This window comes from Scyliorhinus canicula, chromosome 17, assembly GCF_902713615.1.
Source record: "Scyliorhinus canicula chromosome 17, sScyCan1.1, whole genome shotgun sequence".
NCBI lineage: Eukaryota > Metazoa > Chordata > Chondrichthyes > Carcharhiniformes > Scyliorhinidae > Scyliorhinus > Scyliorhinus canicula.
The window spans coordinates 41,774,106-41,918,284 of NC_052162.1; the positions used below are offsets into that span (position 1 = coordinate 41,774,106).

Consider the following 144,179-nt stretch of genomic DNA (forward strand, 5'->3'; position numbering starts at 1 on the left):
CTCTTGTGGGAATATCTGGGCATCACTTTAAAAATATGCAGTCTCCCATTTAAGGCAGATGAGAATTTATTTCTGCAGGTTGGAGTCTTTGGAACTCTTTTCCTCAAAAGAAAGCAGAGTCTTTGAATTTTTGTAAGGCAGAGGTTGATAGGATTCTTGATATACAAGGGGGTGAATGATTATCAGAGGTAGGTGGCAATGCGGAGTTGAGTATTTCTTAATCAGCATAGTAAAGCTTTGGCATTCTCTACCCGAGAGAGTTGTTGCTGAACATATGAGTTTGCTAGATTCTTGGAATAATGGATATTGGGGAGGGGGAATAGATGGAAGCAGAGTAGTTGTGAAAGTTCAACTATGGCCTTAAAGAATGACAGGGCAGGGCTGCTGGTTATGTGGCTTGATCAGAGCTCGCGTAGTCAAAATAGCTATCAACTGAGTAAACATTTTTGATGGCATGTCCAGTGTTTGCAATGCAGCAAAGTATTAAATCTTCTGTTTCCTCATTAGCAAATTTATTAATGTTGCTAATTTATTTCTCACAATTTAACCTCTGGTTCATTGGTGGAACGCCAACATGACAGAGGCCAATCTTTGAGATACCTAAATACAGCCTGTCAACCCTAATAGCTGCTTTTCTTTCAGCAGTTCTCAAGTCTCACCCCTATTTTACTTGTTTGTTGATATGCTTTTAGCATATCATCTCTCATTAAAGTTGTCGATCACTGTATTCGGCTTTCCACTGCCAAATTGGGATGCCTCAAATCTCAACGGGGTTGTTAAGAACCATCTTCTGAAACAATGTTGGCTGCTGTTGAACAAGGACATTTTCATGTGGGGGATAAAAATCTTTGCCTCAGTGATTCCATTAATTAGCCAATTAATCCTAGTGGAGCCTAGTTGGGCATTTTTCATGAAAGTAGGATTGAAATCTGATTGCCTCATTTTCAACCTGATGATCTTGGCCTGTATACACTGATCTTTTTTTCTATTCTCCTCCACCATAATGACAATCAGCCATTTCCTGCCCAGTCTGTCAGTAGTAATATATGAAACCTATCATTCTGCCCCTTGACAGCTGTATTATTCTAAACATGGTTATTAACCAATTCCAGGTGTTATCAAAGCGATTTAGTTATATAATAGTCTACGATGACATGCTGTTAGTACCTCTTGCAGTGAATATTCCAAGGATGTGTTTCCTTGTTTGATCAATCCTGTGAGGCACAACATTTTAATTAGCTGATACCTGCCCTTTTACATTGCTTGCTAGTATTGTGCAGTTTGGTTAACGATCCTAAATTGGCTGGGAAAATCAATACATTTGTGGGCCAATGATCTGGTTGTTTCTCCCTAATAATAGTCCCAGAGGGAAAGAAAAAGATATGGGTGAATCCATACCAGCTCATGACAAGGGAAAGGGAGGAGAGAACTTCAACAAGTGTCTTTTAGTTTTAAAAAAGTTTGAGAAAAGGAGGCACTCTGGTGAAGAATTAGCAATACCAATAAAAACTGAACCATGTGCAAAAAAAAAACAGGACTCAGTTGGCTATCGGAATTTATTTTTGCGATATACAAAATATGGTAGACAGCTACCAGTTTACATGCAAATAACATTGTAGGACTCTATAAACACATGATCGAGTTTATGAAAAGAACCTCAACATTAGTTTGAAAGAAACTGGCTTTAGGATAGGCCAAAACTGGTAAAGTATCATTCATTCTAACCAGTTTAACAATTCCAAGTCTTAGACTGCTGGTGATGAAAAACTATCGATGACCCACCATAAATAAGCTTCAAAGGAAATGGGAAACATTAGAAAAATACAGCAGGTCTGTTAGCATCAGGGGGAAAAAAGGCAAGTTCAAGTAGAGACTCTTCAACAAACAGTTAGACATTCACTACATGCATGTGCAATCAGAAATGCACACCTGCTTAGGAATAAAAAGTCTTGAAAATGGAAAGTAATGAAACAATAGGTTTTCTTTGCTAGAACAATTTTAATCCAGCTTTCAGTCTGTTCAGGTCACTCGAAGTCCACCATAAACCTTCGGAGTCTGCACAAGGTAAACCTGTGGTACTGCAAGAAAACAAAAAGCATTTTTAGGAACAGGCAAATGGAGGTAAGAGGTTTACAAACAGAAACACAGGTAACGGCTAACCTAGATCAGAGGACCACAGCTATACACTCCCACTCTGAGCTGAATCAGATCTCAACTGCATGTAACACCTCTGGGGTGAAGGAAGAAGACACAGGGTTTTAAAAACAAAACCCACTGTTTCCACTTGTAATCCAGTGACTTCCATTGGAAAATGCATCTTTATGGAATTCAGGAAAGGCTCAATTTAAATTTCCCAAAGAGTTAAACAGAATGTATATCGATTTCGGTTTAGACAGGTACCTCCACCTGTGGAATCACAGCTTGGCCAAGAATCAGTGCTTTTAAGACAGGAGGAGAGAAATTTGATATTTAAAAAATAGGTATAACGCCAAAACTATTATTTCATTAGAAGGAGCAGGGGTGTTCCCCAGGGTCAGTGTTAGGGCTACGGTTCTTTTTGATATATGACACGGACTTGGGTATTTACGCACAATTTTAAAGACAAAACTCAAATGTTATAAACAAGGAGGCGAATAGTATCAAACTTCAGATAGATTGGTGAAAGGACAGACACATGGGCAATGAAAATGAATGCAGAGAAGTCTGAAATGACATTTTTGGAAGAATGAGGAGATATAGAAACAAAGTGATACCATTTTCAAGGTAAAGCAGGAACACGGTGTATACACACAAATCTTTCAAAGGTGCAGGATAAGTTGAGGACGACATTTTAAAAAAGCATATGGATTTTTATCTTATTAATAAAGGAATAGCGTACTGGAGCAAGGAGGTTCAGACAGGCTTTTCAAGTACTGATTGGCTTTAACTGGAGTATTATTGAATACTTCGGAAGGATGTCAAAACTCAAGAGGATGAAAAAGAGATTTACTAGAAAGGTACCCAGGATGAGAGATAGCAGTTGTGTGGAGAGAATGGGGGATTAAGAGAGTTACTGGCCCAAATCTTTCAGTTTCCAGATTGCCATAGACCGGAAGATTCTCGTCAGGACACAGTGGAAGTCCTGAAGAACAGACCTTCAGGGAACCTGCCCAGGAAGCTTCAACTTCCGATGGCAATTCCCCTGCTCCCTGGGACCCTCTGCGAATGTCTCCGACTAAAAGCTAGAGACTTTGAATAGTTACATGGTACTAACCTGGATAGTTACCCTACCTAACCATTTGCACACTAATATCCAAACTTGGCCTTCAAGCTAATACTGTAAAAAAAAAAGGGGGCACATCCAGTCTTCCCCTAACTCCACTTCAAAGTGGTTCCCTGATGTACACCGCACTGTGAATATTTGTGGAGCCAGGCTCGGAAGGTCCAGGTAGAAATGCGCAGCAATGTTGAGTCGAAAGATCAGTAAACAGAGGAGGCAGATTTACAACGGTTGGTAAATTTACCAGAAGCAACACTTTAAAAAAAATAAACGCAGGGAATTTTGGACTATTTGGAATGCATTGCCTGAGAGAGTAGTGGAAGCAGATTCAAAAGCAACTTCTGAAAAGGGAATTGAACCTGTAATTGAAGGAAATAAATTCAAAGCGTGGGATTAATTGGATAGCTCAGTCAGCACAGGTACAATTGGCCTTATAGCATCCTTCAAAGCAATATCATTCTGTGATTGCAGCTACATCCACTCAAATGATTAATGATAGTAATGCTTACAAGTAGCTGGCCAAAATCCTTCCTCTATGGTCACAGTAAATATTTGTAATTGCAGTTTATAGATCACTATCACCAATAAGAAAAAAAGAGTGCAAGTTTGACATAAGTAGCAAATTGGAATTATCCTCACTGACTGAAGACTAGAATACAGAACTGAACCTACTCCAATATACGGTGGCCCCCACTCAAGCCAAGTTGTCCAGCTGCAGCTTAGAAACACTGGATACACCATTACTCACTCCCAAATACGCTGACTAAATTTTCTCAAGAGCTAAATCAGCTGTTGCATCCTTCCCAGGGACTTGCCACAAGTGGTGCAAAAACATGTGGTTGGATTCTCCACCCTGCCGTGCCATATTTCTGCCCCGACTCGCCGGCAAGATTCTCCATGATGCCGACCGATCAATGGGGTTTCCCATTGTGCGGCGCCCCACGCCGTTGAGAATCCCCGGGCGCCGGCAAAACAGAGAATCACGCCGGCGGAGAATTCTGCTTCTGGCCTGAGAGGGGCATCACTGAAATGAGAATTATCCTATGGGTGGCAAATCACGTTCAGCAATTTAGCAACGCATTTCAAATAGAACAGGGTTTCCTCAGTGGAATCAAGATCTTACAATACAAAATTTGTATTGTATGTTGTACTGACAACTCGAGCTCTTAACACTGGACATGATGGTTTGGAGCACCCTGTAGGAAGCGTTTTTGCCTCGCGGCAATATGATTCTTCACATCATTTTTCATTTCATCCAAAAAAACTTTTCCAGGAGCATCAAGTAGGCCACCTATTTCCACAAGAACACAGCTTGACGCCTAATGCAAGGCTGTTAGCTAAAGTGACCCACTGCACATACTGCACTCTACAGAACTGCTTCCCCGAAATGATCAGATGAGCATTGATGAAAATATGGCATCAATGCAAAATTCGGGCAGCACGGTGGCACAGTGGTTAGCATTGTTGCCTACGGCGCTGAGGACCCGGGTTCGAATCCCGGCCCTGGGTCACTGTCTGTATGGAGTTTGCACATTCTCCCCGTGTCTGCGTGGGTTTCGCCCCCACAACCCAAAAGATGTGCAGGATAGGTGGATTGGCCACACTAAAATTGCCCCTTAATTGGAAAATATAATTGGGTACGCTAAATTTAAAAAAAAAAATCAATGCCAAATTCCAGCACATTCTTGGTCTTGCCCTAGTTTTTTCTGTACAAAGCCACCAAGAGCCCTTCAGACTCTAATCACTTACCCGCTAAGGGTGCTGGTTGGACAAACAATCCAGCCAATCATAGCTGTACGCAGCCTAGCACAGTCAAAGTTGAACTTTTATGGGGAGGCGGTGGGATAGTGGTAATGTCACTGGATTAGTAATCCAGAGGCCCGAGCTAAAGCTCAGGGGACATGGGTTCAAATCCCAACCCAGCAGTGGGTGGAATTTAATTTCAATGAATAAATCTGGAATAAAAGCTAGATTAATGGTAAAATACATCCAATTTAGGAATGAAATCTGCCACCCTTACCTGGTTTGACCAGAATAAGACTGCAGACCCAGGGCAATGTGGTTAACTCTTAAAAGCCCCCTGAAGTAGCCTAGCAAGTCACTCAGATGTCTCAAGCCACTACCAAGTCGAAAGGGAATAAAATGGAACAGACCATGACATTGACCTAGACAGCGGAAATGACAATGGCACATCTAGCCCTGAAAACCCTGCAAAACGTCTGGGGGCTTGTTACAAATTTGGGAGTGCTGTCCAAAACACTGGTCAGGCAAGATAGTCATACGCATGGAATCGCACCTTATAGACACTGTTCAGCTAACAGGACAAATCCACCAGAGGTGGCAGCACAGTGGTTGGGAGGAAATTGCCTTGGAAGTCCTCAACATTGACTCTGGACCCCATAACATCTCAAGTCATCAGGAGAAATATGGCAACAGAAACTTCCTGCTGGGTTCCACCCAAGGTCCTCCTCCAGGTGATGAATTAGTACTCCTTTACGTGCACACCACTTGGAGGAAGCACCGAGGGTGGCATGGGTGCAGAATGCACTCTGGGAGGGGGATTTCAATGTCTATAACCAAGAGTGGCTCAGTAGCACCACTACTGACTGAGCTGGCTGAGTCCTAAAGGACAAAGTTGACTGGGTCTGCAGAAGATGGCGAGGGAGACAAGAAGGAAAAATGTATGTGACCTCGTCCTCAATCTATTTGTTGCAGATCCATCTGTCCATGACAGTATTGGTAGAGGTGACCATTGCACAATCCTTATGAAGACAAGAGTCCCGTGTTCACATTAATGACACCTTCCATCGTGTCATTTGGCAATCCTAGTGCTAAATGGGACAGATGTCAAACAGAGCTACCAACTCAAGATTGGGCATTCAAGAGACACCATGGGTCATTAGCAGAATTGTACACAACTAGAATCTGCAATCTTATGGCCCTGTATATCCCACACTCGACCATTACCATCAAGCCAGCAGCTCAACCCTGATTCAAAGGAGGACAGGAGCGCATGCTAGGAACAACATCAGGCATACAGGAAAATGAGGCGTCAACCTGGTAAAGATACAACATGCTAAACAGCATAACCAACAAGTAACGGAGCCAGGTGATCCCACAAAACAATGGATCCAATCTAAGCTCTGTGGTCTTGCTACATCCAGTTGCGAATGGTGATGAACGATCAACTGGCTGGCTGAAGTTAGACCGAGCACAAAGGAGGTGGTTTTCTGGTGGTTTTTGGAGGTGAATCATCTCAATCCCAGGAGTTCCTCAGGGGAGTGTCCTAGGCCCTACCATCTTCAGCTGCTCCATCAAAGACCTTCCCTCCATCATAAGGTCAGAAGTGGGGATGTTCACGGATGCTTGCACACTACTACGCACCGTTTGCGACTCCTCAGACACTGAAGCAGGTGCGTACAATATCTAGGTTTGGGCTGACAAATGGCAAGAAACATTCACAGCCCACAAGTTGCTGTGAATGTTTACAGATAGCTAGCTAATGGGATATTGTTTATGTTTGAAGGACACCTGGGGTGTAGATAATTTATGAAGGATATTGTGTTTGGTTCTGGCTATGCAAGTCAAGGGCCAGAGACAAAAGAATGCTTTATGCTTTGGGTACAGATTATGCAGTTAATGGGAGGAGCCAGTAGGCCCTAGAACTCCCAACTGAACAGAGGTGATTTAGTTTGGTCCCGAAAGGTTCTCTCTCCAAAGATTCTGCACTGAAAAGAGCAAGTAGAAACCTGGTTGTTAACTTTCGAGTGGTATTTGAAATATATTGGTTTGCTTAGTTGGAATAAAGTGGCAGGTTTAGGAAACAAGTTGAGGTTTTCTCTTTTACTGAAGAATTATAACTTTTAACTGCAAAGCTATTTCTTTGTTGCTAATGTGGTTAATTCGGTGTTTAAAGTTTGTTTCAATATATAAGAAATTGCTTACAAGTCAAAACGTCTCTTATTAATCCTCAGCTCAAAGAATTTGGGCAGCACAGTAGCTAGCATAAATGCTTCACAGCTCCAGGGTCCCAGGTTCGATTCCCGGCTGGGTCACTGTCTGTGCGGAGTCTGCACGTCCTCCCAGTGTGTGCGTGGGTTTCCTCCGGGTGCTCCGGTTTCCTCCCACAGTCCAAAGATGTGCAGGTTAGGTGGATTGGCCATGCTAAATTGCCCGTAGTGTCCTATAAAGTAAGGTTAAGGGGGAGCGTTGTTGGGTTACGGGTATAGGGTGGATACGTGGGTTTGAGTAGGGTGATCATGGCTCGGCACAACATCGAGGGCCGAAGGGCCTGTTCTGTGCTGTACTGTTCTATGTTATCCACCCACCATCTCTTAATTGGATGACAAAACAATCCTCTGACCATTAATTGGTCACTCTGGGAAAATCACAATGAGTAACTATTTCCCCACATAGTGCAGGTCTCTGACCACATGAGTCCGATGGTGGGATTCAGAAACCTGCAGGGAAAATCCTTCCCATTGTTATATCTCCTTGCATCAATGCTCTATTCATCTGAAAGATCAGGTTAAGATTCTCAACCCTACTGCACACCATGCTCGTGGTTTCATAGATTCTCCTCACTAGCCATATTAAAATCTAGTTTACATTCCCACTGTGCACGTCCCTTTCCTGTCTCATTAACTTGCACTTAGTAATGCTGCATATTTGCAACTCACCAACCCAATTGCCAAAACAGAGCCCGATCACTTTTTAAAATACACAGACTTTCCCATCTTCAGGACATCCCAAAACAACTCACAACCAATTAATTACTTTTGATCTGCTACCACTTACTTTTAAGCAAGTATAGTAGCCAATTTGTGCACAGCAAGGTCTCCCAAACAGCAAAGATAATAAAATTAAAATGTTTTCATTGACTTAAATGGGTGCATGCTGCCTGGCTGGACACCATGAGGATGCCCTATTCTCCTCTAAAATGGTGGAATTGGAGTTTTCTTTTACACAACACCTGAACAGGTACAAGAGATCCCAATTTAACCTGTCACTTAAAAAGATAACACCTCTGACAATGTAACACCGCTTCGGTGCTGCATTAAAGCAACACCTCGATCATTTAATAATCATACTAGATGCTGCGATGGAGATGGCAAGTTAAGGTTGTCTCTCCCCACTCTTGCCCCCCCCCCCCCCCCCCCCAACCCAACCCACTTTCTCTCTCTCTCCCCACCCCCAGCCACCCACTGCCTCACAGACGGAGAGCTGATTCACCTTTCTCAGCCACATAGCTCGTTGGCTTATGATTTATCTTCCACTCATTTTGTTTCGCAGTTCAATCAGTTTTACCAAGGAACACAAAGTCAGTTTATGAAATAAAGTGATCACATCCTCTTGTGTACAGGACATACAAAAGCGTTGCTCTGTAAACACTGTCTAACCAACTGTCCTGTACTTTCCACAGAAGCTAGTGATCTTCTGAAAGAGTTAAACTTAGCCTTTAGGTGAATTTGCAGGAAGCAGCTGCTTCCGATGTTTTGTCGAGTGTTAAATAAAAGTAAAAGAAAGCTTTTAAACTCACACCGCCGCCCCCCCCCCCAACTAATGTTCGATGTTGTCTAGTTCTCGAAAGTTCATGAATAATGCCCATGAGTTGTAGAACCCTTCCATCCTTCCCCTCAGTTCAAACTTCTCAAGAGTCAAGAATTTCAACAAGTCCCCCTGCCACACCAGAGCACAGGGTGGAGAGGTTCCTCTCCATCCCATCAGGATCCACCTGCGGGCGATCAATGAGGCGAAATGTTTCCAACCCTGGCTGGTCCGACACCCCGAATATGGCCACCCGGGGGCCCGGGTCCAGTTTCACATGCACCACTTTAGAAATTACCCTAAAAACCTCCTTCCAGTAATCGTCTAGCTTTGGACAGGATCAAAACATATGAATGTGATAGCCCCCCCTCCCCCCAACGTTCACACATCTTCTACTCCTTCAAAGAATCGGCTCATCCTCGCCCTCTGTATACTACCTTCAGCTGCATCAGCCCCAACCTCGCGCACGAGGGTGGAGGCATTCACTCTCCGGAGCACCGCACACCAGAACCCCTCGTCCTCCCACTTTGCTTTGATCCCTTCCAGTGGTGCCTTCTCCTCTGCCAAAATAGCTCTGTACACCGCTGACACTACCCCTTCGTTCCTCGGGGAAGTTCTGTATCTCCTTTCTGGCAAAATCTCGAACCTGCATGTATCTAAACATTTCTCCCTCCTCCAGCCTATACTTCGTTTCCAGCTCCTTCAATCCTGCAAACCGACCCCTAAGAAACAAATCTTTCAATGTCTTAATCCCCTTCTCCTCCCATTTTCCAAAAATTTCCATCCCACCTCCCTGGCTCAAATCTGTGGTTCCCCCAAATCAGCATTTCCCTTGACCCTGCCCCCAATCCGAAGTGTTGGCGAAACTGCCTCCAAAATCTCAATGAAGCTATTATTATCGGATTCCCCGAGTACTTCCCCCGGACTATCGGGAGTGGCGCTGTTGCTAGTGCTTTCAATCCCGACCCCCTACACAAACTCTCATCCATTCTGACCCACTGGGAATCAGCCCCTCTGACCCAGCTCCGCACCTTCTCCGCATTCACAGCCCAGTAGTAATACATCAGGTTCGGAAGACCCAAACCCCCTGCCTGCCTTCCCTCTGTAGTAGCACCTTTTTAACTCGGGCCACCTTCCCTCCCCATATGAACGACATAATCCTTTCCGCGATCTCTCTGAAAAAAGCCTTTGGCAGGAAAATCGGCAGGCATTAAAAAATAAACAGAAATCATGGCAACACGTTCAAATGTAACGGACCTGCCAGTGACAGAGGGAGATTGTCCCACCTTGCCAGATCAGCTGTCACTCTCCCCACTAAACTAGAAAGGTTGTAACTGCGGAGCCCCCCCCCCCCCCCAACTCACTCCAGGGCAACCTGCACCTCCAGGAACCTAAAGTGAGTCCCTGGCCTACGGAATGGCAGCCCCACCCCTGCCCCTGCCCCCACCCCCGGCTGAGACACCACAAAATACTCACTCTTGTCAGTTCCCACACGTATAACAGCAAATCATCAGTCTTTGCGGCAAAATTTATGTACTTATTTTAAATCTAATTTTCTCACTCCGAACCCCTCTTCTGAAAACCATATTCTAAATTACACCCGCACTCTCAGCCCTCTGACATCACACCCAAGAAGCAATTATTCAATAAAGACTAAAACTTTGTCAGTTATTTGACAATGAAGGGTGGTAGAGTCGGGTAAGATTCTGTCTTCATACAACCTCCACACGTTCATTTTCAAGTGTCATTGGATGGACAATTCTTCATGCACAATTCCAATGAACATTAAATGATTCAACTACCAAAGTCCAGGCATATTTAGACCTGTCCCCCGACAACTCCATCCTAACATCATGCCATCCTCCTCCCTTCTCATTGTCATGCTCCATACCCTGATGCTTTTGAGCGCGAGGGATCATAACCAACTGCAAACCTCTACTGCTGGCTTTCCCAGACAGCGGCTAGCCAACCGGTCATCCTGTCGCTTATGATTGACTCCCAGGCAGGGCATTCACCATCCCTCTGTCCAGGAATAATCTCACCTACAAACATAATCCCATGTAAACATCATTTATTAAAGATTCCAATGCTCGCTACCCATATTAAACAAATCCCGGTTGCCCATCACTCTTATACATCAAGCTTAATTTACTCTGTTCAGTTCCGAAGAGTCACACTCGACTCAAAACCATTCTTTCTCTCTCTACAGATGCTGCCAGACTCACTGAGTTTTCCCACAACTTTTATTTCAGATTTCCAGCATTGTGTTTTGATTTTAGTGCCCATTTAGTTGCTGTTCTTCAACACTCTCAAAATCCATGTTCTAATTTACTAATGTATCCATAGTTTTGTCTTAGCTTTTGTAATTTCCTCCAGCCCGAGCCAGGCTGAATTGAAGTCTTCACACTCTAGCCTCCTCTTTATCCCCATCACTGTTGACGACAATACATTCCAATTGTCTCAGTTCCACTGTCAAACACTCCTTCCAAACTCCTCCACCTTGTTATCTCTCTGAACTTAAAGATACTGCTAATGCTCAATGGGCTAATTTCCCATCAGGAACCAACAGAAGTGAGTGGAATGGTGGTTTTACATCACAAATAAAAAGGAATGCAATATTGGGAACAGTGCAAGAGCAGCATTTCTAATTGATCTTGTGGGTTTCCCCATCTGTCAGTTAGGTTAAAATGACCCCTGATGTCTGGGCTCACAGTTATAGAATGGCTCTTTCTCACATCTCCAAGAGGTATTTATGTTCTCTTACTTTTCTTGCCAGAAGGCATTGCTTTCTTCCTGGGATGGGATGCAAGTGATCAGTTTTCACGTGAGCCTAATGAGCTGCAACAACATATCCAAGGAAAGAAACTGTGCTTGTATTGCACCTTTCACATTCTCAGGATATCCCAAAGTACTTCACGTTTTTGTCAGAACAAATATCAGCACCGTTTGCACATTCGCCCCATGTTTCTGTGGGTTCCACCCCCACAACCCAAAGATGTGCAGGGTAGGTGGATTGGCCATGCTAAATTGCCCCTTAATTGGAAAAAAAAATGATGAATTGGGTACTCTAAATTTATTTATTTTTTAAAATATCAGCAGCGTGCACTATTGAAAATGCAGTTTGTTTTTAATGCATAAAGATATTTGCAACTTTCATTAAAAGGTTCACATTTGTTTATTCATTCATTTGGTTCAAGGCTATACTATAGCGTCTATCTGCTCATTTATGTAAGATTTAAACAACATGGCAATACAAAATAACTACAAATCTGAAGGTTGCGTTAAGGTTTCATATGCAACTGAAGTACATTATCCAAAACAACACTTCAGTGGAGCATCAGTTATTTTCTGCGAGGTGAGATATAGAAAAGCAGTTGAAATAAAAATGAGGCACTTTTCCTTTACCTTCCTGTTTAAACTTTATAGTATCTATTTGCTCACAGGCATTGTCTTTGGCATCTTGCTGTTCAAACTGGCTGCCACATTTGCTTGCGTAATAAATGATAAATAATTAATAAAAAAATAAAATCATGTATCGTCACAAGTAGGCTTAAAACAAAGTTATTGTGAAAAGCCCCTAGTCGCCACATTCCGGCGGCTGTTCGGGGAGGCTGGTACGGGAATTGAACCGTGCTGCTGGCCTGCCTTGGTCTGCTTTAAAAGCCAGCTCTTGAGCCCTGTGTCGCCCCCGAGTATCAGAGGACACTTCCACCAATCACCATGTATCCGTCCAGAAGAAGCTTTACTCAAATCGATGTTTGAGTAACTCATTATATTAGGACAGTTTTTGTTTAACTGCCATAGAGGGAGTTTCAATGCAAGTTACAATACATATCACTAAAAGGTAAATATTACTCGCCTTCAGAAGTATTTTGCATTATAATTCCAGTTGGGTTTGCTCATAAAAACAAATGGCCTCCTTCTGCACTGTAAATTTTATGATTCTAAATTGATTTTCTCCTTTCAATGATTTTTTTGAAAGCTTTTACACTCCACATATTGTTGCAGCTGAGGGATCAGACATTCTGTCAGTTCCTATTAAAGTATATAGTTGCCAGGGGGCAATATGGGCTACCACTTGTGACCATTCCTTCCTTAGGGTATTTTGAAGAGGAGAGGAATTCTCCTAACCATCTTGGCCGATATTAATCCCTCAATCAACATCACAAACAGGTCTTGTATTTGTTCACAATCTCACTGCTGCTTTTGGGAACTTGCAATGCACAGGTTGACTGGGATGTTCCCTGCATTACAACAGTTACTACACTTCAAAAATCCATCATTGGCTATAAAGCACTTTGAGACATTATGAGATCATGAACAATGCTATTTAAAGCAATATTTTTTTCTTTAAATGAGATATGCCACAGTTTTATCTTCCTCAATATGTGGGCGACACATATGAGGTTTGTTAGATGACTTCAGAGGGTTTTGACATTAGCCACACTGGATAAATTATCTTCCCTAAAGGATGATAATGAACCAGTTCAGTTTTTATATACATTTTTTTAGAACTAGATTTTTAGCTCAGATTTATAAAAAATTAATTAATACTGAAATCATTGTGAAATAATGCACTTTCATTTTCAAGATTATTTCTTGCTTTGCTATTGTTAGTCCAGCAACATGACCACTAAACTGCAAACTTATTTAACTCCAGTGGTTAGTAATGTTGCTTCACAGCGCTGGGGTCCCAGGTCCGATTCCTGCTTGAGTCACCGTCTGTGCGGAGTTTGCACATTCTCCCCGTGTCTACGTGGGTTTCCTCTGGGTGCTCCGGTTTCCTCCCACAAGTCCCAAAAGACGCACTGCTAGGTAATTTGGACATCCTGAATTCTCCCTCCCTGTACCCGCCGGAATGTGGCGACTAGGGGATTTTCACAGCAACGTTATTGCAGTGTTAATGTAAGCCAACTTGTGACAATAAAGATTATTATTGATTATTATTATGAGATATCAAGAATGGAGTTAAATAAGTTTGCAGTTTAGTGGTCATGTTGCTGGACTAACAATAGCTAAGCAAGAAATAATCTTGAAAATGAAAGTGCATTATTTCACAATGATTTTAGTATTATTTTTTTATAAATCTGAGATAAAAATCTAGTTCTAAAAAAATTAATATAAAAACTGAACTGGTTCATTATCATCCTTTAGGGAAGATAATTTATCCAGTGTGGCTAATGTCAAAACCCTCTGAAGTCATCTAACAAACCTCATGGTTGTGCTAAACCTTTGCTCAAAATTCTGGGACTCTGTTGGTGAGTAAGAAAAGATTAAAAACTCTATATTGTGGGGCAGGACAAAAATTTCAGAATTGAAATTGTGTTGTGTAGTATCTATGACAATCTTTTCCAATGAAATTGCTTCTTCCATAATTTTAATGAAGATGCTAGTCTGTTAAAAATAGGCTAAACCCTTTGTTAAAATAGCAAACGATTTTAGCTCAAATTCGTATGTGAATACATTTGAAGAGTGTAGACTACACGATTAAACTACCAAAATAATGGATATTTTTTCTCCTCATTGTACTCCAGACATTATTGTGTCAATGAAAGTTGCCAAAGTCCCAGAGTACCATAAGCTGCTCTCCACTTTTTGAGAGAGAGCTGACTGGTGATGATTTAATCTGAGGGTCATCACTCCTTAGGCAAGAGGCAATGTTGAGAAGGCACCATGAATAACCTCAGCCGGTACAGGAATTGAACCTTTTCTGCTGGTGTCACTCTGCATCATAAACCAGCTGTCCAGCCAACTGAGTTGATACAGAATGACGCAAACAGCACAAGCTCAATTCCTGTACTGACTGAGGTTATTTGGACAACTTCTCAACCTTCCACCATTTAAGCAATATTCTGCGATTTGGGATTTTCCGACCAACGTTGAAAGTCCACATTTCTGCAGGTTATACTGCATCTGCCATGTACCACTCATTCAACTTGTCCAAATTTCCTTGAAGCCTCCTTGCATCCTCCTCACAACTCACATTCCCACTTAATTTTGTCATCATTAAACTTGGAAATATTATCTTTGGTCCCCACATCCAAATTATTGATATAGATTACAAGCCCCAAACACTGATCCTTGTGGCACTGCTCTAGTTGCTACCAGCCAAGCAGAGAATGACCGGTTTATTATGACTGTTTTCTGTCCATTAGCCAGTCTCCAAACCAGTGTGTTCTAATTTTGCTTACTAACCTCGTATGTGGAACCTTATCAAAAAATCTTCTGAAAATTCAAATACACCACATCCACTAGTTCTACTTTATCTATTCTGCTAGTTTCTTCCTCAAACAGCCCAAGGTCTGTCAAACATAATCTTTCATAAATCCAGATTAACTCTGCCCAATCCAAACAATTACTTTCCAAGTGCCTAATTATCATATCCTTATAGACGGAAGCATTTTCCTACTGCCGATGTCAGGGTAACAAACCTGTTTGTTTCTTTCACTCCTTTCTTCAATAGTGGGGTAACATTTTCTACCTTTCTATCTACAGTAAACATTCCAAAGTCTGTAGCATTGTGGAAAATAACCACCAATGCATCCACCATCTTTACTGCCACCTCATAACACTCTGCGATATAACACGTCTGGTCCAAGGGATTTATCAACTTTCAGTCCTACATTTTTACCAAAAATATTTTTTTTTCAGGTCCTCGGTCCCTTGATTCTCTGGTGAAAGGGCCAAGGAGGCAAACTTCAATTAAAAAACATAACAGATAGAATGATGTGATGAACATTGTCTCTTACCCAAGATCCTCTGCTCCACTGACCCAGTTAGCCTTACCCCACCGCCTGCTCCTCTGGTCCCGGCAACCACCCATCACGTTCTTCTGGTCCCTTGAATCCTCCCCTATCCTTTGGCCTCATCAGCAAATCCACACCACCACCACTCTTTCAAACCCCCCCCCCCCCCCCCCCACCTCTCCACCTTCCCCCGCCACCACCCCAACAAAGTTGTTGGTCACCCTGCACACGATTGAGATAGAATCCAGCACAGCAATTAAAATCTGGCCTCATGTTCTGTCCTCACTGTACAATGCCATCAAGTCATCATGACAAATTATAATTCTCTATATTTTGCAGCATCACTTTTGGTTTTGCATCACCACAATGCAAGCGGAGCGGTAAACAGGATTTTCCTCATTCATTTGAGTAATACTAGAAAATAACCTTTGTAAGACAAGCAAAAAGAAAGGAACAGGGAGTTTACATACAGGAAGCAGTGCCAAGGTTAAATTCCTGTAACAAAACGCGAAATAGCTGCTTCGGCAACGGAACACAAGATAAAGACAAAACAATAACACAAAAACAGGTGAAATCTTCACCCAGGATGTTCAGTTGTTTTGTCAAATTGGATTGGTAACTGTGAAACTGAGCACTGTCCTCCGAAAGCCTGAAACTAAGGCACCCAGGCCCATGAAATTCAGTTCCTTCAAAAAATAAATACTTATCATGACCAGAAATACAACTGGCACAAAACAGATATTAGTTAAGTAAGCACAGAGAATGCAGAAAAGATACACCTGGCCACGTCAATGTTGTAAAATAGAACACAGAGCAATATAAATCTGGGTTGGACAACATGTTCTTATGTTTCCAGTGTTTACCCAAGAAACAGGAGCAAGAGGAATCATTCAGCCCTTTGCTCCAACATTCAGTAAATCATGGCTGATCTGATCCTTCCACATTCCTGCCTGTTCCCCTTCCTCGACACCCCTATCGTTCAAAAATCGGTAACGCAGCACTGAGTATATTCAATGGCTCAGCCTCCACAGCCGCAGAGGTAGAGAATTCCAAACATTCACACCAGAGAAGAAAATCCTCTTCATCTCCATCTTAAATGGACAAACACCTATTCTGAAACTATGCCCCATGGTTCTAGATTTCTTCACCAGGGGAAGCAGCTTTTCAATATCTACTTTGGCAAGCCCCCTCAGAATCTTAAATGTTTCGAAACACAATCTTTTAAACTCCAATGAGTACAGGATGGACCTTCTCACCGTCCCTCACATGTCAGCCCTTTCCTCCCAGGAATCAACCAAGTGAAACCTTCTCTGAACGACCTGCAATGGATGTATATCCCTCCTTAAATAAAGAGGCCAAAACTCTACACTGTATTCCATCTGTAGTCTCATCAATGCCCTGTAAAGTTGTAGCGAGACTTCCCTACTTGTATACTCCATCCCTCTTGCACTGAAAGCCAACATTCCATTTGCCACCCAAATTATCTACTGTGCCTGTATGTAAAATTTGAGATTCATGCACAAAGACGCAGAGATCCTTCTGTACCACAGCATTCTGCAGTCTGTCATGGAATTGCCTAGTAACAACAGTAACTCAAATTAACATGACATAAAAGGATGCAACCTGCCCAGCAACGGGTAGAAATCTGCCGAGCCAAAGCAGTAGCCAGTTTTCAAAATGCTGGATGAGATGCTTCGCTCCCAGTAACAAGATTAGAAGGCACTGGGATAGAATCAGATGTGAACAGCTTAGTAGTAGAAACAGTTTACCTAGAGAATTGAGAGATTAATCGGGTGGCAAGGTGGCTAGCACTGCTGCCTCACAACACCAGGGTTCAATTCGGCCTCAAGGTGGCTGTGTGGAGTTTGCCTTTTCTCCCTGTTTTTGTTTTCTCCGGATCCTCCGGTTTCCTCCTACAGTCCAACATTGTGCAGGTTAGGTGGATTGGCCATGCTAAATTGCCCCTTAGTGTCCAAAAGGTTAGGTGGGGTTACGGAGATAGGGTCGAGCATGGACTGAGGTAGGGTATTCTTTCCAAGGGTTGGTCCAGACTCGATGGGTTGAACGGTCTCATTCTGCACTTTAGAGATTCTATGATAGGTGGACGCATGCCAAGTCTAGAGTCAAGGAATTTGATCGTGGCAGACAGCCAAATACACAGAATTGCCAGGTGCTCGAAGCAAGGGAGGCCAGTTAACACCTAGCAACTTTGAAGCAGACAAGCCAGTTGCCAGGGAGCAGCCTGGAAGCCAAGTTTTGCATCCAACAGCCTCTACATCTTAGAGCCAGGGCAGTGCTAAAACCTTTGTAAAGGGAGTTTAAAATATCTTCACTAGACCAGGACAGGACATTTCCCAGAATTTCATAGAATTTGAAATTCTGGGAAATGTCCTGTCCTGGTCTAGTGAAGATTATCATCCCTGTATTGTGTGGTAACTATAAACTGGTTTTAACTTACAGATGTTGTTTAGCAAAAAGGGGAAGCTTTAAGGAGTTCAGGGATCGTAAGATATAGTTTGGAACAAGGGGCACATTCTACATAAACTTGTGTCTGTGTAGTAATTCATACTTAATTGTCTTAGCATATATAGTCCTGTTTGTATGTGTTTGTCTTTTCTTTAATTTAATAAATAGTCTCTAATAATTGTTAAACGATGAGCTGCTTATTCTCACTGGGGTTTCACTTGACTCCCTCGTTCCAAAAACAAAACTATACAAAACAAAACTCGAACCAGTATTCCAAGTTCGGATATCCTTGCAGATGACATCAGCGTGGTTTGGGACGTTGTCATAGAATCATAGAATTTATTTACAGTGCAGAAGGAGGCCATTCGGCCCATCGGGTCTGCACTGACCTTTGGAAAGAGCACCCTGTTCAAGCCCACGCCTCCACCCTGTCCCCGTAACCCAGCAACCCCACCTAACCTTTTGGACACTTAGGGGCAATTTAGCATGGCAAATGCACCTAACCTGCACATCTTTGGACTGAGGGAGGAAACCGGAGCATATCTGCTTTTCCATTCTTCTTACAAAGGTGGACAACTGAAATGTTCCATATTATATTCATCTACCAATTTTTTGCCCATTGACTTAATCTATCTGTATCCTTTTATATCCTATTGAAAACTTCCCATCTTTATATCAACAGCAAATTTGGCTACAATACAGTTGCTCCCTTCATCCAAATAGCTAATATAAATTGTAAATAGTGGAAGCCACAGCATTAATACCCAAGGCAAACCACTAGTCACAGCTTGCCAACCCAAAATTAACTCATTTATCCCATCTGTTTCCTGTTAATCAGCCAATTCGCTATCCATTCTAATCTACGTATTGCCCCCAAAGCCATGAGCTCTCATTTTGTGTAGTAATATTTTATGTCGCACTTTATCAAATGCCTTTTGGAAACTCAAGTGTACTAGATCTACTGGTTCCCCCTTATCCACTCTGTTCAGTACTTCCTCAAATAACACCAATAAAATTTGTCAAACACAATTGCCCTTTCATAAAACATGTTGACTTTGTTTGATCCTATTCTGATTTACTAAATGCTCTGCTACTACTTCCTTAACAATGGATTCCCAGCATTTTTCTGTGACAGATTTTAGACAAACGGGCTTACGGTTTCTCGTTTTCCATCTTTTATCCTTTTTTGAATAACATTTTCAGATTTCCGATCTGCTAGGACCTTTCAGTTTCTAGGGAATTTCGGAAGATTACAACCAATGCGTCCACTATCATTGCTGACATTCCCTTTAAGACCATAGGATGCAGGCCAGGGGACTCATCACCCTTTAGTCTATGGGTTTGCCTGGTACTTTTGCTCTAGTGTGAGATTTTTTTTAAAGTTCCTCTTTTGCTCCTGGATTTTCTAATAGTCCTGGGATGCTTCGAGTCTTCCACTGTGAAGACAAATGCCAAATGCTTGCTCACGCCTCTGCCATTTCCTCTTTTTCCATCATTAATGTCCCAATCTCATCCTCTGAGAAACCATTGTTCATTTTAGCTCCTTTTCCCCCCTTTTATATACTCGTAGAAGTTCTTACCGTTTTTACATTTCTTACTAGTTTACTCTTGTACTCCAATTTCTCCCTTTCTCTCTATTATTTTTGTCATCCTTTGCTGGTTTCTAAAATGTACCCAATCGTCTGCCCTACCACTAATCTGTGCAACATAGTATGCCTTTCCTTTGAATTTGATACCATCCTTCTTTTCCTTAGTTAGCCACAGGTGCCTCACATTCTTCTAGAATCCTTCTTTCTCAATGGAATATATCTGACGAGAGTCATGAAGTACCTCCTTAAACATCGGCCACTTTTTCTCTACTGCCTTATCTTTTGGTCCATTACCCAAGCCAGTGTAGTCAACTCTGTCTTCAATCCTTTGTAATTGCCTTATTGAAGTTTAAGACAGTAGTTTCACACCCAAGTTTCTTATCCTAAAACTGAACATGAATTTCCATCAGGTTATAATCATTCTTCCCGAGATGACCTTTTACTATTGGATCATTAATTAATCCTTACACATAAAATAGTCAGTTCCCTGGTTGGTTCCACAACATGGTGTTCGAAGAAACCTCCTCCAATTTGATTTGTCCAATCTACATAAACATTAAGATTGCCCTTATTGCAGTATTTGTCTTACAAGACCCCATTTTTTCTTGATTTGTATTTTCTCCTTTGCTGTAGTTGCTGTGTGGGGGCCTATCAACTACTCCCACCAATGATTCTTTCCCTTGCTATGCCTTATTTCCACCCAAACTGATTCTAGGTCTTGGTTTTCCAAGCCAAGATTAATTCTCATTACTGTACTGATCACATCACTCATTAAAAAAGCAACCCTGCGTCTTTTCTTTCTTCCCATCTTTCCAAAATTTCTTGGTCACCTTACAACCACATCTCTGTAAAGCCCATATCATATCCATCCATTTCAATTTATACTATCAATTCATCAATATATTCATCAATTATGAATACTGAGTACATTCAGATAAACAACATTTAATTCTGACTTTTTGACCAATTTGCCTTACTTTGACCCTATTTGCTGGCCCATTTTGGTTATTACCCAAATAGCTACCTGGTCCTTTCTCTAACTTTCTAAATGTCCCCTTACTAGAACTGTTCTCTCACCACTCCCCAGTCGACTATTCAGTTTGAAGCCAGCATTTGTCATCCATCCCCAACTGCCAGACCAGATAAGGACATTAGTGAATCAAACGGGTTTTGAACGACAATTGTCGATGGTTTCATGGTCACTAGCTTTAGATTACAGATTTAGTAACTGAATTTACATTCCACAAGTTGCTGTGATGGGATTTGAACCTACTTCCCCAGAGCATTATCCTGGGCCTCTGGATTACTAGTCCAGCAACATTACCACTACGCCGCCACTGCCTCCCCTAAAGTGAAGGTTATCCCAATAGCACAGCTCCTCTTCCGCAGTACTGTTGCCAGTGCTCCGTGAATCAAAACCCATTTCTCCCAGACCAATTTTGAACTGCACATTCAACTCTCTGATCTTATTTACCTTTGCCAATTTGCTCATGGCTCAGGTAATATCCCAGAGATGACTACCTTTGTGGTTCTGCTTTTAAATATAGCCCCTAGCTGCCCACATATCCTCAGCAGAACACCGTTCTTAGTTCTATCAATGTCATTGGTATCTACATGGATCATGACAACTGGATTTTTCCCCTCATTCAAAATTCTTCTCTAGTCCTTAATGCTGGAACCAAGCAGGTAACATAGCCTTCCATTCCCATGCTCTCACCTGCAGAGCTGAATCCATACCCTAACTATACTGTCCCTGCTACCGTTACATTCCTTTTTACTACCATTGTACCAGAGCACTGTGGGTCAGTCTCTACATCCTCCCTGCAGTCCCTGCCCACATCCACACAGGCCAGAAGCATTTTTAACCTGTTGGACCAGTGCAATGGCCGAGGATCTTCTATCACTACCTTCTGGATACCCATACCTGCCTCACTTGTAGTCACACATTCCTGTCCCGTCCTCCTCTTCTCTCTTCCCCCCCCAATGCATCAAAGTGCAGCTCATCAACTCGGAGTCAAAATTTCTTGTGTTGGAGACACTTACTGCAGATGCAGTTGCTGTCCACCACACAGGTGTCCACCAGCTCCCGCATGCTACAGCTGCGACACATCATCATCTGCCCTGCCATTTCAGTTATATTTTATTTAACTAAGGTTTAAAGTTCAGAAGTATCACTCAATAGTTATTTGAAGTTACATCAAGTAGTTTAGCTAGATAAACTATGAAATTTAATACAGTGCTTGTACTTCTCAATACTAGTTTCAGCGCCTGACCCAGTTTAGAGAAAAAAATAAACCTTAGAAACCATTGATCATCTATCTGCCTCCAAACCTCAGTTCTCGCTCACTCTTTCAGACAATCCCTTGTTTTGTAAAAGACCAGACCAGCACCTCTTCCCTCACTCATCAAATTGCCAAGTTCCATACTCTTGTCTTTCAGTGCTCCATCAGGTTGGCCTCCGTGCTACTTCACGTGTTAATGATACCTCTTAATTTTATACTAGCTAAAATGACAGACCATGTTGATTAGGAAGCCAGTGGCACTGTGGTAACGTCAGTGGACTAGTAATATCAACACAAAGGCTAGTGTTCTGGGGCCATGGGTTCAAATCTCACCCTAGCAGCTCGTGAAATTTAAACTCAAAATAATAAACTATAATTGAAATCTAGTCTCAGTAGTGGCGACCATGCCAACCATTATCGGTTTTAAAAACCAGTCTGGTTAATGAATGCCCTTTAGGGATGGAATCTGCCATCCTTACCCGGTCTGATCTACATACAATGCCAGACCGAACAGTGTATTTTAACTCCCCTCTGAAGTGGCCTTGCAAGCTACTCAGTTCAAGGGCAATAAAGAATGGGCAACAAATGCAGGTCTTACCAATGACACACACACATTCCATGATAGAATAAAGAAAAAAAGTTCAAACTAGCCACCCAATTAACTAATTGTGCACCTGCCTCTAGTATGCAGCTTATTTATCATTAACTAAGACTGAAAGAAACAACTTAAATGTTCAAGTTAAATGCCAAATGCATTTAGAAAGCAATCAACTCATAAAATTCCTTGGGTCAGTACTCTGTCTCACGGTACTCCATCAAGCTGGAATTCATGCTATTTATGGCATGAAGTCATTGGCAGCGCCCAAAACAAATACAGCAACAGAAATGGATAAGACATGGCAAGACTCCATGGTTCATACAAATAGCAGTTCAGGTTTAGTATCATCATGCAGTTTTTAAAAAAATGTATATTATCTGAAGAGTTAAATCGTTTGCTTTACAGACTCTTGTTAAAATCACCACTGAGACCGATAATATCTGAATTTTCAGTGACTGACTGGAAGGATCGCATGACAACATTAACTTTCGAGACTTCTTCTGTAATAAACTTCCACTGTAAACTACAGAGAGGATTCCCCCATTTAAAACAGTCGAAAAGTCCCCTCCACAGTTTATCAGTTTACTTTACTCTGTCCCTTAAATGCAGGTGTCATTCCACAGGAACCAGTCCAAAGCTATTCTCAGCTCCCGATCGCTTGTTTCCTTTGCCAGCCAGATAACTTCTAATACCCAAGCTGACATTAATGGCATGAGTTACTCTGGAAATTCCTCCCTCTAGCCAAAGCTAGGCCAACTCTCACTATCTCTCTCCCTCTCGGAATTAAATAGACAGATTAAATTACGACCATTTACAAAGCCTTGGAGACTAAAAGTATATTCACCATCAGCACAGCTGCTCTGATCATGGCATACAGGTATGAATATTTTGCACCTTATTTCCCAGTAAGGCAACCTGGGTTCCCCTTTAACAACTTGGCCATCCTAGCTCGTTATTAGGCAGAATTCAGAACGGATCACATTCATGATCCCATTCATTCCTCCATTTTACCCCAAATTAAAGAGACAGTCACAAAAATAATCTTACAAGCTTCATATTTTTAAAACTATTTCCTAGTCAGGTTATAATTTAACTTGTTCCATAGTTTATAGCCCAAGCCTACGGGCCAACGATGTTTATTCTACAAATGTAAGACATTGCAATAGGATTTGGAATTTCTCGAAATGACCCTAGGGCTGTAAATAAATCACAAGAAGCAAGAAGTCACTTATTGGTGTGATCTTTGGATTGAGCATAATGAAGGAATTGGAAACATCATAACAAGGACAAGTCCCAAATTGCAGGAAATGCAGTTATTAGTCCTTTCCCCAACACCCCAGGATACAGTAGCTCACTATTAGGGTATAGTTTCAATAGCACTATAGCCGTCTGGCACTCAGTAATATGTCAAGCAACATGGAAATTAAATAAATATGCTTCCAAAAACTCTAGTTATTTACAATATTATTGATGCACAATATTTATTAGGGCTAATCTAATGCTGATGTTCAAACAATATCAAATTGGAACACAAGGTTTAGAGATGTTGCAACAATTATGAAAGATAGCCTTGAAATCGGACTCAGGAATTTATTAGCCTAATAACCTACCAACACAATAGGGAGTCACCATGTTTAAGCAAAATATTGTGTGCTACCCAACAGGTCTGTCTTCAAGTTGTCCACTATTATCATCACCATGGTCTTACCACAGATTTACTAGTTGTTAAATACCAATAGTAACTGGATTTGACCATTTACCTTATCGCAGTATTATGCTCTAGATTGTCCTCCGTTTTTGGCCGATGCAATACAGGCATCAAAGTGTAATTCTGCACAAAAAGGCAGTTGGGGTCTTCTGTTTGGCCTGGTACTTTACCTAGAGGGTAATCCTTCCATGAAATTTGATCTGCAAAAAAAAAAAAATATTACTTTACTTTAGGACTGCACTCTTTGATTGTACAAATCAATTCACAAAGTAGCCTCATGGGGGATAAAGGTAATAATTGACAAGAAACTTACACTCAAGGTTGGAACTAAAAATGCCTCTCCTGGGAAGATGTTTATTTTGTATTCTTGAATGCACCAATTCTACACCACAGCCATTAGATGAGGTACCAGAAATCTGCAAAATGACTATTCTTCAGTGAATGCCAGCATGCTATTTGATTGGAGAGCATCACTGGCAAGCCTGATCTTATTCACACCAGATATCAAAAGATGTATAATTTCCAGCACATCACTAGATACCTATGGGACTCTCATCAATTCCAACCCACCCTGCCACCCACTTTCCCTCCCATCCAGCTCAAAGTACAAATAGCAGCACTCCAATTGTTGCCCGATTTAGATCCGCAACTCAACAGGTCAGAAAATCAAGTTAGATATATTTTAGTCCATATACCTCTGTCCTATACCAGATGCCATGCAAGTGCCATTACCCATTATAACCAACAGGGAGCTTGAGCAGATTAACTATTTCCGCCACGGCAAGGAAATGCTAAAATATAATAATGAAAATTACTACAAAAGCTTTTCTACAGTGGAGTGTTCTGGTCTGCACAGAAAATCTCTCATGGGGAAAAATGGAAGAAGCACTGAAGATTAATATACCTATTTAATACGGTTCTGCAACTTAACATACAGCCCAAAACACAGACAAGTGGCAAAAGGATGGCTCGCGATGAATGCACCTGCAAACAGGACAATGTCCTAACAGAAGATATTTCTTGGCTAATAAATCTCTGCAATACTGACCAATAAAAAGCTGGGAATCTCCTCCTAAAAAGCCCTAGAAATGCAGTTCAATTTGACTTTATGGCTAGTCCCCTCGAGTAGATGTAACATAATGCTTCACTATATCCAACTATTTCCTAGATGATAACATCACTCAAGTCCATCTGGCCATTATGGCAATCAGTGCTTTGAAATGGCAGGATCAAACGTGCTTGCCTTTAAATGTGATTTGGTTCCATCTGTTTGATAACAATGTTCTTTCTGAATCCATACAATAACATGTACAGTTTAGATTGAGGTTTTCTCTGCAGTATCACTGCCAGAGATGAATCAGACCTCCCAACCCCACTATTGCCCGAACCCAATTTCCATTGTCAGGGTTAATTATATATGCAGGGTAAGCTCCCAATGTGACTAACTGGCTGCAAATGAAGCAAGCTTCTACAACTAAGGGAGATACTGTTACAGGAAGGCACTCATTGCTGCACAAGGAAGAACTGGAATTACAGGGAGAATCCTGGAGATACCGTTGACTGAGTTCTCATGTCCTGCAAAGGAGACAGATGAGATAAGACAGGCCAGGATAAGGTCCTCTCATTCAACTGGATTTGGCACTCTATACTTCTTCCAACCCACTGCTGGTCTTGCAGAACATTAACATTACTGTAATGAGAAAGCAAAATAGGGAAAAAGAAAAATTCTGTTCTTTAACATTCTGTCCCATTACCTTTGAAGGAGGTGGATAGGTTTCAGTCTCTATTTATGGGCAGGAATTTCACAGTAAGCCTCTTTCATCCCGTTTTCCCTGCGGCAGCTTGAACACCACACATAGCATAGACATAGAACTTAGAACATACAGTGCAGAAGGAGGCCATTCGGCCCATCGAGTCTGCACTGACCCACTTAAGCCCTCACTTCCACCCTATCCCCGTAACCCAATAACACCCCCTAACCTTTTTGGTCACTAAAGGCAATTTATCATGGCCAATCCACCTAACCTGCACAGGGGAATGTGCAGACTCCACACAGACAGTGACAGTGACCCAGCAGGGAATCGAACCTGGGACCCTGACGCTGGAAAGCCACGGTGCTAGCCACTTGTGCTGCCCCTAGTGCATGCGGGGGGGAAAATCAGCTCTAGCTTGCATAAAGATCAATGAAAGAAAGGAATAGTGATTTCCAGTTAGAAATAAAATTATAAATCACAATCCATCCTTTTTTCTGTCCTCCTGATCCCAACCATAGTTCAGTACAGATCCATCGATACTTGTGGCACTGCCAACCTTCAAAAGCAGTCAATTTTGCTCGGACACCTGACCGTAAAGAGGATCACAGCCAATTCAAGCATGTCTTCACCTGACAGAACCTTGCTTCAGACAGTAGTCAGAAACAAGAGCCTTGCATGATCTTACACTAATCCAGAGGTGTTATGATCAGTTACCCTGTCTGAAATCAGCAAATTCAACTCTGATCAGGAGCCAAACCGAAGGCCGCCTAATATTTATGAATCACTACTACACTGACCAGCATTTTTACTCGGTCAGCATTGGGAACGCCAAATAACATTTTAAGTGATATAAATGTCGATGTATTTTTCCCTCTAATTACAAACATGGCAAAATTATTAGATTGGGATCGACCAGGAGCATATTAACATCACTCGAGTTTAATTTCTTCTGGAAACGCTGCTCAATGTTTACATAAAATTCCTTTGTGGCTTATGTTATTGCGGTCATTAATTTGTTTACTTAAATTGTTTAATTATTTTATGTAAAATGAGCCTGGGACGTCTCCACTTCAGAGGCCACAGATGTGAGAACTATAAAAATAGCACAACTGTTCTTGAGGTTGGTGCGGAGTTCATTTCGGTCTGTATTTTCCACACTATATTCAATCAGGGAGTTTTTGATGCACTCACAAGGCATCTAAATTCCATTCATACAATCAGAGTCATACAGCACAGAAAAGGCCCTTCTGTCCATCACGTCGGCGTTGGTCAAAAACAAACATCTAACTATTCTAATCCCATCTTCCAGTACTTGATCCATAGACCTGGATGCCCTGGGATCACAAGTGCACATCTAAATACTTCTTAAATGTTATGAGGGTCTCTGCCTCCACCACCCTTTCAGGCAGTGAGTTCCAGTGAGCACCTCCTGTCCCTTACCTTAAATCTATCCCCAGGTCACTGATCCTTCCACCAAAGGGAAATGTTTCTTCCTGTCTACTCTATCTATGCCCCTCAATTTCATACATCTCATTCATGTCTACCCTCAATCGTCTCTGCTCTAAGGAAAACAACCCCAGTCTACCCAATCTCTCTTCATAGCCAAAACTCTCCAGCCCAGGCAACATCCTGGTAAATCTCCTCTGCACCATTTCCAGTGCTATCATATCCCTCCTGTAATTTAGATTCCAGACTGCACACAATACTCTATTGGCATATTGGCAGCAGAGGTTAACACTGTGGCTTCACAGCACCAGGGTCGATTCCCCACTGGGTCACTGTCTGTGCAGAGTCTGCACGTTCTCCCAGTGTCTGCGTGGGTTTCCTCCCACCGTCCAAAGACATGCAGGTTAGGTATATTGGCCAATTGCCCTTACTGTCCAAAAAAGGTTAGATAGGGTTATTGGGGGTTACAGGGATAGGGTTTGAAGTGAAGGGTGGAAGTGAAGGCTTAAGTGGGTCGGTGCAGACTCTATGGGCCAAATGGCCTCCTTCTGCACTGTATGTTCTATATTCTATGTGGCCTAACTAATGTTAATGCAGTTCCATCATAACCTCCCTGCTTTTAAGCTCTCTGCCTCCGCTAATGAAGGCAAGTATAACATATAGCTTCTCCTGCCCTGCTACCTTAAGAGATCAGTACACATGCACATGATCCTCGGTCCAGCAGTTTTTTTAGGTATTCCCTGGTCTTGTTTGCCCTGCCCAAGTGAACCACCTCGCACCTTATCAGAATTGAATTCCATTTGCCACTGAACAGCCGATCAATATCCTCTTGCAATCTCACAGTATCCTCCTCATTATTTACATCCCACCAATTTTCATATCATCCGCGAACCTAATGATCAACCCTCCTACATTCATGGCAAACCCTCCCACATTCATGGCTAAATCATTTATATAAACTACAAACAGCAAGGGCCCCAAAAACTGATCTCTGCAGAACCCCAGTGGACACAGGCTTTCAGTCAGAAAAACATCCTCAACCATCACCCTCTGCTTCCTGCCACTCGGCCAATTCTGGATCCAAATTGCCAAATTTCCTTGGATCCCATGGGCTCTTACCTATGCTATCAGTCTCCCTTATCAAAAGCCTTGCAGCAGTCCAAGTAGACTGCTTGAAATGCATTTCTCTCATCTACACATCTGGTCACCTCTTTGAAAAATTCAATCAAGCTGGTCAGACCTGACCCCCCCCCCCCCCCTTCACAAAACGATGCTGCCCGTTCTTGAATAATCCCTGCCTCACCAAATGCAGATTAATTCCATGTCTCAGAATCGCTTCCAATAGTTTCCCCACCACTGAGGTTAGACAGACTGGCCTGTAGTTTCCTGGTTTATCCCTTCCTCCCTTCTCGAATAATGTAACCACATTGGTTATCCTCCAGTCCTCCGGCACCTCTCCTGTGGCCAGAGGGGAATCGAAAATGAAAATGAAATGAAATGAAAATCGCTTATTGTCACGAGTAGGCTTCAATGAAGTTACTGTGAAAAGCCCCTAGTCGCCACATTCCGGCGCCTGTTCGGGGAGGCTGGTACGGGAATCGAACCGTGCTGCTGGGCCTGCTTGGTCTGCTTTAAAAGCCAGCGATTTAGCCGAGTGAGCGTCCCTGCTAGTTCCTCCCTTGCCTCACCGAAAGGGAGGATACATTTAATCTCGCCCTGGAGATTGGTCTACTTTTAAGCATGACAGACCACTCAGTACCACCTTTCTAGCCATATTAATTTATTTAATTTTATTACCGTCCTTCTCCCTGATTTTTATACCCTTTTCACTAGTGAACACCAAGTATTCATTTAGAATCCTACCTAAATCCTCCAGCTCCACATACAAATTACCACTCTAGTCCTTAATGGGTCCTACTCTTCCCCTAGTTATCCTTTTACCCTGAATATACTTGTAAAACAACTTTGGGTTTTCCTTTATTTTACCTACCAGTATCCTTTCATGTCCCCTTTTTGCCCTCCTAATTTCCTTTTTAAGTTCGCTCTTACACATTCTGTATGTCTCTAGGACTTTTGTTGTTTTGAGCCCTCAATATCTGCCACAAGTCTCCCTTTTTCAACTTCCAATGCTGTATATCCCTCGATATCCAGGGTTCACTGGATTTGTTGGTCCCATCCTTTTTTTTGATTGGAACCTGTTGGCGCTGTACTCTCTCAATTTTCATCTTGAATGCATCCCACTGTTTTGTCACAGATTTACCTAAAAGTGAGAAACTTTTATAGGCCTCTAGAAGATCATCCCTACACCTCCTACACTCCAGGGAAAAAAGTCCCAGCCTCTCCTTATAACGCAGACTATCAAGTCCTGTTTCTCACTCTGGCCAAAATCATATCTGATCTGATTAAAATCAGTCTTCCCCCAGTTTAGAATGTTGATTTCCGGCCCATCCTTGTCCTTTTCCGTAACATTCTTGAATCTAATGGAGTTATGTTCACAGAAATCCCCCACTGCCGACCCCTCTCTTGTCGGACCTTCTAGGTACTGGCTTAAAAGGTTCTCGAGTACATTTTAAGAATTCAACTCCCTCTAAACCTTTCACACTATGACTATGCCAGTTAATGTTGGGGAAGTTGAAATCCCCCACTACCACTACCCTATTTACTTTTACACTTCTCTAAAATTTGCCGACATATCTGCTCTTCTATTTCTCTCGAACTGTTAGGGGGCCTATGGAACACTCCCAGCAATATGACTGCTCATTTTTCGTTTTTAAGTTCTATCCACATGGCTTCATTTGAAGAGCCTTCAAAGTTGTCATCCCTGCTTACTGCTGTAATTGAATCCCTGATCGCCCCATCTCTTTTACCTCTTACCTCCTTTTGTGTCTCACCTGAAGATCCTATAGAGTCAGCATCATAGATGTTTACAGCATGGAAACAGGCCCTTCTACCCAACTTGTCCATGCCGCCCAGTTTCTATCACTAAGCTCATCCCACTTGCCCGCATTTGGCCCAAATCCCTCTATACCCACCCTGCCCATGTAACTGTCTAACTGCTTTTTAAAGAACAAAATTGTACCCGCCTCTACCATTGCCTCTGGCAGCCCATTCCAGATGCTCACCACCCTCTGTGTGAAGAAATTTCCACCCTGGTCTCTTTCATATCTCTCCCCTCTTACCTTAAACCTATGCCCTCTCGTTGTAGACTTCTCTATCTTTGGGAAAAGATGTTCACTATCTACCTTATCTATGCTCTTCATTATTTTATAGGCCTCTAGAAGATCATCCCTACACCTCCTACACTCCAGGGAAAAAAGTCCCAGCCTCTCCTTATAACGCAGACTATCAAGTCCTGGTAGCATCCTCATAATTCTCTTCTGCACTCTTTCTAGTAAGAAGTCTTACAACACCAGGTTAAAGTCCAATGGGTTTGTTTCAAATCACCAGCTTTCGGAGCACAGCTCCTTCCTCAGGTGAATGAAGAGGTCTTTGTCTTTGTGAAACAATCCAGGATGCTGGTTTTGTAGTCCTGTTTCTCACAAACAATGAGCACAGGATGCTGAGATTGTACATAGCTGTCAGGATGAGGATTAATCATGGGTTGCTTGCGATTCTATTGGGTAAGTTTAAACATCTTCAGCTTCAGGGATTGGATCGCGTCCAACTGGGAAAGGCTGTTGATATTTGAAAGTTGTATATGTACTGAGTTTGTGTCTTTGTTCTGTAGAAGGATCTTGGCAGCTATCAGATCCGTAGAAAGATTTTGGCAACTATCCAGATCTTATCTCACATGTACATGAATGCAAGCTTGTAGAAAATAAAACCGTCTTTCAGGTTGTTGATGTGTCTGCTGCTCTTTGTACTGAGTTGAGCCACAGGAGAAAAACCCACGTGGAAGCCGACTCAATACACAGGCCTTGAAACCGCTCCTACACTGCGACTCCACCTTCAAGGAGTTATAAACCTGTACTCCTAGATCTCTTTGTTCTGTAACTCTCCCCAACTCCCTATCATTAACTGAGTAGGTCCTGCCCTGATCTTATCTACCAAGATGCAGCACCTCATATCCTGGAATATTGAGCTGCCAATCCTGCCCCACTCTCAACCATGTCTCAGTGATAGCAATGTCATCACACACCCATGTTTTAATTTGTACCCTCAACTCAACTGCCTTGTTCGTTAAGACTCCATGCATTCACACAAGTATAAAATCTACAAAAATATAACCATTTGAAATATCAACATAAACTAGCATACCTGTGCATATTTTCCAATCTGAACCTTCCAGAGCTTGAATCTTCTCAGTTAACATCTCAAGATCGACTGTGTGTACCGATTCCTCGCCAGAGGTGGGGCCAATCACTGATTCAGTGTCCTCTCTGAACTCAGCATGCACCATACCAGTTAACTGGTTTGGAGACTCAATTCCACTCTTCATTGGCAGGTTTTCCACAGTGTACACTGGTAACTGGCCATGACCAACTGGAAAATCAGAAACACTGAAAGATCCAGGCTCTTGGTTGTATATAGAACACAGCTGGAGCAGTTTCTGTTGTGTCGTAATAGGTAGTGGATAGACCATATCAGTTAAAATCCTGAAATTGTACAGTACAAATCAGGTTTTATCTTGGTTACATCTGCTATCAGGGTTCTAAAACTATATACAAAGTTACAAGCCTACATAACAAAAACTGCAACTAGTACACCTTTGCTGATCTGCTATAAAAAGGGTTTCAGGCAGTAACAAAAGATCTGTAAATTGCTGACAAAAAAATAATATAAACTCATGATTAAGAACAGAAGCATAAAAATTGAACAATTAAAAGATTAATTTTTCCATGGAAAGGACTATTACGATACAAAACGTCACAAAGCCAAAACTGGTTTTCAATTAGGCGGAGTTGCTAGATTGAGAATGGCTTTGAAGTGGAACACCACATTAATAGGTTTTACAACTAATGTCACTGAGGAATTTTACAACACAGAAGGACCATTTAACACATTGTGCCTGACTGGTTCCTCTAAAATAAACTACATTTGGTCCTATTCTACTGCCATTTTTTTTTAACAGTTTTCTTTTTCAAAGATTCATCTGGCATCTACCTTGTTTTTTGTGGGTTAAAATTTAGATTCACTGGATGTGACAAGCCGATTGCTACAGTGTCATTTTGAGTAGAGTGTCCTTATAAGCCTTTCTCCCATGTAATATTTTTTACTGGCGTCTGTTGCGGGTTCTGCATTTGACTATCTTATCTGTGGTCTCAAGTTACCACACTGATCAAGGAATGTTTGTCAGGATATATTTCATGAAGGCCTTCAATTTTGGGCATCTCTATCGGATCCCCTCTTAATCTTTGTTCTAATGATAAGAGCCCCAGATTCTCCCATTTTTCCACCCCACAAAAGGCTGTCATCCGTTAAAATCATGAGTGGTACTCCTCTGCACCACTTCCAATGGCCTTGATATTTCTCCGAAAGCAAGGCACCCCGAACTGGACACACTATTCTAACTTATGCCTAACCGTGATGTGTCTAACTTTAACATTATTTCATTCTTTTTATATTCCATAACGCATTTAATTTAAATCTTACATTTAAAATGAACAACTTCACCAAATTCTCCGTCCATTTTTAAGATGTGGATATAAAATTTCCTACTCACCCAACCCCGCCCACAAAAGCCTCTGCTCTTCCGTTTCCTTTTCAAACTTAACCATGTATCCTCTGTTTTTCTTTCCAAAATACACCACTCCAGATTAAATTTCATCTGGCATCTATCTGCTCAACCTGCTCACCTATAACCCTTGTAAATTTGCTTAGTCTTCCTCATGGCTATCCGGACTCTGGATCATTCATACAAAAATCAATATATTTATATGACAACAACACACAAAGAAAAGCAATGGTCAAGTGAATCTGCGATACATTGATTTCATTTGTCCAGATATAAACACCCATTGTGCGGGACAATTTTCAGTGCTAGAAGCAATTTCTGTTGGTGCTCCTTTTAAGACCGTCTATCTTAATTTTTTTTTTTAAAAAGCTGCCAACATAGAACATACAGTGCAGAAGGAGGCCATTCGGCCCATCGAGTCTGCACTGACCCACTTAAGCCCTCACTTCCACCCTATCCCCGTAAACCAATAACCCCTCCTATCATGGGTACTTCAGCAACTTTTGAAAATTCAGCACCTTCTGCATTTCTTTTATCAATGTAGTCCTTTTCCTTCGAAGCATTTTTAAAAAATTGTATTTTCATTTTTCAAATATATTCAATAATAACAGAATTTCTATTCCGAGTTCTATTTCATTGTATTATAGCTTCCAGAAACCTACCCAGGGATGTTGGACTGAATAGGGTGCGATTCAGTGATCACGTTGTGACCGGCGCAGAGCCTGGTGAATCCAGGAGAGCCCCAAATCAGGTTCCGTACCGGAGCGATTGCGAGTCACCCACCTCGCTCCATCCGGCACGATCTTCATCGCTCCCTCACTGGTTAGGATCCAGATCTGCATATTCAAATGAGTAAACACCCAGACGCCAGATAAACCCAGTGCCTGGGACTCAATGACCGCATCTGTGAGACCTTGCCAGGGCGCCGTTGAGAACTGGTTCACATAAATATGAACCAAACATAACCGCGGGTCTCGCAGGGCGACAGAGACCCCCCCCCCCCCGGGTGGTTGGGGACAGGGCAGGGTGATACTCTGGTACCTGGGCTTCTTGGCAGTCAAACTGGCACCTTGACACTGGGGAGAGGGTGTTCCCAGAGGCCTCAACAAGTTTGTGAGGTGCCGGGGGAGAAGAAGAGGCAAAACTAAACAGCAATTTGCCGTTGAATAGCAGGGCGATTCTCACGCTGCAGCTGCCAAGAAATACCCCCGCCAAACGCACCAAAAATTAGACTTCAAACCTTTTTCCGCTGACTGGCCCCCATAGTTTATAATTTTCTACATTTCTGAACGCAGGTATTCAATTGGTAATCCTTCAGTCCTCTATCACTATCTTCGTAAGCCAAAAAAATACATTTGAATGATTTTTGTCACATTGTTTGCCAACTCCTCTCGACCTCCCTCCGTTTTAAAAAGCTCCAATTGGGGAAGGGTATCTTTCCCACTTGCGAGAGCGATCAATCTTTTCAGTACAATTTCCTCATCAGCCGTCGTTCTACCCAACTGGTTGGGTAGTTTAGAGGGGCTGGTTTAGCACACTGGGCTAAATAGCTGGTTTCTAAAGCAGACCCAGGCAGGCCAGCAGCGTGGGTTCAATTCCCGTACCAGCCTCCCCGAACAGGAGCCGCAATGTGGCGACTAGGGGCTTTTCACCATCACCATACCCCGTTAAAAGCAGCTGGTGTCCTTTCTACATTCATGGCAATTTTCTTTATTTTATTTGGCCTGCATTTGTCAATGTCTTATTTTAGTTTAAATTTGTCTACCAATCCAAGGAACTCACTGATACATCACCATTACTTCTGATAGAGAGAAAAGGAACCAAATGCAACGTATACTGACTGTTGAAGAAGATGAGGTGTAGCCTGGCACGGTGCTGAAAGGCAGGCTTCGAGAAGATCCTCCCAGTCCAGGGGACATTGAAATAAAAACAATTGCCACATGCTCCTTTTTATTTTCTGGCTTCGGGATAAACCTTTCAATCTTTTTCCTGCACAGAAAAAGCACAGCACAATATAAAGCAATGATAGTTGAATCCTTAAAACTGTTTTTAAAAGAAAATTATAAATGGAGAAGCTGGAAAGTTACTTTCTATGACCGAGTGACTTGCAGGGAAAGACTTGGTGGTGTTGATGTATCTGCTGCCCTGGTCCATCTAGATGGTAGAAGTGTGGGATTGGAAGATGCTGCCAATGGAGCCTTGTCGAGTGTCTGCAATGCATCCTGTAAATGGTACACACAACTGCCACTATGCATCAATTGTGGAGAGAGTGAATATTTGTGGGCAGTGTGCCAATCAAGCAGGCTGCTTTGACTTGGATGGTGTCAAGTTTTATGAGTGTTGTTGGAGCTGCACTCATCCAGGAGGGTGGAGAGTATCCCACCACGCTCCTGACTTGAGGCTTGTAGATGGTGGACAGGCTTTAGGGAGCCTGGAGGATAGTTACTCACAACAGAATTCCTAGACATAGACATAGAATTTACAGTGCAGAAGGAGGCCATTCGGCCCATCGAGTCTGCACCAGTTCTTGGAAAGAACACCCTACCCAAGGTCCACACCTCCACCCTATCCCCATAACCCAGCAACCCCACCCAACGCTAAGGGCAATATTGGACACTAAGGGCAATTTAGCATGGCCAATCCACCTAACTTGCACATCTTTGGACTGTGGGAGGAAACCAGAGCACCCAGAGGAAACCCACGCAGACACGGGGAGGACGTGCAGACTCCGCACAGATAGTGACCCAAGCCGGGAATCGAACCTGGGACCCTGGAGCTGTGAAGCAATTGTGCTAACTACAATGTTCCCATGCTGCCCACTAACCTTTGACCTACTCTGGTTGACAGTATTTATATGGCTCGTCCAGTTCAGTTTCTGGTCAATGATAACACCCAGGAAGTTGACAGTGGTGGGGGTGAATTCAGCGATGGTAATGCCATTTGTCAAATGGCAATGGTTAGATTCCCTCTTACTGGAGGTGGCCATTGCCTGGCACTTGTGTGCCATGAATGTTACTTGGCACATGTCAGCCCAAGCCTGATTGTCACCCAGGTCTTGCTGCATATGGACAGTGACAACTTTTGCATCGTGAGAAATTGCAAATGGTGCTGAGCATTTGTGAAATCATAAGCAAATATCCCTATTTCATATCTTAAGGAAGGTCATTGATGACACAGCTGAGGATGATTGGGCCTAGAAAACTACCCTCAGGAATTCCTGACGTGATGTCGGGACCTTAGATGATCATGCTCCAACAACCACAATCACCTTCGTTTGTGGAAGGTATGATTCAACCAGCAAAGTTTCTCCTCCCGATCCCAAATCCCTCAACTCTATTTTTGCAAATGATAGGTTAAAAAAAGTAAAATAATGCAGATGCTAGAGATCTGAAATAAAAACAGCAGATCTGGTATCATCTGCAGATAGGGTTAACGTTTCAAGTCCAATAGAACTCTTCCTTGAAATTCGGAGGTCCGAGAAAGAGTTATATTAGACTCAAAAGGTTAACTCTGTTTCTCTCTCCACAACGTTCTGCACTTGCAGTTTTTGCAGCACTTACAATTGTATGCTCCCTTAACAATTCAGCAGTTTAGTCTAGTAGGAGGCTGATTCTTCTTAGTTTACTCTATCACTTTCCAATTCTTAAGGCTCCCTATAGTAACAAGTGGCCTAACTGAAACCGGAATTTTACAGCATTATTGTTTAGAGTACTAGAAGTCTATAGGATTTTTAGGTTGCGGACAAGGCAATTTAAGCTCCCAGCTTATGGAGCACATGCTCAATAAATCCTCACATTGCAAAATAAAGCAAATGAGATATTACTATTTAACTGCAACTATAATTACATGTTACATATATGTAACATGTAATTATAGTTGCAGTTAAATAGTAATATCTCATTTGCTTTATTTTGCAAATGTATATATATGCAAATATATGTATGAAGACAATGGCATAGCGGTAAAGTCACCGGATTAGTAATTTAGAAGCCCAGGTGAAGGCTCTAGGTCTCCCTGCACAATCCCACCAAGGCAGTTGGTGGAATCTTGGGGAACTGAAAGTCACCGTGGTGTTAACCGGGATCTGTCTTCCTTACACGGTATGGCTCACGTGACTCCAGATCAACAGAAATGTAGTTCACTCTCAACTGCTCTCAGAAATGGCCACGGGCAATTAGGGATGGGTGACAAATGCTGACCTTGTCAGCAATGCCTACATCTCATGAAAGAAAACAAATTTAAATTATAATCTTGGATAATCCAAAAGAAATTCAAATCATTATTTCTGCAATTAAGGCTTATGCCAATTATAGAATTCCGAAATGACATTTTCCCAGATTAAAGTTGAATGTATCATTTACCTTTTCCTCCATTACCTAGGTCCTCCCGTCCATATTTTGAAAAAAAAATGTAGTCATGAGTTACAATTCCTGATGTCAACCAGCTACAAATCAATAATGTTTTGAGTCAATTAACATTAGGAAGCATGATACAGCTGTATCTGTGGAATCCATAATAAACAGTTCTTTAGCAAAGGGTGTGGGTCTGCTGAGCTCAGAATGACGAAGGTAGCCAAACAAAATGTACTCTCTGTAAATCACAACAACCACCCAAGGACAGATGGCGACATGGGATAAGCAAACGAAGGATTGAAAATAGTGGTTGTCAATTGATCCAACATACCCCATTTTCTATTGGCCAGAGTATGCTGTCCTTTCATTGGTTTAAAATTAAAGTTTAATGGTGATATTATTGGTGTGTTAACATGCAAATTAAGGAAACGAACTGTTAAACCAATGGCTGAAAATGTTGTATCATTATTTCTCTGGATCGCAGTGAATCCCACTTTGTTATTCTTGTGCACAAGGAAATAAAGTATGATTAAAGAGTAATTGTCGTGCCTACTTGTTAATTTTGACACAACATAAATCCAATTGAGGCAACTTTCACTTCCCTCTCCACAACACTCTCAAGGGAGATTTCCACAGGCACAGCAAAAAAATCCAATACATCACCTAAATAGCTATTATTCATGAGTGCGCCTATTGAGTATCCAAGCTATTTGCTCATGAAGGACATCACACACTTGCCAAATTCTGTTCCCATCTTGTGCGTTCTAAGTATTTTCCAGCTAGAGTCGCTGAATCACAACTTTGGCCCATTTTCCCTTCTCTAACCAAGTGTATGTGGAGTGTGGTGCAGAACAGAAAGGGATGAAATAAAATACAGGTTCAAGATAGATAAGTAAAATACCTGCTTTTGCATTGGCTGCTAGTATCTCTGTGATCCAGCCCGTAACATACTGTATCCTCAAGCCCGAGGTGTCACAGCAATGCTTCAACTCGGTGAACAGCTTTTCTAGCAGCACTGGTGTGAAATATTGAGAGTGGAGGCACTTTAAAAGAGGCTGCCAGAAGCGACAGAACGTTCGAGGAATTCCTGGATTTGACAAATCTACAAACTCTCCTGCAACAAAAAAGAAATTAATGTTTGGAGCAATGCTGATACAAAGTCAAAGATGCAATATACTGATAATAGATACGAAGAATGAAGTTCATCTTAGGTTCGACACTCTTCACCTGTTCTTCCTTCCAACACTAATTTGCATAAATTTAGAATATTAGTTTTAAACCCGTATCATAAAATATTCTTACAAATCACAAAGGACATCAAATAAACGATTTATAGAAATAATATGTGCATTTAGGCATTACTCACTTCAAGACTTGGACAATTTGAGTGGCAAAAGGTTCACAAGTCTAAATAATTTTACACAGAAATCACTTCATAGCCAAACCACTGCAGAAACAAAAAAAAAGCAAAAATAAATTTTGACCAACACTATGCTGTTGCATTACCAACTATTAAAGTTGACTTTGTGCCTTGTCCGGCCTGCCACCCTATAGTACCAAACTAAATGACCATTCTTCATAATCTAGGTAGCTGATTAATTGGGGAGTGCATCAAGTTGAACTCCACCCTACCTTCAATGGACATCTACACATGAAAATGAAATGAAATGAAATGAAATGAAATGAAAATCGCTTATTGTCACGAGTAGGCTTCAATGAAGTTACTGTGAAAAGCCCCCTAGTCGCCACATTCCGGCGCCTGTCCGGGGAGGCTGGTACGGGAATCAAACCGTGCTGCTGGCCTGCTTGGTCTGCTTTATAAGCCAGCGATTTAGCCTTGTGAGCTAAACCAGCCCCTGTGACATATATCTTAAAGTAAAAATTAGGAACAAAAAACCTGGCTTGCTTTCTTCTCCTAAACTCAAGATAGTGCTCGTTACCACCCCAGGTCAGATCAGCACAGACTGGGATCACATACCAACATGGGTTAGAGGTACATAGTAGAGTACCTCTATCCACTGAGTCATTGAGAGCCAACCACAAACTTATTATACAGTCATAATGATGCAGGAGGTTGTTCAGTCCATCAATTCAGTGTCAGCAATATATAGAGCAATCCAATCATTTCCATTCACTGCTCTCTCCCATAGATCTGTTTATTGCCCTCAAGTGCACATCTAATTTCCTTTTGAAATCATTAATTACATCCAATTTCATCACCCTCATAGGCAATAAAATAATAATGGAAAAAAAGGTTCTTCCACACATCCCCCTTACATTTCTTGCTCAAAAGCTTAAATCTGCACCCCTAGACCTGTACCATCAGTTAATTGGAACAGCTTTTTAAATTCTAATCTTATAAACCTCTATCAAATCTCCCCTCAATCTCCTTTATTCCAAGGAGAACCCTAACCTCTTAGCTAAAACCCCATATCCCTGGAACCACGCTGGGAAATTTTCTCTATACCAATTCAAGAGCCCTCATGTTCCTTCTAAAGGGTGATGCCCAGAATTGGATACAATACTCTAGGTTGTAGCCTCGCCAGAGCATTATTTAGGTTCAGCATAACCGCCCCACTTTTGTACTATATGTTTCTATTTGTGAAGCCCAAGTTCTCACGTTAACTACTTTCTTTGATATGTCCTGTCACCTTAAAAGGAACTCCTCTGTCCCTGCTCATAAGTTTTTTTAAAAATTTAGAGTTTCCAATTCATGGGGCAATGTAGCGTGGCCAATCCACCTAACCTGCATATCTTAGGGTTGTGGGGGTGAAACCCACGCAGACACGGGGAGAATGTGCAAACGCCACACAAGCAGTGATCCAGGGCCAGGATTCGAACCTAGGTCCTCAGCGCCATAGTCCCAGTGCTAACTACTGCACCGTGTGCCACCCCCTTTTCTCTATCTCCCATGTCATCTAAGGAGCCCTGCCTTTGGTTCCCCTACCTTTCACCCTTGTTGGAATGCATCTAACCTCTACCCAAAACATCACCCCCTGAACAATCACCCATTATTTTGTTACCATTTTCCCTGCCAGTCTTCGGTTCCATTTTTACCCTGGATAGGTCCCCCTCATCTCACTGAAGTCAGCCCTCTTTCAATTTTGACGTTGTAGTTTAGTTTTTCTTTTATCTTCTTCATTACTAATCTATGACAACCTAATGAAACAAACATCATGCTTACCCAAAGCGTTTCCCTACAGGCACTTGACATACCTCATTCCCCAACACCAGATCCAGCAATATCTCCTGCCTAACTAGAACAAGAATATACTGTCGAGGTCCTAAACACATGTCATAAATTCTACCCCATCCTTTCTCTATATATTTCAATTGATATTTGGGTAATTACTCCTATATGACCACTCCATATTCTTGCACATCTTGGGGACTTCCCTGCAGATTTTCTCTCCTGTCTAGCTTTCTCTATTTGGAGCTGTATAGAATACCACCAGTGACACGGTCATACTTTCCTTACTCCTGAACTCTACCCAAATGGAGTCTGACCGTGAATAGCAAGTGCCCAATCCGCACTATTTTTAAGACACATTTCCGTTATTGCCACTACATAATATCTTAAGTTGCTATTTACACTTCACGCTCACCAATTATCATCATTTTCTGGCACAATGAACATGGTGTTTCATTTTAACACAATCCTCTATTTCTATTTCAGTAGGATATGCGACTGAATCTGTTGCGTTACCTGGGCACTCAATATTTAAAAATTTCAGCTGCTCCTCTGTGGGAATAAGGAACCCGTCATCCAACAGTACATCCACCATCAACTCTCTGTAAATTTGCAACAGAACAATGTTACAATTTTAATTTCAGCTCAGTCAAAATTCCTATTCAGACCTAAAAGGTAATTTCCCACATGAAGGTGATTTTTTAAACAGCTTAATATACTGCTCATATGATCAATGCAAATTATTTCTTCAGTAAAAAAATACAGCTACCTGAAATCAATTATAAAATTAAATTCTGAAGTGTCATAAAACCCAAGACATTAATTATTCTTCACTCTCCGTACAGGCAATCTGAATTGACTGTTTCAACTCTTTCTATTTTAATTCATAATTAGAACACCTGCGGTATTTTTGCATCATTAGGATACATAAGCAAAACAACCCAATAAAGATATTTTGAGTAGGATGGTTCAGTATCCGTCACAAACAGTTTAATTCACAATGGTGACCCAAGTTCTCCCCTGTTGTGCAAAGAGTCTACTGCTTGGAGGAATAAGGTTGCAGCATTAAATCGCAAACTATATAATCTCAAGGAAAATATATTCCAATAAATTTAACCTACCGTATATACCCGCGTATCATGCGATCTCGCTTATCATGCGACCCCTAAATTTTCATCCCCAAAACACGATTTTATGCTATATCTCGTGTATCATGCGAGTCACTTTTTTGGAAATTAATGCCCAAACTAAAACTTCCAAATGGTATCATTGTCTGTGGATTCTGCAGAGTGGATTCTGTTGTGAAAGCTGTTTGCGAATCGAACAGCTTTCCAGCTGGCTTTACTAGCGTCGTTCTGCCACTTGACGTTGTAGCCACCTAAGATGGACACTGGGCTAACAAAATGGAGAACTGCTAAGACTGCAGGGAGAAAGCAGTTTAGCCAAGACAAGCAGTCTGCAAAGACTGATTAGCATTTTGCACGCAGCAAAACTAGTTTCTGGCCAGGTGGAAGATCTCAACCAAAGGTGTTAATAGCAAAACGCTTTGCATATTAATGAGGCAATCCAGATCTGGGCACACACAATAGCAACATTTGGGTTTGAATAGATACTTTAAGTGAAGGCCCAGACAAAACGGCACCAGAAGTATCCATCTCAAAAGACCCTAGAGACCGCCCCACACATCGAGAAGGGACCCTCAGATTGGGGAATTAGTGAGACATCGATTGGGAATTGACCCAATCAATGCATGGAAGGTAAAGCCCGCCCCGAAAAGGCACGGACATTGGGGACCACTATAAAGATAGACCCCCACACATGGTCCTGTCTGTTATGTGCTCCGGCTTGGACTGCTGTTTTGACTTCGACCCAGATCTGCTGTTGTATCCTGACTCCGACTCCAGCCGTTGATCCTGTCTTCCATCACCAGCCGTTGAGCACCAGCCATCGTTCAGTAAGTCCCAAAACGACGCTCGCTACGTGAACTTATACAGTACTCTTCTAATAACGAACAGAAGGTGCAGCCCGTAAAGGACCAAAGGCCTTGTCCCCTGACCTTGTTGGTTCCCACTTAGATAAGTATTTAGTCGTTTAATAGTAGAAATAGGTATTAGTCTTTAGTGTGTGCATGCGTATTTATTATATTTGTATAATAAATATTGATCGTTGGAACTTACTAATCGGTGTATAGTTTTATTACTTTGAACCTGACCTTGGAATATTTGTGAGGTGTTTATACAACACCTGGCGACTCCCGAGCTGAAAATTACACATACAGAGCCTAGCAGTGTTAAGCACATGGCCTTTAAACGGAGGTGTGTTAATACACTCCAATAAACGCGTATTACACTCAAGTAAAACGTGCAACAACGTTTCCATTCAAAAAAATGGGAAGTAAAACACCCGCGAATTCTGTGAATACTACTCTTCAGATTTTGACCACAGCATTCTGATGGGAAGATGTTCAGCCACTTGACGTTTCCATTCATGTTTTTATGAATGGAAACGTCAAGTGGCTGAACATCTTCCCATCAGAAAAAACAGCAAGTAAAACACCCGCGAATTTTGTATCTCGCGTATCATGCGACCCCCCAAATTTAGGTTACAATTTAGGTCTTCAAAAATCGCATGATACGCGAGTATATACGGTATTTGATCTCATCTGAAACACCGTATCAAATTGTCTCTCTGTTAAAATTGACTTTGTTCCATGGTTTGTATCCTGGAAGGAGAGAGAAAACATATTTCTGCATACAAACTACATATAACATTTCTCAATTATATACATGAAATCTTGCAAGGACAAATAGTTAAAAATACATTGAATCACTTTGAAATAAATTAGGTAGCTAAATGCACCAGTGACTCTCTGCTCCTTATAGAAAAATTAATGTAATGAGATCAATCTATTTGTGGCTATTGTGATGGAGAGTGGATGTTGATTATAACACAAAAAGGACTTGCACTTCTTCAAATAATACTAGGTAATTTTTAACATCCATCCAAACCACTTGAACAAAAAGGCCCAGGTTTTATATCACACCTGAATTATGTAAACTTTATAACAGCTGTGGAGAAGGATGAAATGTACTGCATTGAATGGAAAGCTTCCATTTTTGTATTGAAATGTTCAAGTGTCAGTCATGACTGCGTTGGTAGCACCCGTGAGCTCAGTGAAAAGGTAATTGATTCAAGTCCCAATCCAGGACTTTTTTTTTTTTTAAATATAATTTTTATTGGAATTTTTTACAGAAAATATAAAACGTAACGACAAACAATGAAATGCAACAAAATAACCCATAATAACTGTAACACCCCAGACCGTATCGACGCATGTATCCCATCCCCCACCCCCCCAACCCCAATGAACAACAGAAGAACTTAAAAATAAATTTAAATTAAATAAACAAACATAGTCATCGTCCGCTCCCCACCCCGCCCCCGGGTTGCTGCTGCTACTGTCCCTGTACCCTATCGTTGAGCCAGAAAGTCGAGAAAAGGTTGCCACCGCCTAAAGAACCCTTGTACCGACCCTCTCAGGGCTAATTTGATCTTCTCTAGCTTAATGAAACCCGCCATGTCATTGATCCAGGTCTCCACGCTTGGGGGCCTCGCATCCTTCCATAGTAGCAAGATCCTTCGCCGGGCTACTAGGGACGCAAAGGCCAGCACACCGGCCTCTTTCGCCTCCTGCACTCCTGGCTCCACCCCAACCCCAAAATTCGCGAGTCCCCATCCTGGCTTGACCCTGGATCCCACCACCCTCGACACCGTCCTCGCCACCCTCTTCCAGAACTCCTCCAGTGCCGGGCATGCCCAGAACATATGGGCATGGTTCGCTGGACTCCCCGAGCACCTGACACACCTGTCTTCACCCCCAAAGAACCTACTGATCCTCGTCCCAGTCATATGGGCCCGGTGCAGCACCTTGAATTGGATGAGGCTAAGCCGCGCACACGAGGAGGAAGAATTAACCCTCTCCAGGGCATCAGCCCATGTCCCGTCTTCGATCTGTTCCCCCAGTTCCCCCTCCCACTTAGCTTTCAGCTCCTCTACTGATGCCTCCTCCGCCTCCTGCATAACCTTGTAGATATCAGATATCTTCCCCTCTCCGACCCAGACCCCCGAAAGCACCCTGTCGCTCACCCCCCTCGCGGGAAGGGAAGGGAATCCCTGCACCTGCCGCCTAGCAAATGCCTTTACCTGCAGATACCTGAACATGTTCCCCGGGGGGAGCCCAAATTTCTCCTCCAACTCCCCCAGGCTCGCAAACCTCCCATCAATAAACAGGTCCCTCAGCTGTCTGATGCCCGCTCTGTACCAACCCTGAAATCCCCCATCAATGTTCCCCAGGACGAACCTATGGTTCCCCCTTAACGGAGCCTCCATCGAACCCCCCACTTCTCCCCTATGTCGCCTCCACTGCCCCCAAATCTTGAGGGTAGCCGCCACCACCGGACTCGTGGTATACCTCGGAGGAGGGAGCGGCCACGGCGCCGTTACCAGGGCCCCCAGGCTTGTATCTCCACAGGACGCCCTCTCCATCCGTTTCCATCCTGCCCCCTCCCCCTCCATTACCCACTTGCGCACCATCGACACATTGGCCGCCCAATAATACCCTGAGAGATTGGGTAATGCCAACCCCCCCCCCCCCCCCCCCCCCCCCCAATCTCTACCCCGCTCCAAGAAGACCCTCTTCACCCTCGGGGTCCCATGCGCCCAAACAAAGCTCATGATGCTGCTAGTCACCCTTCTAAAAAGGCCCTAGGGATAAAGATGGGCAAACACTGAAAAAGGAACAAGAACCTCGGGAGAACTGTCATTTTGACGGACTGCACTCTACCCGCCAACGATAGCGGCACCATGTCCCACCTTTTAAATTCCTCCTCCATCTGTTCCACCAGCCTGGTAAAATTAAGCTTATGGAGAGTCCCCCAACTCCTGGCCACCTGAACCCCCAGGTATCTGAAACTCTTCACTGCCCTCTTAAATGGGAGTCTCCCAATTCCCTCCTCCTGATCACCAGGGTGTACTACAAATACCTCACTCTTGCCTAAATTTAACTTATAGCCCGAGAAGCCCCCAAATTCCGCTAACAGCTCCATCACCCCCGGCATTCCCCCTTCTGGATCCGCCACATACAACAGCAGGACGTCCGCATACAGCGATACACGATGTTGGGGCCTCACGGTAGCATGGTGGTTAGCATCAATGCTTCACAGCTCCAGGGTCCCAGGTTCGATTCCCGGCTGGGTCACTGTCTGTGTGGAGTCTGCACGTCCTCCCCGTGTGTGCGTGGGTTTCCTCCGGGTACTCCGGTTTCCTCCCACAGTCCAAAGATGTGCGGGTTAGGTGGATTGGCCATGCTAAATTGCCCGTAGTGTAAGGTTAATGGGGGGCTTGTTGGGTTACGGGTATACGGGTTACGTGGGTTTAAGTAGGGTGATCATTGCTCGGCACAACATCGAGGGCCGAAGGGCCTGTTCTGTGCTGTACTGTTCTGTTCTGTTCTGTTCTGTTCCTCCCCACCCCGCACCAGACCCCTCCATCTCCTTGACTCCCTCAATGCCATAGCCAAAGGTTCAATCGCCAGTGCAAAGAGCAAGGGGGAGAGGGGGCACCCCTGCCTGGTCCCACGGTAGAGCCTAAAGTACTCCGATCTCCTTCCATTGGTAACTACACTTGCCATCGGAGCCGCGTAGAGCAGCCTCACCCATTTGATGAATCCCTCCCCGAATCCGAACCGCTCCAGCACCTCCCACAGGTACCCCCACTCAACTCTATCAAACGCTTTCTCCGCATCCAGCGCCACCACTATCTCCGCCTCCCCCTCCACTGCCGGCATCATAATAACATTTAGCAGTCTCCGCACATTCGTGTTGAGCTGCCGTCCCTTGACAAATCCTGTCTGATCCTCGTGTATCACCCCTGGCGCACAGTCCTCTATCCTGGTGGCCAGGATCTTCGCCAGCAACTTAGCGTCAACATTGAGGAGCGAGATAGGCCTGTATGATCCACACTGCAAGGGGTCCTTATCCCGCTTTAGGATCAGAGAGATCAGTGCCCGCGACATCGTCGGGGGCAAAGCCCCCCCCTCCCATGCCTCATTGAAGGCTCGCACCAACAGGGGGCCCACCAGATCCGCATACTTTTTATAAAATTCCACCGGGAACCCGTCCGGCCCCGGCGCCTTATCTGACTGCATTTGTCCAATCCCCCTGACTAGCTCCTCCAACTCTATCGGCACCCCCAGCCCCTCTTGAACCCTTGGGAACCATAGCCTGTTCATGAAGCTCTCCATCCCCCCTCTCCCCATCGGAGGTTCTGACCGGTACAGTTCCTCGTAGAAGTCCCTAAAGACCCCATTTACTTCTGTCCCCTTCTGCACTACATTCCCACCCCTATCCGTCACTCCACCAATTTCCCTAGCCGCATCTCGCCTGCGGAGCTGATGCGCCAACATCCTGCTCGCCTTCTCCCCATACTCATATACGGTGCCCTGCGACCTCTTCCACTGTGTCTCCGCCTTTCTGGTGGTCAACAAGTCAAATTTGGCCTGCAAACTACGCCGTTCCCCCAGCAACCCCTCCTCCGGGTGCCTCCGCGTATCTCCTGTCCACATCCAGGAGCTCCCCCACCAGTCTCTCCCTCTCCTCCCTCTCCCTCCTTTCCCTATGGGCCCAGATGGAGATCAGCTCCCCCCGGATCACTGCTTTCAGAGCCTCCCAGACCATCCCCACCCGGACCTCCCCCATGTCGTTGGTATCAAGATACCCCTCAATACTTCCCCCGACCCTCCTACACACCTCCTCATCAGCCAGCAGCCCCACATTCAGGCGCCAGACCGGGCGTTGGTCCCGCGCCTCCCCCATCTCCAGATCAACCCAGTGCGGAGCATGGTCTGAAATTGCTATGGCCGAATACTCTGCATCCTGCACCTTCGGGATCAATCCCCTGCTCAGGATGAAAAAATCTATTCGGGAATAGACCCTATGCCCAATCCAGGACTTGAGCACAGAAAATCAAGTCTGTGCAGTACTGAGGGAGTGCTGCACTGCCAGAGGTGTCTTTTGGATGAGACGTTAAACAGAGACCCTGCCTGCCATCTCATGTGGATGTAAAAAAAAGAGCAGCAGGGAAGTTATTCCTAGTGTCGTGGTCAATATTTATCCCTCAAATTAACATTACAGAGAGGTCTCTTGATGCAGTGGGTAGTATCCCTGTTTCAGAGCCAGAAGTTCCAGGTTCGAGTCCCACTCCAGGACTTGATGGACTCGGTGTTCATAACCTGGCCGAGCAGGTTGATTATCAACCTACAAATCCTTCCAATACGCTTGTGGCAGGCAGCAGAGGTCAGCCATGCTCCATGGGCATCACGGTGGCAAAGTGGTTAGCACTGTTGCTTCACAGCTCCAGGGTCCCGGCTTAGGTTCGATTCCCGGCTTGGGTCACTGTCTATACGGGTTTCCTTCGGGTGCTCCGGTTTCCTCCCACAAGTCTCGAAAGAGGTAATTTAGACATTCAGGATTCTCTCTCCGTGTACCCGAACAGGAATGTGGCAACTCGGGGCTTTGCACAGTAACGTCATTGCAGTGTTAACGTAAGCCTACTTGTGACAATAAAGATCATCAATATGTGGAGTGGGCGGCTCAGCAATCACCCCAGATGACAGATTAGCAACCTGTTCGAAGAAAAACTAACTCAGGAAACGCAATCATGCACTTTGTCTGCTTCATGTGTCTCCCAGCACATGGGAAGAGAAGGATAAGCATCACAAAAACAGAAATTGGTCATTATCATTGTGCACAAACTGGCTGCTGCATTTCCTATACAATAATGGCATTTTAAAATACATTAGCTAAAAAACACTTCGAGACATCTGCTGATTAGGAAAGGCACTATAGAAATGCAAGTCTTTTGTCCTTTTCTTAGGGATTTATTTAGAGCAAATGATTCCAATTTTCCAACTTCAGTTAGAATGACATAATTATTTCCCTTACTGCATTAGCAGACACCTGACAAGCCACATCTATTATGGTAAATCTATGTATTTTTCTGTAGCATGTGGTTTGCTACCAAACTGGGATTTCCCAAGAGTTGGTTTTCAAAAATCTCATGTGTAAAATAGCTCACGGAGTTAAAGGAAATCCGTACCTCGAGAGGCAGGATGTCAATTTAACAAATTTTAAAAATATATACATATATCAGAATGAGATGGGGCAGACTCCCTACATAGACTCCCTAACCTACATCACCAATGAAATTCAAGATTAGGTTATCGAAAGGTTCAGTGGTTTCAACTAAGCAACAGAAAAGGAAGTTCTTTACCGAGATATACATGTCAAAACCAGAGGTTAGCTCAACGGTAGTTTTTTGTTTTTCCATTCAATCATATTCTTCTGAAATACAAACTGACTGTACTGAAGGGGAAATGCCAGAAGTAAGCGCTTGCAGGTGCACATTAATATAATGACAACAATCTCAGCAAATGATGGGCATATGAAACTTTCCTAATTTGTAAACCTAAACTACAGAGAAAAGTCCAGCAGCATAATGGATTATTTATTTTCCTTCAAGCGTTGGGTGTGTCTGAGAGCATGAGCAGTATGACACTAGGGTTAAGCATTGGTAGTAACATGCTCAACACTGGTGGTGTTTAGAAACTGGAGATTAATTTAAAGTAGCACAGGAGGAGGATATCTTACACTGCAGGAGAAATGGCTTAAAAGGGTTATGTCGGCAGGGAGCCTTCCTCCTTGAGCTGAGTGGGGGAGGGGGAGGGGAGGTGCCTTTGGGCAGGGGCTGCCACGCTAGCACATAATGGTGGTGAACGGAAGTGAGGTGGTGGAGGAGAAATTTGTCACAATGTCGCGGGGGTGAGAGATGACGGTCAGGGGCGGATAAGGGGGCCATCTGGGATGGGCTAGATATAGGGTGAAATTAAGGGGGTTGGAGTTAAGTGGGGACGATGACGGATGGAGGGGATTGGAGGCATAAAACGGTATGGTTGGTAACATGGAAGGTCCGGGAACTGAATGGTCCACGCACCTCAGGAGCTTGACAGCAGGGGTGGTCCTTCTGCAGGAGACACACCTCCGCGTGAAGGACCAGTTTTGGTTAAGGAAGGGGTAGGTTGGGCAGGTTTTCCACTCAGGGTTTGATTCGAAATTGAGGCGAATGGCGATTTTGATGAGCAAAAAAAGGGATTTGAGAGTGCGAAGGAGGCGAGGAATCAGAGTGGGAGAAGTGTGATTGTAAATGGGGTATTGGAAGGGATACCGGTGGTGTTGGGAAACATGAAGAGGTTGCTGGCAGCGATCCCGAATTTGGCCACGCACCAGTTGATCACGGAAGGAGATTTAAATTGTGTCCTAGAGCCGAGGGTGGATAGGTCAAGCCCTAGGTCAATGGGTAAGGTACGAATGGCAAGGGAGCTGGTTGGGTTTAAGGTGCGGATGGGTATGGTGGATCCCTGATGCTTTCAGAAACAAAGGGGAAGGGAGTATTCCTTCTTTTTACACGTCTATCAGGTGTATTCGAGGATTGATTATTTTGTGGTGAGCCGGGTGATTTTGGTGGGGGTGGAGGAGGCAGAGTACGCGGGGATAGCTATCTTGGATCATGCACCCCACTGGCTGTAGATTTGGTGGAGGCATTTAAGGAGTATGCGGAGTTGGATCAGAATGGGGAGATAACCCTGCCGACATAACCCTTTTCCACCCAAACAAAGGCTCCTTCTGAACTCCAGGTCGCCTCCCAAAACCAAACAAACAAATGCTAAACACAAATTGTCCCATAAAACAGGAGGGGGGATGGGAACATCAATCCTCACATAAACCCTTCACCCATACCACCCCATACAATCCCAAAAAAGGACCCCCCCCCCCCCCCCCAAAAACCGGAGGGGAGAAAAATGCCCCAATCCTCCCACCTCACTGCCATCTCCCTCCCTTCTTTTGGTTTATTCATTTTTTCAGAACCACTGCCAATCCACTTAACCTGCACATCTTTGGGTTGTGGGGGAGAATGTGTAAATTCCACACGGACAGTGCCCCAGGGCCAGGATTCGAACCCAGGTCCTCAGCGTTGTAGTCCCAGTGCCACCCACCGCGCCACGTGCTGCCCTGGACAGGGTGTATTTGAGGGTGCCCACCACGGAGTGATTGGCGAGGAGGAAAAAGTTGCAGGGGCAGTTTGACAGGTTGACACCGGGGCAATATTGCAACTGCGTAGGGCAAGAGGGGTGCACATGAGTGTGGGGATAAGGCGAGCGCATGTTGGCACACCAGCTGCGGAGATAGGCCACGTCCAAGGAAATGTTGAAGATACGGACTGGGTCTGTGGAGGTGGTATCGGAGCCGGGGAAGATAAACAAGGCGTTTAGGGTGTACTACCAAGGTCTGTATGAAGCAGACCCGGGAGAAGAGGAGGGTGCCATGGGATGGTTTCTGGACAAGCTGAAATTTCCACAGGTAGAGGAAGCAAAGAGGCAGACATTGGAGTAGCCCCTGGGGCTGAGGGAGGTCCTGGATAGTATCAGGGATATGAAGTCGGGGAAGGCCCCAGGACCGGATGGGTACCCAGTGGAACTTTATAAGGAATTTGCGACAGACCTGGCACCACATCTGTTGTGGGCGTTTAATGAAGCGTTGGAGAAGGGAGGGCTGCCAGAGACAATGACACAGGCAGTAATTACGCTAATCCCGAAAAAGGGGAAGGACCCGGGGGAATGTGGGGCGTATAGGCCCATATCTTTAGTGAAAGTATTGGCTAAGTTGTTGGCGGGTAGGATGGAGGATCGTGTCCCGGTGGTAGCTGCAGAAGATCAAACCGGCTTCGAGAAGGGCAGGCAGCTCGCGAGTAATACAAGATGTCCCCAAGGAGAAAATGCTGGAAAATCTCAGTAGGTTTGGCAGCATCTGTAGGGAGAGAAAAGAGCTAATGTTTTGAGTCCAGATGCAAGATGTTGTTGAATGTTGATATTGTTGAATGTAGTGATGAATCCGTTGGGGGCTCTGGTATCGGAGATGATGGTGTCCATGGACGCGGAGAAGGCATTTTATTGAGTGGAGTGGCAGTACTTGTTCGAGGTTTTGGTACGGTTTGGATTTGGGCCAAGATTTGTGGCATGGGTGCGGTTGCTATATGTGGCACAAAGGGCAAGTGTGAGGGCGAATAATGAGTTTGCGGAGCTTTGACTTACACAGGGGTACAAGGCAGGGGTGCCTGCTGTCACTGTGTTGTTTGCACTGGCCATAGAGCCATTGGATCTTAAGAGGTCAGAGTGGCAGGGGATTATGAGGGGACAGAGGGAGCACCGGGTGTCGCTCTATGCTGATGACCTATTGCTGTATGTTTCGGATCCGCTGGAGAGTATAGGAAGGATTATGGACTTGCTGGGGAGGTTTGGAGGGTTCTCACGGTACAAGCTGAATGTAGGGAAAAGCGAGATTTTGCCAGTGAATGAGCTTGGACAGTGGGTTAATTTAGAGGGGATGCCATTTGCCGTAGCGAGGGATAGGTTCAGGTATTTGGGGATTCAGGTAGCGAGGGAATGGACAGGGCTCCATAAGTGGAACTGAAAGCAGCTGGTGGAGGAGGCGAGATACACTACAGTTGACGTTGTCAGGGAGGGGTGGTGAAAATGAATATTCTGTCACAGTTCTTGTTTATTTTTCAGGCTCTCCCGATCATTATACCAATGGCCTTTATTCGGAAATTGGACACGATTATTTGGGACTTTGGATTGGTGAGGAAGGGGACAAGGGCAGGAGGACCCTGCTGGAGAGGCAGCAGGGGGGATTGGCACTGCCGAACCTGCTTCATTATTATTGGGCGGCGAATGTGAATAAGGCGCGGTGGTGGTAGGAAGAAGTGGTAGAGTGGATTAGGATGGAGGAGGAATCTTTTAAGGGGTCCAGTTTGAGGGCTATGGTGATGGCAGTGTTACCAATGGCACGGGAATTGAACCCGCGCTGCTGGCATTTTTCTACATTACAAACCAGCTATTTAGCCCACTGTGCTAAACCAGACTCTACCAGTAGGTATTCAGGGAGCCCGATGGTGCAATCCACAGTGAAGATTTGGAATCAGTTAAGGCAGCAATTTGGTGTGGAAGGATGTCGGTGTTAACGTCGCTGTGTGAGAATCATGGGTTTGAGCCGGGGGAGATGGATAGCGTATTCAGGTGGTGGAGGGAAGTGGGGCTGGTCAAGGCGATAGATCTGTCGTTGGAGGAAGGGTTTGCCAGTCTGGAGGAGCTAAGGGAGAGAGGGTAGAGCTGCCGAGGGGGTGAGAGTTCAGATATCTGCAGGTTAGGGACTTTGCACGAAAGGTCTGGAGGGGGTTCCTTACATTGCTGGGATACACCCTGCTCGAGCGACTGCTGCAGATGTGGAAGGGGAGGGAGGAATTGGGGATATATACACAAGTGGCTGGAGCAGCAGGGAGGCGAGCGGGTGGGGAAGATCAAGGAGAAATGGGAAGGGGAGTTCGGAGGGGAGATCAATTGGGAAGTATGGGGTGAGGCACCGAGTAAGGTAAACAGGACCTCCTCCAGTGCAAGTATGAGCCTGATATAGATTAAGGTGGTGCACATGACACGGGCGAGAATGAATGGATTCTTCCAAAGGATAGCAGATGAATGGAGAGTTGTGGGCGGGGGCCAGAGAATCACACGCACACGTTTTGGGGTTGTGAAAAATTGTAAAGATTCGGGGCGGGTGTGTTCGGGGTCCTAGCCAGGATAGTGGGGGAGGAGGTGGACGTTATTTAGGGTTTGAGAGAAGCCAGAGCTAATGGAGAAGAGGAAGGCCATCGCTGCTCAAATTGCATAGCGGCAACTTTTGCTGGAATGGTGGTCGACATCGCCACCGGGGGGGTAACAGCTTCACGACTTCCTGCGGTTGAAGAAGATAAAGTATGAGTTAAGGGGCTCTGCAGAGGGGTTTGAGAAAAGGTTGGGGATGTTTGTGACCATGTTTGAGGAGCTGTTTGTCGCGTGAGCGGTGGGGACGAGAAGGGAACCCCGCGTATACGCGGAAATACACCGGCCTTTCTGCTCATGCACGGACTCGCACCAACTGGAGTTGCGGGGACCACTCCAGCGGCAACCTAGCCCCCTAGAAAGGGGAGAATTCTTCACTTTCGGGGGCCGTTGACACCGGAGTCGTTGCTGCCGGTTTTCGCGCCGGAGACATAGCCCCGTAATTAGAAAATCCCGCCCCTAATCTCAGAAAAGGGATAATACATACAATCAAAATCTCAGAGCATTCGTTGGGGGAGGGGGAAGGTATAGGGACAGGGGGCAGAGAGAGACCTTGTGCAGTTGAAGTGTCCCTTCCCATCCCTCCCCTTCAAGGCACAGTCTAAAGTACAAGTGCAGCAAATTCCATCTGCATATTTTAATCTGCTAACCTCACTATAAAGCATCCATCTCTAATGTATAAAAGCAAATTACTGCGGATGCTGGAATCTGAAACGAAAAAGAAAATGTTGGAAAATCTCAGCAGGTCTGGCAGCATCTGTTGGGAGAGAAAAGAGCTGACGTTTAGAGTCCGATGACTCTTTGTCAAAGCTAACAGACAGAGAAAGTGGGAAATGTTTATACTGTGGAGTACGAATTAAAGATGAGATGAGAATTTCATGTCTAATATACCTGTTTTCCCAAGCAACTTTTTTAACTTGTGATGAAATCCATTCTACTTCAGGACTTGGAGTACTCCAGGTTCGCTTTACTTTGGAAACTAACTTCTGTTCCTCCAAAACCTAGGAAATAAAAACACAATTTCAGGTGAACGGCCAACTTTTAATTAAAGATATTCCAGGTAAACCTGCTCAAACTGGTTAATTGCTTTCTGGGAAGGTCAATTTGAGGACAGGAAAAAAAGTTTCCATTGATTCCGTCAAAATAAAAATAAGATTGCTTGGTTCGGGATGGGCATTAAGTGTCTGTCAGATGATGCATCAAAGTGGCAGCAAACCCATCTGCTCAAGTGGGCATTCAAATTTGTAATGGGAATTCTAGGGTGTCAGTGGCACAGTAAAATTGTCGCTGGACTAGTAAATCGGGATGATGCACTGGGTGCAAATCCAACCATGGCAGGTGCTGCAATTTGAATTTAGTGGGGGAAAATATCTGGCTAATGAAACGATTGTCGAAAAACCCATCTGCTTCACTAATGTCCATTAGGTAAAAAAAACCTGCCATCCTTACCTGGATGGTCTGGTCTGCACACGACTCAAGTCGCCAACAGCCGGGAGTTGCCCTGGGAGGCCTCAACATCGATTCCCGACCCCATACGGTAATCCAAATTACCCCTTCAGCTGATAATCAGTACTCCATGTTGAACACTACTTGGAGGATGCACTGAGGGTGGTTTTAATGTCAATCACTAAAAGTGGCTTCATAACATGACCACTGACTTGGGTGAGCAATGAGAGGGAAAAATAAACTTGACCTCATGCTCACCAACCTGCCTAATGCAGATGCTGCCTCTGTCCATGACAGTATCAGTAAAAGTGACCATGGCATAGCTCTTATGGAAACAAGTTCCCTCCATTGTGTTGTGTGGCACTACAACCGTGCTAAACGAGATAGATTTCAAACAGATCTAGCAGCTCAAACTGGGCATACATGAAATGCTGTGGGCCATCAGCATTCACAGAATTGTCACAATCTGTAACGTCATAACCTCGCATATCCCACAGTCTACCATTACTACCAAGCTAAGGGATCAACCATGGTTCAACAATGAGTGCATGAGGGCATGCTAGGAGCAGTACCAGACATAGCTAAAAATAAGGCGTAAACCTGGTGAAGCTACGACACATGGTTGATTTGCATGCCAAACAGCAAAAGCAGAGCCAAGCGATTCCACAACCAACGGATCAGATCTAAACTTTGCAGTCCTAAATGGTGGCGGACAATTAAAACTAAAGAAGGCTCTACAAATATCCTCATTCTCAATAATGGGGGAGCCCAGCGCATCAGTGCAAAAGACAAGGCTGGTGTAGCCATATTTGCTACATTCTTCAGCCAGAAATGTCAGTTGGATGATCCATCTCAGTCTCCTTCCCCAGTGTCAGATGCCAGTTTTCAGCCAACTCAATTTACGCCATGTGACATAAAGAAATGGCTGCAGACACTGGATACTGCAACGGCTGTGGGCCCTGACAACATTTTGGCAACTGTGCTGAAGACTGGTGTGCCAGAACTTGCCACAGCCCGGACCAAGTTGTCCAGTACAGCTACAACACTACAGAACTATAATTCGATGGTTCCACCCAGCAACGTGGAATATTGCCAGGTATGTCCTGTGCACAAAAAAGCAGGACAAATCCTACCTGGCTAAATAACGCCCCATCAGTTTACTCTCATTAATCAGTAAAGCGATGGAGGGGGTCATTAACAGTTTATCAAGTGCACTTGCTTAGTAATAACCTGCTTACTGATGCTCAGTTTGGGTTCTGGCAGGGCCACCCAACTCCAGAGCTCATTACAGCCTTGGTTTAAACACGGAATCATTCCTATCACAAAAGAAGATGGTGGTGGTGTAGTATTCGGTATTAGGGGTATTACGGTACCCAGGTTGCTGCTGTAAGACCATTGGTGTGGGAGGTACCCGAGACAGCAAGATCATTGGTGAAGCCTGCCTGCTGGTTCTGCCCAGTAAGGCGGCGTATAACAGCCTGTGTCTCCCCAGCTGCTGCATTCTGTACCTGCACTACTGGGGGAAACATCTAGTCCGATAAAGCCTTCAATTGTCATCCAATCTTGCTTCTGGAGTCATTGATCGAGCATCAGGTGGTAGTTGGTGGAGGTCAGTCATCTTAGCTCCAGCGCATCACTGCAGGCGTTCCTCAGGGTTGCATCCTGGGATCTTCAACTGCTTCATCAATGACTTTCCTTCCACCATAAGGTCATTAGTGGGGATATTTACTGACGGCTGCACAATGTTCAACATCATTTATGACTCCTAAGACACTGAAGTCCATGTCCAAATGCAGCAAGACCTAGACAATATCCAGGCTTCAGCTGACAAGAAAGATTCGCCCCATAAAAGTGCCAGGCAATGACCGTCGACAAACGAGATTATAACCACCTCCATTTGACATTCAATGGCATTACCACTGCTGAATCTCCTACGATCAACATCCTGGGGGCTACCATTGACCAGAAATTGAACTGGATTGGCTTGGAAATACTGCGGCTACAAGAGGAGGTCAGAGGCTAGGAATCTTGTGGCGAGTAAACACCTCCTGACTTCCCAAAGCCTGTCCGCAATCTACAAGGCATAAATGAGGAGTGCAAAGGAATATTCTCCACTTGTCTGGATGAGTGCAGCTCCAACAATACTCAAGAAGCTTGACACCATTCAGGACAAAGCAGCCTGCTTGATTGCCATCCCATTCACAAGCATTTACTCACTCCACCACTGATGCACAGTAACAGCAGTACGTACCATCTGCAAGCTGCACTCCCAGAACTGGAGTCATTACAGTGGCACAGTGGTTAGCAGTGCTGCCTCAGAGCAGCAGGGACCAGGGTTTGATTCTAACCTTGGGTGGCTGTGTGGAGTTTGTACATTTTCCCCGTGTCTATGTGGGTTTCCTCCGGGTGCTCCAGTTTCCTCCCAGTCGAAAGAAGTCAGGTTAGGTGTACTGGCTATACAAAATTGCCCCTTGGTGTCCAGGGATGTGTAGATTAGGTTATGGAGACTGGGCAGTGTCTGAACCCTGGCGGAGGATCCATGCTGACTTGGATGGGCTGAATTACCTCCTTCTGCACTATAGTGATTTTATTCTAACTCACCAAAGTTTCTCAGACAGCACCCTATAAGCCCACGACTACTATCATCTAGACTAGAGGGACAAAGGCAGCAGATACCTGGGAATACCACCACCTGGACGTCCCGCTCCAAGTCACTCACCATCCTGACATGGAAATATATCTTCATTTCTTCACTGTTGCTGGCTCAAAATCCTGGAACTTCCTAGCAGCACTGTGGGTGTACCTACAGCACAGAGACTTCAGTGACTCAAGAAGACAACTGACCACCACCTTCTAAAGGGGAATTAGGGATGGCAACAAATGCTGGTCTAGCCAGCACGCCCACATCCCACAAATTAATAAATTCCCATCTGTAAACCGAGATGTCATTGTGCAACATTTTAGACAAAAGGAGCTGCAACGGCAACTTTAATTTGCCCTCTGTTACCATTGATTAAGTTCAATTTTAAAAACCACAATTTTTATTTCCTGAATAAAAGGTTTAATGACGTAGTGATACAACAGAGTCGTGGTCGACAGTTGTTTTCAAACTGCAGTAAGGTTTTCTCTGGTTTAACCCCTCATTTACTTTCATTGGCTTCAAATTCTCAGCTGAGACCTCCTGACTTGTTCTAATATGTCAGGGTTAGGATCCTGCTCTTCTTGATCTATCTTGATGCCAGAGACTCGGTTTTGCAGGGCACAATTTCAAAATTTGCAAGTGGCACGATATCTGGAAATAATGAAGTGCGAGGAAGATAGCTTAAAATTCAAAAAGACATAAAAAGCTGGTGGATTGGGCGGACTAGCAGTGGAGGAAAGTTAATGCAGAGAAGTGTCAAGTGGTTTATTTTGCTGAAAAGAACACAAAGAGACAATGTAAAATCATAGAATCCCTACAGTGCAGAAGGTGGCCATTCAGCCCAGAGTCTGCAAGAACCCTCCAAAAGAGCACTCTACCCAGACTCACTCCCCCGCCTAAACTTTGGATACGAAGGGATAGAGTCTAGTTTTATTCATGGAGGTGCTAGTTGAATGCATATAACTAATGAAGCAAAATGTGAAAAATGTCTTGATTGTGGGAATCCAGTCAGTTTTGTATAATGAATTAACCATTGTATTCCAACATATTGAGCACGGAGGACGTATTGTTCTCTGTGTAATCAATTCTCAAGGTCTCCGCAAAATGTGAGAAAAGATATCCAGTACTTTTCCTAAGACTGCACACACAGACATTAAGCTAGTTTTGATAGGCATCAGTCAATCTTAAGTAATGTCCAATGTTTGATTGACAAGTTATCCTCCAAGTAACAGACATTCATTAGAACAAACCAGGAGGTCTCAGATGAGAATTAGAAGCCAATGAAAGTAAATAAGGGGTTAAACCAGATAACAAGGACCTCGTGGTTGAGGTCTTTGTTCCTGAATTCTTGCATCCTCTATTTGTTGGTGTTAGTGATTTTTGTTTGTGCTTAATACTTTTTGCCATATGCTTGACTTTATGTATTGTTTGATACTTTGTTTCCAAGATTTTATTCAGCTCTTATTCAAGTGTATAGCAGTGAGTAATTAACAATAATAAAGTTGTATTTTTATTAGAATAAGAGTCCCCAAACTAAAGGACAATTTAGCATGGCCAGTCCACCTAACCTGCACATATTTGGACTGTGGGAAGAAACCAGAGCACCTGGAGGAAATACACGCAGACACGGGGAGAACATGCAAACTCCACACAGATAGTCATCCAAGGGCACAATTGAACCTGAGCAATGTGAGGGAACAGTGCTAACAACTGCACCACCGTGCCACCCTAATAAAGGATACAATTCTCAGAGATGCTGGGACAGAGGGACCTAGGTGCATATGTGCATAAATCATTGAAGGTGGCAGGACAGGTGATTAATAAAGCACATGGGATCCTACACTTCATATAAATATTGGCACAGAATACAAAAGCCAGCAAGTTATAATAAACATGCATACAACAATGACTCGAGTATTGCAACCATTTCTCGGCACCACACTTTAGAAAGGATCCGGTGACGAGAGAATGCAGAAAAGATTCAAAAGAATGCTTTTAGGGAAAGGAAACCTCAAGTTATGTAGAAGAATTGGAGAAGTTGGGATTGTATTCCTTCGATAAGAGAAGTTGAAAGGATATTTCGTAGAGGCAAGTGAATTATGCAAGACTGGACAGAGCAGATGAAGAGAACGTTTTCCCATTAATGGTAGGATCGAGAACCAGAGGGCATAGATTTGAGGTAATTGACAAAATAAGCAATTGCAGCATAATTCAGATCTGGAATGTACTGGTTTACAGATGAAGACGTATTCAGTCATGGAACTCAGAAGGAAATTGGATTGTTATCTGAAAAGGAAACAAGTTGCATTGCTAGAGAGAAAAAGTAGAGGAAGCGGCACCAGGTGAATTGCTCTTGCAGAGAGCTGGCACTAACACAAAAGGCTGAACAGTCTCCTTCTGCGTTGTTGCGTTGTAATCACCGATTCTATTTTTGCTTTGATTCTTCTGAATTCATTGCAATCAAGTACAGAGACAGGAATATGTAACAACGACTCAATAAAATTGAAGCTGGAAATCATACTAAGTTATCAACCATGATTATATTCTTAGTGTCAAACGTTCACTGCTAAAGCTTTGCTGAGATATCAGAGCACTATCCAGATGTTTGTGCTCCAGTGTCAACCTCTTCGTTGGAAGAAGAAGAAATGGGAACTTAATCATACAATTTGTTTTGAACTTGTAACAAAATTCCACTGCACTATTTGAAAAAGAGCAGGAAGCTTACATGAAGCCTTTACTAATGCCCAACAGTAAAACACTATATGATTCCAAGTGTTTTCGCCTTTCTATTTGTTTCCTCTCTCCCTTTGCCTTCTTTTGTTCCATTCCTTGAAACAAGGTTGGCTGGATGTATGTGGAAGGGTATACACTGTAGGTTAAGAAGTGTTCAAAGTCTATTCAGAGTGACCGCTTGAAAATTGTTAATATAAAAAGCATTAGCCATAGAAGGTAGTTCAACATATATAAAAGTTTGTATTCTCAAGTTTCATTTTAATTGTTAGCTTATGTTATATGAAACTCAATGGATAGATTTTACGTTTATGCGATTATTTTTCAGACACAAATTCTTCCCTCCCCATTCATCATAACATTAGATGAGATATAACAATTCGTCTACATGGAATCCAAGGGGTTTAATTAGTATTGAATCAATAAAAGCATATTTTTCCTCCCTGGTTTATATATCTTTCTAAATACAATCAAAAATATTCTCCCAGCCCCATAGACACTAATTAAAGGCTGCATCAAATTTATTTCTATAGCACACTCATTGCACAGAATCTAAGATTAATACCCAAATACTCAAACCACTGAACACAATGATTCAAGTACTATTTCAAGCATTGTTTTCTTAAAAGGCCCAAGGGAATTAATGCTTTTTTTGGCAACAGAAATTAAAAGCAAAAATGCCCACCGGAGGCATTTAAAAAAATAATGACCAAAAAATGCTGAGTGTCAATTTACAATATTTCACAATTGTGCTTGCAAAATCTAATGAAAGCTGCAAGTTCAGAAAAACAGTCCTTAAACAGTTCCAATTAACCTGGGCATTAATGTGAGAAAACATAAACCTCCAGGGCAATTGTTACATTTAACTCTTACATTAAAAGAAAACGGAATTGTATGAACTAGCTCTTGGCAATTTAAGCTGGCAATCCAAATTTAAAAATTGTTTCAATTCATCCTGTAACAAAAGCGATAAATTAAAATTGAAGCTGGGAAATATGAACTTTATGTAGGTTGAACTACCTTTTATGGCTAATGTTTTTAACATTAATAATTTTAGAGCAGTCACGCTGAATAAACAGTGTGAAAATTCTTAACCTTGTGTGCGCACTCTTCTACATACATCCAGTCAACTCTATTTGAAGGATGGAACAAAAAAAAAGGCAAAGGGAGAGAGGGGAAAAATAGAAAGGAGAAAACAAATTTAGATTTACATTTTTTCTCAAAACGGTCAGGCATTTAACAGAGCATCATGTAAACCTCCTGCTCTTTTTCAAATAGTGCAGTGGAATCTTTAAACATTGTTTTGAGCTGAAAAAGGAGCAGGAATGTATTTCTGAAGCTGTATAATGCTCTGGTCAGACCCCATTTGGAGTACTGTGAATAGTTTTGGGCCTGGTATCTAAGCAAGCGTGCGCTGGCCTTGGAAAGGGTCTAGAGGAGGTTCACAAGAATGATCCCTGGAATTAAGAGTTTGTCATAAGAGGAATGGTTGAGGACTCTGGGTCTGTACTTGTTGGAGTTTAAAGGATGGGGTGGGGGGAAACCATATTGAAACTTAGAGGATACTGTAGGGCTTAAATAGAAAGTATGTGGAGAGGATGTTTCCACTAGTAAGAAAAACTAGAACCCAAAGGGAAAGCCTCAGGCTGAAGGGACGATCCTTTAAAACAGAAATGAGAGTGAATTTCTTCAGCCAGAGGGTGGTGAATCTATGGAACTTTTTGCCTTTAAGATAGAGATAGATAGGTTATTGATTAATTCAGGATCAAGGGTAATGGGGAGAAGGCAAGAGAATGGGAATGAGATACACATCAGCCATGATTGAATGGCAGAGCAGACTTGATGGGCCGAATGGCCTAATTTGGCTCCTATGTCTTATGGTCTTATCAGCTCATTGCCCCATACAAAGAATGGCACCTCCAATAATACAACACTGTCTCTGTAATGAAGTGTCAGCCTAAATTCTGACAATGGCTAGAACCCATCATCTTTCGATTGCTACAAACTAAGCAAACCTTTTTAATTTTTTTTTTAAAAAAGTGCCCAATTCCTTTCTTTCCAATTAAGGGGCAATTTAGCATGGCCAATCCACCTACCCTGCACATCTTTGGGTTGTGTGGGGGTGAGACCCCTGCAGACATGGGGAGAAACGCCACACGGACAGTGACACGGGGCCAGGATCTAACCCGGGTCCTCAGCACTATGATGCAGCAGTGCTAACCGCTGCGCCATCGTGCTGCCCTTGCTAAGCAAACTTAAAACAAAAAAGTTAATGTTTTTGATTTTATATACTGGCATTGCAGAAATAGGATAAATTTAGACTATTTTAAAGTACACTAAGAAAGCAGATATACATACACATGTGGAAGTTAGCAAAGAGCTTTATATAGGCAACCCAATTAATATCGGAAACAAACATGGAATGGAATAAAGTACTTTGCAAGATAAGAGTCAAAACAAACTTCTGGATAAGGCATGACAGCCCCAGCTGAATCAAGATAGATACCAATTATGCTAAATGCTGCCCATTTCACAGCAACTCGTACTTACAACTTAAAGATATTCCTCCCACCATTTGAGGTTGCCATCCTTTGGTCAGGACTCCTCAAACTCAAAACAAAACAGGAACCGTAGTCTTCACAAATATTTCTATCAGCAGAGTTAGCATCGTACGGAATTAAGTACAGAATTGCAGCCTGGTGGTCATTAAAATGCCTCCCGATTATTCAAAAGTCAAATACATAATCCAGCACAGAATTTGCTCCAACAATTTCAGCAACTTGGCTCGCCGCTGGCGCTCTCGCCCAAGTCAGTAGTTTGTAGGTTTGAACCCCACAACAGAGTAGGTATTTCCAGGATTTTCCTACGCCCAGTTACTGACATTGGGCTGGATTTTATGGCCACAAATATCCAAGCGGAAATCCTGCTATGCGATCTTATCACCTGCAATTTTTCTTTGCCGACTGCATTTTTCAGGCGTCAGATCTGAAAAGGTTTGGGAGTGTGAGTGCTTTACAGCAGCAACGACGAGGCAGCACAAGATTGGAAGAAAAGGCCTGACACCAGGACCATTGCTGAATGTAGGCGCAGATTCTGCTGAAGATGGCAGCATCCCTATTTTTTTTTTAAACCTTTGGAGCCTGTCATAATTAATAAAAAACATTCAAAGAGCAGGGGGCCTTCAAATTTCTAACTGTTCCGGTTAACAGCATACCCAGTCTGCCATATGTACCAGCCTAGGACCCTGATTCAACATGGAATGCCCCACCACACTGCTAATTGGGCACCTTTCAGTTGGACAAATGGTCACTAACCAGCTATCCAATACTTGATTCAATGAGTTGAGATGGCAGAGATTGGCGCAAACGCACCCCGACTTGCTAATCCCGTCACCCCACCAAAGAAATGCTAAATCCAAGCCATTATTTCTTGCCTAACAAAGTCCATGTCAAAATTTGTTTAAAGAGAACTGTACATGTATTTATTTCTTAAACAGACCATTTCTCTTCGACTGAACCAAAGGCATTAATTACTTCAGGTTGGGCCAAGGTGAACTCTGGAATTGAACTGGAAACACAAATGCTTCTCGATTAGATACCTGTAATTGTTCTTTCGCAAACGACGTCAGCAGTTCTCTGGCTTTTTCTGGGGGGGGGAAAAGGGGGAAAATATTAAGACATGGAAGATTTATCTTAGGTTATTAAAACATTCTTTAAGAAAAGTGTTTCATATTGGCATTACAATTTGAAACTTTCGATATTTCATTACTGTGCATGGGTTCAGTTACGTTCTTTGTTGTACCCGCAAAGAGAAAGAATCAGAGGTGGCACATGTCAAGTTCATATAACATAGTGCAAGGGGTTTATATACAAGATGCTTCTCAAACAGGGTACAATGGTGAACTCCACAAAAGCCTGCGAAATGCTCCGCAACATGTGACATTACACCAGCCAATGGTATTACTCTGATACATACCACTTCTCCCACTTTACTCCTTAGTGTCCATTGCAGTTTTACTTAATCAAACATTATAACACAGATCCGGCACATTATGCCATAGCTAACATTGCTATGTTACGGATACATGCGTACATCAGTAAGACAGTCTCTTGGGTGGACAGCTCATTTTGGCAGAACACAACATTCAGGAACTTGGCTCTTAGGGATACTTGGACTGTCTTCCTGTACACTAGTCAGTGTTCTATCTGGCGAAACCAACTTCGATTTCTGGTTGTGTGGATGATTCTGCCATAACAGATTCCATTTAGGTAGTTGCAGTCCTCAAGTCTGGTATGTCATTGGCCATGCTCTGTGTGAAAACATCTGGTACAGATTCTCCACTCTCAGTACGTCCAGATAATTGATCAGCATGCCGACTCCAAATGTGTTTTGGCTAATACAATTGCTGGAGTCCATTTTTCATCCGAGGTATAATTTGTCACAAGAACACGTTGCTCATGATCAAAGACTCTGCTTTTGGAATGTTGTTCCCTTCTAGCCACTTGCGTCTGATGTTGTTGGCAGACTCGCTGAAGCAACAGTCAAAAGGTCGAACGGTGTACGCATTTTCTTTTTGGACATCAGTATAGCTGGTGAGCTTTGATTTGTTGAATGCTCAGTGTTCCTTTATGTCATTAGAAAGCTCCTGACATGTTCAGGGAAGAACCTTTATTCCTCAAAAGTCACTGCATGCTTGAGCGATTGTACAAATGTTCAGCTAAACCATTGGTAGCTGGATGGTTGGGGGCAGATTTGATATGGAGGATGCCAGATCCCCTCAGGTAGTCCTCGAATTCGGCTGATATGAACCGAGTACCTTTATTGCGCACGAGTTGTTTAGATCGCCCTAACCTTGCAAATACCTCGTGAACACTTTCTATGGTCTGTTCATAGTTGTCAGTTTCATTATGTCCAGCATTGTGAGTACGGTTAACCATGACCGAAGACATGGTGTTCTTCGACTGGCCCCGCATAAATCGACATGGATTCCTTGCCATGGCCTGGTAGGCCCTTCCCATGGATTCAAAGGTTGTAATAGAGGTACATCTTTCAATGCAGTGCAGGATTGGCAGAACCCCCACTTTCTCCTCTATTTGGGCATCCCACCCAGGTCACCAGAAGTAGCTTCTCGCCAATTCCTTTGATTCTAACTACACCGGGGTGGCCCTCGTGCAGCTGTTCCAGGTAGACAGTGCAAAATGATTACTCTAATACCCAACAACAATACTCCACTTTGCACTGTCAACTCAAGATGCCTGGTAAAGTAGAATTTAGGGTCTGGATTCTTTCAGTCCTCGTGTTAAGAGTGCCTTTTTCAATCATTTCCAACACCTTCCCCATCAACGGATCTGTTCAGCTAAATTTCCGCACCAAAGAAGACGTTACCAGAACATTCTCCACACACTACCTAATAGAATTTGTTTTTAAGTGTTTAACAGATTTGTGCTGATCCTTTTGGTCCTGTTCGTCTTGCAGCGGCCGTCTAGATAAAGCGTTTGCGTGCTGTTCAGACCTACAATCTTCAATGGCATAATAGTGTGCCAACAAAATTAATGCCCAACATTGTGACTGACTAACAGTGATTGAAGGGATCCCCTATAGCGGCCCAAAAATTGTTAAGGGAAATTCGCCCAGAGCCAAATTTGTTTGTTACAAAGCAACGCAAGTGAAGCTTCAGCCTTGCTGCCAAGTGCAGTACGAACTTTCCGGAGTAATTTAATAATCCTAGAAACAACCTTAACTGGGCCATATTCTGCGGCCGTGGAGCATCCAGGACCTCCACCATATTCTTAGGTTCTTTGTGAAGACCATCTTGGTAATGTTTCCAAGATAGTGACTAGAAAATTTTTTAAATTTGCATTTCTTATGTAGTTGTAGCCTTGCAAGACTAGCTTAAAGGTTTTTTACATGCTCTCTCACGACAGCCCAATTTAGCTTAATCTTCCTTAACCAAGACTCCCAAACAAAACTGTAAAGTTTCCTTGCACAATATGGTGAGGCAACTCCGCTTTCTGTTCGTTAACATCCATAGTCACCTTGATGAAGGTCTTCAGCTGCACAACCACCTCTATATATGTCCTCAAGACCACATCAGATGATTGCAATGGCAGATACTTCAATATCTGATGGTATATTGATTCAGGTGTAAGTGATACTACAGAGTCATATCCACTGCCATCTTAATAGTGTTCCCATTTAATTTTGGATATACCCAAAATTGTTCCTGGTCTCCTTGTACTGTTCCAATATTGAGCTTAAATTCCTTAAGCTGACTTGACACTTGATACTAGGTGAGATCACTCAACTGTTATGCTCGCCCGGTAGACTTAGCGGTATTTTTTCTTGGTACACTTCTTTTGTGCTGATGAAGGTTAACGTGAACAACATGCCTTGGCAATGTGACCAGCTTTACCACAATTTTTGCATTTGTTCTTCTTGCTCCAATAATCTCCAGCCATACGTCCCATTTGGCTGCAGCGATGACATGGTAGGTGTTTGAACAAAGAACAAGGAAAAATTACAGCACAGGAACAGGCCCTTCGGCCCTCCAAGCCTGCACCGATCCAGATCCTCTTATCTAAAACTGTCGCCTATTTTCTAAGGATCTGTATCCCTCTGCTCCCTGCCCATTCATGTACCTGGCTAGATACATCTTAAATGACGCTATCGTGCCCGTCTCTACCACCTCCGCCGGCAATGCGCCCCAGGCGCCCACCAGCCTCTGCGTAAAGAACTTTCCACGCATATCTCCCTTAAACTTTTTCCCTCTCACCTTGAACTCGTGACCCCTAGTAATCGAGTCCCCCCACTCTGGGGAAAAAGCTTCTTGCTATCCACTCTGTCTATACCTCTCATGATTTTGTAGCCCTCAAATGAGGTTCCCCCCGCAACCTCCGTCTTTCTAATGAAAATAATCCTAATCTATTCAACCTCTCTTCATAGCTAGCGCTCTCCATACCACGCAACATCCTAGTGAACCTCCTCTGCACCTTCTCCAAAGCATCCACATCCTTTTGGTGATGTGGTGACCACACCTGTACGCAGTATTCCAAATGTGGCCGAACCAAAGTCTTATACAACTGTAACATGACCTGCCAACTCTTGTACTCAATACCCCGTCCAATGAAGGAAAGCATGCCGTATGCCTTCTTGACCACTCTATCAACCTGCGCAGCCACCTTAAGGTTACAATGGACCTGAACACCCAGATCTCTCTGTACATCAATTTACCCCAGGGCTTTTCCATTTACCGTATAGTTCGCTCTTGAATTGGATCTTCCAAAATGCATCACCTCGCATTTGCCCGGATTGAACTCCATCTGCCATTTCTCCGCCCAACTCTCCAATCTATCTATATTCTGCTGTATTCTCGGACAGTCCCCTTCACTATCTGCTGCTCCACCAATCTTCATGTCAACTGCAAACTTGCTAATCAGACCACCTATACCTTCCTCCAGATCATTTATGTATATCACAAACAACAGTGGTCCCAGCACAGATCCCTGTGGAACACCACTGGTCACAGTTCTCCATTTTGAGAAACTCCCTTCCACTACTACTCTCTGTCTCCTGTTGCCCAGCCAGTTCTTTATCCATCTAGCTAGTACACTCTGGACCCCATGAGACTTCACTTTCTCCATCAGCCTACCATGGGGAACCTTATCAAATGCCTTACTGAAGTCCATGTATATGACATCTACAACCCTTCCCGCATCAATCAACTTTGTCACTTCCTCAAAGAATTCTATTAAGTTGGTAAGGCATGACCTTCCCTGCACAAAACCATGTTGCCTATCATTGATAAGCCCATTTTCTTCCAAATGAGAATAAATCCTATCCCTCAGTATCTTCTCCAACAGCTTCCCTACCACTGATGTCAGACTCCCCAGTCTATAATTATCAGAATTATCCCCGCTACCCTTCTTATACAAGGGGACAACATTAGCAATTCTCCAGTCCTCCGGTACCTCACCCGTGTTCAAGGATGGTGCAAATATATATATGTTAAGGCCTCAGCTATTTCCTCTCTCACTTCCCTCAGTAACCTGGGATAGATCCCATCCGGACCTGGGGACCTGCCCACCCTAATGCCTTTTAGAACACCCAGCACATCCTCCCTCCTTATGCCGACTTGACCTAGAGGAATCAAACATCTATCCCCAACCTCAACATCCGTCATGTCCCTCTCCTCGGTGAATACCTGCTTCCCACAGATCCCATCTCATGGACTTTAGCTCGAATGTCAATCAGCAAAGGTTCCCTCGCTGCAAGTTCCATAGACATTGCAATTTCTATAGGCGATTTTAGGGTCAATAGTCAATACACCTTCAGTCAGAAATTTCCTTGGGATGGCTTCATTTCGGAGGCCACAAAGTAATCAATCACGAAGTGCAGCATCACAGGTCTGGCCAAATTTGCAGTACTTTGCTAGCTTTCAGAGTGATGCAACAAATTGTGAAATGCGTTTCCCTTCCTCCTGTGCACAATAGTGAAAGCTAATCTTTCAGCTATTAATAGTGGATGAGGAGGGAAATGTTCTTGCAAGACAGTCAATAACTCATTATAAGACTTGCCTCCATGTTTAGCTGGGTGCACTAAATTCTGTCGAACATAAATGTTTTCCTCTCAACTGAGCTGAGAAAGGTCACAGTATGCAGGTCTGCTGGTGTATGATTGGCTTTAAGGAACAACTGGAACCTTTCCCGGCAAGGGTTCCATGTCTCCTCCTCCTTATCAAATGTGTCCATGGTGTCTTTTCTTCCTGCCATTTTTGGAATGTAGCTCCTTGATCTGTGCTAGTCAGCCTTCAACCTATCTTTATTTTCTCGTCCGGGCAGTAGGTTGCAGAGTTGGCAGCACCGTAGGTTCACATTCCCATTTCAGTGCCTCATACGCTGCCTCCAAAGCGCTATCCGCCACAATGCTAGGTGCACTGAAAACTTCGACCCTCCGTTCGGAGTAAACCCCAAGTAATTTGCAGTTGTCCAATAGCTTTTTGAAAACCCTTTTACTTGCACAGCAACTGCCGCGATTGACAGGACGATTTGCTGACCCCCCTACAAATTGTGTGGTATCCAAGTATTTACTCGAGTTATTTTTACTTGACAACAATGATTTCACCTTGGAAGTGGACGATATTTCTCCCAACCTCACCCCCAATGGTGACTAGGCCTGGATCTCGGTCGATGATTCCTTCTTCTGGCTCACACAATCGTGGTCGAAAATTGGTTCTCCTTTTATTTTCTTTAAGACACAGATCTCGTCACCAGTTTCTCTTTTGTTATGTTCTTTGTCGTAGTCACAGAAAGAATCAGATCGTCCAAGTACTGCGAGGACCTCCCTCAATGGCCCAGTGAGTAAACAAATCGGCAGATCCATCGTTAAGCTGCACACACCAGATGCCCCAGATTTAATTGTTCATTTATTGTAGCCTGGGTGGTAGAAGTAGCCTCAGTACCAGAGTCAGGGAAATAAATTGGTGGTGGGGGGGGGGGGGGGGGGGGGGGGGGGGGGGATATCTGAGCACGTAGGTTAGGATAGAATTAGATTTAATGCGCTGCTCCACATGATGTAGAGCGCATCAGGGCACACATATGAATAAAACTACTTCAGGAAGGTCTCGGGGAACCCCAGCATCTGGAGAAGAAAGTTCCAGTGTGATCAGAATACCAAATGTCAGTAAAGAGATACTGACTTCCAGAGAGCCAGGGAGGCTGTTCTGTGAAGTGTAAAATCATACTTCCTTACTATGCATCAATTGATAAGTAGCGCAGGCAGTTTTGTACAGCACAATAAAGCCTGTAGAGTTCGACACTTGCAACAAATTGGTACTTGCCCTTTCTTCTGTATGAAAAACTTAAGGGACTAAAAATGTAGTTTCTGAGCAAATTGAAGCCATAATAAATCATTTGCCATAACATGCAATTGATTAATAACTGAAATACTCGTTTTTAAATCTTTCGTGTACCAACCATATAACTCCCTCTCTTTCAGTTCCTCCTGTATTTTCACTTCATCATCCGCTTCCTCCTCTTCCTGCGAATCCAAGACCCAATTATCCACAAGGTAGTTTCCCAACTGCCGGTTCCAAAACTGATGACGTAACCATTCCAAAACAAACTCGCAACCTCAGGAAGTAACAAAATCACTGTTAAATTCATTGGCCTAGCATGGACCACTACACATGGAGCAATGGAAAATTACATTAAAATGATCACATTCATTTTTATTTTAAGTTATATCAGAGGTTAAGTCTTAAGAATTTTAAGTTTTTAAAAATCCGACTGGACACAACAATTTGCATAAATGTAGTATATTTAACATAGTAAAACACAAGAACTGCAATGACAAGCACATGTTGAGATACATAAAACTTCATATTAAATCATACCAGTGCTATTCCACGGCGGTTTCATAATTTTTAAAAGCACAAGTGAACCACGCCATCGGGAACTCGGCCCATCGGAGTCAGGGAATCGCAGAGGCCTCAGAGAATACCGGGTCAGGCCCGCTCATGATATTCAAACTGTGCCTACTGTATGTGTGGAGTGAACCACATTTACGCCATTTTCAAGGTAACAGAGAATTCCGATTTGGCTTCAAATCGGTACCTGCTGCGATTTTGGCGTCGGAAGCTATTCTCCGCACAATTGCATTTCCCGATTTTGCCGTCAGCTAACGGAGATAACAGAGAATTCTGCCCATGGTTCTGGGCACCATATTTTACGAAGGAAGTGATGAATGGCACACTCAGAGAGGATGCAGTAAAGATTCAAGAGACCGGTTCCAGGATTGAGGAACTTCAGTTACATGGATAGATTTCAGAAGTTGGGACTAAGTTCCTTTGAGAAGGTGGAGATATTTTAATAGAGGTATTCAAAATCATGCAGAGTCTGGACAGACGAGATGGAGAAACCGTCCCCTTTGATGGAAGCATTATTAACAGGGCACAGATTTAAGGCAATTGACAAAAGAAACAATTGAGAGCAGAGGAAAATCTTTTTCACACAGTTGAGTGGTTAGGATCTGGAAACTAGATACAGGTTTGAGACATCAATAGAGAATAGGATTTTTATCGGAGAAGGAAAAATATTCAGGGCTACAGGGAAAAGGCAGGAGTGTGACACTAGGTGAAGTGCTCCTTCAGAGGGCCAGCACAGACTTGACAGGTCAAATGGCCTCCTTCTGTGCTGTAACTATTCTATGATTCCTATATACATCTCAAAACACCATACAACACAAAAAAGCAAAGTGGCTGCAACTTCGAACAGAGAGCATTGACAGCAAAGTAGTGCCCTCTGCTGCCATCTGCTTGTTATTACTTTCAACTGTTGAATAGTTCGAAGCGCATTCATTCCTGAAGTGGCACAGTTCGGAAGTCTGGGCCAGAAATGCAGCGCGAGGTAAACTAATAGGAGCCGAGTGATAATCCAACTTAGAATCAATTGGAAGTTTTGGCTCATTGACTTTTCCTCAATACCGTTAAAATATGTTATGTACTTAACTAGGTGTTCTCTCAGATTTAGTACAAGTAAATCTTCCAGTCTCACACATTTTCCACAAATAACAGCTACTGTAATATTGCATATGCTATATCGTGTATTCTCCTGACTTCGAACCGAAATTAGTGAGCAGACTTATATTTTAAATAAGATTCCTGAATGTACAGAAAGCAAAGATGTGATCTTACGGAGACTAGAGGTGCAGGTTCACTCTCAGGTTAGCTATATCCGGTCGCACTTGAATTCAGACTATCCTGAAGAGGGTGCTTGTCCTTCTCAAAAAACCTCATTTGATCATGCTCAAAATGTTTGGCACTGGGTTGATCCATTGCGCTGTATTTCCCTAACCCCATAATGGCAGGTTTGGAGAGGGAGCCATGTCAAGACAGCTCCCTGGTGCATTCTTGCTACTGGGGAATTTTTCCAAGGCTGGGCAATCTATCAGCTGTCTTTTCCACAAAGATGGGCAGCCAATTACAGTTAAGGCCTCAATTAGGAGCAATTTTGCCGCCTCGTCGACATCTTCCTGTCAGTAGGACGGCCACCAATTGCAAGCAGAATCTGCAAGCTCACTGGAGGCAGCCCCACTGCGACAGTTTGGGAAGTCATTGGAGCCCACTGATAGGGCCCCCAGGCATTACAGGATACCATCACAGACAAAACTGATCCAGTGGAGGGGTGTCACCTCCATCCTCAAGCACCTTACAACCTGGAGTTTGTTCATTTCTATGCTGTTGTGCAGCGCAGTGAGGGTACCTCCATGCCAAGGTGCCCTTAGTTCCTGGCCCACCTCAGTGCTTCCCACACCCAGTGGTGCTGCAGAAACCTGTGAGCACTGGCGCTCTGATTGGGCATTTCCCTCCCAAACAGGCAGCTTCCCTACAAATAAATTAATATTCAAAAATGTTGAGATGAGGACGGGACAGCAGACCTCATTTTAAGGAAAGGATATTGTGGCCTTGGGAGCTCATCTTTATTTGCTGAATCTAACGCACTAATGGTACCAAATCTAAAAATCTGGCGCATAACAATTAAAGGGTACAGGCCAAAGAATTACAGCGTCAACTGACTCCATCAACAATTCTGACATTTGCTGTTTTTAATTTCAGATTATCAGCACTTGCAATTTTTTCTTTCTTTCCAATATTTTAAACATATTTGGTCTGCCCACAGTAGGTTTGGCATCACAAACAAAATAATGCCTGTCCTTAAAATTTTGACTTTCTGTATTTTAGTAACAAAAGGGTAATTTAATAGACGCCACGGGCAATATGCTGCAAAAGAAGTTGATTTTGTTATTGAAGAACTACAGTAATGTCAACCTGCATGGTGTAGGCCCCCAAGGTTCAAAAGGAGTTAACTGAGAAATTAGGATAGCTCAGCCAATAGAAATTGCGATAGCTCAGCCTATAGTGATTAGATCACTCCAAAATTGCTTTTAAGCATTTTACATACATAGAATTTACAGTGCAGAAGGAGGCCATTCGGCCCATCGAGTCTGCACCGGCTCTTGGAAAGAGCACCCTACCCCCTACCCAAGGTCAACACCTCCACCCTATCCCCATAACTCAGTAACCCCACCCAACACTAAGGGCAATTTTGGACACTAAGGGCAATTTATCATGGCCAATCCACTTAACCCGCACATCTTTGGACTGTGGGAGGAAACCGGAGCACCCGGAGGAAACCCACGCACACACGGGGAGGATGTGCAGACACCGCACAGACAGTGGCCCAAGCCGGAATCGAACCTGGGACCCTGGAGCTGTGAAGCGATTGTGCTATCCACAATGCACCGTGCTGCCCCAAAAGTATGTGTCAGAAGTGTGATTCGAACCCACGCCTCCATTTTAATTGCTGAAACACAAGGAAAAACAGTCATCGGATATTGTCAAGTGGTCATTTGTCAAGTGTAGACTCACAATGAGTTTTCCCGGAAGACTAAACCCAATCCTGTTCCCCACCCCCAAATGCAAACAGCAACAATCACGAGAAGAAATCCTTTCCCCGAATAGGAGCAATGAAGCCAACAGTTCATTCTTTAGTAGTCACCTTAACCGAGATCAGTACAGAAAAAAAAATCAAACCAGGAAGTTTGACATGTATGCCACCATCTTTCCTGACTAAGCTATCGAAGAAGCACTCGTGAAAATTGTGTATTTCTTCGCTTTGTGTTTTAGTGAGTTCGGCAAGTAAGGAAACTAAGGTAACAAGAGGTTTAAACATTAAGAGTCAACGGTCCAGAATTAGCTATCAAAAAATTGTTCAAATATTTAAATTTTTGCATCTGCCATTTTATTCCTTCTAGTACCTCCAAAACAAAAAACAAATCCTTCATAAAACAAAATCATATCACCATTAAACTGCTCAACATTTCCCCGGTCTCAAGATCCCAGGAATGGAATTCATGAGTTTTGATAGTGTCGGTTGTCAGGAATCTGGAATGAATAGATTCAACGAGTAGCAACTACAACTCCAATGTGCGTCAAAGTCAGCGTGTTAAGCACTCTGGCAACATCCAAAATTCAGCTTTCCTTTTCAGTTTAAAACGACAGACTTTAGTGAACAGTGTGTGAAAACATGTCTGGTATACCATACATTTCATTACCTACAACATGCCAAACCCCAAGGACAGGCAGCAGAAAACACCACGTTCTTTGGTGGTACTCACAACTTTTCCCCGCAAATAACAGAATAAACAACGAAATTCTGAACATTGTTTGAGGTACCAATTTCTACACTAAGGACAGGCTCACTATAATGATTCGAGATCAGAAAGCCTGGCAAAAAAGGTATTTGGAGACAGTCTCTCTATCAGCTAAGAGGCCACACATTCAATACTTGAAGATTCCCAACAACACTTTGTATAAAGTGCAAAGTCAACACAAGTTTCAGTGCCAGTACAAAAGCACATGTGAAACGGAGTCTCATCGACCTAAAAAGTCCCAGAGTTGATTTTGTATTTCGAGCTCAGTTAGTGGTTCTCACTCAGTAAACCAAAACTCTCCCAAAGGTCCAAAGCAGGGGTGGAGGAAGAAATAAAAAACACATTGTTACTGGCAGCGAGATTGTGGATTCAGGAATAACTTACAAGAAATTTAACACTGCAGCTATAGTTAAAAAAAACAATTTCAATTCATGTTCAATATAGGTCAAAGTTACATTTTTAAAAAGTCAACTTTAATCTTAAATCCATGGGAGCAGCTTTCTTTAGCCTGATTTTGTTGTTGTTCTGTGCTTAGTCAGTTGGTCGTAAGAGATGCAATGGCAGGGAATGCAAATTTACCTCACTTTCCTGTGTTAGGAAAGGGGTCAAAATCAGTCAGGGTACTCACTCCTATTATTTTCAATGCAAGGCTCAGTTTATAGAATACATAACCCATGATTAATCTGGAATAAAGTATTCACGAAGGACTTTAATGAAAGGATTCAACATTTTAGAATAAATCAAGGCAGCTGCTGAAATATAATTGGCTCCTCACTCTCATTTGGCATCTATTTATCGTGAAAGTGTGGGCACACAGTTCTGGGGAACGGGCAGGGCTGCAGGAACTAGGATGGCAGCATTTTTCCCCCCTAACCTACTGTTTCGCAGGTTCTGTTGGAGGCGGCAATCGGGTCTCGGAGCTCACTTCATTCGGCCACATCCACCGGACTAAGGTAAGGGCATGTCAATGGGGTCTCAGAGCTTATCCTCGTGTGCCATCTCAGTCTCTGCTTGACCATTACTGCCAGAGGGGAGGGAGCTTGTGACCCCAACTGCTTGTTCCACATCCTCCAATGATGGATCATTGTGTGGGAACCCTGCTGTAATTTCTTCCAGTTTGAATGAAAGGCCATTGATCCTAAACTCGGTTCCTCGCTCTCTGCAGATATTACCTGATGTGTTAACTGTTATGCTTAAGCTTTCTAAAATATGGCCCAATCAGAGCCATACATGTTAGGAAGGAGGTCAAAGGTTTGGAGAGGGGGCAAATGAGATTTATTGGAATGGCACAACACAAACTATAATTGCGCGCAGAGTCCAGGGAAGCTGCAATTGTTCTACAAGCAGCGAGGATTAGGAACATTTCATATGTAGGTGCAATGGTGGATGGTCAAAGCCTGATCCCAGAGTCCATCCCAAACAATCCTGACACCTTGTTTCACGACGTTAACACTTTGCACAAAACCAAGAGATCATGCAATTTCCTGGGAGAGACAAGAAAAGATAGAAATGAATGCCAAATTGAGGGATGGGGTGCAAATGCTCTCTGGCCCATTTGAGTGATCAAATCTAATTTGGGAAATAATAGAGCGGACAAATTGGGGAATCTATTTTGGGTGACAGGTGGGTCAGCGACCACCAGAAGTCACAGCTTTAAAGTAATTGGAAAAAGAACCAGAGGCGATATGAGGAAGAAGATCTCATACGCACTCAAGTTCTGATGATCTGGAATGCAGTGCCAGAAAGGGAACAGGATAAATACTTGAATGGGAAAGATTTGCAGGAGAAAAAGAGTGGGACCAGTTGGACAGCTCTTCCAAAGAGCTGACAGAGGCACAATGATCCAAATAACCGTCCTTTGTGTTGTGTCACTCTGTGATTCTAAATTTGCGTTACCTGCACTGTCAACAGCTCCCTATGGTATTAAAGAGCAGATACTGGAAGTACTGATCACCGAAATCTAATTTCATTGCCTCAGAGAAAAGTGAATGCGTAAAATACAGATCTACATCCTGCACTCCATCCAATGGGAGCCAGTGATAGTGAAGAGCGAGGGAAAAAATGGACATTACAGACAAAAAGGTGGCAAGGCAGGAGGCAACTTCATCAGTTTCTATTTTAGCAACACTGAGGATTTTTATTACCTTTCCTGCACCACGTTAGTGTGGGGAGTTTCCTATGAGTCAGTTCATGGCGTAGATTTACTATCCACTCTGGTATATTCATCTAAAAAGAAAAAAGTGGAAATTCCTGTCAGCATCATTTTCACTTCAGCCTCCTAATTAGCATTACATTGGAAACAAATTCCATTTAAAAGCAAAGTACTGCTGGAACTCTGAAATAAAACAGAAAATGTTGGGTGAAACTCAGCAGCATCTGTGGAGAGAAACAGAGTTTAAGTTTTCAGATCTAAATAACCCTTTTGCAGAACTGAAGATAGAAATATAAAAAATTATATGGTTGGGAAAAGGGGTGGAGGTAGGGCAGGATGGAAAAATAGGGATAGGTTAGGGCAAAGGAGATAGGGACAAATTTGTCATGGACGTGAGAGTGTTAAAGGTGCCGTTAAGGAATGAAAACTGCTGATAGTGGCAAAAGGTGTTAATGAGAGCACCTATACAGCCAGGGAGCTGAAAGACAATAAAACTACAAAAGGATTTAAGGAGGGTGAAGTTTACTGTCTGAAGCTGCTGAACTCAGTCTAGAATGCTGTAATGTGCCTGATCGGAAGGGGAGCTACTGTTCTTCCAGTTTGAGTTGGGCATCACTGGAACATTGCAGCATGCCTAGGGTGGACATGTGGGCATGAAAACAAGATGCTTGGTTAAAATGGCAAACAATGGAATGGTCAGGGTCATGCTTGCAGGTGGAGCAAAGTAGTTCCGTTAAGAGGACACCCAGCCTGCGTTTAGTTTTTCCAATGTAGAGGCCACCACCACACTGGGAGCAACAAATACAGTAGACCAAGAATTCTACTGACAAATGTGCTCTTGGTTCACACAGATTGTATTTTACTAACCATCAATGAGGACTGGATTCTAACCCAAGTCCCAGAAAGGAATCACCAATAGCTAAGCCGGTGCACCAACAGGTTCCTCAACACTATCTCCCCACTATCAGCAAATAAAGAAACGGTTTGGTCCTTCAAGTCCCTGATCTTAAATGGAAATCTAACATCTTCTCGAGAGGGGAAAACAAAATGAGAGTCTCCCGCAGATCATAATTAAATTGAAGAATAGACAGTTAGGGAAAAGATCTTTGAGGCCTTTTTCAAAAGATTCCCAAGAGTATATATTTATGTATATTTTTTAAACTGTACCAAGTCCAAAACCATACATGATGAATACATCAAAACCATACATCCTCCTGATGACAAGTAGTATTCAGCCATAAAGGCCAGGAAGTCCTAAGTTGGCAAAGGAAAGTAAACAAATTCCAGGCATGGCAATAGTTCAGGCACTACAATTATCCTCCAGATCCTTGCACCAGACAAGTTCAAAAAGGATGTGCAGAAAATGGGTGAGAATCTGAGGAGATGGAGGTTCAGAGTTACGGTGGACAGGTTTACCTTCATGGGCAGAAGGAAGGTGATTGGACATCAGAGACAGCCAAGCAGATGGTCGCTACCTTGGGAGATGCAGAAATCCATGAGCGCCTCAGACTTGCTATGCGGTGAGGATAAGGAATGGGAGTTTAAAGAGCAGTTGGTAATAGAGATCAAATTAGCTTTGGCAAGAAACCAATGAACAAAACTCAAAATGGACTCTTGTCCTCGAGCATTCACAAGACAGAAAGTACAGCAGAGAAACTATGTCACACACACAAACCCTAAATAACTTATGCACCACCCAACTGTGGTTTAATGTTTGGAGGAATGTACAAAATGCCTGTGGAATGCAGGAGTGGACAAACACTGTAGCTATGACTTTTATCCCTTCTCTCAATAGTTTAAGATTCACAGGTTATAAATCTCCTCTCATTTTAAACATTATCAACTATTTGACAATTTTGAACACAGCTCCATTCATAGAGTTTGGCAAATGTGTTCATCAAACTAAGCAGCCAAATACTGATGGACCTCCACGGAAAACAGTGCACAGAACAAATGACCAACACACACATATCAATGCACACTTTTTAAATAATATTTAATGTCCCTATTGCTCACATGAAGAACCAACAAAGTGGATAAGATGGGGGGAAGAAACATGGACAACAAACAACAAGCCTGACAAGACGGTCAGGTCACAAGTCACCAAGGAGATGAAAGAGTAGAGGAGAACCAACGAATAAGCAAAGTACATGTGGGCCAGGAACCAAATTACAACAAAGTGATAAACAAGCAAAAGCAACAGAATAGCAATCTTGTCTTTTATTGCGATCCCAGACCAGACCCCAAAAATGGCTAGAATACTGGACCAAAACCACAACAATTTAGTGTATTTAAGGCTGTGCAGAAATAATGATTTGCTCCAGGAGTGATTGCATGAAGAAATGAGGCTTTGGTATTTATAAATCAAAGCTTTATTATGGATCCAACATTAAACTTAATTGCACACCCAAAAAGAACAGCTGACAATTGCCCCTTAAACACTATTACTCAATTCCCCATTTAACAACAAGAAAATAAACATACAGCTTTCAATCTATCTCAAAATCAGCATGGCATAGAGTAAGAGTGGCCTTATAAAACTGATTTGGTTCCTGTTAGAACCCCTTCAGACTCTGGCGGAATATCTTCAAAAAGCTGGTACACCTGGTGTGTTTCAGCTTCTTCCTTGTCCCCAGACAAGACTGCTCTGCTTGAAATAGTGTTACACTTTTATAATTATCCTATTGTGAGAGAATTGTGGACTCTGTCACACGATCAACCTTACTCTCTCTCTCCAGTCATTTTTTATAGAATTTACAGTTCAGAAGGAGGCCATTAAGCCCATCGAGTCTGCACCGGCCCTTACAAAGAGCACCCTACTCAAGCCCATGTATCTACCCTATCCCCGTAACCCCCACTTAACCTTTTTGGACACATGGCCAATCCACCTAACCTGCACATCTTTGGACTGTGGGAGGAAACCTACACAGACACGGGGAGAACGTGCAGACTCCACACAGACAGTGACCCATCCGGGAATCAAACCCTGGAGCTGTGAAGCAACTGTGCTAACCACTATACTGTGATGCATACCTTCTCAAAAGATATTTCTGCATCTCCTGGCTCCACCCAGCAATGCCCTCATCTCCCCAAGCTGAAAAGCAAATTACCTCTACAGGCTGGAAGTACATTAACTCCCCAGTCAAACTACAGTGCATTAGCCCAGACTAAAAAACCACAATCCTTTGGTCAATTTCACCTTCCGGCTCCCAGATGTTCCCAAGCTTTCACAAAACAAAATAATTTCAAAAACATGACCACAGCAGTCAAACGCACCATAATCAGGCTTTTAAACCTTAAATTGTCCAATATTCCCAAAATCCTCCATTCATCACACTTTTGTTGTAGAGTTGATTCTGTGATTCAGCTGATATACACTGACCACGTCAATAGTAGCACACATTCATCCCAGAACAAACTACATTGCATTTATATTAAATGGTTATTATGCAATGTTTATGAAATTCAAAACTAATGTTTTACTCACCTCATTTGCCAAACGTCTCAGTGGCACAACAATGTTTGTCTGCTTCCTCTCCGTAATCAGGTTAACAAACCTAAAAAAAGTTAATAATCCAACATAGTTAATCATTCGAGTCACCAATTGTATCTGCACAATTTGCTAAATGTTAGATAAACGGTACTGCAAATATATTAGTGCAACCTAACAAACAATTACAGAATCCACATTTAGTGATCAATGCTTGCAGTAATCATGTTGATGTACTAGTTAATATTAAAATTACCAGTTCAAAACTGAGTTGAATTTCACAGTAACGTTTCCCCACTCCCTGTTCATCTGTTCAGTAGCGCATCTCTGGGATCCAGACTGCCACGCAGCCATTTAACACTCCTCGAAGAGTTAATTCCCATCTGGGGTGGAAATCCCACCTTAGGTAGCTGACAGTCAATCCGATTGGGTGGCAGCTCTGTAGCTCCAGTGGTGACTGGTTGAAGCAGTGGCCACGCTACTGGGACTGCAGTCAGTTCCGGAAAGAAGAGGTTAAATATGACTTCAGCCAAGTCTGGGTAACAGCAGAGCTTGGCTGCCAGACCCCAATCATGGAAGTTGTGGAAGATGGAGAAAATGTTAATGGGGAGGTTTTTTCTTCTGTGCGGGGTGCCTACAATGAGCAGAGGGGCCTCCATTTGCTCAACACCAGCTGTGCAGTACCAGCTTCCAGACTACCCAGCAGATAGTATAGCAGCACAAGCGGGATGGGGAATTTAAGTGGCCAGTTCAAGCCCAAGGACGAGCAAGCTACTCGAAACTCCACCGCCCCTGCAAAATAGTGGACTGGTCAGGGTGGGCTTCAGGCAGACATTTTACAAAGTGCCCCCCCCCCACCCCCCCAACCTTCTGACCAGAAGACGGGTGACTGTAAAGTTTTCCCCATGTGTTTACTTTCTCACAAAAATATTCTATTAATTAAAGAAGTACTCTAGAGAGCTTCAACGGAATTTGGACTTCTTTACTTTGCAAATTAAACAAATGTTATGGTTAATGAACCATCTTTCTGCTGTTTAGTCTGGTCCTCTTAACTATTTCCTAAACTTTTAATTCATAACTTGTAGCTTCAAACACTGCATTTTTAGAACTGCATCTGTCGGCTAATTGGAGTGCAATAAAATATTAATTTCTAATATATCCAAGGATAATCACAAGTCATTCAGGCCATAGTAGCTTTAGGATCACTTTGTGCCCAAGGTCAAATCTCAGTTCATCTGAAACAAGGGGTGGCTTATGCACCCAACAGTCATTTCCAACCTGCACAAAAAAATTATTGCAAGTGCTCAAATTGAAATAGAGACTTCTCCTTAAAGAGCACAAGCACTGTTGTTTAGACACTCGCAGGAAAAGAAATCAGAGTTGAGGTAGCTGTTCCCAGACAAGAAAAAGGCTTGTGGGATAGAATTATTCTGAGGGCTACTGAATATTGAGGGGAGGACTTAGCCAAGAGTGCCTCTACTAATTGCTAACTACTGATTCCAGTTGAGATTGCACGTCAGTCAAATATACAGGCTCAGCTTTGATGTCTGCCATGGTAAAACTGTTTCCCAGCATTCTCTGACTAGACCCAAAAAGGACAGACATTTGGTCAAATTACCAAATGGCTGTAGGACCAAGAAACTGTCTACACCAAGCAAAAACAGCGCTTGCAGGAAAGGTAGGAGGAAAACTGGCAGGAGAAAGGGCACATAAAGCTCATTCAAAACCCTCAATATGCTATTAAATCCATAAACATTACCTGACGAGGGCAAGCCCATACGAGAGGATCAGCTCACCAGACGCTGTTTCCCCGGCCTCATCCTGAAGCTTACACTGCATAAGAGCTTCAGTGCACTCAACAGCAAGCGGGTAACTACTGCCATATCTACAAAACACAAATAAAAAAATACAAAAACCCTCAGGTATCAGTGTAAAACCCCACCGATGAACTACACAAGTCAAAGAGGAAAGCGTGGAACAATGAGATTAGTTTTGGATTGCTCAGCAAAGATCCGACAGACACAAACGGTCGAGTGGCCATCTTCCACAGCAGCACTGGCAGACCACTGCCACTGCCTACAAAGCCAAAGGATGCAGGTCCCATGCATTGTCCCGATATTTTTCAAATTCTGCACAAGCTTTATTTCATCTGTGACAGTAGAAAAGGTGATGTGTATGCCAAAGTATTTCTCAAATTGGAAGGCGGTATATGGTGGTGATTTGCAGAGGTCTCCATGAGGGTCAATGATCTTTCTGAAGAGAAACGTCCTCTTCAGGAATGCAGGTTTTGAGCGATTAGACAACCACAGTGAAAAAGAGAGAGATAGGGCCAGGAAACTATAAACTGTTGGAAGCGGTGAAGAACAACAGAAGTTTGAGAGATTTGACAACTCAGAGAACAGATTTAAGGTGACCGACAAAAAAGCCAGAAGAAATATTTTTTTTAAATAGCGACCTGACAGGATAAATATTTGAAAGAAAAAAATGCAGTGTTATGGGAAAAGAGCAAGGGAAGAAGACCAATTAAAAGCTCTACCAAAGTACTGACGCAGTGGTCAAACTGCCACATTCTGGCATAGAATAGAGAGCAGGGAGGTTATGATGGATTTGTATAAAACACTCATTAGGCCACAGCTAGAGTACTGGTCGCCACGCCATAGAAAGGATGTGACTGTACTAGAGAGGGTGATGGGGAGATTCACTACGATACTGTCTGTGCTGGAACGTTTCAGCTATGACGAGAGGGTGGTTAGGGTAGAGTTAATTTGAAATTATAGTTATCCATTTAGCATTGAAGGGGTTAAACACATCGGTAATCTGTACAACTCACACAAGTTATTTAACTGAAGCTGCCAATCGTAAGAAGGCACCCCAAGGATACAATCAGCCTGGGGCGTGTTCTCAGGCAGGACTCCACATGCGTTAGCTCTCAAGGTCTGTATTAACAATGTGGGATATTCTACCATTTGCTGTGGTATCAGTATGTCTGTAGATAAAGGAATGGAGGGTGATTGACAGCCACACACCAAGTATCGGACCACCGATATAAATAATTGCAAGACTACATTTGCACTGTTTGAATGTTGTAATTATGCATGCGAGCTCTCAATGTGATTGGTTAATTATTCTCGTATACCATGCATAATGTAAAACCTAACCGATAGTCATGATTGGACATGGGAAGGAGCAGTGCGCCAAAAGCTAGTGATTCAAAACAAACCTGTTGGACTTTAACCTGGTGTTATAAGACTTCTTACTATGATTGGACATAGATAACAAGCAACAAGTAGATGCTAAACTTGATCTAAAGTATAACTGTCTGGTGGGCTAGCTGCAAATACCATCAGACCAGTTATAACTGCGATAACGGCCTTGTTCATAACTCCAAGAGTCTTCGCCTAGTCTCATGAGCGTGATGGTGTAGTACAGTATAGTCAAATAACTGAACAATTTTCCCCACTACAGAGCAGAGAAGGCTGGTGGAGGACATGATCAAGGGAAATATTAATGACTTGGACTATGGCATAAAAAGTCATATATCCAAATTTGTTGATATAAAGTTAAGTGGCATTGTAGACATCCTAGATGATAGCATAACATTGCAAGGAGATAGTGACAGACTAGGTAGGTGAATTGGGAAATTTGTGACAGATTGAAATCAATGTGAGCAATTGTGAAGGATAGGGCAGAGTTCTTTCTAAATGGAAAGAGGTTAGGTACAGTGGATGTGTGAAGTGACTTTGGAATTCAGGTGCATAGGTTCTTAAAATGCCAGGAACAAGTGCAGAAAATCAAAAAGGTTAATGAAATGTTAGCCTTTATATCTAGAGGATTGGAGTATGAAGACAGAAAGGTTATGCTGCAGCTATACAAAACCCTGGTTAGACCCCACTTGGAGTAATGGCAGCTGTTCTGGGCACCGCACCTTCGGACGGATATATTGGCCTTGGAGGGAGTGGGAGGGAGTGCAACATAGGTTTTAAAAAATGCTTCAGATTCCAGCATCCGCAGCAATTTTCTTTTGTTTTTACAAGAGTGGTACCTGGATTACGGGGGTTAAGTCACGAGGAGAGATTACACAAATTAGGCCTAATTTTGTTAGAATTTGGTAGATTAAGGGGTAATCTGATCGAAGTATTTAAGATGTTAACAGGGAAAGACAGGGTAGATTAACTATTTCCACTGGTTAGAGATTCTAAAACTAGGGGGCATAGTCTAAAAATATAGCGTTAGACTGTTCAGGAGAGATGTTAGAAAGCACTTATTCACCCAAAAGGTAGTAGAGGTTTGGGAACTCTCTCCCACAAACAGCAGTTGAAGCTGGAAAAATATGTTCATTTTAAATCTGGGATAGATAGAAAGGTAGGTGGAGTTAGGCCACAGATCAGCCATGATCTCAGTAAATGGTGAAGCAGGTTCGAGGGCTGAATGGCCTACTCCTGCTCCTATGAAGGACATAAATAGGGGACATAGGGAGGAACTTTGCCCCTTAGTAGAGGGGTCAATTACCAGGGGGGGCATAGATTTACAATAATGGGAAGGAGGTTTAGAGGGGATTTGTGGAAAACCTTTTCACCCAGAGGGTGGTTGGAATCCGAAACTTACTGCCTGAAAGGGTGGCAGAGACGGTAAGCCTCACAATATTTAAGACGCATTTAGATGAGCACTTAAAACAACATAGCATACAAGGCTACGGACCAAGTGCTGGAAAAGGGATTAGAATAGATAGGTGCTTGATGGTCGGCGCAGACATGATAGGCCAAAGGGCCACTTTTTTGGTGCTGTGAAAAACTCCATGACTCGATGTGTTCTGTGCCACCTGAAATGGAATGCAACGGTAACCCCCACCCCTCCCGGCTTCATCTTTTCCTACTACAAGTTGTCATTTTAAACTGCTATCGCCTCTCTCCTCCCCATCATTTTCAACAAATGTGAGGAACAGGTGGGTTTTGTGTGTCACCAAGAATTAGACCCCCTTAAAGACACTCTATAAAACCAACCTCTAAGGTTTTGGCCATCTGCTCGAATATCCCCTTCAATGGTTTATTGCCAAATATTATTTGATAATGCTCCTGTGAAGTGTCTTTAAAACAGAATTTTGGTTAACAAATAAGTGCCAGGTGGCGTGATGTGAAGGCTTTGAAATGAGGCTTAAACTTCAGTAAACAACATGAGCAGAGGGGCTGGAGAGCAGAGGGTAGGAGTTCAATTCAGGAAACAGTGAGAGCAGCAGGGACATTCTAAAAGGAAAATCAAAGTGTTCCATCATAGGGAAATGGGTCGATGATTGTGGCTGGTGAGCAAACACTGACTTTGCTTATTTATTTTTCAAAACAGGTCATTTATCAGTAATGGAAATGTTCTATTAGTGGCAAAGCTTACTGAAATTAATAGGGTATATTAATAATAAATTAATAAACGCATAATAAAGATGGCAGGGCAGGTAATGTGTTACAACTGCAGAATGGGGGATATCCTTCTGCTGTAGGTTTCTGCAGCTTGAGGAGCTTCAGTTCCGAAACAGAGCTGGAGGCTGAGCTGCAGACACTGGAATTCATCGGGGGTGGAGGGAGGCAAAGTTACCTGGACACTTTATTCCAGGAGGTGGCCACACCCCTTCGAATAGGTTTTCTGATTTGGTCAGGAACAGGAGAATATGACTGTGGTTGAGACAAGTATGAAGACCCAGAAAGTAGAAGTGGAGGATCCTCAGTCTTTGCAATTGTCCAACAGGTTTGAGGCTCTTGTAACTTATATGGATGAGAATAACTTGTATGGATGAGAGTGGGGAGTCCAGATGGCTGTGTTGTCTGCCAGGATTTGAGACAGTAAGTCTTACAACACCAGGGTAAAGTCCAACAGGTTTGTTTTGAATCACTAGCTTTCGGAGCGCAATCGGAGTGATTCGAAACAAACTTGTTGGACTTTAAGCTGATGTTGTAAGACCTCTTACTGTGCCCACCCCAGTCCAATGCCGACATCTCCACATCAGGATTTGAGACATCTGCTCGGGGTTGGAGAAGAATGTGCAGTGGGAGGAGGAAAATCAGATTGCCGTGATCCACGTGGGTAACAATAACAGAGGGAGGTAGGAAAGAGGCTCTGTTTAGGGTTATCTGAGCAGCTACTGGCTCAATTAAAAGCAGAATTTCAAACGTAATAATCTCTGGATTTAAAGGTTCAAAAAGTCTTCATCTTAAGGTCCAAAAAGAAGTAGCTGCAGAGATACTAAATGGATAATCTTCCAAAATCCCTTAGATTCTGAAAGGGCTCCAGTGGATTGGAGAATGTAACATTTATATTCAAGAAAATAGGGAGGCAGAAAACAGGAAACTACAGGCAAAATGAACATGGGTTTGTAAAAGGGAAATTGCATTTAACTAATTTATTAGAGATTTTGAAGACCTAACAAGCAAGGTTCATAAAGAGAAACCTGTAGATGTGGTGTGCTTCGATTTCCAGAGGCATTGGATAAGGTGCCAAAGATTACTACACAAGACAAGATTAGACGGTGTAGGGGGTAACATAATAACATTGATTAAAGATTGGTTAGATAACAGGAAGCAGTGAATAAGGACGAGTCTTTCTCGGGTTGCCAAGATTAAACTAGTGGAGCGACACAGAGATCAATGCTGGAGCCTCAACTATTTATAATCCACCAATGACTTGGATGAACGAATCAAAAGTACAATAGTTATATTTGCTAACGACCCCAAGATAGATTAAGAAAGTAAGTTGTCAAGAAGAGAACCTACAAAGGGACTTAATTGGGTCAAGTGAGCCAGTAGAAATTTGGCAGATGGAGAATAATTTGGGAAAATGTGAACTTGTCCACTTCAACAGGAAGAATAGAAATGTGGTATATTATTTAAATGGAGAGGGATTTCAGAACTCAGTGGTAGAGAGAGGTCTGGGTGTACTGGTATATGAATCATCAAGCAGTGTGCAGGTTCAGCAAGTGATTAGGAAGACATATGGAATGTTGAATTCTATTGCATGAAGAATCAAATTCAAAATTAGGAAAACAGCAGCTGTACAGGGCCATTGGCAAGAGCACATCTAAAATACCATATCCAGTTTTGGTTTCCTTGTGTGAAAAAGATACAACTGCAATCGAAGCAGTTCAGAGAAAATTAATTTGCCTCATCCCTGGGATAAAAGACTTAACCTATGAAGAAAGGTTGAACAGGTAGAACCTATACCATTCAGAGTTGATCTTATTGAAACGTAAGATCCTGAGATAACTTGATAGAGTGGATACCAGGTGGATGTTTTCTATTGTGAGGCAGATTAGAAAAGAAAGGACAGAAGACAGAGGAGAGATTTTATTTCAGAGGTCCGTTAGTACTTAGGTCCAGAATGCTGGACCTATTGAATTTATTCAAGGCTGAGTTAAATTGATTTTTGATAGACAGAAGAGTCAAAGATTATGTGGGGGGTGGGCAGACAGAAACGTGGAAATGAGACCACAACCAGATCAGCATGATTAAAAAGCGAAACATGCTCAAAGGGCTGAATGGCCTACTCCTGCTCCTCTGTTCCTAACTGTGTGGAGTCTGCACGTCCTCCCCCTGTGTGCGTGGGTTTCCTCCGGGTGCTCCGGTTTCCTCCCACAGTCCAAAGATGTGCGGGTTAGGTGGATTGGCCATGCTAAATTGCCCGTAGTGTCCTAATAAAAGTAAGGTTAAGGGGGGGTTGTTGGGTTACGGGTATAGGGTGGATACGTGGGTTTGAGTAGGGTGATCATGGCTCGGCACAACATTGAGGGCCGAAGGGCCTGTTCTGTGCTGTACTGTTCTATGTTCTAACCATGACCTCTGACTTGGAGCCAAAATTCAACGGGAAATTCTGTTCAATTAGTGGAACTGAGAATAGGTGTTCAATGTCCAATTTAACCATCAGATCAACAGACAATGTCTGCATCCAATATGATATCCAAAGCACATTACATTCAACAATATAGTATTCCTTCGTAACTGAATAGCAATGCAGCAGTGTAATAATGTTCAGTTAGGTTATAACTAGCCATGGTTGGAGTGGTTTTCAGTTTGAATTAAAGGCGGAAATGGCTGAAGAGTTTCCTCTCTATTCAGTTTCTCACCTCCATACCAGTGGGTAATATGCTAGCGGTAAGATTCAGCACTGCAATGAGAAAAATGGAGACAATGTCTACGACAGACACCTCAAAGCACTCAGTTCCACCCATGAAACTTTCACAAGAGCCTCCAAATCCAGTGGCAAAAACACTGTCCAACAGCAATATCCTCTCTCAAGCCAACATCTAGATTCTAATCACTAAGAGCCAACTCTGCTGGCCATGCCGTCTATCTTCCTGATGCCAGAATCCTGAAGCAACTGTTCTACTTCGAACTCGGTTGCAGCAGGAGACTCTCAGGACAGCAGAAAGGCTTTTAGGATGCCCTCAAAAGCATCCCTGAAGAGTTCAAACCTACCCTGCTACTCTGGAAATCACACATGGTAGCACAATGGGTAGCACTGGTGTTTCACAGCTCCAGGGACCCAGCTTGGGTCACAGTCTGTGCAGAGTCTGCACGTTCTCCCTATGTCGGTGTGGGTTTGCTCCGGGTGCTTCGGTTTCCTCCCACAAGTCCCGAAAGACGTGCTGTTAGGTTAATTCTCCCTCTGTGCACCAGAACAGGCACCGGAGTGTGGTACTAGTGGCTTTTCACAATAACTTCATTGCAGTGTTCATGTTAGCCTACTTGTGACAATAAAGATTATTATGACATTAAACTTAGCAGCCATTTCAGAACCCATTGAATCAGAGTGGAAGCATGTCAACCTTGATATGAAGGGATTCCTTATGGGGGGTCATGACCTGAAATTCCTACATTGGCGCTTGAATCCGTAATTTCAACTCAAGACTTAAGAGTAAATGATCCTGCATAATATAGCAAACAACATAGAAAATATATCTAGAACAACACAAATTAAGCAGCAACTAGGAGTAGAGGGAGTTCAAACTCAACTAGCAAAGGACTTTAACAAAGAGTCAGCCAGACTGAAAACATTAGCTCCCTTCTCTCTCCACATATGCTGTCAGACCTGCTGTGAGTGTCCAGTATTTTCTGTTTTTGAGATATATCTAGCATGGTCAGGAAGTCTCAGGTTCGATTCCTGTTTGGATCATTGTCTGCGCGGAGTCTACACGTTCTCCCCATGTCTCCGTGGGTTTCCTCCAAATGCTCCAGCTTGCTCCCACAAGTTCCCGAAAGACGTGCTTGTTAGGTGAAATGGACATTCTGAATTCTCCCGTGTACCCGAATACGTGCTGGAATGTGGCAATTAGGGGATTTTCACAGTAACTTCATTGTAGTGTTAATATAAGCCTACTTGTGACAATAATAAAGAATCAATAAATAATTATTAAACGCAACGAATAAAGATGCAGAAAGGACTTCGAGATGCACGACTGGATGTGGAACACAGCATAAGATGCTGGAAATACACAGCAGGCCTGTCAGATTAATAAGACAGTCAGGCAGGTTAGCATCCCAAATATAAATATCAGCCAGGAACCTTCTCCACTCAGAAACTGGCAGTTCATTTTCAGCATTTGCTTAATTCACATTTCAGCGTCTGCAATTCTTTCATTTTTACAAAGCAACGGTAAAGCAAGGGGACCGATGTACTTTTTATAGAGCTGAATTATTGAGTTAAACTGATGGGTTCTAACCGAATGGATGGATGGACGGCCTTTCTCAGCCACGACCCGGGAGATCTCAGGCCCCCTGACCTTTCAACACTCCCGCTTACCTGCTCTTCCAGGCGGAGATCCTGTCCAGTGCATACCGCTGCAGCTTGCTGTCCTTACAGTACAGGTATTCGATCACCTGGTCCCACTCGGCCCGGTTCAGCCATGCCACCCCCTGCTTGTTCCTCCTGCCTCCCGCTACCATAGCATCTCCTGCCGCTGCCCCTCTCGAACAGGCCACGCATGCGCGCTCCCCCCTGAAAAAAACGCGTCACGTCCAGGATTGGCAGGGCCGCTGACCTATCAGCGCTCGCTCTGGCCTCGGTCCCGCCCCCGTCACCTCACCAGGTAACCAATTAGAATGAAGCAAGTGGTGGACGTTATGGTCGGCGGCCGGGGCGGCCTGAAAGTGTGCACCGCCTGGATGTTCCGATGCGGGTACTCTTCCCCATGAGCAAGGGTTCCGGAGGACTGGGCACAGAGTCCTCTCTACCGCCTCTCTGCAGGAACAACTCACATCCTCCCATTCCCTTTTCCTGCATTTTACTTTCTCTTCAGATAATTATCCAGCTCTCCTTTGAAGCTTCCCTTGCGGTTTTGACAGAGTCACCCAGACTCAAAACGTTACCACCCTTCTCTCTCCACAGGTGCTGTCAGACCTGCTGAGATTGTCCAGCATTCTGAGTTTTTGTTTCAGATTCCAGCATCCGCAGCGTTTTGCTTTTATCGCCTTTGAAAGCCTGGATCCAACTTGCCTCCATGACACCGTTGGCTGATCCATTCAGATCCGAACCACTTCGCTGCGTTCTCCTCGTGTCGTTGTCGCTTTTTTTTGTCAATCGCTTAAAGTGCTGTGGCATATCTAATTCTCAATACTTGCATCAAAAGTACAGTTTATCCCTGTCTACTGTGTCCAGACTCATGGCTCTGCCAAATCTCCTCTTAATTTTCTCATTTCTGAGAAGAATAGCCCCAGCTTCTCCAAACTATCCAAATACAACTCAAGTCCCTCATCTCGAAAACAGTTCTAAATCGTTTCTGTACGGTACCACAGTGGTTTGCACTGTGGCTTCACAGCACCAGGGTCCCAGGTTGGGTCGCTGTCTGGGCGGAGTCTGCACATTCTTCCATGGCGTGGGTTGCCTTCGGGTGCTCTGGTTTCCTCCCACAAGTCGCAAAAGACATGCTGTTAGGTAGTTTGGACATTCAAAATTCTCCCTCAGTGTACCTGAAAAGGCGTTGGAGTGTGGCGACTAGGGGATTTTCACAGTACCGTCATTGCAGTGTTAATGTAAGCCAATTTGTGACAATATCAAAGATTATTATTAAAGCATTCTAAGTATAGTGTACAAAACTAGACGCAGTACTCCAGCTGAACCAGTTTCATGCAGGCCCATCAAAACTTCCTTGCTTTGTACTCTTTGCCCCAGTTTTCAGGATACTGTACGCTTTATTTAACACTTTCTCAACCAGCCCTGCTACCTTTTATGACAGAGAAAAAATTCTTGATGACCTCAGGGATGCAGTCATCATCACCATCTTCAAGAAAGGAGACAATGCGGACTGCAGGAACTACAGAGGAATCTGCCTACTCTCCATCACCGGGAAGATCGTTGCCTGAATCCTCGCTCCCAGTCTCTGAAGAAAACTTTCCAGAAAGTCAGTGTGGCTTCTGACCAAACTGGGGAACAATGGACATGATTTCCACTGCTTGGCAACTTCAAGAGAAGTGCCAGGAGCAACATCAACTACTCTACAAGTCCTTCATAGATCTGACTAAGGCATTTGACTAAGTCAATAAGGAAGGGCTATGGAAGACCCTATCAAAGACTGACATCCTCTGACTCCTAATAGTCATAGGGGACGCTATAGTCAGGGGCACAGATAGGCGCTCCTGTGGACGTAAAAGAGACTCCAGGATAGTATGTTGCCTCCCTGGTGCCAGGGTTCAGGATATCTCAGAACGGGTAGCAGGCATCCTGTAGGGGGAGGGCAAACGGGCAGAGGTTGTTGTACATATTGGTATTAACGACATAGGCAGGAAGGGGCATGAGGTCCTGGAGCAGGAGTTCAGGGAGCTAGACAGAAAGTTAAAAGGCAGGACCTCTAGGGTTGTAATCTCGGGATTACTCCCTGTGCCATGTGCCAGTGAGGCTAGAAATAGGAAGATAGAGCAGCTAAATGCGTGGCTAAACAGCTGGTGTAGGAGGGAGGGTTTCCGTTATCTGGACCACTGGGAGCTCTTCCGGGGCAGGTGTGACCTGGATAAGAAGGACGGGTTGCATCTAAACTGGAGAGGCATAAATATCCTGGCAGCGAGGTTTGCTAATGTCACATGGGAGGGTTTAAACTAGTATGGGCGGCCGGGGGGGGGGGGGGGGGGGGTTACCGGAGCAATAGGTCAGAAGGTGAAAATGTTGAGGGAGAACTAGGGAATACGGCCAGTATGGCTCTGAGGAAGAGCAGAAAGAAGATGTTGCTGAAAACAGCGGGTCTGGTGGCTTGAAGTGCATATGTTTCAATGCAAAAAGTATTAAGGGTAAGGCAGATGAACTTAGAGCTTGGATTAGTACTTGGAACTATGATGTTGTTGCCATTACAGAGACCTGGTTGAGGGAAGGACAGGATTGGCAGCTAAACGTTCCAGGATTTAGATGTTTCAGGTGGGATAGATGGGGATGTAAAAGGGGTGGCGGGGTTGCGCTACTGGTTAGGGAGAATATCACAGCTGTACTACGGGAGGGCACCTCAGAGGGCAGCGAGGCTATAGGGTAGAGATCAGGAATAAGAAAGGTGCAGTCACAATGTTGGGGGTTTACTACAGGCCTCCCAACAGCCAGTGGGAGATAGAGGAGCAGATATGTAGACAGACTTTGGAAAGGAGTAAAAGCTACAGGGTTTTTGTGATGGGAGACTTCAACTTTCCCAATATTGACTGGGACTCACTTAGTGCTAGGGGCTTGGATGGGGCAGAGTTTGTAAGGAGCATCCTGGAGGGCTTCTTAAAACAACATGTAGATAGTCCAACTAGGGAAGGGGCTATACTGGACCTGGTATTGGGGAATGAGCCCAGCCAGGTGTAGAAGTTTCAGTAGGGGAGCATTTTGGGAACAGTGACCACAATTCAGTAAGTTTTAAAGTGCTGGTGGACAAGGATAAGAGTGGGCCTAGGGTGAATGTGCTAAATTGGGGGAAGGCTAATTATAACAATATTAGGCGGGAACTGAAGAATCTAGATTGGGGCGGATGTTTGAGGGTAAATCAACATCTGACATGTGGGAGGCTTTCAAATGTCAGTTGAAAGGAATTCAGGACTGGCAGGTTCCTGTGTGGAAGAAGGGTAAATAGGGCAAATTTCAAGAACCTTGGATAATGAAAGATATTGTAGGCCTCGTCAAAAAGAAAAAGGAGGCATTTGTTAGGACTAGAAGGCTGGGAACAGGTGAAGCCTGTGTGGAATATAAGGAAAGTAGGAAGGAACTTAAGCAAGGAGTCAGGAGGGCTAAAAGGGGTCACGAAACGTCATTGGCAAATAGGGTTAAGGAAAATCCCAGGGCTTTTTACATGTACATAAAAAGCAAGAGGGTAGCCAGGGAAAGGGTTGGCCCACTGAAGGATGGACAAGGGAATCTATATGTGGAGCCAGAGGAAATGGGCAAGGTATTAAATGAATACTTTGCATCGGTATTCACCAAAGAGAAGGAATTGGTGGATGTTGAGTCTGGAGAAGGGTGTGTAGATAGCCTGGGTCACATTGAGATCCAAAAAGACGAGGTGTTGGGCATCTTGAAAAATATTAAGGTAGATAAGTCCCCAGGCCCTGATGGGATCTACCCCAGAATACTGAAGGAGGCGAGAGAGGAAATTGCTGAGGCCTTGCCAGAAACCTTTGGATCCTCACTGTCTTCAGGTGATGTCCCGGAGGACTGGAGAATAGCCAATGTTGTTCCTTTGTTTAAGAAGGGTAGCAAGGATAATCCAGGGAACTACAGGCCGGTGAGCCTTACGTCAGTGGTAGGGAAATTACTGGAGAGAGTTCTTCGAGACAGGATCTACTCCCATTTGGAAACAAATGTACGTATTAGCGAGAGGCAGCACGGTTTTGTGAAGGGGAGGGTGTGTCTCACTAACTTGATAGAGTTTTTCGAAGATGTCACAAAGATGATTGATGCAGGTAGGGCAATAGATGTTGTCTATATGGACTTCAGTAAGGCCTTTGACAAGGTGCCTCATGGCAGACTGGTACAAAAGGTGAAGTCATACGTGCTCAAGGGTGAGCTAGCAAGGTGGATACAGAACTGGCTAGATCATAGAAGGCAGAAAGTAGCAATGGAGGGGTGCTTTTCTGATTGGAGTACCGTGACTAGTGTTCCGCAGGGATCAGTCCTGGGGTCTTTGCTGTTCGTAGTATATATAAATGATTTGGAGGAAAATGTAACTGGTCTGATTAGTAATTTTGCAGATGACACAAAGGTTGGTGGAATTCCGGATAGCAATGAGGACTGTCAGAGGATACAGCAGGATTTAGATTGTTTGGAGACTTGGGCGGAGAGATGGCAGATGGAGTTTAATCCGGACAAATGTGAGGTAATGCATTTTGGAAGGTCTAATGCAGGTAGGGAATATACAGTGAATGGTAGAACCCTCAAGAGTATTGACAATCAGAGAGTTCTAGGTGTATAGGTCCACAGGTCACTGAAAGGGGCAACACAGGTGGAGAAGGTAGTTAAGAAGGCATACAGCATGCTTGCCTTCATTGGCCGGGGCATTGAGTAAAAGAATTGGCAAGTTATGTTGCAGTTGTATAGAACCTTTGTTAGGCCACACTTGGAGTATAGTGTTCAATTCTGGTCACCACACTACCAGAAGGATGGGGAGGCTTTAGAGAGGGTGCAGAAGTGATTTACCAGGATGTTGCCTGGTTTGGATGGCATTAGCTACGAGGAGCGGTTGAATAAACTCATTTTTTTCTCACTGGAATGACGGAGGTTGAGGGACGACCTGATAGAGGACTACAAAATTATGAGGGGCATAGACAGAGTGGATAGTCAGGGGCTTTTTCCCAGGGTAGAGGGGTCAATTACTAGGGGGCATAGGTTTAAGGTGCGAGGAGCAAGGTTTAGAGGAAATGTACGAGGCAAGTGTTTTACACAGAGGGTAGTGAGTGCCTGGAACTCGCTGCCGGAGGAGGTGGTGGAAGGAGGGATGATAGTGACATTTAAGGGGCACCTTGACAAATACATGAATAGGATGGGAATAGAGGGATACGGATCCATGAAGTGTAGAAGATTTTAGTTTAGACGGGCAGCATGGTCGGCATAAGCTTGGAGAGCCGAAGGGCCTGTTCCTGTGCTGTATTTTTCTTTGTTCTTTGTTCCTCCATGGCAAGATGTTGGCGACAGAAAACTTTGAGGTCACGACTGGAGCCAAGCAGGGATATGTCCTCACCCCACCCTTTTCTCCATCTTCATCGCCACCACATGCCACCACAAATTGTGTTATGTTTTCTCCTTCCAGCTAATTTATTCTGTGAAATTGAAATCTCTCCGCTATAATTAATGGCTTTGGTGCATAGTGGTCTTCTAATATTTTAATCAATTCTTGATAAATTTTGTCACAGGGTTTATCAGGTTGGAACAAACTTCTAAGTAAATTAAAGGTTTTGTTTCCAATAGTACTTAGGAAAGCAGGGACCATAATATTGTCTGAAATTTTATTGGCTAGGATATAATGATCTGATCTTTTCACACATCTTCTATACTGAGTAGTACTACACTCCTGTATGCTTCACCCGATGCCTGTGTCTATGTATTTGCATTGTGTATTTTATGTTTGCCCTATGTATTTTTTTAATGTACAGAATTATCTGTCTGAACTGTATGCAGAACAATACTTTTCACTGTACCTCGGTACACATGACAATAAACAAATCCAAATAATGGAATCTTTATGCATAGATTTCCAGTTTTCTGAGCATTAGGGGCTGGTTTAGCACAGTGGGCTAAATAGCTGGCTTGTAATGCAGAACAAGAACAGCAGCGCGGGTTCAATTCCCGGACCGGTCTCTCCGAACAGGCGCCGGAATGTGGCGACTAGGGGCTTTTCACAGTAACTTCATTGAAGCCGACTTGTGACATGCGATTATTATTATATAATTATTCCAAATTTTCCCTCCAATTTTCAGAAATGTTGAAATGTTCTCACAACTTCCTGGATATTAATAGTGAATAAGCCAATTTTAGCAGATTGCAATGCCAGAATTGTTTTCCCCTTTACCCTCTCTACCTCTGTGTCTTACACTATTGCACATGACTAGCTCTGCAGCCTGAACTCCTCAGGGTACTAGATTAACTTTAAGGTATGGACCCTTTTTTAAATTTGTGCCCAACAAATCTGGTCGGATGCCAGGTGTGGGGTCCAATCACTGATTTACAGTCGATCTGCCTCAACGTTCACCATCGACAGCTTCAATGATTTAAATCTGATCCGTTCCTCATTGCCAGTTTTCTTTTTGTCCTGTTATGCATAGTACTTGCAGGATAAAAGAATGGAAATGCTGAAGCATGTGGGTTGAACACAATAATCAACAGAGGTTTATTAGATGGTTGCTAACTGTCCAAAGGCTTAGTCTAGACTGACCCTACGTCCACAAAGTCATTGATGATGTCATGGACTATTACATCACTTAACACTTAAAGTGATCATGCAACACAACAATAACAACCCACATATATAACAGTTCTAATAATGAAAATTATGTTCAAATTATTTGCCTCAGTTACTGCTGTAAGCAGATTTCATTTCCCATATGATTTTTAGAGCAACTTTACCACCTAATATTTAGTTGCACAATAACTTGCAAAGTGAGCTTCACCCAGAATGAAAGTGAACACCTGTTGCACACCAACTAATTGGTTTACTTTTGAATGAAGGAATTGAATGAACAGGACACAGTTTTCCAATGGCAGACATCTATTGCTCCTTGTATTGTAAAACAAATATGTATCTCTGCCTCTCAGTCTCACATTACAAGTTACTAGTTCATTAGTGAATACACAATCACCTTTATTCTCTCACAGGCTGCTTGGAAACTCAGTCTTACGAATTGGTTGAAGTAAATGGGTGACTCTTCTTCCCATTCCAGCATATAATTATCCAGCTAACCACTGAGAGAGAAGGAAAAGTTGACTTCTGATCTCGCCCTCAGCTCCAGTATCAAGAATTGATCCACTGAGCTGCCGATCAAAGTTACCACTATGAATGATAAAATGCTGACCTGGGAGACCTTGCCGTGGCGCCTTTTCACAATGGTCCACACAAACGTGGAACAGGCATAATGGTGCCTTTGGGAGGTGGGGGAGGAGCAGGCCATTGGAGGCCACGGGTGGACAGACTCTGGGTGGGGTGATACCCTGGCACTCCCAGTGTCTGGCTGCCCAGACACCTTAGCACTGTCGTCTTGGCACTGCCGACCGGGCACCCTGGTGGTGTCACCCGGGCACCCTGGCAATGCCATCCCAGCACTGCCAGGATGCCCAGGTGGCGCTGGCATGCCTGGGTCACCAGGTGGCAGGTTGTCCGTGCCAGGAATTGGGCCCGGGGGTGACGTGCCCTTATGAGGTGTGGTGAGGGAGGCTTCAGCAACGCTGAACAAATAAGTTGACACATTGGCGGGGGTCCAGAGATCACAGTGGTCGGGGGAGGTTGGGGGGTGGGGGTGGTTGAGAGCCCCAATCCCTTCCTGTACTGATGAGCTGAATGAATAATAAAATCCTTCTCATTAGGATGGCAGGTCTAATGGCATTTTGCAAACAGTTTGAAAATCCATTCTCATATATGATGCAAACAGCTCTAGTAGTCATCAACTTCAAAATGCTTCAAAACTGAGGTGATAAATAAAGGGAGGCAATTTTGACGGATTTTACACCTACCATCCCACTTAATTGTCTTGACAGTCTCAACCATTTTCATGTCTTCGAGCGTGAGCCTCTTGTAAACTAACGCTTAAATTCATAGAAAATCCTTCGTTTTTATTATTTTTATTTGCCATATTTTCATCATTTTTGTCAACAAAACAACAAAAGAACCCCAACAATATAAAACCTAAAACATAGACTCCGAGAACAAAAACAAAAATAAACCCCTCCCCCTTAGCGTTCAACGGCAACCAACCCCCACAAGTGCATAATAAACAAACCCCATGAATTGTAGAACCTCTCATTCGACACCTCCCCTTAACTCAAACTTCACCTTCTCAAAAACTCCAGCAGGTCCCCCTACGACGCCAAGGCACAGGATGGAGAAGCTGATCTCCACCCCAAACAAGACCTGCCTATGGGCGATCAGTGAGGCAAAGGCTAAAAAGTCTGCCCCCGTTCCCACCTGCCACTCGGAACGGTCCAACACCCCGAAAATGGCTTCAAGGGGACCAGGCTCCACATCCAGATGCAAAACCCCCGAAATGGTGCTAAATACTTCCCTCCAATACCTTTCCAGCTTTGGCAGGACCAAAACATATGAACATGATTTGCGGGCCCCTCCCATATCACTCACAAACACCCTCCACCCCCTCAAACAGCCGGCTCATCTTTGATTTTGTGGGGTGTGCCCTGCATACAACCTTCAATTGTATCAGCCCTAACCTCATGCACAAGGTTAAGACATTCACCCTTTGCAACACCTCATACCACAGCCCCTCTTCCATTATAACCCCCCCCCCCCCGAGCTATTCCTCCCACTTCAACTTAACCTCCTCCATGGACACCCTATTCTCCTCCAGGATCCTCCCATAAATCACCGATAAGTAAGTTGAGACACTGGGGGAGGTCCGGAGGTCACAACCCCCTTCTCCAACCCCGCCCCCCTCCTGCTGACAGTACCGGCTTCAACAGCGAGGAGGCCGGCGTTATCAGGAAGGTCAGGAAAACATTCCTTGAAAAATCTCGAACCTGGAGGTACCTAAACCCTTCCCACTGTGCCAACCTATACGTCTCTCCCAGCTCCTCCAAGCTCGTAAATTGTCCCCCAAGTGGCCACCACCAGCGGGTTCAACTGAATATTTACCAAGTGCCATCGAGAGCGACGCCATTGTCAGCGCCCACAACCTTGACCTCCTACATGAGCCCTCCTCCATCTTAATCTATCGGGACCCCTCCCCTTAACCCAGCCCCGCACCTTCTCTGCATTTGCCGCCCAGTAATAGTACAGTAAGTTTAGAAGGTCTCCTAGCCCATCGCCCATCTTCCCAACCCTGGCCACCTCTTCCCCCCACCTTCCTCCCCAAATAAACAAAGTGACCAATTTGTCCACCTCCTTGAAGAAAGATTTTGTAAGAAGACCAGTAGGCACTGAAATCAGAACAAAAATCACGTTAACATATTAATTTTAACCGCCTGCACCCGACCGCCAAAGACAGAGGGAGATTGGCCCACCTTGCCAAATCAGCCTTCACCTCCCACCAAACTGGTAAAATTATACCTTCGGAGCCCACCTCAATCCAACGTCCCCCAAACACCCAAGTACCTAAAGTTTCACCAGACAAAATAACAACACAACCCCCCCCCCCCCCCCCCCATACCCACCCCTATTCCCGGCTGGGATACCATAGCATACTCGCTCTTAGCTAAGTTCTATTTATACACCAAGAACGACCCAAATCTTTGCAACAGCTCCAATATACTCCCCACGATGCACTCGGCTCTGAGATGTATAGAAACAGATCATCAGAGATGATGTATAGAAACACGAATAATCTATGTTCCACCCACCCGCAATATCCTGTTCCACAACCCCGTGCTCCTTGGTGCGATGTCCAAACGTTTTATAGTCAATGCAAAAAACAGGGGGGGGGGAGGACACAGGACACCCCTGCCTCGTACCACGGTGCAGGACAAAGTACCCCAAATTCATATTATTTGTGCAAACACCCACCATCGGCTTCCTATACAGCAGCCGTACCCATGCTGCGAACCTCGGCTGATTCCAAAGCTTCAGAAAACCGCATGTATTTGTTCTGTTTGTGTGGGGAGAACAATGGGAGGTTTGGTTTTTTGCATTGGTTGACGGGGAGGGCAGTGTACCCTCTGCTCTGGGTTACAGTGGGTGTGAGAATAATGAGCTTTGGGGTTATGACGGGTTTCTGGAGCGCGTTTTCTTTTGATTTGCAATGGTTTTGTTTGTGTGTCTTTGTTTTCAGGGATTGGGTCATGGGGGAGGAGATTTTGAAACCATAAACAAGAAATGAGGCTGTGTGCAGCATTTCGCCCCCTTCCTTAAGACCATAACCAAACCGCAGTCTCATCTCTCATTTTAACCTCTGTCCTTCCTCCACAAAGCTGTAAAATCCAACAGGTAAATGAAGCCTTTCTTTCTGAACAAAATAGGTACAAGTCTCAGTATACTTACAGGGAGATGTGATTAATGTTTTCAAAATTATGAAACATTTTAAAAGGTAAGCAGTGAAAAGGAGTTTACACCAGTTTAGTGAACCAATATGAAAGTGGAATAGACTGAAGATCATTGCTGGAAGATTAAAGGAATAAACTAGAATAATGTTTTTAATATATAGGATTAGTAGAACATGGTGTGTTTTATTACAAGTGCCAGTTTAGGCAGTGGCTGTTATGTTACTTACAATGGAATTATATATTAATTTGAACAATTTGAAAAGAAAGGCTACAAAAAGATATGGGAAATCAAACAAGGAGGTCTGCCTAGCGGAACATATATCCTGAATCAAATGCCACCCCACCACTGTAAATTTTATTGATCACAGACATAGAAATCTTTTGAATCTGGATTTTAACCAGGAAACTATTGAAAAATCTAATTGGACTACATGAGTCCATCAATAAACCCATCAATTTTTAATGATGGCACTTGTAAGATGACATGAGAATATTTCTCTTGTCAAGACATGATCCCAATTGGTATTTAATCATCAACAGCAAGTGGAAATTCTGAACTGAGAGTCAGCTGGACTTAGAAGGTAGCAACGGCATCTGTGAGTCAGCCAGTTGTGGTTATGAGTCCCAGAACAGAACATGAACTCATAATCTGTCACATACCAGTGCTAATTGAGGTGTTACTATCTGGATGAGTTCTTAAACCCAGTTCATGGCTGATATTCCAGTAATTAAGACGGCTGTTAAAGATCCCATGACACTATTTGAAAAAGACTAAGACCGACGACTTCAGTCAACACTGGCAAAAGATTGGGTTAACAGGATAATTTATCTCTCGTATTGCCGTTTACAGGAGGTTCCTGTGTTAAAATGGCCACCAGGACCATTGAGCAACAGATTTCAGCCTTGGTTCAAACATGGACAAAAGAGCTGAACTCCAGAGGTGAGGTGAAATGATTGTCCTTAACATCAAGGTCGCATTGGACCGATTGTGGGCATCAAGGAACCCTCACAAAACTGCCGTCATACCTAACACAAAGGAAGATGATTGTGATTATTGGCGGAAAGTTATCTCAGTTCTAGGACTTCACTGCAGCAGTTCCTGTGGGTGATGTCATAGGTCCAACCATCTCCAGTTACTTCATCAATCACCTTCCTTCCATCGGGCGTGATTCTCCGCTCCCACGCTGGGTGAGGGAATCGCGGGAGGGCCGCTCTGGCACCCCCTGCGATTCTCCCACCCCCACCAAAATGGCGTGTCGCGTTTTGCGACACGCTGCTCGGAGAATCGTGGGCTGCCATTTTTCACGGCGACCCGCGATTCTCCGACCCGGATGGGCCGAGCGGCCGGCCGTTCCCGACCGGTTCACGCTGGCGGCAACCACACCTGGTCACTGCCGGTGTGAACATGGCGCCAGCAGCTGTTTTGTGGCTTGTGGGGGGGCTGGAGAGGGGAGTGAGTACCACGACCGTGCTCGGGAGGGGACTGTCCCGCGATCGGTGCCCACCGATCGTCGAGCCGGCGTCTCAATAGGACGCACTCTTTCCCCTCCGCCACCCCGCAAGATCAAGCTGCCACGGCACGGCCCTCCTAGCCCCCCAGCGGGGGGATAATAGGGGACCAGGAGCGGCCTCCGACGCTGTCGTGAACCTCTCCGGGTTTCACGACGGCGTCAGGCCTGGCGGAGAATTCCGCCCATCCTGTTTGCTAGTGATTGCACAATGTTCAGCACCATTCAGACACTGAAACAGCCCATGTCCAAATGCAGCAGAACTGGATAATATCCAGACTTGGGTTGACAAGTGGCAAATAACACTCACAACACACCACACATTATCTCCAACAAGAGAAAATCTAACCGTTGCCCCTTGACATTCAATGGCATTTTTACCATCACTGAATCCCCCATTATTAACATCCATTGACCAGAAACTGTACTGGACTAGGCATATTAATACTGTGGCTACAAGAAGGGCAGCCTGGTGGCACTGTGGTTGGCACTGCTGCCGCACAGCACCAGGGACCCGGGTTCAATTCCGGCCTTGGGTGACTGTGTGAAATTTGTATTTTCTCCCCGTGTCTACGTTGGTTTCCTCCAGGCATTCTAGTTTCCTCCCACAGTCCAAAAATGTGCAGGTTAGGTGGATTGGCCATGCTAAATTGCCCTTAGTATCCAGGCAGCAGGGTAGCATGGTGGTTAGCATAAATGCTTCACAGCTCCAGGGTCCCAGGTTCGATTCCCGGCTGGGTCACTGTCTGTGTGGAGTCTGCACGTCCTCCCCCTGTGTGCGTGGGTTTCCTCCGGGTGCTCTGGTTTCCTCCCACAGTCCAAAGATGTGCGGGTTAGGTGGATTGGCTATGCTAAATTGCCCGTAGTGTCCTAATAAAAGTAAGGTAATGGGGGGGGTTGTTGGGTTACGGGTATAGGGTGGATACGTGGGTTTGAGTAGGGTGATCATGGCTCGGCACAACATTGAGGGCTGAAGGGCCTGTTCTGTGCTGTACTGTTCTATGAAAAGGTTAGATGGGGTCACTGGGTTGCGGGGATAGGGTGGGGGTGCGGGCCTAGGTATAACTGTATTGAATAATATCATGCACTGAGGTAGGAAAACATTTTCTAACTCTTCTACAGAATGGAAAAGATCTTGTGCTGTTCATCTGGGTTGCATATGTTGAATCTTTCCCCCAAATATGCATTTACTGCACTATATGAACATGGTGATAATGTGCAGAACATGTTGATGAGGGCTAAGGCAGTCACCAAAATCTGTGTTACTGCCTGCACTAGTTATTTATAAGTAACTAATTGGATATTTTCCTATCAAATTAAGAACATTGCATGAAGTTGATAAAGTAATATTTGTACTCTCTGGATTGTTGAACAATCGCAGTAGGTGCAAGAGTGCACACAAACTAACACTGCATTATATCATTGTTGTTTTTAACATTAATGACCCATGCTGCATATATATATATATATCAGACAATATTTGTAGCCAGGTGCCAACAATTAGGATTCAAATTTTACAAATACCGTGCGGTGATTCATGAATTGATTGGTGAATTTTGAAACAGGGCTGAATACCATGCATGATCGAGGGTGAGGGTTAAGTGGGGAGGGATTGGAGAATAGGGGTCTACAAATGAAAAATGAATGAAAATCGCTTATTGCCACAAGTAAGCTTCAAATTAAGTTACTGTGAAAAGCCCCTAGTCGCCACATTCCAGCGCCTGTTCGGGGAGGCTGGTACGGGAATCGAACCGTGCTGCTGGCCTTCCTTGGTCTGCTTTCAAAGCCAGCAATTTAGCCCTGTGCTAAACAGCCCCTCGAGGGGAAATAGGGGAAGAATCATGGCCTATGATTTCTCTCCCTGACACCTCTTCTCTGCGTTTGTGATCTGGAAATCTGTGAGGGACCACATACGGTTTTTCCCCTCTTCCTCGTGTTCTGCCCTCTTCTACAAAGGGGTGAAGCCATGTGAGTGATTATATTAGCATGTGTTCACCTAATGCTTGCAATAGTTCTGGCGCGGAAGATCATGACATTGAATTTTAATGAGGGTGAGTGGCAGTGGTGGATGGAAAGATGGGGTCTCGGGAAGTACAGAGAAAGAGAAGGATAGGTCCACTTGGATGGTACGTTATGAGGGGTGATGTGATGGAGTAAGTTTGACAAGGTGGAATGAGGGTGGGGTGATGATCATGCGAAACACATGATATAACTAAATGTGCAACTGTAGTCAGGCCATTAACACACCTCTGTCCTGAATCCAGGGGTGCAGCAAAATGCTCCTTCAGCAATGCTTTCTGAGTATCAACAGCAGGTTTCTTCCTCCTATTTCTGGGGAACAATTTCTCTCTCTTGATCCTCATTGACCTCAGCAGCACAGCTAGTAGTGGGTCATTAAACCGTAGCGCCGCCCTTGACCTTCTGAAATCCATTGTCACAATTTCTCTTCTTGCAAACTACGAGCCTCTCCAAATTCCATTTTCAGGTCATTCTTTTAAATATTGGAGATGAAATCACGTCATGAAGGTCCTCATCACACTCACTGTTGCATATTGGACACCAAATCAGTAAGTAAAATGCTGTTGAGGTGGCTGTTAAAGCCACTGGCATATACACTAAACTTCTGGGTTTGATGTTCCACTCCACCACAATGCCTCACTGCCAACATGCCTCTGAGGTAATAGTAGGGCCTAACTATCTATTTTTTTAAGTGCAAGTCTAACATTTGTTTTTCTTTTTTTATAAATTTAGTGTACCCAATTCATTTTTCCAATTAAGGGGCAATTTAGCCTGTTCAATCCACCTAGCTTGCAAATTTTTTGGGATGTGGGGGCGAAACCCACGCAAACACGGGGAGAATGTGAAAACTCCACACGGACAATGACCCAGAGCCGGGATCAAACCTGGGACCTCGGCACCGTGAAGCTGCAGTGCTAACCCACTGCACCACCGTGCTGCCTTGTCTAACATTTTTTAGTTGCTCTTGCATCTCTCATGTTGGTGCATTAGTTTATGAATTTTCTATTATTTTTCCATGTTCAGAGTAAATATCCAAGCCTAAACCATAATTCACCTAATGCCATTCCATGTTCTTCATGTTTTGAACAAAGCAAATAATGACATATCCAAGCTACTTCGAAATATATATTAAAGGCAAGGTAAGTGGGATTAGCGCAATTTTGGGTTCGTTATTGTCGATGCAGTCTCAATGGGCCAAAGGCCCTTTTCTGCGCTGTCCAACTCAATGACATGAATTCTATAAAAATATTTATCCATTGCTCATACAGCACATGCTATTCACACATATAGTCATTAGAGGGCACTCTAAATGAGCAGTCCAACAATTATTGGAAAACTGATGAATAGCAACAAACAGATAAGCGCCAAAAGTTTTTAAAAGTTTTAAAACTTATTTTCAAATATCAAACTTTTCAAGTTTGGAAGAGAATAAAATAATTTTCATACCAGGAAAAGGCTGTTAGGCTGAAGAAGCAGGGTCTTTCTACCTTAACTCTTGTTTCCCACAGTTTAGTCACATCCTTTATATCCCTTTCACTGAGACCATTCTGGAATGCTTGTTGGCAATGAAGCCATCGATCGAGGCGATTAGAGATATTATGGTCCTCAGTGGGACCTAGTGTTGGGTCAGCAACCGTCTGCCTGGTCAGACAGATACTGAGCCATCGGCACCACCAATCAGTCCCAGGCCAAGGATTATTGATTACCCTGAGAAAGGAGAGTCTTTCTCTTCTGACCTTAACGACACATGAGGCAATACATTTCTTTCACTACATTCACATCTAGTAGATCATGTGTTGGATTATTTCTGCAATCATTGGCCGGAATTCTCCCTTTGGGAGATTTTGTTCTCCCGCCAGAGGTCAATTGGAACTGATTTGCACTTCCACGGAAATCAGGATGCAATTAGTGTTCCTCACCATGCAATTTTATGCATGGCGTGGAATATGAGGGATTTCTGAGGGAATCCTGCTATCAGGCCGCCATTTTGAGTGGGCAGCCTGATGGGAAAGTCTCTTGGCCGCCCCCCCCCCCCCACCCCGACATCACAAAGCAGCCCACCCGCATCGCAGATCAGCCCTCCACCCCTGGATTTTATGGGTTCCCCTCTTTCCCCCAAGAACGGGGGTGACCTGACCCACCCATGCCCCCAAAGACCCCCTAGATAGAGGATCCCCCCCAGAGTCCCCCTGGACAGGGGGACCCCAAGACCCCCTGGATAGGGGGACCACCCCCAGAGACATTCTAATTAAAGGGCCCCCCCCCCCCACAGAGATCCCCTAAATAACGAGTTCCCCAGAAAAGGGACCTCTGTCTGGAAGCTAGAGAGCAGTCTAGACAGGGGCAGTGGCAGAAACTATTGTTCTAACACTCATCTGGGCATACAGCAGCTGACTCAGGCAGCGGAAGCACTACTTATCCATTCATGGAAAGAGAAAAGTAGTGACCTGTGTTTAAACCCCTCAGCTACATTCCAATCAACCCATCACATTTGAGTCATTTTGAAGTACTGAGTTGGAAATTGACAGCACTTAACTCTCTTTGAAGTGATGGATGTTTGTAAACGTTGTGGTCAGAGCACTTAGAGTTACTGATCCATGAAGGGAGATGAATGAAGCAAGGCTAACACCTGTGCTTGTGGAAGCTGCCAATCGCAACCCACTGGCTTACAGCTGAAGGATCTGAGGGGTTTAAACACAGGTCACTGCTTTATTATTTCCAGGAATGAACATGTGGTGCTTCCTCTGTTTGAGCCAGCAGATGTATTTGCCCAGATGAGTGTTATAACAGTATCTTTTCTCACTGCCACTGTCTGCACTGCTCTCTTGCTTCTCAACAGGGTCTTTTCTTGGCGGGTCTCTGTGGGAAGAGTCGCTTTAGCCGGGGATCACTGGAGAGTCCTTCAGGGGGTTGGGGGGGGGGGGGGGCATCAGTCAAGAGATCTACGTGAGGGGATGATTCCTTTAGTTAGGGAGTCTCTGGGGGTCCCTTTAGTTAGGGGCATCTGGGGTAGGTCACTTTAGTTAGGGAAACCCTGGGGGGTAACTTGAGTTAGGTGGTCTCTGTGGAAGGGCTCCTTTAGTTAGGGGAACTGGGGATCCCTTTAGTTAGGGAGTCTCTGGAGGTGGTCCTCCTTTTCGGGGGTCTCTGGGGATCTCCTTATTGAGGAGGTCTCTGTGGAGGATCTCCTATCCAGTGGGTCCCCTATCCAGGGGTCTGCGGGGGTCTCTGAGGTGTCTCCCTATGTAGGGGGTGTCTGATAGTATCTCCCTTTTTAAGAGGGTCTCGGGGGGACGTTGGGTGCAGGGTCTGGTAGGGGAGGGGTGGGCAGGTTGAGCATTGTGCGAGGGAGGATGACGCTCAGGTGGACTTTGGGGGCAACGCCCTTAAGGTGTTATGGTCCACCACCTCAGGGCCACACTGATACATAACAGTAGAGATCCGCGCCCACTTCTAAGAGACACTGGTAAAGAAGGATGGATTGAAAAAAAACAGATGGTGTGAGAGAGAAGGGTTTGAGAGAGGGAAGGGGTTCAGAGAGAAATACAGACAGGAGTTGACAGGGGTAAAGTGAGGCTGAGGGAGAGAAGTAATTGAAATGAGAGATGTGGGATTAAGAGAGAGGGAAAGGAGTTGTGAGAGATGTGATAGAGAGAGAGAAAGAGAGCGATGTTGAAAGAGGAGGGATTGAGAAAGCAATTGTGTGAGAAAGGGACAGGAGTTAGAATACGCAGATGTTGAGGAACAGTGAGAGGGGATTGAGAAAGGTAAGTTGAGAGAATGAGGACAGAAAGAAGGATGGATAGGAGAAGTGGGGTAGGGAGAAATGGGCTCAGCATAATCAGGATACTGGCAACTGGACATTTGAGGAACAAATGGTAGTGGGCAATAGTGGATGGAAAATTCAAGTAAGGTGAGTGAAGGGGTGGGAATTGAGTGAATCGGTCTAAGGGGAAGAGGTGGAGATAGTGATGTTGGTGATAGAGTGACCGGAAGGGGAAGGTCTAGGAAAATGTACAAGAAATTATGGGAAATCAACTGCTGAGGACAACATTTTGCCTGGAACACCCAGGCAAAGGCTTGACAGGATAAATACTGAGAGGATGTTTCCCTCATGGGAGAATCTCGGGCCAGAGAGCATAATTTTAGAAGATAGGGGAGGCAATTAAAGACTGTGATGAGAACGAATGTCTTCTCTCAAAGGGTTGTTGAGCCTTTGGAACTCCTTGCCACAGAGAGCGGTGGGGGGCAGAACCTTGTGTATATTTAAGGGTGAGGTAGATAGAATCGTGATCAGTAAGGAAATCAAGGGTTATGGGGAAAGGGCAGGAATGGGGACATGAGGAATGTTGGACCAGCCATGATCCTACTGAACAGCAGTGTAGGCGAGAAGGGCTGAATGGCCTACTCCTTTTTTTAAAATATATATTTATTCAACAAATTTTCATCATTCTCACCATACAAAAGAAAAACAAGAACTACCCCAACAATTTTTTAAAAAATCCCACCGAACCCAAGACCCCCACCCCCACCCCTCCGCCCTGATCTCCCCCTCAACAGTCAATGGTAACCAACTCCCGAAAGTGCATAGTGAATAAGCCCCAACAATTGTAGAACCCGTCCTTTGCCCCCCTCAGCTCAAACCTCACCTAATCCAGGGTCAAAAACTCCAGCAGGTCCCCCCGCCACACCAAGGCACAGGGTAGAGAGACTGCCGTCCAACCCAACAGAACGCACCTACAATCAATCAGCGAGGTGAAGCTAAAACACCTGCTCCCACTCCCGCCTGCAACTTGGGCTGGTCCGACACCCCGAAAATGGCTTCTAAAGGACCGGGCTCCACATCAATATGTAAAACGCCCGAGATCGTGCTAAATACCATCCTCCAAAACCTTTCCCGCTTTGGGCAGTACCAAAACAAATGAACGTGGTTCATATGCGAGAGGTCCTCCCACATCACTCACAAACATCCTCCCACCACTCGAACAGCCGGCTCATCCTTGATTTTGTGAGTTGTGAATATGTACGGTTTTCAGCTGTATCAGACCCGGCCTCGCACACAAGGTCGAGGCATTCACCCTCCGCAGCCCCTCACACCACAATCCCTCTTCCAACACCCCGCCCAGCTCAGCCCATTCACCCTCCGCAGCCCCTCACACCACAATCCCTCTTCCAACACCCCGCCCAGCTCAGCCCATTCACCCTCCGCAGCACCTCACACCACAATCCCTCTTCCAACGCCCCACCCAGCTCAGCCCATTCACCCTCCGCAGCACCTCACACCACGATCCCGCTTCCAACACCCCGCCCAGCTCCTCCTCCCACTTTGCCTTAATCCGATCCATAGACACCCTGTCCTCCTACAGGATTCTCCCATAGATCGCTGAAACAACCCCCCCATCACCAGCCCTCCCACTGACAGCATCGCCTCCAGCAACGAGGAGGCTTGCACCCTCGGGAAGGTCCGGCAATCCTTTCTTACAAAGTCCCGAACCAGCAGGTACCTAAAACCCTTCCCCCTGCACCAACCCATACTTCACTTCCGCCTCCTCCAGGCTCACAAATCACCCCACAAGGAGTAAACCCTTCATTTCCTTGATCCCCCTCTCAGCCCATCTCCAAAACTTCGCATCCATCCTGTCCGGCTCGAAACCATGATTCCCCCTAATCGGCATCCCCCCAACCCAGCCCCCAGCTTAAAATGTTGCCTGAACTGCCTCCAAATCTGCAATGGACCACCACCACCGGACTCACCGAGTACCATCCTGGAGCCATTGGAAGCGGTGCCGTTGCCAGCGTCCGCAACCCCGACCCCCTACACGAGCCCACCTCCATCTTCACTCACTGGACCTTCCCCGCCTTACTCCAGCCCTGCACCTTCTCTGCATTTGCAGACCTATAATAAAACAGCAGGTTTGGGAGGCCAAACCCCTCCCCTTCACCCCCCCCCCAACTGCCTATCATTCCTCTCTGCAGAACCACCCTCCTAATCCTGTTCACCTTCCCCCACCCCCCTCACCCAGATGAACGAAGAGATCAAGTTGTCCACACCCCTGAAGAAGGACTTAGATAAGAAGACCTGTAGGCACTGGAATAAAGAATCATCTCAAAGTGCGGTAACGCGCGTGATTTGTCAGGTGCTTCCTGACAGTTGACCTGACAAGACTGCGATCGATTTCTAACATAAATTCGGGCTGGTAATGGTCCCCCATGGGCTTCACGGCAAAATGGCTGTCCCGCCAGCTGATTCGCCTGGACCAGGCCGAGCACCTCCCCACTAACAAGGGGGAACAGCTCTTAAACTGCTCTCTCCGAGCTAACCCCAGATAGCATGCAGCAATGCCACCACGCAGACCTCTTTCACGATTTGGAAATGCCGACCTGGCCAGATTACTGGCCATGGTGGAGTCACACCAGGACACCCTGGGCTGGATTCTCCGCTCCTGAGGCTAAGTGCTGACGCCAGCGGAGGAAGTGTGGCATTTTACGACAGAAAACAAGGCGCAACACCTGCACCAATTCAGCTACCCTGAATGGGCTAGCACCGTCGCCACGTGAAACGCAATCAATTCCATGTAAAATGGTGAATAAAAGCAAATTACTGCGGATGCTGGAAACTGAAACCAAATAGAAACTGCTGGAAAATCTCAGCAGGTCTGGCCGCATCTGTAGGGAGAGAAAAGAGCTAGCGTTTCAAGTCCAGATGACCAAGGTTCCATGTAAAATGGTGCCGGATTCACCGGGTCCGTGATTGCCGCACATGAGGCTCACATGCCGCTGCTGCACTTAAACAGTCCTCTCCCCCCCCCCCCCCCCCCCCCCCCACCCCCCTCACACTCACATACCATCCCAGCCAACAAGACGGCAGGAAAGAGAGCAGTGCCACAGTTCAGGGACACACAGGTCCGTCCCATTAACAATATGGAGAATGGCCTCAATTGGTGTCAATTTGTTTCTCACCACGTCCAGGAAGAATCAGGAACCCCCCCCCCCCCCACAACGGAAGAGGTTCGGTTAGATCGAAAACCAATTGGTGCCCAGCACGGATCACGATTTTGGCCTCTCCCGTGATCTAACCGACTCGCACAGATCGGCGGCAGGCGTAATGTCGCTGCCCGGTCACGCCCAATGTGGTTATATAGCGGAAAAGGAGAGAGAGAAAAAAACAGCAACTTGCAAGGAGCAGAGGCAGGAATGGCCAAAAGCATAAGATGATGGAAACTTTAAATAAAAACATGCTGGAAGGACTCAGCAGTCCTGACAGCACCTGTGAGGAGAAAAAGAGAGTCAGCATTTCAGGTCGGTGACAGTTGATTGGAACAGATTCTAATGCTGTCAGACCTGCTGCGTGTTTCCAACATTTCCTGTTTGAATTACGGGAATGGCTATATTAGGTTGGCATGGTGGCGCAGTAGATAGCACTACTGCCTTACTGTGCCAGAGACCTGGGTTGAATTCCAGCCTTGCGTGTGGAGTTTGTACGTTCTCCCCGTGTCTGCGTGGATTTTTTCGGGTGCTTCAGTTTCCTCCCAAACTCCAAAGATAAGCAGGTTAGGTGAACCGGCCATGCTAAATTGCCCCTTAATGTCCAAAGATGTGTAGGTTAGGTGGGGTTATGGAGATGGGGGCGAGGCAGTGGGCCCAGGTGGGATCCTCTTTCAGCGTGCCGGTGCAGACGTAACGGGCCGAATGGCCTCCTTCTGCACTGTAGAGATTTTCTGGATCCAATCTACGGATTGCCCTCACTTACCCTCAAGCAGTTCCAAAGGAAATTGTTTTGTCAAATATGAAAACTCTCACATCTGTATTCACATACTGTCAACTTCTTTCCTTGAATTCTGATGAGCATATGTAAAGCCAAAACCATTCAGCCTGAATTTAACCCATTCAGAACCCATTCACATGCCAGAGTTAGAATTGAGCTCCATCTATTTTCCACTCTGGCATTGCCTTTTCCCACCAACGGAAACTCTGCAGTGCTGATAAGCCATTGTAATTATAGTGGGGTTGGGTAGTTTCTGTTGTAAATGTGGACAAAGGTATTTAAAATGGAAATATAAAAAGATGGGGTAGGACCCTCCGTCCCGGCGGACGGCCAATGGGGTTTCCCATTGAGGCCACCCCCATGCCATTGGGAAATCCGTGGGCGTGAGTGCGCTGCTGGTGAAGAGGAGGATCCCGCTGACGGAGAATCTTGCCCATGGCGTATGGCTTTAAAAATGCCACTGGAATAATCTCTATACGCGCTGGTCAAATTATCCTTTTCGTTCCAAACCCACTTCAAATAAAATCAACACTTGATCTTGATTATTAATTATTCTCCTTTCAGCGCACAATAAAAAATACATTCATTAGTTCAAAAAAAATCTAAATCATATTTTCTGTCTTGGGTGCTCATGACTCTCATGATTCAGTGACTGAGTCTGCAGACAGCTTTCTCAACATTGGTGATTCACAATGTGAATATGTTCCTGGTGATTCACAAGAGATATGTAATTGTGGAGAAAACAAATTAGATCTTTTGAATGTTGGGCGGAGAGAACCTGTTGAACAATGGCTCAAGCCATTTCTTTTTAAAGCTGATTTGGACCTTGCAACATCCGGCACAAATTTGTGAACATGTCATGTTGGATCTGTTACAAATTATTAGGTCACAACGTAGTGGAAAACAAAAGGCCTTAGTTCTCCTGTGCTCTCTTCCAAAAAAATCCAACTAGACTCATGTGGATCTGTCAAAAGTCAGGTTGAAAATCATCATGCACTCATTTCTGTCAGGAAAGGGAAATTTTCAATACATTTAACGAAGTGCTCATTCCAAATCTGTCGTGCTTTTGAGATGGAATAAAAATTCAAGTTGCTCCAGAACCACTTCTCCAAGTACAATTGAAAAAAACAAAATGTGTTTCTTGGATGTTGGTTACAATCCTCAATGCAATAATTTTCAGTGGGATAACATGATTGATGGGCAAATGGGTGAAGAACTGAAAAAAAAAGTGATTACTTTAAATTTATTTTTTCAATCTTACCATCTTTGACAGAGTTTACCACTTAGGTGCGGGATATGTTTCCAGAGGAGGTGAATTTATTTTGGACTGGGTCAGCAGTGTGACACCAGGCTAACACAATACCATTAGAGTTCTATTTTTTCCATATTAGTCTTATGCTTGTGTCCATTTTCATTTTTATGCGAGAGACACATGCGAATGGACAAAACACAATGAGTAGTAAGGGCTTGATAATGACACACCCCATCTATTTTGGATCATTCAGTAATTCTAAATTTCCATTTACACTACCATGTTTATATGAAAAGAGTAGGTGCGAACTTTGGATATTAATTAATGCATTCAATTCTATTTTTCCAATGCAAACTTTTTTGTCTTCTCACATAGAGGTTTATGGAAGAGACCTTTTACGAGAGATTAGAACTAGAGGCAACAGATGAAAAATAAAGGGTCTCCCATCCAAACGGAGGGTCGTACGTCTGTGAAATTCTCTTTTCCAGAGAGCAGTTGAGACAGGGTCATTGAATATTTTTTCAAGTTGAGTTAGATAGATTCTTGACTGACAAGGAAGTTAAAAGGTACAAGGGGCAGATTGGAAAAGTAGACGGCACAATCAGATCAGCCATGATCTTATCAAATGGTGGGACAGGCTTGAAGGGTCAGATGGCCTCTTCCTGATCCTAATTCACATGTTCATACGTATATTTCCCTAATTAATAATCACACTGCCTGGTGTAGTACCAAGCTGTACAAACAGAAATGTTCCATGTCCAATTGAAAGGCCTCTTTGTGCCCAACCCAGTGATGCGACAAGGCCGTTGGCCTCTCTCTCTCTCTCTCTCTCGAGATCTGTGATGCTCAGAACACCTCAGAGTTCAAACGAGATCTCGCGAGATGTGCATGATCCAGATTTACATATTTAAGTGAGCAGTTAGGCTCACTTAAATATATCGGCGACGGACTCTCCCAAGGCCTGGGAACTAACTCTCATTCCTGGAGACCTTGCAATGGTGCTGTTTACTATGTAGGCCAGGTGTATCAGTATCTGGGGGGTTTCCCAGGCTGTCAGCTGTTTAGGCACTGGGCAGGGTGGTGCCAGGGCATCCTGAACGTGTCAAGTGCTAAGGTGCCCAGGTGCTAAGGTTGCCCCTGCTAGGGATCAGGCCCGAGAGTGCCCTGCCCTTATGAGGTGGGGTGAGGGGGGAGGGGTGCTCAAGGATCCCCTGACAGGTAAGTTGGGACATTGGAGTAGGTACGGAGGCCACAGTGGGGGGGTCGAGAGATTGGGGCGGCATTTAAAAATGGCCCTTTCCTGCACTGGTGAGCTGAGCTCGTCAGTGCAGGAAACGAAGGTAAGAGTGGCCTTGGTTTGTTGTTCCTCACCGAGGCAAAGCAAAGTCCCGATTGATAGTGGGGTTGTTCTCAGTGCTGCAAAATGGGATTGTTTTTCCCCTGTTAAACCACACCCACTCTGCGCCAATTCAAGTCTCTGCACCCCTGGATTAATTCAAGATAATAATTTGATCACCAACCAGTGAATTTTGCAGATTTATGTGTGTGGTCATAGGGCCAGTTAGGATCGGATCAGATTTGGTTGTCCTGAATGATCAGACTGCTTGCTAAAGCCTGGATTCACCTTAAAAACACACCCAAGGTGGAGACTCTCCAGCAAGTAAATGGGATGAAGTGGCTTTTAATTGAAACATAATGTTCCATGAACCCACTGGGACCTTATCCAGCTGCTGAAATTGCATCCTGCTACATTTCCAACAATATATTAGTTGTCTTGGCTGTGGGCTGCACCAGCGGACTTGGAATTGGGGGGGGCATTTCCACTCATGGCAGGAATAGCTGGTGGGTAGCCAATAAAAGTGGAAGAGGCATGGGGCCTGCCCAATTATGAGGCAAGGAAGAGCAGCAATCCCCAAGCCTGCCATCAGTTAAAGGGGTTATAGGTTCAAGTACAATTTTTAAGTGGCACCGAGACATGACAGAAATGGCAATAATGCAGCAGCATTGGCGTTGCAGAGGCTGATAGGAACCCAGGATCAGCACTCTGACCTCCAGACTCAGCCTTTCTTGTCCCGGTCTGTGACACCGAGAAGGCAGTGCCCATGTAGCACTTGCTCAGAGCAGTCAAAGGGTGGCCCCGCAGTTCAGCGATGCCTCCTCCAGGTTGCCTAGAAATGGAAGGAAATACCCATCCCAACAAAACCCATCAGGAGACCCTCCCACCTGACCAAGGAAGCCTGTTGGAGAATGCAGTGTGGCCAAGTGGCGAATGGCCTGAAAAGCTGGGCCAGATTTGGAATTGGACAATCTAAATTAAACAGCAGCTAACAGCTTGATGGGAATTCGGACAGGCCAAGTTTAAACACAGGCAAGCCTGGACTTGTCCTGGAAGCTGGGAACTAAATAAGGACATTGTTTTGTGTATTTGCGAATATCGGCCAGACTCACTGGCACCTCAGTTACCATATATGGAAAGGGCTACGAGCACTCCGTGCACCTGAAGATAGGCACCTAGGGTGCTCCTGGTACCATCCAAATACGGAATTGGCAATCCCATTGGGTGCTGCTACCCCTCCCGGCCCAATAACCTCAATGGCTGGAAGCTAGAAAACCTTGGAGAAGGGCGTGAGGGGGGGGGGGGGGGTGTATAAGTAGAGCCACCTGGAGGACACCCCCAGTGAAGACTCGGCGACCTAGTAAACAGCGATGACGGAAGAGGCCTTGCGAGACCAATCTACACGAAGTAGACCCTGAATTCAGAGGCAAGATCACTGGAATCAGCAGAGCTCAGCGAAGACAAAAAGTCGTACCTGGTGGACATACAATAAAAACATAATGTAAATGATGCGCGATCAATAACTACTGAAACAAAGGAGTAGTCCGAATTGAAGGCTTTAATCAACAAGATGTTTCCCAACAGCTCGAGTACAGAAAGAAGGTTGGCTGCTGGGAAACACGGGTTCTTATATCCCGCCTCATTGGGCAGAGCTACCTTACATCCCGACCAATGAAATGCAAACACTTGGGCCAATGAGCAGCGAGCCTTCTCCACCAATGGTAGCTCACACTCCCAGGTACCGTAGTACCTCTAATCATACTATCGCATTCACCCCTTGTTGAGAAAGGAACCGGGGTGGGGGGGGGGGGGGGGTGCTTGGGCGTCCAGCCATGACTGGTAGTCCGGTGCAGGTGGGACAATTTACTGGTAGTAAGACTAGTGATATGGGACTATATCTCACTCCGACGGTGGCTACCCACTGGCCCGTAACTATGTACAGCGTGTTGTGTTATCAATATGGCAACTATTTACAGAGACAGAGAAGAAAAAAAATCCATGAAGAGTTCATATCGACTCGATCAGATGATCAGAGGCCTTGGACGTCGTCTGCGACTGATGGAGCTTCGTCGGAGATGTTGATGGAGATGCGGACGTCCATGACTCCGGGAGCGATGATCCGGTCCTTGTGGCGGTTTCAACACCCTTAGACGGCGCTGGTGAGGGCCGGGCCCGGGGGGGGGGGGGGGCAGCTAGTCCTCCAGGCGGAACAGGCGAGGGGGTTGGCGGGCCAGGGAGGTGAGTGCCTGCAGGGAGCAGTTGCGGTTGGGGGGGGTCCCGCCATACCCTGTGGGGGTTGAGTGGGGCTGGTGACGAGGGAGATGGCGGGGATCCGGCAGACGCCAGGTCCCGTAGAGAGACCGTGTCTTGTCGGCCGTCGGGGTACTCCACATACGCATATTGCGGGTTAGCGTGGAGCAGCTGGACCAATGGGTCCGAATTGTGCGCCCGCACGTGTTTCCGGAGCAGAATGGGCCCAGGGGCTGCCAGCCAGGTTGGGAGCGGGGTCCCTGAGGACGACTTCCTGGGGAAAACAAGAAGGCGTTCGTGAGGAGTTTGATTTGTAGAAGTGCAGAGTAGAGACTGGATGGAGTGGAGGGCGTCTGGGAGTGCAAGTACTGTGGTGAATGTACTTCTTAATAATTCACACTGTATTGTATTGTGTCCTTGTGGCCTCTGTCTGTGAGCCGTTGCATGGTTCTGCCCACAGGGGGAGATGAGGAGCTTGCACAGGGCTCCACCCTCGGCTCCACCCTTGGCTCCGCCATGGCCTCTCCCACTACCGGAAGTATAAAGTGCTGCAGCCGTGTGAGCCTGCCCTCAGTTCTTCTGGTCACAGGCAGGCTCAGTTGTAAGTCTATTAAAACCACAGTTTACTTCCAATCGTGTCTCGAGTGAATTGATGGTCACATCAAGTACACTGCGTTCGAGGCGGACGGGTGGCTCTACCACTTTTTAAGGGTTCCCTTCGGTGTCACAAACGGGGTCTCGGTCTTCCAACGAGAGATGGACCGAATGGTCGACCGATACGGTTTACGGGCAACCTTCCCGTATCTCGATAATGTCACCATCTGCAGCTACGATCAGCAGGATAACGACACCAATCTCCGCAAATTCCTCCAAACCGCAAAGCTCCTGAATTTGACCTATAACAAAGAAAAATGCAAATTCAGCACCGACTGCCTAGCCATCCTCGGCCACGTAGTGCAAAATGGAGTGATAGCCCCCGACCCGGAACACATGTGACCCCTGATGGAGCTCCCCCTGCCCCATTCCCCAAGGCCCTGAAGCGCTGCTTCGGGTTTTTCTCTTATTACGCTCAGTGGGTCCCCAACTACGTCGACAAAGCCCGTCCTTTCATCCAAACAACCACCGGGGTAACGGACAGGTCGAGAGGGAGACCGGTACGGTCTGGAAAACCGTCCTACTGGCCCTACGGTCCAGAAATCTCCCAGTCTACCGCTGGCAGGAGGTCCTTCTTACCGCAGCCCTTGCATGTTGCTGATCAGGCTGGGCAACGCTGTCGGGGGTGTTTTGCCTGTCCACAAAAGTAACAACGGGGCCCAGTGGGGTCTCCAGGGCGTCTCGCAGCACAGGCCTGAGGCGATTCAGAGTCCGCAGGGGAAGGGGAAGCTGAATTCCATGCTGCCCGGGGGGCCGCCGCACGGTCGGGGGTGTATGAACGGCCATTTCTGTTCGTAACGTCTAGAGAGTTCGCGAGGGCCCGTGCCTCCGTAAGGCTCAAAGTTTCCTTCTCTAACAGTCTCCGGCGGATTTGTGGGGACTGCATACCCGCAACAAAGGTGTCTCGGATTAAGAGTTCAGTGTGCTCGCTAGCCAAAACTTGCGGGCAGCCGCAGTTCCTCCCCAGTACAAGGAGCGCACGGTAAAAATCGTCTAATGGCTCACCAGGGACTTGTAGCCAGCAAGTGCCGAGCGTAAACTTGATTTACCGGCCGGATGAAGTGTCCTTTAAGCAGTTCCATGGCGGAGTCGTAGTTGGACGTGTCCTCGATGAGCATGTAGATGGCGGTGCCGACGCACAAGTGGAGGATGTGTAGCTTCTGCTCCCTCGTCGGTACGTTTTCCGCCGTGCTGAGGTAGCTATTAAAACAAGCCAGACAATGCTTGAATGTAGCTGTTGCGTTAGCTGCGTGGGAGATGAGTCGTAGACACTCCGGCTTGATGCGGAGCTCCATCCGTTAAAATCTTGTTGATTAAATTGATGCGCGATCAATAACTACTGAAACAAAGGAGTAGTCCGAATTGAAGGCTTTAATCAACAAGATGTTTCCCCAGCAGCTCGAGTACAGAAAGAAGGTTGGCTGCTGGGAAACACGGGTTCTTATACCCCTCCTCATTGGGCGGAGCTACCTTACATCCCGGCCAATGAAATGCAAACACTTGGGCCAATGAGCAGCGAACCTTCTCCACCAATGGTAGCTCACACTCCCAGGTACCGTAGTACCTCTAGTAATACTACCACAGTAAATATGGAGACATAGACATCAGGTGAAGTATACAGAGTGTAGTGCTACTCAGTAGAGAAGATGCGTGGAGAGATCAGTTCAGTCCATAAGAGGGTCATTCAGGGGTCTGGTAACAGCGGGCAAGAAGCTGTTTTTGACAAAGGGTCATCTGGACTCAAAACATTACTCTTTCTCTCCCTACAGATGCTGCCAGACCTGTTGAGATTTTCCAGCACTTGCTCTTTGGTTTCAGATTCCAGCATCTGCACTAATTTGCTTTCATTAAGCTGTTTTTTAACCTGTTAGTGCGTGTTCTCAGACTTTTGTATCTCTTGCCCGATGGAAGAGAGAATTACCCAGGTGGGAGGGTTCTTTGATTGTGCTACCCATTTCCCCAAGGCAGCGGGAGGTGTAGACAGAGTCAATGGATGGGACGTGCATTTGGACTGGGCGGTGTTCCCGACTCTTTGTGGTCTTGAGCGAAAACCTTCTCAAAGGCAGTGTCCTGGAATCTGTTGAGAATGTGGGGCTTATGGGCCTCCCTTGAGCACCTCTCCAACACCCTCACATTTGGTGCAGGAAGCCAACATGCATCCCTGCATGCTCTGAACCCTCCTCCCCATCTCCCTCATCAGATGAGGAGTGTGGCTCCCCTAGATTCATGGTCAGCAAAGCCTCTCGTCTCTTCTCCGTGAGCTTGTGTAAGCACATCAGACAACTATAATCCTCGAGATCCGCTGAGGTGTATATTGGAGGGCTTTGCCTGTGCGATCCAGACAGCTGAACCTAGTCTTTAATAATCTGATGGTCTTCTCTATAGTCACACTTGTGGATCCATGGGATTCATTGTCGAACACCTCGGCTGGAGTTCATGGGTGCTCCATCGGTATCATCAGCCAGATCCTAAGGGGACAACCCATCGCCCAGAATTGATCCCTGCTGGCATGCAGGATACTCAATGAACTGTGGCACATAGGAATAGTGGAGAATCATAAGCATTTCCGGGATCCGAGCACACACCTGGAAGATACATCTCCTGTGGCCGTACACCAATTGAAAGTTAATGGAGTGGAACTCTTTTCAGCAAATAAATGATACAGGCTCGTGAGGGAGCTCTGGCATACAGTCGATAACCCCCTGTACTGTGGGAAACTTATGATGGCTCTGAATCCCACTAATGTTTGGCTGGCTGAATGATTCCATTCTGAACCGGACAGACTCTCTGCCCTTTAATTTATCGCTCCTTTGATGTAGTGACGATGGACTGCAACATATGTCCCTCTTGGAGCCTGGAAGGAGCCACAGGTGTAGAAGTTTAATACCACAGTGACTTTTTTTAAAATGGCTTTGCATTCCCTCTGAACCCAAATGGACATCTTTGGACTGTGGGAGGAAACCACAGCACCCAGAAGAAACCCACGCAGTCATGGGGAGAATGTGCAAACTCCACACAGATAGGCACCAAGGCTGGATTCAAACCTGGGTCCCTGGCATTGTGAGGCAGCAGTGCTAACCACTGTGCCACCTCGCAGTAGAGGTAACTTCAGTTTGAACCTCAACGGGTTGACTCTCGATGTGCGAAGGTGCCTCTGTGCAGATAGTTTCCTCAGTTTCCCTGGATCATTACTGGATTTGTTCCTGGGGTAGCTTGGTGTGGCCTGACTTCCATTCATTGCCATATCACTGACAAGCCGACTCGGGCCAGGCTGTCCCATTGGTTCTGTCCTCCTCAGATGGTCCAGGTGTTTTTTCTAACCTTCTCCCTTCAACAGCTACCTCGTACGATACTGGACCTGTTTTGTCACGATCGTACCTGGGGTCCAATTTGGGCCAGCATCAAAATTACTCACATAACCAAATTGCCTCAAATATTTTTCCAACTTTCTTTGAATTATTTTGCTGTTTGCTCTGTTTAGCCTCCACCCTCCCCGCCAAATTCAGAAATATAAGTTCTAATGCGTCTTCCCACTAGTAACTCGGTGGATGCAACATCTATGATGACATAATGTGTAGTCTGATAGGTGAACAGGAACCTGACCAGTCTGAGTCAGAGAAGGACTGATAACTGTATCTTCATGGCAATTTGAATGTTTGGACGGCTTGGTCAGCCGGTCCATTTGAAGCAGGGTGGTACAGAGCAGTGCGAATATGTTGTACACCGTTGGTTCTCATAAAATGTTGGAATTCTTCACCAGTAAAAGCAATCCCAATGCGCATTGAAGGGGTTTGAAGGTGGACGTTGTGTTTCTTCAGGAGACGCACTGGAATTTGGGAGACCAGACGAAGCTGAGGAAGGCCTGGGTGGGGCAGGTGTTCCATTCGGCATTTGATATGATACACGGGGGTAGCGGTGTTGAGCATAAAGAGGTGGCTTTTGAGGTGGGGGTGTTTTGTGACTGACCTCGGGGGGGGGGGGGGGGGGGGTTCTGGTGGGAAGTTGGAGGGGATGCCCATGGTGCTGGTGAACATATATGCCCCAGATTGGGACGATGTGGAATTTCTGAGGCGGGCTTTCGCAAAGATTATAGACCTGTACAAGTACCAGCTGATTACAGGGGATGGGGGTTGGTTTAATATGGTGCTGGATCTTAGGTTGGATCGATCGTGTCCTAGGTCCCTGAAGGTTTCAGCCATGGCAAAGGAGCTGTTGGGGTTTATGAAGCGTATGGGTGTTGGGGGGTGGGGGGGGGGGGGGGGGGGAGAGGGGGGGGCATGGCGGTTTGAGACCCAGGGTCACTCCCAAGGGTGCATTAGGGCCGCTGACGGCAGGTTCTGCTACATTTGAATTTGGTCATATTGTTTGACCAGATTCTCTACGTCAACATCCATCCCGGGCCACCACACGTAACCATGTGTGAGCATTTTCATCTTTGTCGTCCCAGGATGCCCACAGTGCAGTTCCCGTAATAATAGCTTTCTAGCGGGAGTGGGAAAGACCACCCTAGCTCCCCATAACAACACGCCACCTTCACAACTTAACTCATCTTTTCTTATCTGAAAAGGTCACAACTGCTCAGACCTGTTATTATAATGCCAGCCGTGAAGGACCATGTTCTTGACTCAAGATAATAAGGAGTCTTTTTGGGTCCAAAGTTTGATCTGTCACACCAACACTGCCCTCGACCACCCCTCAACATCTCCTCGGTGACCCTTGCCCTCCTGCAGTGACCCTCAACCTCCCCCATGATGCTTCATCTCAGCCTCATCTCTGGTCTTCGAAGGAAATTTCAGAGTGGTGGCCTGGTAGCTTTAATTGGCTTGCCTTCCACCTCAAATACTGACTCATTTGTTCCAGCTTTAACCGGCCAGGAAACTGAAGACCCGTGATTCCTGCAAAAGGGACAATTGAATTGCTCAAGTTTAGTGAGTATTACCTTTGTATGTTGAAGTTGGGTTCTAAGTATTTAAAAGGTATTTTGTGAAACTTGCTGAAAATTTAAAGGGAGTCATGTGTTAGGTACTCTAGGCAGCCCTGAGGAGAGATGTGCCTTCTCTGGAACTCGCTATGTACATATTGTAAATAATGTAAATAAACTAATATTTAAGTAAGTACCCTGATACGCCTACAGCTCTTAGTTCATATGCAGACTTAGCACATTCTACAACAAAGAACATTGCATTCATCCCCCACCACCATCACAGGCATATTAATCTGATTTGCAGCATCTTTCCTGGTGCAGACTCAATGGGCCGAATAGCCTCCTTCTGTACTGTATGTTTTTTGTTCCACCAGAGGCACTGGGCTGGATTCTCCATTGGTCGACACCAAAATCGGGAAAGGCGATTGAGCGGAGAATCGGTTCCGACACCAAAATCACGGCGGGCGCCGATTTGACGCCAAATCTCTATACTCCATCACCTCGACAGCAGTGTCAATGCGTTCCAGAATGCACGTACGTAAACACCGTTTGTATATCATTAAGGGGCTCGACCTGGTATTTTCTGGGGCCTCTGCGATTTTCTTCCTCCAATGGGCCGAGTTCCTGACGGCGAGGTTCACTTCTGCTTTCAGAAATTGTAAAACCTGCGTCATGCCTGCTGAGGGAGAGAGAGGGGGTACGGAAAGTGTCCGACTTCACCATAGTTTGCTGACCGTTGTATCGCTGACTGGGGGGCTTCTGCCAGGGTGAGGGGAATAGCGGGGGGGGGGGGGGGGGGGGGGGGGGGGGTTGTCCAGGAGATGGGCTGTGGGGTCAAGGTGGACAGATACGGAACACCATTGCTGCAGCCGGAAAGACAGCCATGCAGCTGCGCATACTGCGAACAGCCCACTGTGAACTTAGTGCCACGGGCTGTATAGGTATCTCCCCCAGGTCTCACCCTCTCTGGATGCCCTCTGGCCCCAGCCGACCGACCCATCAGCTGTACGGGCGTGCCCCAGCACAGACAGAGCCATCTTGTTGGTTGGGATGAGTGTGTGGGGGGTTTGTAATGTGTACAAGCGGCTGCAGCTTGTCAGCCTCCCGAGTGTCAATCACGGACCCGGCGAAACCCGCACCGTTTTTCATTGGAATGGATTGTGTTCCTGTGCTAGCTCCTCCACAGTCACTGAAGCGATCCAGGTTCACCGGCAGTTTGCTGTCCACAAATTCTGCGTTGGCGTCAACTCTTAGTCTCAGAAACGGAGAATCCCACCCAGCGTTTGCTCTGTGGCTATAAACCTGACAACTGGACTAGAATCAAATACTTCCAGGCAGCATCTTGTGAGATGAGTCATCGGCAATTTATTGCTGCAATAGATAGGTCACAGATGCCATGTTCAGACGTGCCCTGGAGTTCATTCTGTTTCACATGAACCTAGCAAAGCAGAGAGACAGAGGTGGAGTCAATAACCTCTGCCGAATGTTTGGATCTCCAGAAGTGCAGTATATCATTGTGGCTGGAAGCAGCTTATTTAAAAATGACATCAGCTTCATGAAGGAATTTCATTCCCTCAACATACATCAAGTTAGAAATCTTCAGCCCTCCCCCTTGGCGGGTTTGGTCATGGGAGGGGCATTTAATTAGGCAGGAGGGGCAGGTGGGCACCCCACCACCTACCCGCCTCCACCACAATTAAGCCCATGGTCGGAAGACCTGTGGACGGTGATGTATTGGGTAAGCTGGGTCTATGTGGATTGCGTTTGATGCAGTGTAGAGAGAGAGACAGGCTTCCAACACTTGAAGAGATGCAACACGATTTTATTGAACAACTAACTATAATACATGCTTAACTGTGGGTTGACACTATGCTGACTTGACTGGAGACCTGAGGCTAACCTGACCATACTGACTACCACATGGTGCTTGTTCTAGTTGCTGCTCACGAGCTCTGTCTGTCTCAGAGGCTGGATCCCGAGAGTGCGGGAACACTGGTGCCCTCTGGCTTTATAGTGGCCGTGTCCTGTCTGGTGATTGGCTGCTGTGTTCTGTGGGCTCACTGGTCATCCTGTGTGTCAATCACTGCCTGTCTGCACTCCGTCATATACCTGGATGTATATTATGACATCTCCCCCCTTTTTAAAAAAAAAATATGTGCAGGTCAATAAATAATGAATATGTGTACAGAAAGCTGACTACATACAGAATATGCTAACTTATATACGTGGGAAGGTGTCTAGTGCAGATAGAGGGCAGATAACACATGATAAAAAAACGATTTGTACAGATGTCAAAACGATGAGAGAACAAGGTAATGCAACATTCAGTCTATAAATTCAGTCTCTGTGGCGGGCGACGAATTCTGGTTGACCGCCTCAAGGGTGGGTCAGTGGCCCCCTGCATCTGAATGGGCGGAACTGCCTCCAAAGCCGTGGTCGTAGAGGTTGGTAGAATAACTGGCAGATCGGTGGCTTCGTGGAAGTCCGCGTCCTGAGGAAGCAGTGTGCGAGGCGGGACATCACGGTCGGGTGGCGGGCGTGGAAGTCTGCACAGTGCCCGCCTGTTATGCCGCAGAAAGGAGCCATCAGGCATGTGAACGAGGAACGACCTCGGGGCCACTTGCTTCACCACCACAGCCGTGGCGGACCTGCCACCGGACCAGCTGAACATGAACTCGGCAGCAGGGACCAGCTCGGGGAGATCTGTGGCACCCTCTGTATGACTGGGAAGTTGTCAAGGTACGGAATGTGGATAGCCGGCACCGTCGTTCACAGCATGCGGTTCATGAGGAGCTGTGCTGGGGACAGCCCAGTGGACAGAGGGGTCGCTCTATAGGCCAACAACGCCAGGTTGAAATCAGAACCCGAGTCAGCAGCTTTGCACAATAGTCTTTTAACGATGTGGACCCCTTTTTCGGCCTTCCCATTCGACGGGGGGTAGTAGGGGCTGGATGTGACGTGCTGAAAGTTGTACAGCCGATCAAAATCGGACCAGTCCTGGCTGAAGAAACAGGGGCCGTTGTCACTCATCACCGTGAGTGGGATCCCAAGTCGGGCAAAAGTTTCCTTGCATTCCTTGATTACCGCCGCCGACGTGAGGTCAGACAGTCTGACCACTTCGGGCTAGTTGGAAAAGTAGTCCACCAGGAGGACATAGTCACGCCCCTTGGCATGGAACAGGTCAACACCAACTTTGGACCATGGGGAGGTGACCATTTCATGCGGCTGTAGAGTCTCTTTAGGTTGGGCCGGCTGGAAGTTTTGACACGTCGGGCAATTGAGGACCGTATTGGCGACACCTTGGCTGATGCCTGGCCAGTATACTGCCTCTCGGGCTCGACGGCGACATTTTCCGACTCCCAGGTGACCCTCGTGGATTTGGCCAAGAACCAAATCTCGCATGCTCTGTGGGATCACAATTCTGTCAAGCTTCATAAGGATGCCGTCTACCACCGTTAGATCGTCCTTGACATTATAAAACTGGGAACACTGCCCCTTTTGCCAACCATTCGTGAGGTGCTGTATCACCCTCTGGAGCAGAGGATCCCTGGCTGTCTCCTCACATCAGTGGCCGGAAAGTTGGAGGCACAGAATTGCACCTGCGTGTCTATTTGACGGACAAAGTCAGTCTGCTCACACAGTGTGGTGATAGATGTGGAGAGTGCATCGGCAACAATGAGCTCTTTACCCAGGGTGTACACCAGGTCGAAATCGTAGTGGCGGAGCTTGAGGAGAATGCGTTGTAACCATGGCGTCATGTCATTGAGGTATTTTTGGATGATGTGAACCAATGGCCTGTGGTCCGTCACGACCGTGAATTTGGGGAGGTCATACACATAATCATGGAACTTGTCGATCCCTGTAAGGAGGCCCAGGCATTTGTTTTCAATCTGAGCATATCGTTGCTCAGTGGGCGTCATGGCTCTAGAGGCATATGCGACTGGGGCCCAGGAGGAGGCGTCATCCCTTTGGAGGAGCACTGCCCCAATGCCATCCTGGTTGGCGTCAGTGGATATTTTTGTTTCCTTGGCGGGGTCGAAAAACGCCAACACCGGGGTCTTGGTGAGTTTTGCCCTTAGCTCACGCCACTCTTGCTCATGAGTGGGTAGCCACTGGAAGTCTGTTGTTTTCTTTACGAGATGGCGGAGGGCTGTGGTGTGTGACGCTAAGTTGGGGATGAACTTCACAAGGAAGTTGACCATCCCTAGGAAGCGGAGGACCGCTTTCATGTCCTCCGGGGTCTTCATGGCATTGATCGCCGAACCCTTGTCCGCATCTGGCTGCATGCCGTGCTGTGAAATGTGGTCGCCAAGGAATTTGATTTCTGATTGACCGAACGAGCATTTGGCTCTGTTGAGTCGGAGGCCATGCTCGTGGATCCTGTGGAACACCCGTTTAAGACGATCGATGTGCTTCTGAGGAGTTGTGGACCATATCATGGCGTCATCGACGTACACTCGCACCCCCTCGATGCCCTCCATCATTTGCTCCATTATGCGGTGGAACACCTCTGAGGCGGAGATAATGCCAAAGGGCATTCGGTTGTAACTGTAGCGACTGAACGGGGTGTTAAATGTGCACAGCTTGTGACTGGACGTGTCCAGCTGTATTTGCCAAAACCCCTTGGAGGCGTCCAGCTTCGTGAAGAGTTTGGCATGCGCTATCTCGCTGGTTAGTTCTTCTCGTTTAGGTATTGGGTAGTATGTTGCAGTTCAAAACTTTGGGGTCGATACAGATTCGAAGTTCCCCTGACGGCTTCTTGACGCAAACCATGGAGCTAACCCAGTCCGTGGGCTCCGTGACCTTTGAAATGACTCCCTGGCCCTGGAGGTCTTGCAGCTGCTGCTTGAGCCGGTCCTCAAGCGGTTTATCAAAGCTTTGATAAAGAGTCATTGTACTCGAAACGTTAGCTCTTTTCTCTCCCTACGGATGCTGCCAGACTTGCTGAGATTTTCCAGCATTTTCCCTTTCGTACCCCGAATTAACCAAACGTCACATACTCTGTCTCATGCATTTATGCACACACACACACACACACACACACATACAGACACACATACACACACTCAAATATTGGATACAGGTAAAGAGAGTGAACTTTTACAGGTTACAGTTACTTCAGTCTCTGATTTGCGATATTTGGTCTCCCATGTGGTAGGCCTCTGGTTTCTTCAATGGATTCAATGAGTTAAAGTTGAAGTGAGAGTCTTGTAAAGTAAAGGATTCACAGCAGTTGCGAGTTTTCTTGTAGGTGAATATTTAGGAGTTCTCGGTGAACTTTGACACAGGAACAGGCTAAGTACTTTGGCTGCTTGATAATTTACAGCTAGTGTCAGAGTCTGGTTCGCAGACTGGCTGACGACTGATGGTTTTGATGGATCTGCTGCATCCTGTGTTAATAAGGGTACAGTTCCTGAATCCAATTTCGACTACTGGGTTAACACTTCTGAGGTCCACCCAGTTTATTTAGTATGGGGAAGGCCATATTGACACAACGGGAAGTTGATAGTGGCCACTGAGTTTTGATTTTCCCTTTTGTCCAATGTGAAAGACAGGCAGTCTAAAAACTCCAGTATATTTTGGTCAGTGCTTCCCAAAAATTTTCCCACTGTGACCCCATTTTGACATTGGAAAATTAAGTGGGAGCAGTTTGCGAGGTTGGGGCAATGGAGGCTGGGAGTCCTGGTGGGAGGGGAGATTCTGTGATAGTGGGAAGATGGGGTACAGCTTTGAGAGTTGTGGGGAGGAAGGCAGAGCTGTGAAAGCTCTGGAGCGCTATATAGCCCTGTGCGTGCATAGAGCTGTGACAATTGTTGTGGAGAATGTAGAGCTCAGAGAGGATGGAGGGCTGAGAGCTGCAGGTAGGGGAAGAGCTCCAAAAGCTGGGGGTGTGGGAAGAGATGCTGGGGGAAATAGAGCTGCAAGAACTCTGAGAGCTGCAACGGGGATGCAGTGGTGGGGTAGAGTTGAGAGAGCTGCAATGGGGGTTGGGGTACAGCTGAGAGACTTGCCCTGGGGACTGGAGCTGAGAGAACAGGGTGAAGGATGATTGGAGCAAACAGCTGTGTTTTTGCCTCTAGCATTTTGCAGATGCTGCATGCAGCAATTGTGCTTCAAAGCTCATTTTAATAGACCAACTCCCACCAAAGCTTGGTAACAAAAACATGTGCAGGGCATTAGGCCTTGCAGCCTTGACAGCGGATGCTCCATGGATGCCATTGATAGACGTCTTGTAGAAGTGGGAGCTTTTGAATCTAATTGCTTTTCCTGCAGATCCACTGGGGTTTGCAACCTACAGTTTGAGAACGCCTGCTTTAGATGGCTCAACCTCAAACAATGAGATGTGCAAATTCCACAAATAGCTTAGAGGTACCCTCACCTTCATGCATATTTAATTATGTATAGCCAGAGAGTTGATATATCTGCAGTCCAAATGTTAAATGTCATGTGATTTGCAGCAGCCATCTTAAAAGCTTTTTTAAAATGTAACTAATTGTTCATAATATGACATGCTTTACTGATCATGACAGTACTTAGTGCCTGATCGATGTGCCCAGCCTGGGGAAAAAGGAGGAGGGCACTGAGAGCCACCCATCTTCCTTTGCTACTGACCCCTCCCCCATATCGTCCATCCCCACCTCACGTCCCGCATCCCTATCCCATGTCCCTCTCCCAACATCACTCACCTTTGGCTTGGGATCCAGCAATGATCCCAGGCCTTGGGTAGGTGTCATTCTGGTAGCAGTCACTGCCTCACCAGTGATGCTGCCATTCAATGGAGCTGATGGTTTCTGATTGACTGTTAGCTCTTGCTGGACCAGACTTCTGCCCCTGGAGTCTTTGATCAAGGACCTGTCAAGCGCCTGAGTGTAACCAGTTGTGGCGGGCTTCCCTTCAACGAGGTCACACAGGATCCCACCATCTTTACCACAGGCAGATGAAACCCCGTTGATGTGTTAGGCAGCTTGGTTCGACATTGACTGCAACTGGATGCAGGGAAGCTAGAAATAAATGTCTGACACCGGAGATGATCCAACACTGTTTTATTTAACTATGAATTGCTGTACACGTTCAGCTGTGGGTTGACACTCTACTAATCCTACCGATGACCTCTTACTGGCTCGACCAGGCTTACTAGCTACCACATGGCAGTAGTGCCCACTAACTTGTGCACTCTGACTGTCTCAGTATCTGGGTCCCAAAAGAGCTGGAGTCTTGATGCCCTGTGGGCTTTACAGTTGTGGTGTCCTGTCTGGTGATTGGTTGTTCTGTGTTGTGTGTTCATTGGTCATCCTGTGTGTCAATCGCTGCCTGTCCGCTTCTCACTATATACATGAGTGGATATTATGACATCTCCCCCTTTTTCTTTTAAATAAGTTTTGGAACGTGAAGGTATATACATGCCTGACTATGTACAAGTGGTGACTTAACGAACATATGTACATGGGAAGGTGTCTATCGTGCAGATACAGAGCAAACTGAACAAAATTTACAAAAGTAAAGTCTATAGATTCAGTCTTTGAGGCGGGCGACGAATTCTGGTTGATCGCCGCAGAGGTGGAGCAGGAGACACTGGCACTTGGACAGACGGGATTGCTGGCATTGCGGCAGTGTTGTGGACAGGCGGGATCGATGGCAGATCGGTGTCCTCGTGGCAGGAAACATCCGGAGGGGGCATGATAGCCGGCGGAGCAATGCGGTCAGGTGGTGGGTGGGGAACTCTCCGCAGCGCCCCCCTGTTGCACCCGAGAATGGTGCCGTCAGCCATTTGAACAATGAAAGACCTTGGGGCGGCCTTCCTGACAACAACACCTGGGGCCGACCAACCTCCCTCAGGCAACTGGACGCGAACAATATCTGCTGGAGCCAGCGCAGGCAGATCCGCGGTATGAGCATCATGTGTGATCTACTGCTGGTCCCTGGATTGCTGCACTTTTTGCAATACCGTGAGGTGGTCAAGGTCTGGAATATGGGTGGCTGGAACAGTTGTCATCAGGTTGCGGTTCATGAGCATCTGCGCCGGAGACAAACCAGTCGACAGAGGGGCCGCCCTGTAGGCCAGCAGCGCCAAGTTGAAATCGGAGTCTGAGTCTGTGGCCTTGCACAACAACCGCTTGATGAAATGGACTCCTTTCTCGGCCTTCCCATTTGATTGCAGGTAATGGGGACTGGAGGTGATGTGTCTGAAGTTGTAGGATCGTGCAAAATCGGACCACTCCTGGCTGTAGAAACATGGACTATTGTCACTCATTCCTGTGAGTGGTATCCCGTGCCTGGCAAACGTCTCTTTGCAGGCTTTGATGACGGACCTAGACGTGAGGTCCGACAATTTCACCACTTCCGGGTAACTGGAGAAGTAGTTGACGAAGAGCACGTAATCATGCCCATTGGCGTGAAAGAGGTCTACCCCCACTTTAGACCACGGAGAGGTCACAATCTCGTGCTGTTGCAGTGTTTCTTTAGGCTGAGCCGGTTGAAACTTCTGGCAGGTTGGGCAGTTGAGGACCGTGTCAGCAATGTGCTGGTCGATGCCCGGCCAATAAACCACCTCCCAAGCTCTACTTCGACATTTTTTGACCCCAAGGTGACCCTCATGGATCTGTCCGAGCACTCAGAGCTCGCATGCTTTGAGGAATGACGATCCTATCCAGTTTAAGAAGGATTCCCCCAATGACCGTTAACTCGTCCTTAACGTTAAAGAACTGGGGACATTGCCCCTTTTGCCAGCCATGGGTGAAGTGTTGCATCACCTGCTGCAGTAGAGGATCCTTGGCAGTTTCTTCACGTATTTGGACCACTCGTTCATCAGTGGCTGGTAGGTTGCTGGCACACAACTGCACCTGTGCCTCTATGTGGCAGATGAAGTCGCCCTGTTCACACGGCGTGGTAATGGACCAGGATAGGGCATCCGCGATGATCAGCTCCTTACCCGGTGTGTAGACGAGTTCGAAGTCATATCGGCGGAGACAGAGAAGAATTCGCTGTAGCCGAGGTGTCATGTCATTTAAATCCTTCTGGATTATGTGGATTAAAGGCCTATGGTCTGTTTCTACCGTGAACTTCAGCAGGCCGTATACGTAGTCATGAAACTTGACTATTCCTGTCAGGAGACCCAAGCACTACTTCTCGATCTGGGCATACCGTTGCTCGGTCGGCGTCATGGCCCTGGAGACATATGCCACTGGAGCCCAGGAAATAGAGTCGTCTCGCTGGAGGAGCACCGCCCCAATGCCGTCCTGGCTAGTGTCAGTAGATATCTTGATGTCCTTGGTTGGGTCAAAGAACGCCAGTACTGGGGCTGTGGTGAGCTTCGCCTTTAGCTCAAGCCACTCCTTTTCATGAGTGGGCAGCGACTGGAACACTGTTGACTACTTTACGAGATGCCAGAGGGCTATGGTGTGGGCTGCCAAATTGGGAATGAATTTCCCGAGAAAATTTACCATCCCGAGGAAGCGGAGGACCGCCTTCTTGTCCTCCGGGGTCTTCATGGCGTTGATAGCCAGCACCTTGTCGGCATCAGGTTGCACACCCTGCTGTGAAATGTGGTCACCCAGAAACCTGATAGCTGATTGACCAAATGAGCATTTGGCCCTGTTGAGCTGGAGGCCATTTTCATGGATCCGCTGGAAGACCTGTCTGAGATGGGCAATGTGATTCTCGGGCCAGATGATCACGTTGTCCACATACACTCGCACCCCCTCCATGCCCTCCATCATTTGCTCCATGACGCGATGAAATACTTCGGAAGCTGATATGATACCGAAGGGCATGCAGTTGTAGCAATAGCGGCCGAATGGAGTGTTAAACGTGCACAGCTTCCGACTGGACGCATCCAGCTGTATTTGCCAGAAACCACGGGAGGCGTCCAGCTTGATGATGAATTTGGCATGAGCCATCTCACAGGTTGACTCTTCACGCTTCGGGATTGGGTAATGCTCTCGCATTATGTTGCGGTTCAGGTCTTTGGGATCAATGCAAATGCGGGGTTCACCAGAGGGTTTTTTTACACAGACCATGGAGCTGACCCAGTCTGTTGGTTCCGTGACCTTTGAGACGATGCCTTGGTCTTGGAGGTCTTGCAGCTGCTTTTTCAGACGCTCCTTGAGAGGAGCCAGCACCCGGCGTGGTGCATGGATCACTGGGGTGGCGATCGGCTTGAGCAAAATTTCGTAGCGGTATAGGAACGTGCCCATTCCATCAAACACGTTGTGGTATTGTGTGAGAATGTCATCTATCTCGGCCTGGAGATTCATATCGGGCGAGGCAATCGCCGGTGTCGAGGACATGGTGCGGATTCGCTGGACCAGATTCAGGAGCTTGCAGGCGCGAGCATCGAGCAGGGACGCTCTGTGGCCACACAATCTCGAATCTCAAAGTTGCCTTAATTTCCTTGTGAGATACCCCTAGCCGACACGATCCACTGGCAGCTATGGCATTGCCATTGTAGTCAAGGAGTTGGCAGGCTGGTGGAAGAATGCTTGGTTGGTCACTGATTCTGTCGAGATCTGACTGTGATATGAGGTTCACAGACGCGCCGGTGTCCGGTTTAAAATGGATGCGAGCCTGGTTGACTGTGAGGATAGCACACCAATCGTCGTCGGGATCCACACTGAGGATCGAAAGGCGGGTTGCAAGTACAGTGGAGACCAGGTCGCATGTGATTATGATGCCCACCCGATATGGAGACTCGAGGCAGTTAGCATCGGGACCTGTTGAGCTGTCAGGAAAAAGCATCCTGCATGTCTCGTTGTACCGAGCGGACACTTCTGCGCGTGTCTGGGATCGGTGGAGCGGACCTGCAGCAGGCCGCGTAATGGCCAGGCTTCCCACACTGTAGGCATCGCTGTCCTTTGGCTGGACATTGCCGCTTTAAATGGGCAGAGCCACAATTTGTACATGTCATAATGCTGACATCAGCGCGTTCCGTGCGCCAACGCGAATGCACAATGCGGTCGGCCGACATACGCACCTGTGCATTAGGGTTTTCGGCCTCATCGTCCATCCGGTCGTGGCGCGCATGCGTAGGGACCCGGGAAAAGCGCACAAAACGGCCACTCTCCTCGATTCTCGGGCCTTGCATTTTTCCAATGGCCTGCACTCATTCTGCCTCATGGGAGGCCAGTTTTGCAGTCTCCGCCGCCCTGATGAGGGAGTAACGATTCTTGGCATGCTCATGGACTACGCAGGTCTCGATAGCGACTGAGAGGGTGAGATGTTTGATTTTGAGGAGCTGCTGCCTCAGGGAATCGGAGTGGACCCTGAAAACGATCTGATCCCGGATCATGGAATCAGCAATCGAGCCATAATTACATGACTGCGCCAGGATGCGGAGATGGGTCAGGAAGGACTGAAAAGGTTCAACCTTACCCTGAAGACTCTGTTGGAAGATGTACCGTTCAAAGCTCTCATTCACCTCAATGTCGCAGTGGCTGTCGAATTTTAGCAGAACTGTTTTGAACTTTGTCTCGTCTTCGCCATCGGCAAACGTAAGCGTCTTGTAGATATGGATGGCATGATCCCCTGCGGTCGAGAGAAATAGCGCGATCTTCCTTGCATCTGATGCTTCCTCGAGGTCGGAGGCCTCAATATACAGGAGGAACTTTTGCTTGAAGATTTTCCAATTGGCGGCGAGGTTGCCGGAGATGCGGAGCTGCGGAGGAGGCTGGATGTTTTCCATTTCGCTGGATGGCCGCTTGCTGATCGTTGCAGATTCACTCGAGGTAGGTTCAGCAGGATTAATAGCACTCTGGTACCACGATGTGTTAGGCAGGTCGGTTCGACGCTGACTGCAACTGGATGCAGAGAAGCTAGAAACAAATGTCTGACACCGGAGATGATCCAACACTGTTTTATTTTACTATGAACTGTTGTACATGTTCAGCTGTGGGTTGACACTCTACTAATCCTACTGATGACCTTACTGGCTCGACCAGACTTACTCACTACCACATGGCAGTAGTGCCCACTAACTTGTGCACTCTGACTGTCTCAGTATCTGGGTCCTGAAAAGAGCGGGAGTCTTAATGCCCTGTGGGCTTTATAGTGGTGGTGTCCTGTCTGGTGATTGGTTGTTCTGTGTTGTGTGTTCATTGGTCATCCTGTGTGTCAATCACTGCCTGTCTGCATCTCATTATATACATGAGTGGATATTATGACACCCGTCAAGATTCCACAAGATTCTATACATAATCTAGCCACACCGTTACGCATGTTAATACATTTTACATTAGGTGGTTAGAACTCATTTGTTTTCAGACAATTTAGGATACCCACACTGCACACACACAGCAATGTGGAGAGTAGCTCATAAGAGGGCGAAACTACTGATTGACATTTTTCAATATCAAAGGATAGGGAATGAAAACAGGTTCATTGAGGTCTTTGGCATTGCCAGCACCGCTGTGGACCAAACCATCAGATTCTTCAAGTCCTGATTCCAGTTCCTGACAGATCAGAGAGAACCCTGTAATCTTGTCCAGGATGAATTTCCAGACTTGTGGTGGGAGCCTGCATAATTTACCCATTACCAGACCTAACTCTTCCAAGCAGACAAAATGGATAAGGAGGTGCTGAAGACCACATCTGGGAGAGAGGGGAGTTGGGTCCAGAATTGTCACTGCCAATATAATGTGCCACTAAGACTACCATTGTAAAATAAAGAGTCTGTCTTTATCCCACATAACACATTCGAGCCTCCCATGATCCTTTCTTTGCTCTCAAGGAACCATTCAATATTGTGACTGCTGAGCTTTAGAAGGCAGTTATGTTTTGAACTGTCTCACTTAATTCAAATTAAAATGAAATTATTTGGATAGGGGTTGTGACCTCCCATCAAATCTACCTGGAGACAAACCCATGTGAACTGCTCGGTGTGAAAATAGAAACTCAAAGCAAAACTTATTGAAAGTAAGGTGCAAGAAGCAGCTTGCCCTGCTGTGTACAGACTCACAGACTCTCAGAGTCTATCAGACAGAGGGATATGGGGAGGAAAACCCACAACTGCTACACCCGATAGAAAAAAATTAATCTTTTTGGATTAATCTCTTTGGAGACAGGTTCACTGTTCAATAAAACGGACCTTGTGGCTAAAGACCAGGGAGTGGCCAGAGGCTGCTTTGCTATTGGACATTCATTCAAGTGTGCTCAGAAGATTAGACGAGAGGGATTTTGTTGAAAAGGATACTGGAAGTCTCACCCTGTGGGACAGGGGAAAGAGATATTGGGCTGGATTCTCTGATTTGGTGACTAGGTCCCCACGCCGGTGTGGGAACGGTAGTTACGGCAGGAAAACTGGCGCAAAACTGTCACCGATCACCCGTTCTGCTGGGAGCTAGCAGGAAGGCAGCATAGAGCACCCGGCTCTAGCTGCCAACATGGCCCGGAGAATTGCCGGGTGCGTGGCCGCGCATGCGTACGATGCCGGCCTGCAGCAGCCGCGCCGTGCTTCATGGCGGACACAGCCCACGGACCCGGCCCGCGAAATAGTTCCCCCCCTTGAGCCAGCTCACGGGCCCCAGACCGCCCCATCACAGTTCCCCCAGCCCTGAATAATGTCCCACCTACCACAGATCAACTCTCCCCCGTCTGTGGCGGCGCTCGATTGAGTCCGCAGCCGCCACGCTGAGTTCCCAACGGGTGAGACCATGAGAGACCCACGCTGTTGGAAACTAGCCGGTCGGGGGTGGAGCATCGTGGGGTGGACCTCAGGCAATGGCCTGAGTCCATGGATACATGACGCAGCACGGTGCAACGCGAAAGTGGCGCCACCCCCGATTCTGTCAGGAATTTGGATTCTCCGGCCCGTCGCCGAACACAATTTCGGCATCGGCGACCGGAGAATCCAGCCCATTGTTCCAGCTGGGCGGAACTTGGGACTCGAAACACAAGGTTACATTTCTGTTGAGAGTGTGGTGTAATCTTTAAAAGTGACGTGGGGTTTTCAGTTTTGCTAAGACGTTAATGGGGAATAACCTTTAGTTTCCCGCTAAATAATGTTTAGTCATTGTTGATTTTTGTTTGTTTGTTGCAGTAATCGTCTTAAAATAAAATGAAATGTTGTTGGATCTTTGTTGGTCACCAGGAATTAATGTCTTGTTTTTAAGCTTCCTGACCTCCATGGGGATCATAACATCAGCTCGTCTGTAATACTGTGATATCTTCTCTGGGAAGGAACAGTGACAAACAGCTCACTATTTAAGAATCATAACAGGTGGCATCCCTGAGGAAATTATACAAATGTATATATTTCCTACCATCTTGCACCTGCAATATGAACCACTAATCATTCCTACCTCATCACCATGAACCCTTGCCCTAAAACATTTTTTATGTGTGATCCTAATCTCTTACTCCCGTATGACACTAACTCAGTCTCAAGAGATACAATACCAACTGAGCTTTGAGGTATCAATCCTCCCAATGAAGCCAATATCCTTGAAGGACCTGCTTCCAGAACCATGTCGACTCTTTGTCCAAGGCAGACTGAGTCCAGACCAGACGTTCCCTCCTGTCAGCATATGATGGGGCTGCACTGATGCAAAAGCATTATTACAGCCGAGAAGAAATCACTTCACCATCCATTCGTTGCTGTCCATGACATTGGGCTCAGGGCCTATATGAAGCCAACCAGCTCCATTAAGGCCTGATATAGGGTGCCCTTCAGGTCAAGTATTGCAACCCATAGAACCGCCTGCTCTTTGGAAGCTGCAATGATTTCCTGGACTCGCGCAAAGGGGTTCATCATACTTTGTACTGGTTGTACGTTTCTCCAACTTTTCCACCAGCTACACCATTTGAGTGGAGACTATTTCCACTGCCTGCAAAAGAGAATTATTACATAGGACACACAGCACAGAAACAGGCTTTTCAGCCCAACCAATCCATCCCATTTGCAGCCAATAAGCTACGGATTTGAAATATACTTGCCTGTGTGTGGAGCATGTAGGAGCGGGAGTGGTCCTCTTATATTCAAGCTGCTGCTGACTATCTTGGTCCCTGGTTTGGGCTGCCACCATGATTTGCCTTGTTGCTGTTTATTTGCATGGTCTTCTGGCTCAATTAGGTTCTCTTCCTCTATCAGTGACTTGAAGTTGAAACTATTTGTCCTGTTTGTGGGAGTTTTACTTTTACTTACAGTATAGGCAAAGGATTACCAGGTTACCACACTGTCGGTAACTTAACCAGGTTGTCAGAGTTTATTGCAGAGGTGTTGCTTTCTCACAGTCTAACGCTGGAAGAGAGGGAAATCTCCCAAGCGTCTCTGATGATGTCATCATGTGACACACTACACTGAAGTGCCATGGAGATCACGGGGGAAATCGGCGATTAAGCTCCCTGTGGGCCTGGTAGAATAGGAGTTACCGTGTTGAGTGGGCGGAGGCCCTCCCAATAGGCGCACACCAACGGGGACTTAAATATTGACCCCCAAACCCGAACGGCAGTTCCCGATATTCTTGGGCTGGGACATTAGTTTTGCACGCCGCAGCTGTGGCCTTATTTGCATTGGAGAATAAACCTGCTATGCCTTTTGACCTGCGCCTCCTGGAATTATTACATTGGCGATGAGAATCAAGCAGAGGATTCTGAGCAGCCTTTTTTAAACTTCAGAAACTAACTCCAGCAAGGGCAAAAAAATAAACGCAGAAATCTCTTTCTTGAGCTGTATCATACAAACATAGAGGACTGGGGCCAGTACACTGAGCCCATGGGCTATTTGTTTCACACCAATAGCATTGAAGGGGGTGAGAGACAAAAGGTAACCCTCTTAACACCATGCTGGGCCCCGATGTTTAGCATTATCAAAAGCTTAACCTATCCAGCGATCACTGGCACTAAAATATTCTCACGAATGGATCGGTACCCCATACCATTGTGGTCATCTAAAATGGCCGCCCGCAAAGGATAATGGGAATTGTGGTCACGTTGCGACACAGACAGTGCACAGCCCCTGTGTATTACAAGGAACAAAGAAAAGTACAGCACAGGAACAGGCCCTTAGGCCCTCCAAGCCTGTGCCGACCACGCTGCCTGTCTAAACTAAAATCTTCTACACTTCCTGGGTCCGTATCCCTCTATTCCCATCCTATTCATGTATTTGTCAAGATGCCCCTTAAATGTCACTATTGCCCCTGCTTCCACCACCTCCTCCGGCAGCGGGTTCCAGTCACCCACTACCCTCTGTGTAAAAACCTTGGCTCGTACATCTCCTCTAAACCTTGCCCCTTGAACCTTAAACCTATGCCCCCTAGTAATTGACCCCTCTACCCTGGGAAAAAGCCTCTGACTATCCACTCTGTCTATGCCCCTCATAATTTTGTAGACCTATTGTGCAACGGAAAACCAGACCAAACTGAAACTTGCACCTGTTAAAGATCAATCACTGATTTCCCCAGGACAATAGACTCAAATCAAGGAGTAGCAACAGTACTAGACTTACCAGCACCTTTCCCCCTTATTTGGAAAGGCGTACGTACTTGGGACAATGGTAACTAGGACCCGCCCAGCCATCGAGTTACCCGCCCCTAATTGGCCAGAATCGATTAGTGTGATCGAGGCCCTATTGATCCATTGGATCCTGAGTTAGCACCGCCCAAAAGGGCGCAAAAAATGAGAAGGATAAGAGGCACTGTGCAACTAGGGATGGGTCTCTTTTGGGACCGGCCTGTGCCCACACCAACTGCAGCATAACGACCAGCCAAGATCAAGACCGGCGATTGCTACCTGAGAGAGACGAACTACAACTGAGACAAACCTGACGACTACCAGCCGACACACGTGGGGATTCAGATAAAGGCCTTATCTACCTGCAAAGAGCCGGTCATCCAGAGGTTAAGTAAAAGTCACCTTAATTGATAGGTATAGTTTAATGCGTGCACATGTATCAATGTATCATTGCACATAGAGATAAGTCTTGTGTTTAATAATAAACTGTCTTTTGAACTAACATACTGGTTGTGTGGTCATTTGGTCAATACAAGAAACATACTCGCAGCTTATGGTTATTAATAAAGATAGCAACACCATGTATAGGATTTGTATGCCTGATTGGCAGGTGGTCAAACTTTCGCAAAACTGGGTATGAGCCATGCCTACCTCCAGCTTGAATCAGGTGAAACATCACAAAAGTATGTCACTATTAACACACATAAGGGCCTGTACGAATATACACACCTATCCTTTGGAGTCTTGTTGGCATATGACATCTTTCAGCATGTCATGAAAAGTATTCCCCAAGGGCTGCCTAGAGTGGCAGTATATCTTGACAACGTATTCATCACAGCCACCATTCAACAAGAGCACCCAGTGAACTTGGAGGAGATCTTGAGGCAATTTTCCAACACAGGCGTATGTCTCAAGAGCGGAAAATGTGTATTCGAGGCAGGCGAAGTGATCTACCTAGGGCACTGGGTAGATAAGAAAGGCCAACACTTCATGGAGGTCGAAGTCAAGGCTATCAAGGAGGTGCTGACCCCGTGAAATACAAGTGTTGAAACCTTTTTTAGACCTGATAAATTACTGTGGGAAATTTATCCCAAGTTTGGCCACTTTGTTGTCACCCTGTACACTTTACTGAAAAAACATCAAAGGTAGTCATGGCAGGCACCCCAGGATGAAGCCTTCATAAAGGTGAAGCAACTTCTGTCCTCGAATATACTGGCCCATCAGGACCCCAGAAAAGATGTGTGACTCCTCTGCATTTGGAGTGGGGGCAGTCCTCTCACATTGATGGGACAATGGCATGGAGAAGCGCATTGCGTACGCGTCCAGGATCCTGGCAGACGATGAGCGGTGTCATTCACAGATTGAAAAGGAAGTGTTGGCTGTTATTTTGGTGTGAAAAAGTTCCACCAGTAGGTCTACGGCTGCCATTTTGTAATTTAAAAAAAAAAAAAAATTTATTAAGAAATTTTTCGTAATAGTCAGAACAAACCGAAATAATCAAACAGAAAAATACAATAGAAGGGAGATTGCAAAGAAGGCAAAAACATACACAACACCTAATTAACTCAAACGCAAAAACTAACCTAAAAGCCCTGACAGCTGACGGTGCCTAGCTCCTTAGAAAAGGAATGTTTTGCCATCTTAGGTAGAACCTCTCCTCAAACCCCCTTATGGTTAACTTGACATTCTCCAAATGCAGAAATTACATTTGGTCACACAGTCAAGCATAGGTACGAGGCAGATTGGGAGAACTACACCCAAGCAAAATTCATCATTGGGCTATCTACGAGGCAAAAGCGAGGACATCTGCCTGTACGCCAGACTGTATCACCTGCAAATCTGACATCCCAAAAATAGCCACCAGCAGACATGGATCCAAATCTAAACGGAGTATCTCCAACATGGTGTTGAAGAAAAAAGCCCAGGAGCCTATTAATTTGGGACATGACCAGAAAATATGCATAGGTTAGCCGGCTCACTAGAACAGTGCTCACACTTATCCTCAACCTGAGGGAAGAACCCGCTCATCCTGGCTCTAGTCAAGTGCATCCTATGCAAAACCTTAAACTGAATCAAACTCAGCTGAGCACATGAAGACATCGAGTTGATCCTGTGAAGGGACTCACTCCACACCTCACCTTTAAGAATTGGACCCAATTCATCTTCCCGATTCGCCCTCACACCACTCAACGGAGCAGAATTTGTTGAAAGGATGTGATCATATACGACCAAAATAGATCCGAATGTGTCTGAAATAGGCTAGTCAGAGATAGGGGCTGGGATTCTCCCTTTTGGGGAATAAGTCCCCACGCCCGCCGAAAAATGGGCGAGAATCACTCCGGACCTTTTCCTTGAATGTCCGGGGTGATTCTCCGTTTTCCAGGGGGCTAGCAGGGCCCGGTGTGCGTCCTGCAGCTCTGGCTGCCAGCGGGGCCCTTCTGTCCAGACCGTGCGGCCGCGCATGCGCATGGCGGCCACAAGCGGATCCGTACATGTGCGTGGTGGACCACCTCAAATCCGTCCCTGGGTCACTGTCCGTATGGAGTTTGCACATTCTCCCCATGTCTGCGTGGGTTTCACCCCCACAATCCAAAGATGTGCAGATTAGGTGGATTGACCACGCTAAGTTGCCCCTTAATTGGAAAAGAAAAATAATAGGCTACTCTAAATTTATATTTAAAAAATGAATGGGTTTGGAATGTATGTCATCTTTGGAGAACACTCATTCGGCAGAAGTTTCCAGAAGGTAGGATCGGTCCTTGGAGTCCAGGGACTTTCCCAGATTGTAACAATCCTGATGCGACCATCAATTCACTCGGAGACTCGTGTCGAAGTAAACAGTGGTTTTAATCAACTTACAACTTTGCCTGCCTGCGACCGGTACAATACTGCAGGTCTGCTGCTCTCATACTTCCTCTAAAGGGCGGAGCCCGTACATGATCCAACATCTCCCCTTGTGGGTGAAGCCACACAATGGCCCATAGATGGAGCCCACAGGGTTAATAACATAGTATAACGTAATACAGTATACTGGTGAATTAACAGTATTTATACATTCACCACAAATCCAATATATTTTAAAATGTCAGCTTGGTGTAACGGGTTTCTAACTCACCGCTCCTCTCCACCTCAACAGCTGGGGTGGCTTGGCCGGTCAAAAAGTCAGACATGGCCGATCCATTCGCAGGAGAATCCGATCTATAGAGATTGTGGTAAAAAGATTCAAAAGCCACATTAACCTGAGGAAAGCCAGAGACGCGGTTACCACTCGAATTGTGTAACTGTGTAATCTCCCAGGAGGCCGCCTGCCACTATAGCCGGTGAGCCAAAGATGACTGGCCTTCTCCCTGTATTCATAGAACATATCCCTTGAACGTCGAAATTGGCTTACCACCCTGTTCGTCGACAATAGTTTGAACTGTATACAATTTTTTCCTACTCGCCAGCAACTGTGTGACATTTCCCAATAGTGCCGGGCTGGGACATTTGTTTTGTACACTGTGGTTGCAGCCTTATTTATGTTGACGAATAAACCGGCTTTCCGTTTAGCCTCCGCCTCCTGGAATTATTACAGTTACAATACATAACACTATTCATTTAGACTATTGAATTGCAAGGCTTCATGGGATGGGCATTGTCCTTTGGACACAGAGGGCGGGATTATCCGGCCCTTTCCACTGGCGGGATCTTGCAGTGCCGCTGAAGGTGGCCCCCGGCGGCAGGTTCGCTGGTGCTGGATAGGGTGAGCCACTCAAAGCACTGTAGTCATCTGGGGAACGGAAGATCCCACCAGCGGCCAATGGTGAGCCGCTGCCACCACTGGAAAACACACCACAGGGGCAATGGAAAATCCCATCTAGAGTGTTATGTGCCTTGCTCCTTAGGGGTCTCTTGGTCATCTGATCCTAACATTGTCTAATTAACATAATCATTAACCCTTTACTCTACAGCACCCACAACACCATTCCTCCCCCTAATTGCCACTGCCTTGCAACTGGAGCTCTCACCCCCCCTTTAACCACTGCTATCCTTCCTTTTGTAAACAGTGCTACCCACCTGACCTGACCATCTAGTCTCCCGATCTGATTACCCCACCTACCTTGACACCTTCCTTCCCACTCCCCTTTAACCATTTACCTTAGAGCTACTGTCGGGTGATGTAACAGCCCAATGTTCCATTCCTTTTCACCAGGGAGGTGCCCTGCCTTTGGCTGACTAACTAGTGAGACCCAGTGTCCAATTCAGCTGTACCTCAGATCTAACCGTTCAAGCACAGGGATTTAAACCTGCTCACCCAAGTGTAAACATGCTCAGTTTGTTCAGCTTTTTCCTTTGAGTTTTTATCTCTAACAGTATTACCTCCAACACAGCGTCTGAGGTGATTAGTATCTTGGTCAATCCAGAAATCTCCCTCCCTGTTGATCAGTTCCTCTTTGTGCCATTATTTGTTAATATTCAATACAGCTCCAGTTCTCAGAGGGTCCTGCTGTGCTTGTGGCCGTTTGAGCTGCAGCTACCTTTTTACAGCTGGAAAATTGAACCGTTTGCCAAAGGTTCCACCCCATATTTTAGCAATGATGTCAAGAAAATTTCAAGCTCACACATGGAGAGTGGTGACTATAGCTGGGTAGCAGAAGGTACAATATCCCAGCAAATGTCAAGACTTTAAGAAGAGACAAACACTTCTAATTATTTCCTGAGCTGGGCGGTGAGTGAGAGGACTAAATGTAAATGGTTGTTGCCAACAAGAAAATATGTTATCAGTGAATCAAGGTGTACTTTCTAATTTACTTTATTTTAGTCCAATGTTACATATATTCCTTCTTCGGGTAGCATCCTTAATTATTTGAGGGTTCCTTAATGCCGTGGATTTTGCTATGGGTAGAGGGCCTGCAAGTTTACCTCAGCTGGAACAGGGATTATCCCTGTGCTGCCGGTGTCATTCTCAACTCCCTGCTCGCTATCTAGCCAATTGAGCTAACCGGCCCCCTGGTTATATACTTATATACCCCCTGGTCATCTAAACTGGCCTCCTGAAAAGAGTGATGGGAAATGTGGTCAAGCTTGGGACACAGACACGCTGCAGTTTGTATATTTGCAAACTGCAGCCCAAACTTTCTGCAGAAACTCACACCTGCAAATGGGCCATTGAAAGGCAATTAAAGGAACGAAAATGAAAATGGAAATTGCTTATTGTCACGAGTAGGCTTCAATGAAGTTACTGTGAAAAGCCCCTAGTCGCCACATTCCGGCACCTGTCCGGGGATGCTGGTATGGGACAATCAGATCCATCACATCACCTCCCAGACAAAACCAGCCCTTGCTCAGAGCCCTCCCAGGACTGACCACTGAGTGACAACCCCATAAATGATGTGGCAGCTTCTGATTGAATGTGCCCGATGTGGTAGTCACCACTGATGTATATATTATATATAGAGGATGTTGTTATAGGTGCTTTACGGTAAGGCCCCTGTACTACAGGTATGGGGGTAGATCCCTGCTTGCTGGCTCCGCCCAATAGGCGGAGTATAAATATGAGTGCTCCCCGTATAGCAGCCATTTCGTCAGCTGCTGTAGGAGGCCACACATCTCAGTGTAATAAAGCCTCGATTACATCCTACTCTCGTCTTTGCGTAATTGATAGTGCATCAATTTATTACACTGAGTTTTTCAGAGATGGACCTCCGCATCAAGCCAGATCGCCTGCAGCTGCATCCTCAAGCACACAACGCCAAAAAGGACTTTGAACATTGGCTAGCCTGTTTTGAAGCTTACATCGGGTCTGCGCCAGACACAATTCCAGAAGCACAGACGTTCCAGATCCTTTACACGCGGCTCCAACGTCTTTCCACTCGTCCAGGACGTG

General features: G+C 45.3%; 1 protein-coding gene across 1 annotated transcript; it reads right to left on the reverse strand.

Annotated features, from left to right (window-relative positions):
- Positions 1-1,538: 1,538 nt before the first annotated feature.
- Positions 1,539-90,031, reverse strand: las1l (LAS1 like ribosome biogenesis factor). The gene is made up of 13 exons (XM_038774596.1): positions 89,822-90,031; positions 81,804-81,929; positions 80,042-80,111; positions 76,547-76,628; positions 70,166-70,321; positions 63,793-63,839; positions 54,269-54,378; positions 41,128-41,213; positions 38,323-38,535; positions 34,911-35,058; positions 31,653-31,990; positions 24,248-24,395; positions 1,539-2,078 (listed from the first exon to the last, which is right to left on the reverse strand). The coding sequence occupies exons 1-13, from the start codon at positions 89,962-89,964 to the stop codon at positions 1,988-1,990; spliced, it is 1,758 nt and encodes a 585-aa protein (XP_038630524.1). The 5' UTR covers positions 89,965-90,031; the 3' UTR covers positions 1,539-1,987.
- Between the last annotated feature and the right edge of the window lie 54,148 nt (positions 90,032-144,179).

Coding starts and splice junctions, on each gene's coding strand:
- las1l (XM_038774596.1), bottom strand. CDS start 89,964: ATGGTAGCGGGAGGCAGGAGGAACAAGCAGGGGGTGGCATGGCTGAAC. Junction 70,322..76,546: donor ACTAACGTGGTGCAGGAAAG/GTAATAAAAATC, acceptor TTACTTCCTGAG/GTTGCGAGTTTGTTTTGGAA. Junction 38,536..41,127: donor TTTAAATATTGAGTGCCCAG/GTAACGCAACAG, acceptor TTTTTGTTGCAG/GAGAGTTTGTAGATTTGTCA.